Below are 141425 nucleotides of genomic sequence, written 5' to 3'. Positions count from 1 at the left end.
GCTCAGAAGGAGCTCCAGGCAGCAGATGCTGAAAAATCCCTTAATCACACACGTACATTCTCACACACGGTGGTGACAAAGTGCTTTGTTTGCTCTAGAAAGCGACAAAACTTTGATGCTCTAAGCGCTCCAAATTTCCCCGATTTGGCAAACACATCTGCAGCATCATCTGACTCACCATGTTTTTCATCGCTTGCAGCAACATCTCAAGTACATTTAAAAAAAAAACAAAACAAAAAAAAAAACACTGTAGTTTTTACTAAAAGCTCATTCATGTGACATATGTTGAGTTAATTCAATGTGAAGGAGGTGGGCAAGACTTAAGCCTGACAAAATAAGGCTGTCCCATAACGTGACATGCAATTGCACATTCAGCCCAATAGAGGGTACTTAAAATCAACTCAGAGGGAATGGCATGGTATGTATTGATTTCTAGAAATGTATCTCCATAAAGGAGGATATCATTGAAAAGCTAGTTTATTTCAGTAATTCTATGCAAGTTACACTTGTGCATTATAGAGCCAACATAGATTAGACACAGAGAGATGTATTTAGTTTTTATTATTTTAGATGAGTTTGGATCAGTAACATACTATCAAATTCGATGACTATTTGATAATATGTCAGAGTGAAATGTGTGGAATACACATCACATTTTTAATCACTTTATTGTGTTTTTTTCCCAAAATATATTAATGTTTTTTGTTTGGAATGTGAGAAAATTTGATAAACTACACAGAGCATGAATAGTTTTTTTTTGTTGTTTTTTTTTAATAACTGCATTTTCTTGAAAAATAGACATAAGGGAACTAAGAAAAAAAAGAAAAAAAAGAGTGATTTTGTCAAGAGGAAGGTGGTTTATTAGGTTACTTTCAAGTCCGCCAAACAATGCAAGACGGTGGCCTCGGCATGTTAACGGCTGCAGCTCGACCTCACCGCGCCATTTGATTCATTTCAGCCGTCTTTCAGTCCCTCCTCCCTGCTTTTCAACTGTCCATCTTTCTGCAGAGCTGCTGCCTCTGAGGTCTCTCACAGCAGAGAGTCATCAATCACCGGGCTGTCTTCCAGATACATGGGCGTGCATATGTGTGAGACATGAAAACGAGTTGAAGTGGGTGGAAGGTGGAAAAAGTGCTCATGTGCACAGAGGCCCACTTCTCATGGACTTCCTCTCTTCTGTACTCCATTTACTTTTTGCAAGCAGTGAGCAGAATGGTCCTGAGACTCAATCATCTCATCCCATCAGCGTTCAACAATTCGCACTTCAAGTAAATCTAGTCAAAGTGTGAAAGAAGAAGAACAGCCGAAGCCTATGGTGCAGCCACACACGTTTCGAAGGGTATTCGAAGTTGCACGCTAAATCCAAACACAAAGGTCATACACATGAATCCTAATATTTAAGAGGCATTAGGAGTCAGATGATCGATAAAGCTCTCGGCCCGCGTGGCCCCCGGTTCCCTGAAAGAGAAACGTTTGTCCACAGGATGGCAAGACACTAAATGTGAAAATCCATATTTGTTATGATTGAGTCTGTGGAGCATAATCATGCTTCGCAGTGAAGCCATTCACGGTAGACAAACTCTTCCCAATATCGGCAAATGCACAGAGGCTGCTGGTGAGAGTGTTAGAGGTGCTGAACGCAGCCCGACAGAGAAAACAGAACCATCAGAATTTCGCAATGCAAAGAAATGGGACCGACATTAATCATTTAGCATCTTATTCCACCGTTTATGTCATCAGATAAAATCTCCTGTATTCTCCAGAGTCGAAAGAAGCGTTTACTTTCAAGCCAAACATCTAGTCTTCTTCCGTGAGTTCTAACTCATGGTGTATCGCTAAGTGGAACCGAGGCATTAGATACTTAAACTCCTCTGCTTAAAGCAGACAGAGACCCTGAATCTGAAGACAGTTTGTCCCAGAGAATGGGCCAAAATCACAACTGAGCATCACACGCAACAGGTTTAGTCATATAGGACGCATAATGAACCTATACACAAATGCTATATGCAAGTTTTAGAAACAGCTTTTTCCCTATCAGTTTTAGTCACCTGACCAAATCACATCTATGGTTTTATTTCCTTGCATTTTGGGGCTAAATTGGGTTGTGACAGACATTAGGGGAGAATTTCAGGTTAATTGAAACTGAAAGCAAAAAACCAAAAGCATTCCTAAACTACCAAGATAGGCTCACACCTCAAAAGACTTGACCTTGCTAATTTAGAAAAAATAATAATTTTGAATTTAAGTAATCCTGGATACCATTTTCTTGTAACGCAATTAAATTTAATGAGACTATTGCTGTAGCAATCCATCATCCTGATAAATTTATCAACAAATAATTTACTTTGTGGGAAATGAAATTAAAAAAAAAAGGTTTTGTGCAAAGAAAAACACAAGAAAAAATAAAGGTTTTCTCTGTACAGCAGGGAATTTTTCCTAATCCACCCCATTATCAGACAGAACGGGAATGTTTTGCATCAAGCAGGCTTCCGTAGTTATCGTGTGGTTCGGTCCATGTCGATCTAGATTAAGATCAGAACGGCGGAAATATCCTCTTTTGTTTCAAAAACAGAGATGTGTTGGTGATAAAAGCCAAAGTGGATGCTGTGGACAGGTTTGGGAGGCTGAATAATTAAAAAGGTCATGCTACCTGCCTGCTGCGTGTCGTTTCACACATGCAGACGAACCCCCCCACACACACACAGTTGCTCTAAGAGAGGAGCAATGCTCACTGGGGCAAGGACTGAGAAGAGACATCATCTTGGAGAGTAATCATTTTCCCCTCAAACACACAGTGTAGTTTGTGAACTAATTGGGTGAATCCATAATTAATTTGCTGACATTAAGCCTTGGGGTTTGCTCCGGTAAGACTTGGCTTTCCAAGGACGCGGAGAACAACCAGTGAAGCCCTGAAGCTCAGAGCTGAAAGGGAATCTCTTGTTCTGAGGCTTCACAGAGAATACGTTTGACATTTCTACATGTAACAGCTACACATTTCCACACTTGTCAGTTATTCCCCCCCCCGATACAGTAGGGAATCCTTTATTGGAGATTTTCACAAGGAAACATTTGAGTGACGGATAAATCCAGAAAATCAATGTGTTTCCAATACGTATCAAAACATGACAAGCGATACTTCTCGCCGGGACTTTTCTCCTATTCTCAGGGGAGAGAAGTATCACATCCAGAAAGACATTGAAAACAAAGCTTTACTGCACTGATAAGACTTTTTAGACATAAACCTAAAATATGAGAAGCCCTAGCATCCGACCCACCAGAAAAGCCACAGGGGACAGTCGTTTTCAAATTTTCAGAAAATTAGAACATTTACAGATTCCAGCCATGTTCACGTCAATATTTATTTAGTGGTCGGAACGGAAAGCTTTTAACAACTGCTGCGGTTTCTTTCAATACAACATCATAAGCTGAATCACTGTGTAAATCTTTAAAGATTAAAATGATGAAAAACCTACTTCGGTATGGCTGCTCTTCATTTTATTCTGCTGCATCAAATCATCTTTTACATGCAATCGACTCTCGAGGGACAAACAAAAGAACGCCAAAACCACAGGGAAACCCTAGAGATTTTAGTTCAATCTTAAAAAAAAAATAAAGAAATAAAAAAATAAAAACTATAAGATTGACTGAATGTGAACAAATCTTTTGAGATTAACATTTTGTAGATAAATTACATTGATGGGAGGTTTTAGAGTACATACAACAGAGCCTCAATGCCTCACATTTGGTATTTTATGTGGCGTGGAAGAAAAACAATATATATGACAGCAAACACATCATGAGAAGAGGTTGAGAGGATAACATAGCTCAGTGCTGCAGAAGAAAAATTTCTCTTCACTAAGTTGAAATAATTTCTCATAAGAAAAAATGGCTTGAACTTAATGGAATGCTTAGTTTGAGATTATCATACGATTTTTTTTTTGTCTTTAAAACATCTTCTAGGTTTTCTTTTATTTCTCTTGAGATTTTTACGTTTCAGCACGTAAAAGCATTTTAAGCACTACTTCAGTAATTCTGCTTCAAATACAGAACTTTACTTTTACTAGATTGCTAATAAATCATTTACAAGTCAATATTACACTAATTGGAGTTTTTTTTTAAAAGTGAACTGTAAAACTGCGATGTTAATGCAGTGTGCTCAAAAATTTGGGTGCATCTAACTTTTAAAGCTGGTGTGCCTTACTTTTTTTCTTCGGCACATGCAGAGGGAAAAGTTAGTCTAAAGCCCAGCGGACAGTGAGTTTAGGTGGACAGCGCATGTCTTGGTACATTTGAATTTCAGCTTTTTTGAATGAAAAGTTTAACTGGGGTGAATACTTTAAAAGCCATGTACAGTGACTGGTTCTCATTTTACTGGCTAAACTAAAATAATGTAACTCCGTTAAAAAAAACAAAAAACAACAACAACCTTTGATTACATCTTTTTATAGCGTTCTGAATACAACTTAATTCCTCTCCCAGCCTGTGCTACAGCCTCTCCGAGTTTAGATAACATATCTGCATGCGAGTTCTTTGCAGATTCCTGCCAAAACTTGCTCACAAATCGAGCTGGATCACTTTCTGCAGTTATTTCTCCTGACTTAATTTCCCACTGGAGCTTGACAAGAAAATTGTGAGAAGAGGCAACTGTTAACGTTATCTGACAGTGTGAAGCAGGGATACGCTGAGCAATCTCCAGCCCTCTTACCGCTGATTCCAATCAAACGCCGGTGCTCAGCGAGCCTCTTTAGGGATTCAGACATGAGAACCTCCTCAAAGAGAAAGCTGAACTTTTCACTGGGACTCAACACTTTCACCCTCGGGGGGTCGGGGTGAGGGGGGACTCTTCACTGAGAGGAGAAAACACCTCGATTCCCTCAATTTCCTACAGAAATAACAAACATGTCGATGACAACACTGTTTACAGGACTCGCGTTGAAAACCATGATTACTCCCTTGTTATTTTCTTCAGAACAGTGTCTGTTTTCTTTCCACTAGAGACCAATTTGAACAATAGAGCCTATTTTTCTGTTTTAGATGCAGGAGTTCCTCCAGTGGTAAATCTGTCAGTGCTCGGCCAAAACAAAGACAGAGAAAACAGGAAAGTGCGGACACCCTGTAGCAACAAACGGACTCTACTATTAATATCGGCTTTCGTGCCTCGATCCTCAGCACCTCGGGCACAGAAGAGAGTGATTTCCCTGAACTGAACGCGGCACGTGACAGCGTAGGCAGTTCGACACGATTATATTTAGCCCCGGCAACTGCACAACTGTGGCACTAGGGGTGTCAGTGATGAAGATTTTGTGTAAAGTAGCCCAGATTGTGCCGCAGTGACTCACAGAGCTCATAGAGAGAGCACTGTTCAATCCGGCATCTAATAATTGGAAAGACTAATTGGAAAGACCGTGACGAAGCAACAAACCCAGACATGACCGCACACCTAAACTGAGAAGACGGATATTTATCAAAGATGCAACCAAGAGGACCGTGTTGACTCTGGAGGAGCTGCAGCGTCCCGCAGCTCAGATGTGAGACTTTGTAAACAAATACACGATAGTCCGGTAGGCTCAGTTTGATTAGGGACCAAAATTGCAACATCTGTTACATTTTCAGATGGTGCAGTTTGCTTTCATACTGCACAGTGTCGAACGAATCAAACTCTTTGAAAACTGTTCACTCTCTGGCCTGTGGTGGCGCTGCATCAAGAACTGCTGCAGGAAACTACATGAAAGTCTCTGAAGAAGACATGAGCACAACTTCCTTCTTCATGACACAAAAACGAGTGGCATCAGATTTTAGAGGTTGTACAATTTCTCTTGTGTCTGCAAAATCAAAAACAAACAAAAAAACAACAAAAAACTAATGATGCACATTTATTTCTAAAAAAAACCCATATAGGACATGGATGAGTCATTTCTTCCACTAGCAATAGACTTGGTTGTTTGTTTTGGTTGTATTTACCCAGAATGCCCTGTACTTTAGTTTGCTTCCTGCCTTTGGAGTGGTCGCTGGTCTAGCAGAGACTGGGAAGCTGCGAGAAGACATGTGGCAGACTTGATTGGAAAATGGACAAAGTTAAAGACAATGAATGAAGAAAATCTGTTAGATCCACCTCCTACATGAAGGTCAAGGTTCACCAAAAACACACATCTTTTGCTTCATCATACTTTTATTAGATTTTTATTTGTAGGAAAATGTAAGGACCGTGTTTCTTCTTTCCACTTCACATTTTCCAAAATATTGTGTTGGTCTATCACATAAAATCTAAATTAAACCCACTAAAGTTTAAGACTGTAGCATGTAAAATTGTAAAACAAATTTAAAAGGGGTGTAAACAGATTCACAAAGCACTGAATCTATCAAAACCTTGCTTCTTAAAGTTCAGCAGGGTGAGGTTATCTGTTTCTTCCCCAGGCTGAAACTGGAAACACTTCCCAGTTACAGGAAAGCACCTGCAGCGTGCCAACCTGGTGAGCAGAGGGAAGGCGGGTGAAATAAGAACTGCTCTCATCACCAGCTTGGTGTCAGCGAGAGGCCAGGCTCCGGCTAAGACGGCCTGCTCGAGTCCAGCCGGCTCTGCCCGGTTCCCTCTGGGTCTCTTCCAGGAAAAGCCGGCATGATTCAGAGCTTCCCGGTCCAAGGAGAGAGAGGTGGCTTCGACAATCCCCTCTACCCTCCGAATGCTCCCACCAAACACATGCAGACTACAGACGCGCACATCACTCAGCTTTCTCCCAGCGGACAGTGAGACGGCCAACTCCGTGCTGTACTCGAGCTTTCTTTGGGAGGAGGCCAAGCCAAATGACGTGTTGATAAAGTCCAGAACAGGGTGGTGTAGAGAGAGAACACGAAGACGGGGCACGAGCATCGTGCCGTAACACCCCACACAAGACAGGAATTCACAGAGCCAGGAGGATCACTGATGGATCATTTCACTTCAACTTTTTCTTTTTTTTTTTTGCAAATTCTGGCAAACGGATCTAGAAGGAATGATAGCTGAAAGTTAGTCGTTGGCATAAGAGGAAATTACATCATCATAAAATAAGGACAAGGAGAGGAACAAATGCGTAGTAGAACTACAGACAGGTTTTTAAACAAATGTATATCTTGGAGGTAAAATAATGATCACTAGTCCTGTCAACAGTGGACAAGTGGACGGGAATATCACAACATTCCAGTGGAATCTTCATGGCCAAATGAACTTCCTTTCAGGACCCAAATCGTCTAGGTTGTCAGTTAATTTCTGATCAGCGTTTGAAGTTTATGTACGAATATTGAATACTGTGAACCCCAGGGGACATCGGCCTCCTGCGAATAGCTAGAGACCTTTATCACTTTATACCTTAAAACACATTAAAACACACAAGCTAAAATCCAAAGTTTTCCTTGCCTCTGCTCTTTGGTGTACAGCCAATATCTTATCAAGTAGCATTTCATCAAGTTATTTCAGCTTCCTACGTCGCATTTTCTGTCAAATATTTTTGATTTGCTCTACGGAAAAAAAAATAAAAATCTGCAACCGGGCAGGTTTTCCACAATTAATCAGGAGTCACGTCAAACATCAAAATCTGCAGATAGGTGGGGGCCCACTGTACTGATATAATAAAAATTTTGATATGAAGGGTTATGCCTTACATTCAGATGGATGGATGGATAAGCAGAAAGGAAGGAGCCCTGATAATCTCTACTAAGCCACCTGCTGCTCTGAAACTTCGATTTAAGCTGATGCTCACAAAGCAGAAAAGAGTTAAGGAGTTGGATGATTCTTCCGTTCTTATCCATACCTGGAAAATTCAATTAAACTCCATAAGTTTCTAAACTTTTCCTATAGGCAGCAAAAAAAACTAACTTTCTTTGTGTCCGTCATCGTGAGTGTCACGATACCTCATTTCACTTGCATTTCTGTCCTCCTTTATGTCATGTTATCCTGTCTGTTACAGTAAAGATGTGCCCCCCCCCCCACCCACTATACAAGAGTTTTCCTTTAAAAGCAGCATTGGTTGTGTGGCATTTCAGCTCCCAGCGCAGTTTTACTGGATGCATTTGTTAAGCCTTTTCATCTGAGCCCCTTCTGATGGGATTGCAACATCAGCTTGGCCTCTCTTCCTCTCTTTACATCATCCTATCATCTCACTGATGTGCACAGCTCCAAGAGACAAGGACTGAAACATGCACACACACACACACACACACACACATATATGCATATGCAAACACACATACACAGTCAATTAGTACTGGCCCAACCTCGCAGCAGAGAGATAAATGGTGCGGGGGTCTCAGCAGGCTTCCGCGCGAAGCTGTACTCCTTGTCCGCCGTATGTAGAACAGCTCTCTGGAGGGCAGCTAGCCCCAACAGCGAGAAGACATGTGGCAAGTATGAGGCTGAGGGGGGCCTCGAAGTGCTCTGGCTTGTGTTAAAATATGACCACAAGGATCCCCTAACTCCCTAATTGGAGCTGGCCTGACAAGCAGGAGGAGGTGGGGAGTTCATGGTTAGCAAAGCTGTGCAGCATTTCATGTCATCCCACTAAGAGTCCATTAACCATCTGCTTCACCTGTCTTCTACACAACACAAGACGCAGGACGAGGAACACGTGTTTTCAGTAAGAAACAAACGTGAGAGCAGTCGACAGTGTGACTGTATCGACCACAACTTGTTGGGCTGGAATTCACGAAACGTTTCTGTCCTACCATCACAAACATTTGCAGCTTGCTGCAAACTTGCAAGACTCGTTAAGACGGACCTGTTCCTCAACAAACTTCTCCAGCTGAATAAAGAATAATTTAGCGGGAAAGCCATGGAGGGTCTGAGATGCTGTGGGCCCGATTCTCTACCAAAGACACTGGGAATGTTGGTAGATTCCGAACTGCTTCAATTTTAGGAAATTATCCCAGACCTAAAACTTGCAGAAAACCAGTGAGGTGAGTTGACGTTTAGCAGAAGTTTCCAGAGCAACAATACATCACCTTGTTAAAGCGAGTAGAAGTGCTATCATGTATGCAAAAACTGGCTGTACAAAGTATTAACCGCTGAGGTGAATGCGGCACACACAGCATAGTGTAAAAACAACAGTAAAATTTTCAGTGTGAATTTATGCAACTACCATAAAAGACGCTTTTTACTCCTCTTTACCATGGATGCAAATAATTGTGGACCATGTCACAGCTGGAACATGGCGTCAGCAGGAGGCAGAGCAAGCAGAGCCCCTCAGCCCCTCTGGTGTAGTAAATCAAGAGGCTAAGCTGCATTGTCTGCAACAACATGACAATCCTTTTAACACTTGACACACAACGGTAACAAGGCTTTCCCCTCACCAGCGCCTGCTGACATGTTATATATGGCTCCCACTCCTCACTAACTTTTCACAACATGTCAATTCTTTCAATCCACACTCGCACACACACGCACTCTAAATCAGGCTCCAATGCCGGCAGGAAGGTACAGATAGCAGGAGCCCAACAATCGGCTGCAAGATGTGCAAACACACACACACACACACACGCAATCTCACACTGCAAGGTGAAAAATTGCAGCAGAGGAGGCACGCATGGCCTGGTGGATTAACTGCGGAATAAAAGTGCTGATAGGCAACAAAAGAGTAAAAACAGCTATTCATCACTCTGGCGCAGGATCAAACTCACACACCTCTCAGATGCCCGCATTGAGTTATTGTGCGCTGCAGCTCTGGTGGCACAACCCCCAGATAATGCTGCCCTAACTGAATTGATTAGAGAGCGAAGCGTCCCATCTTTCCAAAGACGGAGCATGGCTCTTTGGGAGAAATCTGGTGTTTAGCATCTAGGCTGAGACTTACTTCTCAGCAAGGTTTTTTTTGGTGGATAACTGAGTATGCAGCTGTAGTGTGACAATTTTTTTTTTTTTTTGAAACGAATCTCACTGGGTTGTCGCCGAGTTTCTGCTGGTCCGGCAGTTCTCCGAAGCAGAGTTGAAAAAGAAAAGAAAAAAAATCAGAGCACCTGTCTTGGACCTAAATAATTTTTTTTTTTTCTTATTTATAGATTATTAGTATTTTTGCTAACAGAAATAATACTTGGGCACACATTGCATAGTAAAAGTATTCGAATGCCTTACAGCCCGCTACAAATACATTTTATGCAATGAACCAATACAAAATGGAGCGAAGTTCCGAAGTGGAAAATATCTCGCCATGTGCATTCATGTCTACTTTGATATGATAAAATAAAATTGAACGCAGCTAAATTGTGACCTAATTTGTAAAGATGATAGATACATGCCATCTTTGCACATGTCACAAATTTTACATTTTATTGGTTAAAAAAAAGTATCCCTTTGCTTCCAATTCACAATTAACCACTACCTTCTGTTGGTCTAGTGAAACCCTCCCACCACAAAAAAAAAAAAAAAAAAGAAATACAAAAATCACATAGGCTGTGATTTATGATAAATTATGAAATAGCTTAGAAGGTGTGACTTTTGTAAGGCAATGTACAAGTCCCACTATTAAATGCTGAATTCTAGAAATCCACACTCGCGTACCACTGCTAAGCAAATTAAAGCAGCAAAAGCCCTCATTTGTGCCACCGAAAAGTGGAGATAAGTGGCACAAACGGAATGATAAATAGCTATTTTTTTTAACAACTCAAACAGTCGTTTAGACTCTAACATGGATAACATTGAAGCGGTCTCTCTGCTGCACGCTGCCATCTGTTCCTGTTTCATGTCTTTTCTCCAAGAGCAATCAGCGCTTCATTTTTATCAAGAATCAAAACATCAAAGGAGCGCAAGAATCCATTATTATCAGCACAATGTTAAAAGCTTTATCTAAAAAAACTGCAGTGAATGCTGTGCAATATCAGGAGGTCCACTAGATAGGCAATTTAAGCCCATCAAGTCAGTGATAACATGCGAATAGGCTGTAAGGACCTGTGTGCGCCAAACTGCAGAGAGCTCAATGAGATCTCGTCTCTGGCGCTGGCGGTACATCGTCCCACACAACAGGGGAGGAAGTGCCATGAAAAAGGATGAATCATGGGATTGTACTCACATTAAAGACCCACTGACCGCCTCAGGCTTTAGGTCAGCTGAGGGGCAGAAACTTGCCACACACAAATTTGTAGATTTTCCAAAATTGTACAAACCATTTCTCTTCTTTGTTCGTTTTTTTTTTTTTTTTTTTTTTTAAACAACATGACTGTTTCTGTCTGGGATTTTTATCGCCTCCAACTCAATTAGGAACGAGAATTTTAATGGTGGCCTCCGTTTCAACTCTCCGGGTCACGGGGGTCGTCACGCCTTTTTAGGAAGAGAAAAGCCCCTGTCACAGCGCTAAGGTTTCTCCCCGTCTCCTGACACAAAAGCCCTCACGCTCCTGCAGCACCGCCAACAAAATGTGACCTCCTTTCTCTTTTCGTTTTTTTTTTTCTCTCTCCCTTCTTTCCCTCCCACTGCTGAAACAAAAAAAAAGAAAAAAAAAAAAAGAAAACTGAACTCACCTCTTCGCTGCCAACTGAAATAAAATAAATGAAAACAATGTGCTGTGCAGTTCTGCCAGACCACGTAGAGAAGGTTCTTTTTTGTTCTCCGTTAACTCCTGCTTGAGAGAGTTTCCATGTTAAGAGTGGAGGTGACGGCTTCAACTTTATACGGAGTTGCATTTGGGGCCTGGGGGAAAATGCTTCTCACTGTTTATCTTTGGCTGTGCTGGTCTGAGCCAAGGCTTGTGAAACAGTGCACAAGACTAATGTTGGCACTGTTAAAACCTGCAGGAATTTACGAAAGCGTTTCCAAAGTGTTAACCATGTCTTTAAATTGTAAGCTAAAATGTGGAAAAGAGATGTTTTTATTTTTTTTGTAACGGATTGAGGTTAATTGGAGCTTTCTGCTTACCATCACTGACATCATGCCGTTTGTTACTACAGTTTGGTTTGTTTCATGGTTTTATTTGTGCTAGAAATATAAATGCGTTGGTCATTTTGTAAACTGTCGATGTCGTATGAAGCTAGCATGATAAACGTTTTCAGCTTATAAAGGTGGCTCCTCGCATAAATTTCACACTTTTGCACAGTGTAATTTTGAGAAATCTTATACCAACTTTTGAGGTGTTTTCTTGTTAATATAAGCAGAAAAGTTCAGAGTGCATAGGACAGTGTTTTGCACAGATACAACTATTTGAACTTAAAGATAAAACCAGAAATTAGATGCACGGACGGACGGAAAGACGAATGGATGCATAGATTTAGAAGATGAAGACAAATACAACTTTTTTTTTCTTTTTTAATTATCCAGATCGGCAACACCATAATTTTCTGGACTGCGTGGGTGGACGTCTCATTGAGTGCTGACTCTGGAGCAGGGCACAATCCCTACTTCAAATAAGAGAAAAATAAACGGCAAATCTATCAATAAAGCAAATATGGATTAATTAACGCCCAACAATTCAGTTCAATCTGAACGAATCGTTTTCCTCTGAGGTCCAGGCGTGCTCCTATCCATCTGCCCTCATAACAAGTGACAAAATGAAAACACACACACACTGACTCACAAACCCCACACACACAGGGGTCTCTTCGGATTAAGCCTGGAGATCAGGGTCCCCGTCACCCTGCAGAAACCACTTCACCGCTTGATTCCTATCCAGGATTTATTCCCTAATTATAAAAGCAGGAACAGAAGAGGGATGGGGGTGCGGGGAGCGAAAGTCCCATGTGGGAATGACCTTTGTGAACTTGGAGATGGTGGGGTGAGATCAGGACGTGACCGCGGGCCGAGGGTCAGGAGATGAGGGTCCGGCTCGATGATAAGGGGAAATAATGGGTTTAGATTTGGCTCAAGTCTGAGAGGACGGCATAATGGAGCAGGGAGGAGACAAGAGGGTGGGGATCAGTGTGTAGATTAGGTGACAGAGGTGTGTGTTGAAGAGGAGAGGGGGCCGAGGGTGCAATCTCAGCAGCGCAAATTAACAATTCTACCCCGTGCTGTGTCTGCAAGACTCTGAATGCATGAATTATTGCCCAGGACGGACTGAATTAACTCTATATATCAAGCTTTGCTACACAGTTCAGGGGTGAGGGGCTAAGCTGATGAGAGGGAAGAGGAGCGAGGGAGGAAGGGGGGCCAGGGGGGTGTTTGTTGCAGCGAGGAAGAGGGGGGAAAAATAAAGTAACCCAACATTTCTATCTCCACCCATTAAAGTCGACCACTTCTCTCTCCACAGCACCATAAAGCTGTCAGCCAGACCTCTGATTTATTCTGCCCTTGCCCAGGCTCCTGTCCTAACTATCACATGCTTCCAATTAATTTTTTTTTTCTCGGGTTTTTGTTGCACTTCATCCCTTCCCTGTAAATGTAATGAGACTGCAGCTCCGAAAGCTGCTGACGCCCGTTAATGCACGGCTTGCTTAATAGCACCCAACGCAGGAGTTGGAAAAACTGATAATCACGTTTTAAAGGTGCAGTTTTGTCAGGGAATTAATTAGCATTATTAAGCCCATTTCTCAAACATTTGCAGACAGACAAGTTTGAACCTGGCGCGAGCGGAGGCAAAATTTAATGCATAAAAAGACGCTTTGCAGAACTTAGAAAGCATCGGCGCTGCATCCATTTGTCCTCCTACTCCTCGCCCACTCAGCTGTTCCTTTTAACAGACACTCAGAGACCGTTTGGATGAAGATGTGCGTTACAATCAGGAGAAGAAAAATTACACAGCATTAAGATGATGGATGGATGGATGGATGGATGGATGGATGGATGGATGGATGGATGGATGGACAAATAAATAAATGGATGGATGGATGGATGGATGGATGGATGGATGGATGGATGGATGGATGGATGGATAAACTGACGGACGGACGAACAGACAGATAGATGGATAATTGATGGACGGAGGATGGATGGATGGACGGATTAATGCATGAATGACTGAATAAAATAATGAACGGACAGACAGATGGACGGATGGATTAAATCAAAGACAGGTGGACAGATGGACAGACTGACCGACGAATGGATGGAAACTGTTGAGCAAAGGAAAGGAGGAGGTGGGATAACAGATTATGATCCTAACTGACTTCAGATACAGCGCCCTAACCTGCCGACAAGGTCAGCCATGCATGCCGAATTGAGTCGAGATTTTAATTACCTCGATCATAACATTCAGCAGCCTCCAGTCGACCAACAAAGACGCTGTTTATTGGAAAAGCTGATTGGTGCGATAGAGCTCTGATAGAAATGTTACGGGTGGGCTGCAGGTGCACAGCAGGATGCACTAAATAGACCGGTTTTGGTCAAAGCTAAGCACAGCTGGCAGGTGTTGGCGTGGAGGGAGTTTATTACCCTATAAACTATCCGAGACAATTTGCTCACGCTGTCTTCTGCGAGCAGCAAAAGCCCCGATTCAATTACTGCCGAAACCTGAGCGAGGAGAGCCCTCGGAGACTGGCGGGGCCCCGACTCATTGTTCCTCGTGTCACCTTCCTGAGCGGGGAAGTGCAGCGGGGAATGTTTGAGCTCTTCTCTGCCACAAAATGAAAGAGGACTTGTAAACACAACTCGATGCATCGGGCGTAACGCAGCAGTCTTAAGACAAATTTGCTCTCGTGGGTGACTATTAACTATAGTCTGCATGAAAAGTGAGACGCAGTGATTGATTGACATCTTTAGGACAATTACAAGCTCAAGTGAAGTGAGTGCTTCCTGCCTGCTTTGTTTGTCCTTTTGTTTGTGTACATTGAGAAGATTCATTAGGCTCAGCGTGGAGGATTTGAGGCCTGCGGAGAGTGAGGGACCCAGCCCAATTGAAGCATGTCAAATTAGTGGGAGAAAAAAAAAAAAAAAACACTGCTACTGGGACTCATTACAACCTCAACAAACAGTATTTTGTTGTGCATTTGTGTCTGTATGCATGCAGTAATAAAATAAGAGGAGCAGCATTGGGCTGTGTGGTTTTTTTTTGTTTTTTTTTTCATTTTGTTATTTTCATCATGGCTGTTTGTTTTATGAGGCACCGAAGCCGAGAGACTCACCAAGCAACTTTTTAATGAAAGCGGGGATCTCATGGGAACAGAGGTGCCGAAGAACAGACTCAGAGATAAAAGCTTGTCAGGCTGCAAAATTAAAAGTATCGGGTGACTTTGGTGAAATAACCAAGTCTCCTGGCTAATGACAACAACAAGGACAGACGGTGTCACTGATGCAAGGCGAGGGGGGTTTGCAGAAAAAAATATATATATATATGCTGGTTGAATACTAAATATCTCTGGATGATGTAATAAAAGTCAATCCTTGTTCAAAACCAGTTTTTAACGTATTGCAATGTCGATCAAGATGAATGGCTATAATTAGCCATGGGGCAGTATGAGATTCATGGAGCATCATGTGGCACTGTTAACCCGATGGTGGCGACGTTGGTAAGAGTTTGTCCCACAATAGTCGAGTTACTGGTTTGATTATCGCCTCTGTCGTCGTGTCCTTGGGCAAGACACTTCACCCACCTTGCCTGGTGGTGGGTGACAGGAAATATTTCTAAACAGCAGGACTTCAACTTCAGTATTTTTCAGACTAATAATCTGAGAGACATCCTGCCGAACATAAACATTATAGTTTTACAAAGAAAAAAAATTGGTAAAAGTCTAAACCTGCCTGTATAGCATTAAATCCCAAATACCATGGGAGCTGTTATGACAGCAGACATGCAATCATGTTCCCAAACTGTGTTGAGAGAAGTCCATCAACAGGAGATGATGCAAGGTGAGTTCAATTACTACATTAGATCAAAATAACTCCAAAATAAAACGTTTGAATTCAACCGCCGTAACGAAGCTTTTTTTTTTGCTGAAAACTACTAAAAAAAAAAATAAATAAATAAAAACTTCTCACATTCATTGAGTAATGAATGGGCTTTGTAGAAACACTTTGTAGAGATCACTTAAGAGGTTGCAAGGATTGAAGATGACAAAAATCAGAAAGATATCATACATGTTAAGGAATGTAAGCAAAAGTAAATTATGGGTCAATAAACAAGACAATTTGTTTCCTTATATGGAAAGAAATCGTTTCCATATTATACATATATGTATATATGTCACATATATATATATATATATATTCATATGTGTGACACATATGTCACTTTGGGACTTTGTAGAAACACTTCAGATTTGAAGTGCCACCCACTGACACTTCAGATCTGTGCCAGTGGGTGGCGCCATTTAAAAAACACCTTTAGATATCTGTTACATATGATCCATTTGATCATATGAGATACAATTCCAATAATGTTTCTGAAAGTAGTACTGGGTCTGGGTTCTTACGGGTTAAGTGACACAAAGACAACCGACTGGCTAAGAAAAGATGAAACACTGGAACTGTGCACACCAGAAAGCCAGAACATATCGTCTCACCTCAGCTGGCATCACAGTGCTTACAGGGGCTTCCAAGTATACAAGAGCCAGTAAGATGTGGGATTTTCACCCGGCAATATTCCGCTCAACTACAATGAGAAAAGGGATACACGGTTTACTTTTAAGTGGTTTGAGACATATGCTTTCCGCTGACCTCGGGGGGAAACAGGGAAACGAATCTATCCCCAGGCATATCTACAGTAAGACCATCAACCAGCTCACTTTACATATACACATTTTGAATCCAAAAGCTTTGCTCTAGCAATCCACACAGATTTTCAAACTGCTTCCAGTCTTTTGGAAGCAGTAACCTAGGATGCTTCTCTTTGCAGGCAGAGCGACAACGCATTTCCCATTCTCTTCCGATTCCTCGGATCCTTTCAAAGAGCCCCTGAGATCAAAGTCGGTCCGTCTTTAAAACCGGACAGGAGTGAGGGACGTATTTAGTTAATCATTTATTTAAAAAGAGAAAGGGGAAAGAAAAGCCCACCTCTGATCTCCCCTCCAGTCTTTGTCTCCCCACTCATCATTTTTTTCCCTGTACATCCTCTGGGGACCTAGCCTGCCACCTCTCCAGGCAATTTTTAATATGCAGAGAAAATAAGCTGGCCGTCCTCTTCAGGCGATGGATGAGCGGTAAAGGCCTTGGGAATACAGTTCGGCTACACACGAGCACCCGTTTCTGATGGATTAATTCCTCCCGCGCTGAGATATGAAAATCATCGAGCTAAGACTGTGAGTCGATCTCAAAATGACAGACACAAATCTCATTAAACGTGATTTACGTTGTTTGTCGAGCTATACCTACAAAGTATTGCTCCGTTTGCTTTGCAGTGAGGCAAACATTGAATTGATCCCTCTGATCTGTACGCCATATAAAAGACACGACAACATGGAGTGGATTATCCTATCACGAATCCTGACAAGTGTCAAATCCATCACTCCTGCTGTCTGTCAGTTTGTTTTTCTTGACACACAGGCTACCGACATCTTGGCTGAGTGGCCTTCTGCAGGCCGGGTGACCCCGTGAAGGGGCTCTGTCACAGTCTCTGCCCAGTCAATGAGCCGCGGCCTGGGGCAGATAAAGGCATAATGAGCCAACCGCAGCCCGGAGCGACGGGTTTTGACCACAGGAGGAGTGGGGAAAGACGGAAGCGGTGCGTGCACGCACACTCACCCATGAGGGATGGTGATAGATCCATCTCTGACATTTTTGATACCACTGTTGTGTGAGAAGCCTGTTGACCCTACATGCAGTAGCTTTGACTCTAATGATGTACTTTTACGGGGTGTAAGCATGTTAAATGCACATATACATCCAACCTGCTTACTCTGTGCAGGGTCACGGGGAGTCTAGTACCCCCATCTCCAGCTTTAAGAGCCACACTGATCAGTATTTCAAACTATTTCATCCGATTTCTCTTTGTGAACTATAATAATAAAATAAAAGGTCTTCTAACTTTCTGCTCTAAGCGCTCGTTTTTTATTAATGTTAGGAGCAAAAGTGGAGATTAGCGATTACAGCCGTTAGCATTACTAAAACAGTAGTCTCCGTGTGAAGGGAATACAGTTCATACACCTTAAATGAGTTTTATGAGCATCCAAGCTCTAGTTATGATTATTTTATATCAGCTTCCTCTGTGTGACTGTGGGAAGTTTCATCAGTGCACACACCTCTCCATTTCAAAGATGTCAGAAAAGTGTTTTCACTAAGAAGCTATTGTTCTGTTCTCTTTTTGTGACATAATGTTTGAGGCAATGCCACGCAAGCTCATTTTAAAGAAATACAATCTACAGAGATGCGAGAGGTAGATATGTGGATGCACAAAAATCCACACTTCTCTTAGAGCATCCACTCTTCCTCCAAGTCAGCAACAATGGTCGCATGTGACATCAGCACCGCGTTATTTGTCACAGACAGCCACACACGGGACCGTGAACACATCCAAACATAAATAACAGGTTTTTATCAAATCTTCACTTTGATTGTAATTCTCATAAAAAAAATGTTTTTAGTGATGTAAAACTGAACTTTAGTGTGAATAAAAGTTTCACATATCCAGGCACATATGGACCACGCCTTACCCTTATTTCCTTAAAGCTGCAGACATTTCTAAGTCCGACGTAACAGACAGGAGTTGGAAGTTCAGAGCCACATGGAAGTAATTTAGTTCAGTCCATTCTTCTAGGCAAAAGCCTTCAGTTCCTGTCCATTTTTGCATTCTCTGTAAGAAAAACAAGTTTAAGATCTCTCCGTAGCAGCTCCATACTTGAGAGGTCAACTTTCCCTGGAGTTTTGGGTCATTGTCATGTTGGGATGTCTTCTTGTTGGATATTTTCTAAGTTCTCTGTGCCTTTCCCCAAAACATCAGCAATCCACCTCTGTGTTTCAAAGTGGAAATGGATTTGCGATGCTGAGATTGGATGTTGCTAACTTTTTATAAACAACATGCTAAATACAAGCAAACAAAACACAAGAGGGGAATGGTTCATTTTTCCTTTCCCTACTTCAAAAAAGGTAAAACATGAATCAAAGAGTTTCCTTTTTCATTCGTTTTAAAGGTAAACTTGGCCTAAACTGAATCCGTTGGATTTACCTGGATATTCACTTGTTGCAATGTTCTTACTAACAACGAGGTACAGAGATAGACAAAGGTGGACAATCTGACAACCTCTTTGCTTTTATTGCATCATCTGCAAGAATATTTTAACTGCGGACAAGTTGGGGAAACCATACTGCATGTGACAAGCCTCAGAGACCCGTCAGTCTATGAAAGCAGAGCTGCTGTAATGTGGAGTAAAGACCCCTCTTCCCCTCTGTGACCTAGATGTGAACGGGTGCATGCGCTGGGGTAAGAACTGTGTGTGGGAATCCGTGCTGGGTGGTCTCGTCTGATTTACCAAAGGTGCTGTCTGTAACCCTCTTTCTATTTCACCTGGGACGTTCTGCTTCTTTGTACATCCGAGTTATTCCCTTCTCTCTATCACAAAGACACATGAACACCGGGCCCCCAGACAGGGAAGAGGAGTTGGATGGAGCAAATTAAGCAAAACAGACAAGAGGGAATGGCCCAGATGAGCCGCCGAGTGTAGTCGGTCAGGCAGAAGTGGGCCAAGATGGTGTTGCGCTCAGGAGATGACACACAACTGAGCCGCAGAAATGCATCGCAGTCTCTTGTTTTTCCTCACGTTGGGCGCATTTACAATCTCACACCTCCTGAGTCCTGTTTTCATCAGAGATGCGTGCTGATATTGTGAAGAAATGAGCTCAAACACCGAGCTGACTCGACAAGAAAAAAAAAAAAAAAAAGAATTTAATTCTAGCGAGATGAACACCGTTCGTACCATGTTAAGTGAAAAGGTGGTAAATAAACAATCAGCCAAACCGATGATTAAAACTCGTCAACATCAAAGCGAAGCACTCAAGCGCCCCTATTATGCTCCCGAAGGTGCTTTTTATAATATTTCGCACATCTTTTTAGAATACACTGAACTGCTTGATTTTACTGTAGCATCTTTCTCTGCTCTCTTTGTAGCTCTTGCTTTTAGATGTCAGCTGCGTGTTTGTGGTAAACCAAACTTGCCAGTGGTAAGAAATTATGCAAATATACATGTAGATGAGATGAAACCTTACACTGCAAACATGGCGTTTCAGGCAGCTTAAAACAATGCTTAGGTGGCAAAGAAAAATAAAAAAATTGGTTTTAAGATTTGTATGCACAGAAAAACACTTTTGAGAGTGGATTTCAAACACACGCTTAAAAGTTTCTCATTAAAAAACTCGCTCAATACGCATTGTGGTTTTCAGATTGGAAGCTCAACAAAAACTGAAGCGAAAGCTGCATCACTTTTTTTTTCTCTCAAAATCTTATCTTGATGAATATCTAAGCAGCTTCAAGCCCAGTAAATGGCGATGAAATGCTTCCTATTATCTTTAAGATAGATATAAATTGTTACTAGATCACTAATGTTTGTGCATTTTTAAAGTGTGAAAAATGCTAATTGTTAATCGATTGGCGTGCCCCAAGGCACAACGCTCCGATCATCAAAGTGTGTAGCTTTGCTATCAGAGCAACATACAATAAATTCAATAAATTAGAATATTATTTAAAAGTTAATTCATTCCAGTAACTCAGCTCACTAAATAATAATAATAAAAAAAAAACATTATACAAATTAACTCCCCACAGAGTGATGTTTCCAAGCCGCTGTATCTGTGAAGATCATTTTCCGCTTACGGTTCATGAAAAAAATATACATTTAAGAGTGGAATATTACATCAGACCAATGGAAACGTGGGCTAAATGAAAAGTATGATTAATACTTACTATTTTGTAATTTATTGAACATGCCTACAGATGATAGTCATCAAACATATACGTCATTCTTGCCATACTATCCCACAGTCTCAAAAGAAAATCTAGCCTTATTTCACTTACATGGCTCAGATAAACAAAATGTAATGATGTATCCTTGGCAATTGTTCAGTCAAACTAAGGATTAACAAATTGTCTCTGCACATTTTTCCAACAAAGGTTACACAAATCCTGATTGTGATGTTCTTTGTACAGGATGTTTTTGAAAATGTTAAAATGTTACTATTAGCGCACAGAAGATGTAAGGGAGGGGGAGGGCTGCAAAAGTGAGTAACACAAATATAACAGAGAGCATAGCAAGGATAGTATTGCGTATTTCGAGTCAGAAAACTTTTCAGTATGCAACATCTTAACGCGCTCGAGAGAAAATCCATGGAGAAAAACTGTCAGCTCTTTAATAATGAGGTCAGGAAATCCGATTGGAAGCTACTTGAAATGTAATGCTAAAGACGAGAGACATTTATCTCTAATAAAAATTAAATGCTTGATATAGATCAAGCCAGATTCATAAGACAGCAAATCTGATGAAACGTCTTGCAGCGTGTGTAGTAATCTCCCGAAGATTACTCGAAAATCATTTTGTCTGAACTCGACTTAACCTGCTCCTATGCATGACGCAGTTTCATACTGTTGCTAATCTTAAATGTTTTTACTAGTTTGTAATTCACTCGGAATAAAATGGTCTGACAAACGGCAAAAACGAAGATGTAGAAGAAAAAAAAAAAAAAAAGACCCAGCACATAATGTCAACAAAGGACTCTAATTTACATTAATGCATAATTCATTATCCTCTTGCCGTTACTGAAAAACATTTCTCCAAAGACATAATACAGGCAGGTAATAGTTATTATAGCTGAATGAGAAATATGTGAGCTCTTTGGTGTTTTAGTGCAGCTAATGTGACCCTGAGTACAATGGACCAAACTAATGCACAGGTTAATTAAGGCTTTTAGGGGTCGCCGGTTTGGGCCCTTCACAGGTTAATTACTCAGCAATAAAAGGACAATGACTTTTGCTATTTTTTACATGCTCCCAATTCTAATATAATCAAAGCATATCTATATTTTTTTTTATCAGCTGATCTATATACAAGAGCACAGTAACTACAAATCAACAGCTTAAACTCATTTAAAACCATGGCATCACAGAGAAATTCACAAAATACGCATGAAATTTGAAAAAAAAAATCTGTTTCATGAAATTAAATATTTTCCCTACTTAGTAGTTTCAAAATTCAATACAGAACCAAATCTTAAAAAGTAACCCGTTGTTCTCAGGGAGCCCAAATTGCCTTCTTTCTCTACAGGAATCAGAGGAATGTTTTCTGAATGATTACAGAAAAATTCAGAACTTAAATTAAATTTCTGAAGCGAGAAGAGATAGAGCATTCTATAGTTTAAAGATTGAACTTTATCCACATTTCCTTTGTCAGAACTCAGGATTTTTGCTAATAATTTGGAGTTCAAATAAATATTTGCAAAAGTGTGAGGCAGAAGTCTTACTTTAAATGATCAACATTCAAAAACCACAAAAATGAATTCATTCACTTAAAGTGTATGTAGTATTTCCAGTCTAAAATGACACCTAAATAGACACAGTAGTTTTGAATTAGACCAGCAATAAAGTTGTATTCAGATATTGTTTAAATAACTCAATTTCCCTTGATTACAAGAATGTCAAATCATTTTTTGGCATTTTTGATGCAAACAAAAAGCTGCAACTCAATCAACACTTTAAAGAAGCCGTTCGCCATCCTGAACACGTAACCTTGGATTTGAGATGCTTCAAAAAAAACCTTCAGGCACTTTGCTTTGAAAGCAAACAAATTGTAGTTGAGTAGTATTTGTAAATTCTGCTACGTATAGTCGTGCTGACTCAGAGCATTAAATAATTGCTTGAATTTTCTAAATCCCAACCTGGTTAAAATATTTGTGCACACCGCAGAGACAGAAGGTCAGAACATTGAAAGATTAGATTATGAAACAAAAATTTAATTTGATGCAAACGTCTAAATTAATCTACAGAAAACATGTGCCATGGGCTTCTTATACTGTCCAAATAAATCTTGAAAACATGTAAGGGCATCAAAAGAAATAATTATACACAAAGTGTGAAAACATATTTACATTTGGTGAAAGGACTTAGGAGTGAAACTGTTCCTCAAAATCTGCGATGGATGAAACATCTGAGAGCAGAAATTTGGAAGCCTTGTCAAGCACTTTGGTTGGGTTTTGTTTAACAAAAAGAGCAAATAAATAGACAAGCCTCGTGCTTTTAGTGTAATATTAGTTTAAAAAATAGCGCACTAGAGCTTTACCCATTCTACATCTGTGTTAAATAAACTAGATTTCTCTTTTCTCTAAAATAAACAGAAGCTCGACCATTTTATCCGCTCTAAAGTACGTATAACATTAGGTGAATTTTAAGCACAAGAAAAGACACAATACGAGATGTCAAACCAGACAAGCTGCCGGTGTCAAATAATAAATTCACCCATAAAATCTGAAACAGCAACCATACTGGTTCAGTAAGAAATTTAAAAAAAAACATAAACCGTCACCCTTTATATTGTTTTTCACCTTGCTGAATTGGATAATGAATGTTGCCACCAGGAATTACATAAATTGCTCATTTAAATTTGCATTGAATTAGGTCAATCATAGCAGGAGGCTCTTAAATCTGCGACATCGTGTCTTATCGGGAAACAGTGGGAGGCTTCCTTGTTACAGCACGAAGCAATGACCCGCGATGATGGAGCTGCTACTCGCGGCAGGAAGTCGCACACAATCGCTCCTCCTTAGCCCTACCTCCCAATGATTAAAAAAACATCTGCAAACACAGGCAGTCCTCTCCACTTCCTTTTTTTTTTTTTTATATATATATATTTTACACAAGCAAACTCCAGGAATCATTACCCCAGCGTTGGCTCATCATTAGCACATTCATAATTCAGGGTAATGGATTATTTAATTGCTCCATTAATCAAGAGAGCAACCCTAGCAGTCTTTCCTGTGTGTTGGTTTAATTATGGGCAATGCCTCTGTTAAAACAGATGCTCTGTTTGCATTAGTGCAATGTAAAACTCTCAATTCTGCGCCGTAAGAGCTCCGAGCAGGTTTAGAAGCAGATCAGTTTTTGAGGTGTGCACCAGTGACGTATTTCAAGACAGAAGGCCATTGCAGATAATTTTCTGATGGAGAACTGTTTTTGGTGTATAAAGTTATACAAATAAACCGGAGTGGCAGAACATTGAAATATGATGTAAGACTTCAGGAATTTGACAGTGACCTTTTTTAGACTGTTTTTATCAACTCTTATCGAGAAGTTATCAGAGTTAGCATAACATATAATCTGTTTATGACTACTTTACATTTGAAGACTTATCACTGTTTTCTCTTGTGTGTGTTACGCACTAATTCACAAGCCTGGTGTTCTGTAGCTTTGTGTTCGTGGCTATGTTGTGTTCACAGTTCTTCATTCACACCTTTTTTTGTTTTTCCCCTTTACGTATTTGTTGATTTCAGACATGGAAATTAATAAACAGTACTTCTGGAAAGTAAGTATTCCAAAATGTATCAAATCAACATATTTCTTTAAAACCTCTACACACAATTACCTCTTTATGACAATGTGGGAAAAAAGTTTTTTTTTTTTTTTTGCGATTTTGTTAAAACTAGAAAATCAAGTAATGAATCCCTAGGCGTAAATTCAACCTCTAAGACTCTTCTGGCATCACTTATCACCACGCCTTCACCCTAGCCAACCAGGACGCACCACCGTTCCACCTCGATCCAATCACCTGGAAAGAGCTCCTTCAACAGGCAAAGCAACCTAAGATCCACCCGCTTCAGTTGTGCTTCAACCCACCTCCTCCCCATTTCCACCACCAGCCTCCCAGACGCCTCCAGGTCCCCTCAAGACTCCTCTCTCCAAGCTCCGCTCCACCACCAGTGACTGGGCCCGGGGTAAGACCTACCTGAGCTTCGTTTGAGCCAATCATTCAAGCTCGCTGCGATTCTCAACCTGCACGTCTTCCGCCGGTGTCCGAGCGCCAAATTCTCGGTCCAATAAAATGATCTAACTGCTGTTTCTCTCTCTGTGTGAGTCTCGACAGATTGAAATCTCATTTGGGTTCCACTACAAGGCACAAAGTTGAACACGAAACTCCAAAATAAAGTGCTCAACAAAAGTTACAATACATTCCCTTTAAGTAACTTCATTTGTTGAAATTTGCATCCGGGGCGTCTGTGATAAATATTCTAGCGATGATGCTGGAAGGCTCAGAAATGGATTAAGAGACGGTAGACATCGAGGTACTTGTCATCTGATTCCAGCAGCTGGCATGATCTGTGAGTTCTAAATCCAACACTGTCATCAGTTATTTGTCAAGCAAAAAAAAGGAGACGGAGGGCTCTGGAATCCATCCTCTTTACCGATGCTGAAAGCTCAGTGCAAGAGTCTGAACATGGTACTTTAGTCTGAGTGACATTTGACTGTTATCGCTGCGAAGAACATCATGTATTTTGGTTATTTTGGTCATGACAGGCAGAGACCCCTACGCAATCATAGCTACACTGAGTGTTAGAAAGAAATAACAGCCTTTGTTTGTTACATAAGGTAAATCTCTTTGCATGTCCAGAAAATATTAGTTATTTTTCTCATCTGCATCCTCTGCCAGCTTGCACTTAAAATAATTTATGCTCTTTTGTCTTGTTCTTGCTGTCACAAGAGAGTGGGAGAGGCAGGGAATTAATATGTATTTTATACTCCTCCATATATACAGTAGTCAAGAATAAGCCTCAAATCCAAATAGGACCCGAGTTAATGGACCTTCAGTCAATACCAACACAGAACAAACAACTAAATGATTTGTGGTTACTGTCAAGATGTTGGCAAAGCTACACAGAGCTTAAAGCCTTCTGCCAATATCACAGCCTGAGCCAAACAGAGAGAAAAGGGGGGGGAGAAACTATGGCAGGCAATGTTTTTTCCATTGTCAGACAAGCCAATGTAGTGCTTGTTTGGGGAATATAAAAAAGAGCTTACATATTCACCTCAATGGAGTGACATTTAAATAAGCAGGAGCCATTTTCTCCCTCAATCCCTGAGTCCTCCCCTCCCTCCTTCTCCCCGTCCCTCCTTGGCACAGTAATTTGAAGCTGTCACAAACAAAATCCTCTTCGTAGACCTCTTCCAAATGTCAGGTTTCATCAAACTGCATGACGGCACACACCCCACAACAACAAAAAAAAAAAAGGTACTCGAAAACTTTTGTCAGAAGTTCAAGCGTACATGCATATTTATGGCCACTCACAAACTCACTCCTCGCGCAGTAGCTGGAGCAAGTAAAGCACTGACTGAGCCGCTGATCTGACAGTTACTTGACTCCACTTTTAACAAGTGCTGCCCAGCATGCACACATGTTTATTTTCCTGTCAAACTGCTGTGTCGCTTAGGAACATTTTTTGTATCTGTTTATTTATTTAATAATCAGTCCTCAGCCGCATGGCGTCAACTCTTATCTCCTTAGCCAGATGCTAACAAACTATGCTGTGGGCTAAACCGAAGACGATCCGCAGTCAGAGCTACATTTATCGCCAACATCTGGGACTGTTCCGTGGAAATTAGAGATGCGCCGACTGGACATTTTCCTTGTCGATACAGATCGTTTCATTGATTGAGACTTTTGTAGAGGTTGAAGTTTTGCCTCTAAACAACAATGAACTGAATTAAAAGAATACCTGTCATATATTCATCAATGCACCCGTTCCTAACTTGTTCAGATTTTTATTCAACTCAAACAATGTACATCAGTGTTGGTTGATGCATTTATAATTTGAAAATCATGAGATTTCTTAGTTCTGATTTAACCAACATAGACAACAAATATTGTGAAAACATATTATGGTTATTACATACTATATTTAAGCATTAGACAAATAAATCACAAATCAGAGTTGATCAAGGAAAAATTGGTGAATTCTGACATTACATGATGCAAACTTTTGAAAGTCTGAACTTGCTGAGAAACATTTTGTAAGGTAGCCGGTTTGGTGGTGAACGTGGTCAATATAATCATTTTTTTTAACAGTTCTAAAAGTCTCTCTCTCTCCAAACCAGTGGGGCAAACAGTGTCGTAGTACTACTATCATTTTATCCATTTCCCATTTTGAACTTTCATAGTTTAATCATTTTTTTAAAGTAATTCTGGGTACAAAAAGGTGTTGCTTCATATCAACCAATGCATTAATTTGTACCTACTTTCAGCAACTGATGACTTAATGTAATTTCGTGTAATTGCCTCAAAATGACAAAAGATGTGTTCAAGTGACTCGTAAAAACTTATGCTATATTTTAACTTCTCATACCAGTTGACCAAATATGAATGAGAATCGATGTCGTATAAAGTATTCCAAAATTAGTTTACAGATGAGATTTGTGCATGTTTTTGACTATTTGTTACCATATTAATATTTAGCTGAGAAGAAAAATAAACTGAAATGCAATGGATGATTACATGGACATGAACTGTTTTGTTCACAGGTATAAAATGGAAGGAAGATGGGACAAAATGGTACTAAGTGGGCTACAAACTAAGAGGAGCCAACAAACCCCTGCTGGCAGTGACTGGATTAATTTTGGCAAGACAGATTTTCTCCAGACAAAAAAACACCTTACTTCAATATCCTGAGACTTTTTACACCCCCATTTTGTCAACATATTCTGTGATTTATACCAATCAATTGGAAAGCAGAATATTTGTTTGCTTATGTGAAATAAATCTTTGCAACACATCTACTTAGAGATTTAAAGTCCACTTATGCCAAATCAAAAAGAAAGATTGGATGAATATTTCCACAAAAATCCAAAATAGGCTGCTGCTGACAATGGCAAATCACAGATATTTTGTAATCACAGAGAAGTGTAATAGAAAACTCAATAGTTTCACTGCTGAGCACTGATTAAAGCAACAGTTCTCGGTTGAAAATGCAGAAAGCGAAGGAGGACGTAATCCACGTTTCTTCCCTATGTAACAAGCAAAGGTTGCAAAGACACCCCGCTAGAGGTCAGATTCGATTCTACAGGCAAACATTCAGGCTCTGGATCATTTTAATGACCTCTGGTATGTATAAACTTAACAAGAAAAAGTTAACAATGTGCACAATCTTGCGAATCATTTTCTTTCCCCCCAGTGCGAGAGGATGAGACGAGGGGAAAGCAAGAGGAGCTAATCAACTTGTACTCTTCAGCAGCATTTTATGAACTGTCTGCCACTGGTTCAGAATGCACAAAGGGCACGTAGCATCGATAAGTCAACATGCTGCTACAGCCAGAGTGGATCCAGACTCCTCAGCCATGAAAGAGAGAGACACATCTAATTGCAAGTGGGAAACTAAATTAATTCTGCCGCAGAACCGCTTGAGGGATTGAGTTAACATGGTGACCGTGAAGAACATTTGAATATATAAAGACAAAAAAAAAAAAAAAAGTCCTTTGACAACACCGTGTAGGGAGAGAAGCTGAGCAAGTGGAGGCAATAGAGGGAGGTTAGGAAGAGATGAAAAGAAGAGGAAACTAAGAGATGCACTAAGAAATTAGCTGTTGACTGAAATCAGCTTGATTAGCTAAGTCAAATGATCTAAATGCTTTCATTTTAAACAAATAAGCAAAAAGTATTGCTAAAAGAAATAAGCCAACTTAAGATTGTTTCAGGATGATAATGTTATCTACAAAATGCTCACGCGTTGTGCACGGATCAATCTGCACTTTTTCCCTTAATTTTGGGTGATCAGAAATCAGTCGATACTTACATGGAAAGCCAATCTTATCCAGGTTAGTTTAAGATGTGAATTCTGTAATGACTTATGTTTTAAAAATAATAAATAAAAATAGATTTCTTGGTTTCGGCTCCAAACATAAACAATGAATGAAATTGTTTATAAGCCTTCAGAATATAAGCCTTATATTCGGAAGGCTTATATTTTCTTTTACCATGGCTCCAACAGACAAATCAACAACATCAGCTAAAATTTCTATTAACCAAGGCTTGCGTTCGCACTCTGCAAAAAGAAAAATACAGAAACTGGCCGCGAAGTTTGGATCAGTGCATCTCTACAAATAAGCAACATTCCCAATTTAGTTGACCATTTCCAAATGTGTGTCATCATGGCTACATTCCCTGCTGAAAGGCCAGACTGGTTCAGAGTATATCTTTTCCCTTTTCGATGCCTTCCATCAGACGCAAGATCTAAAGCTTTAATATGGCTGCCAGGGAGGCAACAGCCATTTAATAACAATGCAATAGTTCCTCACAGTAGAGGCCCAGTGTCGCTTATACTCCCCGCTGTGTGCAGATGGTACGTTGTCTGTGATTTACCAAAACACTTTCCTTTCCTGAGATGCTCTCCCCGCTCCTACCCCACACAGACACACACACACACGCGTGCGCGCACACACACCGAGGCCCTTTTTTGTCAGGACTATTTAACTCTCATCTTGACAAAAACGGCACAGTTTTTCTCCACAGCCCATGCAGCCTTATTTCATAACAGGTCAGCTGAGGTGGCTGCCCCCAGAGGTGATGTTTGTGTGTGTGTACATGCATGTGTGTGTGTGTGTGTGTGTTTTGTTAGCAGTAAGCTCCTCGCATGTGCCTCTCAGCCTCCCGCAGCGGGGGACATCTGGAGGAGGCGTTACCATGTACACAGAGAAAAGAAAAGGAGAGTAGAGGCCAGAAATATAATCCTCCAAGGACAAACCCGGATTTCATTAACGTGCAAAGGGGAAAATAATGGTCATGATTTATTCGTATCAACACAGTTAATGTTGCCATAAGATAGTCACCTTGCCAAATCAGCCAAAAAACTCATTCTCCTCATCGGCAGATCAGTGCCGCCCCCTCCGCCGCCTTCCCTCAACTCGATTCTGAGCGCAATTAGGGCACATTTTGATGAAAATGACCCGTAATTCAGCGCAAGGGAGAAAAAGGTTGAACTCGAACTGTTACACAAGGTAGATGTTCATTATGAGCCAGCAGGGAAGAGGCTCCTCTTAATAGAGTGCGAGCCATAAACATAGCTCTTCATCAGCAAGCCTGCCATTTGATCTCACCTCTGGGTGCTCGGCGCTGGGCATCTTCATTCGTTTTTTCTGTGTTTACTCAGTAATGGACTCTGCCCAGAGAGTTGTTAAAGGGGGACAGAGTGAGAGAGTTCCGACACGTCTGCTGGGCCGGTGATTAACGAGCAAATTAGAAAACAACTCCGGGTCACCTTCTTTAACGTCGTGATGAATGACCTGACGAAAGAATCATGATGGCCTTTTGTTGCTGTTTGGAGTTTTGGGAACTTTTCCGTGAAACGGCGAACTGTCATGCCTCGCACCCCTCGAATTTGATGCCATTTTCCCCACGTTTTTAATATGCCAGATCGACAGAAAGTGGTGCGCAACTCTGACGTGAAAGGAAAACAATTGATGATCTAATGATTCTTCTATAAATAAAACATCATCCACAGTAAAGCATCTGCAGAAATGCACCACTCCTGATCAGAAACAACCAATCACAGCTGGGAGGAGGCGGGTCTTAGCACTGTCAATCATGACTGTGTACATGACTCAAACATGGAACAAGAGCCATCATCCCTAAAGGATGCTTTACTTCAAATTTTAACATTTTTACTCATGAAAGAAGTATTGAAAATCAAATAATATTCATTAGATGACTCAATTATGAAAAACTTTGTGTTGTTCCATTAGACAGAATTCTTAGAAAACTGATTAAATTTTGTCGTAGTAATGTGAGCATAGATGCTTTTTCCAATGACAAACATAATCAGCAGTTAAAAAGCTAAAAACAATCAGAATAAATCATTCTCATATAAAGGTTTCTGTCTGATGAGGGTACATGTGACTGTGTCCACCACTGTCTGTCAAGCCTTAGTTAAAGCGCTCTGGTTCAGCTGTGTACATGCCATCTCCTGTCACAGGCAGTTTACAAGACTGGGAACGAGGACAGCCATCTGTCCCGTCTCGATGGGGTGCACAGAGGGACGTTTTGCACGGCTCTGACATGCATGACTTCTCCTAATGCTCCACAAATGTTTAGACATGTTACATAAGCGATCCGCCTGTTACACTCAATGTGGAGGAGGGATGCAGAAGACTACCTGTCGAAGGAAAAAAGATTTTTTTAAAAAGTGCAAGGTAAAAGGAGAGTTAAAAAAAGGGTTTTAGAAAGCAGCAGAGGCTTTTCAGGCAGACAACTGCACCACAGGGCTGCGTTGGTGTTGCTATAGGGTACTTGTGGAGAAAAGAAGTCCAGTTCGAAGGAAATTCAAATGCCAAGACTCCGCATGGGGTTGTTTTCACACTGTTGAAGGAGAAGTGTTGCAACCTACAAAGTTTCCACAGCTGAAGCGAATTTATCTGACATATAAAGGTAACGGCTGGAAAGAGCTTAGGCCAACACAGCACAGAGCATAAGGTTGAAAGTGAGCTTTTTATGGTGGTATTTTGCAGGATGTTTTGTTGTTCTGCAGCTAGAGAGAGAGAGAGAGAGAGGGACAATCTTAAAGCTCCTCCAAGATGTCAAGTGCATGAATAACCCTCCTGCAAACAACTGCATGTGGTCAAAGTGCGCGCATGTTTAAGACCGATTCAGATCTAACTTTATCTGACTGCAGCTAAGCAGCACACTGGGAGAGGGATTGTGATAGAATAATGTCAGATTGATTCTATTTAACTTTTAAATAGTTTTTTTAAATCGCTTTTACATCGACTTACATCGCTTTTGATGTAAAAAAAAAATGGTCAAGTCAACTGAAAGCTTGACTCAAAAGTAGTTCACTTTGAAGATTCTTCAGTCAATAAGAGCATCCATCCCGAAGAGTGTTGTTTTCAGTGAGACTTGCTAGTGCGAAAGTACGGTGCATTTACTGCTGAACCTGATATCCAGCTTTATCCGGACAACAGCTGTATTTGTGGTGCATCACAAACAACAAATAAGCGTAATATAAAACTTTATTATACCAATAACTGCTGTAACTGCTGCTTTTTTTAAAATAAAAGCAAATGGATCCATCCATCTATTTTGCATGCCTTCTTATTTTTGCAGGTTCATTGATTTCTACAGCCCAGGAAATTGATCATGTTATACATATTCCATCTCTGTTTCGATATGATAATCTCAACGAAAAGCACCTGTGCATTTTTAAAGTAATAATCCATGAATGAAAACTTTGCTTCCATGCATATGTTTCCTTAAATTTTTATTCTTACGTGCAGTGAAAAACAGCCGGTAGCAGGCAACTCTGGCACATTTTTAAGGCAAACTGCCATCCTTCCAAAGCCTGTTGCCTTTTTAAACAACCATTTAAATAAAAAATGCATTTTTGGGGGGGGGGCTCTGCTAAAAAAAGCTGACAGCGTGACAACAACGTCGCCTCTATAACAGTACCTGGTGACTGCTCCGGGAGATTTTCTCCACTTAGTGTTCCACTTATACAGCATTTAGGTTTTCTCCCTGGGTTAGTTTCTGACTATACAGAAAGCAGCGTGTTAGGTATTAAGCCAAACTGATATGCGGTCCTTCAAAAACAAATCAAACAGTAGGCAGGTATTAGAAATTACGCAGCGCTCGGTGCATATGCTGATTAATTGGAGGTAGGGAAAAAAAAATACAAAATAAAATAAGAAAGAATCGTGAAAGCAGAATTAAGCACTTGAAGCACAATACTGACTATGACACTGCCTTCAATGCTTCCAGACAGCCGAGCTATGCCGCTGTGAGAGAGCAGCCACAGCACCAACTCAAAAAGAAGAACCCTCGTTCTCAGACCTATAACCATAGCGAGAGGTTAGTTAAAATGTGTGAACATGAAGCCGTCTACAGCGTCAACGCAGAGCAGCTGCAGAACAATACAGGAACACTTAATGGCATTTCAAAAGAAAAAAAAGAAACTGCCATCCACCACAACACTACCCTTCACTTTTATCAGCTGGTAATCTCTTCAACAAGCAGTTGCTAGTTTTATCTTCTCTTATTGTTGCTTCTGGGTTCACAGTCAAGTCAGGGTAAATTTTTATCCTTTAAAAGTCGTCTCTATTTAAAGGTCATTTATAAATGTGCTAAGGTCACAGCAGTCTGCCAAAATTAGTTTAAGACATATGCCGGGCTCGCAAGCAGATACAGAGTTTTAATAGCTACATTTTTTACCTACGGGCCTCCTTTCCGTAGCTACACTGTTGCGGTTCACTTTATATTTTACAAAACTGTAGAGAAAGAAACCGAAAGAGTCAAAGATAATACACAGACTATCTGTAAATATTGTAAATGTGCCGCAGTCCATGACTTTTCCAACCATTAGCAGAAAACATAGCAAAAGTAAGCCAGGGCTATTGACTGGAGGTAGCAAAGTTCACCTATTTTGTTGCTACTACAATTTTGTCTTTGTCCATTCAAACTTGCATTTCACTTCTTTAGCTACACCCAAATATTAGTTGAGACCAAAGTTGGACGATGGCTTTAACTACATTTCAAACCAGTATTTATGCAGCAGCTAATCTAAGGAAGACTAATAGAATTTCAACCCAATGCATAGTTTTAAATTTTAACCAGCTTAAAAGATAAGCTGATTATTTTCCCTGCACATGTTCATTCATACATTTGTGACTAAGACGCAAGTAATGACTGAATGTGCGAGAAATTCTCTTTTGGTTAAATTTTAAAGAAATATTTTTTGGGTGTGTGTGTGTGTGTGTAGAGTCACCAATTGAAACGACCCAAAATTTTTATGACTTTCCCTCAACCATTTAACCACTAAAACTAACCAGGGCGCCAAGAGCCATAAAAAGGTCTACATCCCGCCCACTCACTACTTGCAGTGACTTTAATAGCTGATTTCATCACTTCCTCATACTGTATACATATCACCGGGCTGAACAAATGTATCTACACTCCTGCCATATGAACTACATGCATATCTATGAGGACATCTGTATTGCAAAGAATTTGCCAGCGAGATGAGGCAACCGCTTTCATTGGCTGGGCCGACATACACAGATACACAATGAAAGGCTGCCGACGCAGAGCGATAGAAGTGTTGGTTAGGCTTCTTTAAGCCAACAGAGCAACAAGGCATCTGTTAGCGCGACGGTCCATCTCCCATCCTTAGAGCCTGCCCTGTAATTAATGATGCACTGTGATTTTTCCTGCAACAACCTCCCATCCCCGCACATGTTGACTTATACGTTTGTGACTACGATGCAATTGATAATCGAATGCATGAGAAATCCGCTTTTGGTTCAACGTTAAGTTGTGAAGTTTTGCGTCTAGTAATAAGATGAAAGATGGTAAAGAAATAATTACAGAAACAGGCAAAGACCAGAAAAAAAAGATCTTATTAGTGCGACAACTGTTGCCAAAAAGTATCACATTTTGAGGATACTGCAAATATAAAAGTAATAATTAAAGAAATGATCTAACAGCTTTTATTTAAAACTGAAAAGCAACAGTTATTTCTAGAGCTCCTATAATAACATGACATGTAGATTATTAGTGTTCAGCTAATATTAGTTGCTACTTAACAGACATGTTGCTCAGTATGAGTGGTGATGTGTCATCCCTACAGCATGCTGCTGCCACCGCCACACTTTGCATACCTGATGCTGGTAACCCTCCAATGTTCAGATGGCTTCCTGGAGTTCAAGCTTACGGTGTTTTGAAAATGAATATTTTGTATTTTGTGTGTGTTCAAGTTAGAACAGTAACAAAATATGTTTCAAGAATAATATTATAGTATTTTTTGACGTAATAGGTGATATTTTTAGTCACATTAGTAAATAAATTTTCACTTCTACATCAGAGTAATGAAAATCATTTGGTACCTATTTCAGATTGTATTTTTAACTAAGATATCTAATAATATTGTTCAAAGTCAAGAGACAGAACCTCATGCTTTTTGCCTAGAAAACATGTAGAATTACATGAATTACACGCACGCTCACACACACGCGCGCACACACACACACACACACACACATCCAACCTTGCTTTCTGCTTTGATCAGGTTTGTTCATCTTCCCCCCTCCCCCCCAAAAAAAAACAAGGGCAGTGGAGGAGGAAATCTTACAAATCATATTATGGGACATGAAATTAATCCACCCTCCCCAAACATTTGGCCTTCACACAGTTTAACCTTGAAACCGGCTTTTTACTCCCTCGCATGAGGACTTCATGAAAGACCCTCTGTCATATCCAAAAGAGCAAGTCTGACATTACAACAATGGCTCTGCAGAGGCAATTACTCAATAGGATCCTTCACCGTGCTGATGATACGTTGTAATTTCATTTCACTTATGTCTGTCTCATAATGTAACACACAATTGAGCGGGGGCCCCCTTTACATCCCAAAAGACCACTTCCTCCTTAAGATAATAAAAGCCTTTTGTGCTTGCCTTTGAGAAATCCTTGGTGGATTATGCGAATGTGAATTCAGAAGCCCATCAATTAATATGCATTAAATTAAAGTGTATTAAGTTGTTGGAAAAAAAAAAAATTAATAACTCTAATAGCGGCACCACTGCTTCACCCGACAACATCTTACCCGGACGCTAACAAGGCTGTCTCAGACACGGTCAAAGGGGGCTAACGCTGCAATACTTACTTGACCTTTTGCAAATAATGCAGCTGCCGTTCAACCACCTCAGTGTCCCCTGACACTAATGAAGAGTGGTGAGTGTTACATCCAGTCCAATAACGGCAAGAAAATCTTAGCGGCTTGCCAGACTGCCATGAGGTTCGGCTATAGAGGATTTAAACAATGTTTGGATCTATTTATGGTTATAGTACATATTTAAAACACCTAATCATTTGGCTCATACTGTTGCTGCCTTTTAAACGTATTTTAAGTTGCCAGAGAAACTGCGGGTGGGGGGTTGTTTCCTGGTCAAATGGAGCATAAGTAGCTGTCTGTCTTTCCTGCCTGTGCAGCAAGGTTTCCATCAGCTGTGTGTATGCCAAAGGAGGGGGAATCATCTAAACAATCCTCCGTCTATAAAAATCAACTCAGCTGTCTACAAATTTTCAAGCAAAAACAAAAAATTAAATACTTCCAACTAGAGAAGCACTTCTCCCCACTTCTTAAAATGTAACACTGTAAATAAGATATTTCTCCTTCTTTGTAGTCGGGTTTTATTTGTACGATAACACAAAACTTGTTGGATTTTATTTATTTATTTTCTTAAACCAAATTTTTATTCATTTTTAAAATAGAATATTATTACTTACTCTTAAAAAAAAAAACCAAAACAAATCAAAATCAGCAACAATGTATGTTGGCAATTTACTGATTTATTTACTTTTTTTAAATGAACTGGAAATTGTCGACAAAACCGTCTGTCCTTATTAATCCTCATCACATGAGTATTCCCACCTTCATTTACAAAATATCTACAGCTGACACTGAAAACATTAAAATAAAGACATTAATTAGCCGAAGAAAATTTTAAAGAGAGCGCCGACAGTCAACACACCAATCTTCTCTCATTGCACTTGTTCTGTGCATCAAAATTGAAATATATAAAATGAAAATAACTACGCTCAAGGTTCTTGAACTGTTTCAATCTCACACCCTCCTCAGACATGAAAAAAAATAAATAAAAATACAACAAAAAACCTTCATACACATAATGTCATAATATCATAGAGTACAGTACAGGGAATTGTTCATGGGGATTCATGAAAAAGACATGTATGGTGCTAATTAGTCTTTACCCGCATGTAGCTCCAGATACAATTGCTGCTACTGTCACTGAATTGATAGCAACAGGAAAGGCAGCAATGACAGCAGAACAGTCTGAAAATCCCCATAACGTCTCTGAAAAATGAAGACACACAGAGCCTCTAGAGAAGAGAGAAAAAAGGGAACAATATGTCAGGTGTTTCTTTGCAATACTTTTCCAATACATCACTGCTAAAGGTTAAAGGAGTTTGAAAACCATGAGAACAGTAGAGTGACTACAGCTTCAGTTGCAAAAAAACATATTAGTTTCCCGCTGCTATAAACCGTCGCGATCAATTTTCAGTTTTACCTTCACGTTTTTGCCCCCTTTTTAAAAGACAGAAAATTACCCCCGCTTCCAGCTAAACCAATCTCGCCTTAAGTTGGAGATAATGAGCATGTTCGGCAGACTTCAAAATGAACACCGCCGCTCCTGGGCACCTCGGCTCAACACAGGCACATCACACAGACAGTTTTTAGAAGAAAGAAGGCACAAGAGGGAGAGGGAGAAGAAGTCTTAGCCTTTTGAGACCAATTAGAATCACATATTAAAACTGACCTAAAAGAACCGTACAGGTTACGCTGCTTACCCCTTCCCCATAGCTGCTGTTTCCAGTCCAAACAAAGCAACCTCCACACAAAATAAAGATGAAAAATCTGCCTCCTTGGAAGGATTGAAAAGAATGTCGAGGGGTGGTGAACACACATAAGGGGCATGAGGGAAGCATTTTTACAGGCTCAGTAGTCTTCCAGGCATAAATTTCATGATCCTCTTTAAACACCCAAGTCACTCTTAGATCACAACCATCACTGACATAAGAAAGACTTGATAGGAAGGGGAGGGGGGATTCACAGAGACATAGGATGTCATTCACAGCACTGCAAAGGTGTTGCTCAAACTATATGAATGTTAAAAAAAAATTAACAGAAGGCCAGAAAATGCTAATACCTTACCACAAAGACCAGAAAGTCAACTACATATAGAAATCCACCTTGATGAATTAGAATATGATAGAAAAACTCAGTGGACCAACACTAACAGATGATATAGGCTTCATTTCACAATTATTTCAAGGCTATGATTTGAACACACTTCTTCCTTCCAATAAACTTTCCATTAATATTCACTCTGAACAGTCAGCTTCAATAACAATACGTTTTTTTTGGGTTACTCTTCTTGTGTCAGTGACTGCAATCTTGACAACTGTCAAGTCAGCAGTCTTTCCCATTATTGCAATATTTTTTAAGGGACTAAATTTGGGGGTTTTATTATCTGCAAGTTCAGAATCATCAAAATTAAATGGAATAAACACTTAATATATATCACTGTCTTATAATCCGAGTTTCACTTTACAGACTGAACTGAAACGAATTAGGATTTACCGAGATGCACCTGTAACAAATCACCCACAGCTAAACAGAAGTCCAGGCAAGCTTTACACAAGCGGTGCATCCACGGCATATTTCGCATCACAGCAGTTGTGAGACATGCTCCGTCTTGCTTCCACGGCACCTCCAGAGGCGGACGCCGCTCTCATAAATCCCCTCTGATGGTCGTCAGCGAGGGAAGTTTTAACACAAGAACTTAGCGGCCACTGTTACTCACCCGCGCAGAGCGAGGGTCTGGGGGATGATGGATGGTAATAAATATTGCAGGGGGCTAACAGAGGTCCCTTCGGAGACGTTCGATTGCCTCTGGCAATGGGGTGCTGCTCGGCAACGCGGGAGACGGTGGTAGGGAGAGGGGGAGGAAGGCTCTTTGCCGGCGTTGAGACTGATGGAGTCTGCTCGATTTCCAGAGAAAAGGATAAAAAAATAAAAATAAAAAAATGCCTCCAACTCACCATATGTATAGCGACTCTGCTGGTCACAGATGGAGACAAAACAATCTACTGCTGAGCAATGATTATTGTGAATGTACCTGTTATGACCTCATCCCTGCTGCTCTTGTGACAGGAGCTTTTCTGACAGGGATCCCTGTTGAACTAATCTGCCCCACCATCTTAACTGCTTCCTTGACAATATAGCTTCACAGCAGAGCAGATGTCCAGGCTGCACACATCTGTAGTGGCCTTCCAGTCCTTCAGGCACACAGGCACCACCCCCATTCCTGACGCTAATGCATGCACACGGACACACTCATGAGAGAGAGAGACAGAGCTAGCCCGCCAAGGTCATCTTTATTTTGTGAGATGTTTACAAAACTCAAACCAGTTTGCAGCAAAGTGTGTCTATTTCATACTGTAAAAGGTATAAGATCTAACCTGCCAATCGCCAATCAGAGCCAAATGAGAGGGTTGTGGGTTTGTAGGGTTTCTGGGGCTTATTTCAATCTCAAGTGCATCTCTACAAGAAGAACCTGCCTGCATTGTTAATAGCACACTGGTAGATACTCTTACAAATAACCAGGTTGATGAAAACGGCCCTTTTTCTGAAATTATGCAACACAACAAGTGTTAAATGCTAATCAGATGCTGTTCGCTAGTAGAGATACACCAACTCCTCAGTCAGAGAATGGAATCAGTTTCCATTTATCAGCTTTGATGTGTAATCAATAGGTCGGTTATATTTTTCAAATCTACTTTTTTTGAGTCTTTACATGTATCAAAACTACAGTTAATGTAAGGATAAATAAGAGAAAAATGAACAGAAGAGAGAGGCCAGGGTTTCACAAAAGCAGGAAGTAGGCATTAGTCGTCACAGTTTTCCTTAATAACACAAAAGTCCTGTGTAATTTTAAGCTTGGCGAGATGGAGTTTTTTTTTTTTTTTTCAAAATACTTTAACATATAAAGGAGAAAAACTGTGCCGCAGGTTCTTTGTAAGAGGCGGGGTAATTCAACAGAAAATGTACTTAGTAAAGACAAAATATATATTTATGGTTAATGATTTTAACACACATCATTAACCATTATCTGAACTCAAGAAAGCTGCATCAAAATATTATTTGGTGCATACATAGACTGACATACTGAGAGTTATTAGTTTGGGTGCTTTCAATAAATTGGGGAAAATAATGGATTTTCACTATTTGACTCCCTGATCAATGATCAGATCCGACTATGATCCTTCTGTGATGAAGATGCAACTCTCAATCTGGGTGACACTAGTTTCTCATTCGACTGACATCTTCTGTTAACATACTAAAAAGTTCTAATTTAATTAGTGTGTTAATATGTAGCAGTGCGTAATTAAAAAGTTAACAAAAGGCCATTAGCAGCTCATTCATAAACGGACTACACCAAACAGTGATCCATTTTGTGTGTGCGTGCGTGCGTGCGTGCGTGCGTGCATGCGTGCGTGCGTGCGCGCGTGTATGTGTGTGTGTGTTTTTAAGTTCACACTTACAGACTGTTGTGCAAGAGTTTTATTGAAAAAGTATGGCTTTTTTGATCTCACTCCATCTTCCATTTCAGAGGAAATGTTTTTGCAGTTGCTTTCAAAGCCCCCCTATGGATAAAGCCATGGTATATAGCATTAGCAAAAAAGGGATCTTTCCTTGCTTTTTTTGTTTCATCTTCTCTTTCTATACTGCAAACACAAAACCCTCCATTTCCCACTCCTTCAAGCCACAAAGTAAGAGATGGAGCAATGAAGCTTTTTCTGCTTGAAACAGATTTCGAACTTCAGTGAGATCTGACTTTCTGGGATTTCTAACTGCAACATAGAAAAAGAAAACCTTTGCTGCAAATTTGATGATGAACGTAGTAGCTGCACAAATGCTTAAAAAGAGTCTTCTTTGTTTACGCTGCCGATCACAGATCAATAATTAAACAAAAATCATTCAGTTCCTTTAATTTTTAATTTCATGTATGCCAAGTTTTTTTTTCTTAGCAACCATATAAACTAATTAAAACACATGAAGGAAACAATGTTCTATGATAGATGTGCTTTTGATTCCAAATAAATATTCCAATTTCTGCATCAGAGTATTTAATTTTAACTTGTATTTTCACTTTAAAAAAACAACATCCTTACCAAACCCAAAATAAAACAGGCTGCAGCAGATGACGCGTCACGGATTAAGCAGGTTAGAAAATCTTCGTTTGAATGCATTTAATGAATAAGAAAATAAGCCTAACATTTTCTATGACCTGCCAAAAAAAAAAAAAAAGTGGACAAATTCCACTCACTGGCTGATTGATTGGTGCATCGCGATGTATGAACACAGAGGAAATCAGATAATCAAACACGTTCTGTTGACATATTTTCAGGAAATGCTGATTTAATTAGTCTGCTAATATGTAAAAGTACTTGCTCGAGTGTGTAATTAAAAGTTAACACAAAGCAATTAGCAGCTCATTCATACACTGGCTGCCCAAAACAGTGGCTGTTAAATCAAGATCCACTTTCAATTTAGTTTGATTACCATTTACTCTTTCAGCTGTTGTACAAAAGCTTCATTGAAAGACTACCGCTCAGTTACAGTCTGAGACAGACAACTTTTTTTTTTTCCCTACCGTCTATTCCTCATTCCGTGCAGCAAACTTCCAGATCACCAGTCCACAACACAATAAGCGATAACAACCTTTCAGGTGAGATTCCTCAGGCAGTAACAAGTGTTTGATCTTCAATTTTTTTTTTTTTTTTTTTTTTTTTTTAGTCATGAGATGCACAAAGTTTAGTGCGGTCTCTGATCCTCTGTGATGATGTGTGGCATCTTCTTCAAAGCTACCCCCAGGGGAGGAACGTTTGAAAAATTGGTTATGTGTGAAAGGTCAGTGAGACTCAGACTGAAGATATTGTGAATTGTTTATTTTTGGACAAGGCACACAGGACTGAAATGTTTTCCACAAAAACGAGTTGCTGGGGATCAAGTATGCAGTGCAGCATTGGTATTTTACTATCTTTGAGTCACTGCTCTGCTCTGTTTCTGGTCCAGTCGCTTCTTGTTTACCATGTGGTTTCAAGTGTCACCGTCGACAAGAAGGTAAACATACCCAGGATTCAAACGTGTTTACTTCCTGTTAGCGACATCTTTTGGTCCGAAAGCACTCACTTGACTCATCTAAAGATCAGAGTAGCTGTTTTAAAATCAACCCAACAGCCTCTTAATGTTTCCAAGCCCCTAAATATTAAAAATCTGAGTTGATGAGCACATGCTGCAAAAACCCATGTCCAAATGGAAAATAGCAGAATAAGTGGGATTTCGTGCTATGTTTTGATCCTCAACACAAATATATATATTTTTTTATCTTTACGTCAAAATGTAGCTACGAGATATTCTTTATATTTTAAGGTGAAAAATTATTTTCACCATAAAACAATAATTTATGAAGTTCTAACTACACAGACAGAACTGTGTGCTAAATAAAGAACTATTACAAGTTAAGTGATTCATATTTAGCATTGGCTGATCTCAAATTCTCTTGGTATAATAGACTTGAGTAAAAAAGTATAATGGTATTTACAAAAAAAGTTTAAAACTAATATTTATAACTATGGTTTACAGCAAGAAAGTTAATTGCTGCTAAATCAATATATGGATAATCACATCTACTACATTCATTTACAAAGCTGACATTTGTTTTGATTTTGACAGTAAAGAAATGCATAGAATATTGCCAGATGCTAAATAGTGACGTTAACTTGGCTAAATACGAGCAAGCATCTCCAGAGCATAATGCTGCCATTACTGTGTTTTTTTTTTTACTTCCCACACCAAGGCTATGTTTCTCCAAACTGGAAATATTTATAAACACCCAAATTTGTTGCACTCTGTGTAGTTCACAGAGTGCAACAAAAAGTTCTTCTTCTCCTCTTCTGAGTGTATAAACTAGCACATTTTCATCACCTCAGACCAACTTTGTTGGTCGAAGCAGCTCACACACACGGATATTGAGAAAAGTGATATGCCCTTTAACAGTGACGGGTGTTATGCCCACAGCATGATGCTGCCACTACTGTGTTTACACATAGTGAATGTTTGCAAACATTCAAAATGCGTCCTTCTTGTAAGTGGGGTAAAAATGTAGTTGCCCTCTTGCAGCCAACTGACCAGCAGTGCACAACAACAGGTGGAGGAGAGGCACCTACTTTACACCACAATATGTGTATGAAGGACAATTTTAACTTTTTTGAAAGCGTAACAGTACACCTTGGTAAAATGAATAGACAGACATCATAGACACAATATTGGTAAAAGAACTGTTACTGGTAACTTGATGGCAATTATTTTTTTTAAATGAATGTAGAAATTATGCCATCTTTATTGCTGAATGCCCTGTTTTGGGTCACAACTTTTCAAATTTTCAATGTAAATTTAGGGCAACAAATAACATCATAATAGAGGATTTTAAAATGAAGTTGCTTTCTTTTTTTTTTTTTTTAACCTACATACACGACATTAGTATCATTCGAAAGATCTTGGACTGCTTTTCACAAATAGTTCATTTGTTTTGCTGTAAAAGTCATAAACAAGCCCGCTATGACGGGGTTTGTCTCAGCATGCAACACTCTTTGGGTGACTAGAACACTTCCTATTTTCTTCTAAACGACACCACACTCCGTACTCGGTCTTACTGGAAGCAAAAACAAGCGCTAGTGTCCGCGTCCTGGCTGAAAATACAGATGAAGGTAACAAAAAAACAAAAAGGAAAAAAAGAAAATACTGTCAACAGAGAAGGTAAATTCGCGTCTACATTTTAACAGGACAAGCTTCTACTCGGTCAAAAACAGCGTCTGTGAGGGTCCAACCCACCCGTCCATTCCCCCCCATCTTCATGGCGCAGTAAGGTGGACACACATGGCCGGAGCTGAATGCGGACCTGAGCACCCTGACGGCAGCCACTCAACCACCCCCCCCCCTCCCGCCTCAACTCTCATTCAACCCACAAACTGGATTTTAAAAAGCGTGCTTCTCTCGTCTCTCAATTTCTACAGTAAAAAAAAAAATATCGCACACTTACCCGAATAAATGAATGAATCGCCAAGTTGAGGAGCCGACTTTCTCTCTTCAGGCACACGTCCTCGGCGGCGGCGGCGGCGGCATCATCATCCGGCTTCAGGATTAATGTTTCATGCGAAGATTGTTCTTAATATTATGATTTCGGAGTAATTCTGATTCCACCTTATAAATCCTCCGTGCAGCGTGTGTTTTTCTTTCCCTCCCCTCCAGCAGAGTCGAAGAAAATGTACAGATAACAGGAGTAATAGGGGGGTAAACGGGCTACAGTGTGTTATAATCTTGTTTATTATGAGCAAAAACACCGAGTAGGTGTCCAAATGTTTCACCGCTTTATTTTTTTCCTCCCCCTCTCTCTCTCTCTCTCTCTCGCTCCCTGCCTGCCTCTCTTTGGCAGGAGTCTGTCTAACTCTCTGGGTTTTTTTTTTTTTTTATCAAGGCGGGGTCTTGGGTCGTTTAAACCAATGACATAAACCAAGACGAAGACGAACCCCCCTCCCCCCCACTTCTTCCTCTTCCTTCTCCTCCTCCTTCTCCATAAAATCACTCACACACACACTCACCTTCTGCTCACATGCTTATCCTAACTGATGAGGTCAAAAGGGAAATTTTGGCTTTTTAATCAGGAGTTTTTTTTGTTTTGTCCTTTAAATGAAGGTAATCTTTATCTAGAAGGACCACTTTTCTTAGGACCTGACTGTAACGTTAGCACCCATAATTTTAAAGGTATGCATTTTTACTAACAAATGTCCACCTATTGTGAAAACACAGCTGAATAACTAATGAAATACAGATTTACTTAAAGATCTCACAAAACACAATGCTTTTTTTTTAAAAAAAAACACACACTTGAGACAAAAGGCAATGCCGCTTTGTGATTTGAGTTGATGACATCAAAAGAGGTACAATAATCATCATTTGTGAATCCCACTGCCAACAAGTGACAGATCTTAAATGTTCTGAAGCGTTCAGGTTGCATTTAGTTGAACTCTTGATTATCCAAAATCACTGATGGATACTGTCGAGGATGCCGAAGCTGAACCAAAAAGCGACAATAAAAATGTTCAGAAAGTTTATTGTCCTTTTCCATTTCACTGTTTTCCGTACACGTTGGTCACTTGTAGTAAATATCTTTCTGCTTGTGTCACTTTAAATATTAATGGATCGTGGCAACAGCAACACTGCAGGAATCATCTTTGGGGCTTTGTGTTTATTATATATCTCCCTTCATTTATGACTAAGGCTAAAAGCCGAAATCATAATCAACCACTAATTTCAAAACAAGTGCAAATTTTACAATAAGCAGAAATCCAATAATAGCTGAATAAATACATTAAAAGTGCAACTTAGTTTACACTGATACAAAGTTCAGACCAGACGTCGACAACGACGACTGCGATGGCCGCAGGAAGGATGACTGGAGAATTCTTCATAAGAATCTGAGGATGAAGCAAGCATTGATTTCCTGTGGATTTCAAGCACGCAGTGAAGAAAACTCTTAATTGGTTTCAAAGGAAGAATGTAAAAACGATAAACTAGTCAAGTCAATCAAGTGACTTGTATCCAATGGAAAATTGAAAAGAATTAAAGATCAGAGTGCATAGAAAGTGAAATGAATCCCTAATTAATCCCTGCTGCTGTTGAAATTATACAAGACGTTAATTATGAACGTTGTACAGTTTTCTGTGACATTTCTTTACTGCTAGTTTGATTTTGATGGAAGTTAGCAAAACCGTCACAAAAGTAACTGCTAAAGAGCTTAGCGCGCAGAAATTTACATATTTCTGTCGTCTTAAGACAATTTTGCCTGAAAACATTAATTATGTGGAAATTCTTTGGATTGTCCAGCATGACTGTCTGTTTTCTTCCCAACAGGATATGTTTTCAAAACCCCATTGTACGCAAGCAGAAATTTGTTTTGCTTTTTTTTCTTTTTTTTTTCAGTTGTCTTACTGTCAATGAACAGCAACATGTGGGGGAAGGGGAAACTTTATGTTGTTACACATTCCATACAGCTGGGGAAAAAAATTCAATAACCTTCTCTTGAATCTCATTAAAGAAGTTTAAAGCCTAAAAACAGGAAATGTAATAGTTCAGTCATTTATAAGCATTAACTGTTCAAAACCTTACTTTAATAACTACAGCTGGTAGGTGCCCAATAAATAACCCCTTTGTGCAAATCCAAATTCCTTGTTTTCAGGAAAAAGATAAGCCATGTCTAATGGTAAGAAAGCTGCAAACATGAACAGATGAACCAAAAGAGTGGATTATAGATTTTGCGGTTAATCCTGCCTCATGTGGAGCAGTATGGCCTGACTCAGAAGTCGAGGTAAAAGAGGTTTTCTTGAACTTTAAATAAGTTAAAGTAACACAATTAAGACTGAAAACAACTCATGCTAATTGGCCGTTTCAGTTCTACTGGTATGGCACCTGAAAGCTCTAAAATCTTCATAAAACTTGTGTGGGTGATTGTAAAAAGTCAATTATCCCACATGGAAGTACATTTTGGTCTGATTCTGATGGTTAAGTGCCACTTAAGGCTGAAAGCCGGTCGGATTATCCGTGTGTGTGTTTCAAACTCGGACCAGATTTAATATTTAGTTGGCCCTTTCCTCAAGCAGTCCAGACAACAGATAATGAAACGCTTCTTACAAGTAAAAAGCATGAAAAATAATTAACTAAAAAAAAAAAAAAATGATGTGGAAAGGTTCGGAAACAAAACGTCTAAAAATCTGAGCAAATACAGCGAAACGCCTCATGTGCTCTGTGGTGTACGTTGCAGGAGCAAAGAAACGTGCGTCTGTGATGCTTGAGTTTGAACATATTATAAATAAGTAATAGAAGTATACATAATGGACTTTGATTCACCCTGCATATAAGAAAGCTTAAATAATAGAGCATTTAGGATTAATTTATGTGCACGGAGTACTTTGTTTCCCCACAAAACACTGGATATAAGGACCTGAAACTACCTCAGATTGATAATTGTCTGCGTTCCCTTAAACTTTTACGCAGTAACCGCTCTGCAAGCAGAACTGTGAAGTCAGTATGGGAAATAAATCTAATTTAGGAAATATTGTGTGACTGTGTAAATACCAGAACCATGCACAATTGATTTGACAAATCTGCGTAGCAAGGCCGGTGACCCAAGCACTCAGTGCAGATGCACAGGGTCACGGATGATGTCACATGATGAATCTTTGCTCCCTTGTTTGGTAAATTGCTGCACAAAGGAACAACTTTAAGCCACATGAGTGTCAATTAAAGCATGCAGGGTTTTTCCTTTCAGGAAGATGTTGGTAAGGGTGACCCCGGCCACACGGTACACCAATTACACTGAATCATACGCATTCTGTGTTACGGTCACTTGTGAAGATTCCCTCTCGTTGACCTTTTTGAATTTCGTCATGTTACAACCAGAAGCTTCAAGGTAGTTAATTACAATTTTACATGACAAACAAATAAAAAAGCAATGCATAGCCGTGAAGTGAGAGAGAAATAATCCATGTTTTCATGTTAGAGAGGACATCAGTGATCGGTTTCATAAAGAGCGATAAACAATCCATACAAGTCAGAGATTAAGTTGTGGAGAAATTTAAAGCTGAGGACATTTTATCTGAGATTTTTGAGTCTATAAATGTAAGGATTCACTTGTAGATTCCTATCATATATTAGATGTGGGTTTTATATATATATATAATTTAGTTTGAGTGTGTTTATTTCTTCATCTCTATGATCTATTCATCCGGTTGGCATCTGGCAGGAGATTCTGCAGCATCCGCTGTAGAAACCGCCAGACTCAGAAATAGTTATATCAGATTGCTCAACACCAATAAACCCCCCACTTGAATGTTATGGATATATATATATATATATATATATATATATATATATACATATTTGTATATTTGACAATAAAATAAATACACTGCTGTACTCTTCCCATTATGTATTGATTTGTATTTGATGTCCTTTTTGGAATGTTATATATATATATATATATATATATTTTAAGCTTTGATACTTTGCCTTTTAGTTTTCATACTTGCTGTAATATCAGTTGCCCATTTGAGACACAAATAAATCTGAATCTAATGAGGGATGGCAACAGCACATATAAAAGGAAATTAAAAAGGAGACGAGGCAATGGCATATGAGGAAATGGAAAAGCACATAAATACATTTCTTTATAAAATCTTGTGTCAGGGACAGGAAAAATAAAATATGTGCATTTCTGCTTTCATTTTTAATTATGTCAGTTTTGGTCCTCCATGTATGGATGGACAAACAAAATAAGAAGTGCCCTAACGAGTTTTGTTTCCAGAATTGATTACAGCTTTCTGATTTACCTCTGTTGGAAAGCTTTGTACTCCTTGGCTCGTCTCATCTTCATTTTCCCCAGCTCAGAGGTGTTGGAGGCAGTGTGCAGAGACTGAGCTGGCAACTTCGGGAACAGCAGCTGGTCAAAGTGCAGGTTTGACACTGGTTTCTTAGCCTCACAAACGCACCCATTACGTGCCAGCAAGCNTTATATATATATATAATTTAGTTTGAGTGTGTTTATTTCTTCGTCTCTATGATCTATTCATCCGGTTGGCATCTGGCAGGAGATTCTGCAGCATCTGCTGTAGAACCGCCAGACTCAGAAATAGTTATCTCCAATTGGTCATCAGATTGCTCAACACCAATAAACCCCCCACTTGAATGTTATGGATATATAGTTTTATATATGTATATATATATATAGAAACATATTTGTATATTTGACAATAAAATAAATAAAAAATGTTTCTCCATGACAATATTTATCTACTTTTGTACTGATAGTTGGGTAAAAAAGGGAAAGTCAAAGGCCTAAAAGTTCTTGTGAAGCATTCTGATGAGTTTGTAACATATGGCACCATCTCATCATGGTAAATGTTTTTTTTTTCTGTACTGTGTCCTCTATTTGCTCGAAATTGCTCTGCATGTTGAAAAATACAACACACTAATGTAATCTATGTGAAGAAAAACGCAGCAACCTCTTCCTCCCCCACTCCTCATAAGCACTTTGAGAATATTCTATTTTGTTTCCTTTAGATCTCCGGTTAAATCAAAGCCAGCAAAGGAAAAAAAAAAACAAAAAAAAAACAAAAAACACTTCGCTACATTCTTTGATCTTGTTCCGTGTTTTGATTTTTTTTTTTTGTTGCATTCTTTTATCCCTTCACCTGTTTCTCAACTTGAAAAACAAGAACAAAAACATGCAAACAATATTTCTATGCTTCTGGCGTTTAACGCACTGCTGCGTGGAAGTGAATCATCTCAGAGGAAGTTAAAGAGTCTTGTCAACTGAAGGGATTCACGATGTCCCATCAGAAGAGCGACAGTGGGTTAACCACGGTATCAGTACGTCTCATGTTGAACGTTTAACCCTGATCTCAGATTCTTAGGCAGTTCTTTGTCTCTCCGAGGCGCGCTAGAACATTTCATCAGCATTTTAGTTTCTGGAGATACATGTCTGTCAAAATCCTGATCAGAATCAGGTCAGTATCAGAAATCAAATACCCCAGAGAAATATTTTTAGGTAATTCTGACTTATTTAATTAGGAAAAGTTTTCCGTAATATTATGTCAGACAATGAGGAAACAAAGGCAAAGAGTATTTTTTTTATAAGCTGAATTTAATGATCCAATTTCAACTGTAGCTGTTCACACTATTTTGTATTTGAGCACCCTAATGGAAAATACAGCTTAATACAAAAGTACGGTAGAAAAGTTGCTCAAGAAACAGGGAGAACTGCAGCCTTGACTCACTCAAGCAAAGCTCATTCACAAGTTTGGGAGAGATTAATAAGGTGGTGCCAGATTCAGTACATCAGACATGTGTTGGACAGCTGTGGTACCAGAAAAAAATGCTGAAGCATTTTACTTTGACTAAGGAGAAAAAAAAAACAAAAACAAGATTTCGCATTTTTTTTCTACATGAAAAGCAACAAACCACTATTAAAGCAATCTGGACTGTCCGTACACCTCAGAAGAGCGATATAATATACAGTGTGGAGGGATGAACAGCTCAGACTGGGTGAATTCGCAAAACAGGAATGAAACAATGTCAGAAACAGCAGACTAAAGCCCCCCAGGAACCCAGAGCGGAATCAATTTTACTAATGATGTTTGTAATTTAGAGGCCTTTAATGACATGCACTGTGAACTGGAAGATTGTGCTGGAGATGCCTCTCAGAGTCAAGTGTTAGAATAAATGCCTAAAAATCCCCTACATAGAAACAAGTTGTGTGATTTTTAATACAAAATGCCACAAATTTAGCTTATACACATATGCCACGTATACATGACACACATGACACATACTATGACCTATATAAACTTTGGACCATGTAGACCTTTTAAGGAAAATATGTCCCCAGACAGCTGTGGCCACTCAGTATAATGCTGTAAAAAGAACAAAACACACTAATGTAATCTATGCGTAATCCTACCATATATTCTACCATTCTAAGTACAATTAGTCTTTAAAAACCTCAGAGGTTTATTAGGGAACAAAAAAACAAAGATTGAAGACATAGGAGGAGGCTTACTTTTCAGACAACAACTCCAAACAAACACCCAGAGCTACAATAAAATGGTTCAGGTCACAGCATATTGCTATATTAGGATGGTCCAGTCAAAGTCCAGACATAGATCCATTTGAAAATTGGGATTGGGGTTAAAGGGACCATGAACTGAAATCCTGTTAAGCAAAAGACAAAAAAAAAAATGTGTACTGGGTGAGGAGTATAACTCATTATTTGCATTTTAGTTAATATGACTAATGTAATATTAGAACCAGAGTTTTATGAATCAGTAATTACTTCCCGTTTCTGATCTAAATTAAGCCAAACTTAAGTAATAGCCTAAGTTGTAATGGTAAATAGTAAATGGCTTGTACTTCTATACTTCAATAGAAGTATAAAAGTTCTATTGTACTTCTATTGCACCCCAAAGGGCTTCACACTACGTTCAGACATTCACACACATAGCAGCCAGCTGCCCTGGGTCAGTCTGACAAGGCTATATCAAATCTCAAGACTTAACAGTTTTAACAGTTTTAATACAAGTTAAAACGATTCTGAATAACTAAAACAACATGTGATCTGTGCTGTTGCCAAAACCATCTCAATCTATTCTTGTCTTGAAGTCACATGACAAAACCCTCAAAGTACCTCACATTATCTGATAAGCAGAAGTTCATTCTGTAACATTAAATGCTACAGACAAGATTAGACAACTAAGCTCCAAAGATTCAACTGGTGCAAAACGTAGACTTCATGTTTAAGCTGACATTAAAAAGAGATCACTGCATTGAAGGTAATTTAGCTTTTGTTTGTTTTTTGCTTTAAAGGTGACAATCATTTGGTGCTAATGGGATCTAACAGCTGGTTTCTTCCCTTTGGTTTGCCCTAAGCTGCAGCATACAGCTGTTAATGTAAGAGTCATCCTTTGGGTGTAGTGAAGCCTACATCCTGTAGAATGAGGATGTCTCTGTTTTGTTCAAGATGTTTTAGCGTCATGCTAAATGAGCGAGCACACATGAGCACACGTGTCCCTGCATGGATGGGTGTATATCTGCCTCATGCGTGTGGCAATAACACCAAACATTTATGCAAGAGCAGCCACATAGGAGGCATGGCAACAATACGCAGCTTGGTATGCGTACACAACATGTTGATATGATTACTCCACAGGCTGCTCTCTGTGTGTTTCCTTTTTTGTTTTTTTTTTCCTAGAATGGTCATTAACAACCCATTTGAAGACTTTGTCAGTCAGTGCTGAGACAACAAGACGCAACAACCCCCCCCCCCTACCCCCAACAACCACATTCACCCCCCACCCCCTTGCTCAACTCCCCCTTCATCCACTTGCCTTTCTTTTCTCTCATTAATATGGAAATGAGTCACTTATTGTAGTTAGAAAACGGGAAGAAAGCTGTCATGTCGCTGCTGACAGACTCAATGGATGTGTTTGGATTGTGGGGCTTGGTGTTTTCAGAGAGCATGTCTTATCATTGTTTAGGCAGCAAATCAAAAATGTAAACATCACTTCATTAGCATCTGTCAGGGAGCTTAACGATATGATTTTTAATACGTGGCTGAAACCCCCTGAATAGGTAAATAGGCCTTTTGTTATTCTGTCTTTTCCCTTATCAAGCTTTGTGTTGCAGTTAACTTTTCAAAGGTGGCTTCTTAATCTGCACTGGGAAGTGGAACTTATACATCTTCTGCTTTGCTTCATAACTTATTAAGGGGCTCACGTTTGATCTTTTTTCTCATCTCAAGACTTTGATTAGGACATTCTTAAACATGAGTGTCCTTTGATTTAAATCATTGCATCGTAGCTGTGTGTGTATGTTCAACATCATTGTCCTGATAGAAACTCTATCCCAGTTTGACAACACAATGGCTGTCTTTCAACAGAACCTTTCTTCTTCTCACCAAAGTTGCTTCTTGATCAAATGAAAAAGACCGCGGACAATTGCAAGCATCCTCTTCATGAGACTGTTATACAACAAAATGTCTCCAGAAAGAAACTTCTTCAGAACCAGAGTAATACAGACCGCAACGGGAGATTCATCCTGCCCTCCACCACCTTTGAAGAACTTTAGATAATATGAGTTTCAACAACATTTAACTTATCTTTGGGTAAATTGGTAACTGAAAATGAAAAAGGATAAATTGTTGCCATGTCACTTTCTCTACCGGAGTTGTGTATCCGAAGCTCCTCGAAAGGAACATAGTTTTACAAACTGACCCTGCTTTAAACCTCTACACAATTTTCTTCCTCACCTTGCTACAGTGTTGCTGTAGTAACATCTGAGGACTTCACAGATAAGTTGTATTTATGAGGCCAAGTTAAACTCAGGTGGACTTAGTTTTCTGCATAAAAGTAACATTTGAAGGCAACTGACTGCTCCAAAGATATATAAACCAATTTATTTCCATATATACTGTGCTTTTTTCTTTTTTTTTTTTTTTTTTTTTGCCTGTTTCCCCATTTTTGGATTGCTTTGACATGTCTTTGTTTCCAAAACTCTTGTTATTATAGATCTATACGAATAGAAGCAACCATCCCTTGCCACTTTTAAAACAGCGATTTTTGGGGTGTCTTTGCAGCAGTTTTCCACAACTGAAAGAAATCTATAATTCCCTGCAGGAAATAGAAACCAAAGGCTGTGCAACATATTAACAAGGAATTACCGACGAGGCCCTCGCTGATGAACGGAAGCTGCCTTAGTGTGGAAAGAATCCAGTTAGGAGGTAATTAATGTACAAGAGCACTCTCAGATGGATTCTTTCTCCCCTTCTACATCCCAACTTTTGTTACATTCCTAATGGTCTATTCAGAAGTCACTCCATTTCCTGAAGTGCCTTTATACGATGCAGAGACTGGGGAGAGATAGATGTCCGTGCGTGTTATATTTTTGCATTTGTATTCTCGTATCCATCTCCCTTTAGTCGGAACAGTTTCATTTCCATGTCGGTGATTTATCTAAGGAGATAGGCGAAAGCCCATTAATGGGATTTTTCTTCTGTTCTCCTCATAAACAGCAACATGTCAAAAATAAAGATAAAACCCCAGCACAAAATGAAACAAATTAGGTCCTGTGGTGGTAGCCTGAGAGAAGTTTTTTTTTGTTTTGTTTTTTTTTCCAGCAATATCAATCTATATTTGTAAACATGAAAACATCCTGGGTCATGATTTTAAAGTAGCGAGCTGTTTACGAAATGTAAATGTCTTTTGTTTTGCATAAGAGTACAGAGTAACACAGAATGCTATGATAGTATAAGCAGCAAGATGAAATTCTTGTTTTTCTCAGGGTAAATGCAAGGAACCAAAAAAAAAAAAAAAAAGCTGCAACATTGTTTGTGTTTTTCTAGGTGTCATCATACTTCCTTAAACATTTAGGCTTGGAGTCTCTTTGGATTGGAGTTGCCACTGATCCCAACATCTCAGAGATATCCTCAAAGTTTGGAGCATGGATGTATCATTTAATTTAATTGAAAATTTTGAAAAAAATTTGAAAACGATTTACTGTGAAAGGGAAGTCTTCTGATACAGAGGTTATTCTCAGATCGTCTGTTGTGTGCCGTTTTGCCTCGCTGTCCTGTTGATAAAACAAACAAGAAGTTGGCCAATATATTGCACACCAAACGGAAAGGTGTGTTTCTGCAGGGTGCTGAAGTCGTTTCCTTTTTGAATTAATAGAGTCTCATGTCCTCAGCATTTTCACTGTGGAGGATTTGTGCACTCTTAAAAAAAAACCTGATAAACAAGTACTGACCACTCTTGCTCCAGAAATATACACATAAACTAAAATTATCGGTGCCATTATTGCTGAGTTATAAGGATGGCGACCCTAATGGGCTCATCCTTTGCTGTAAAAGTCTTGTCCTAGGACAGTTTGCACAGTCATCAGATTTTATGGAAGTGTTTCATGGTTTTTGCAAAGAGATTTAAAGACACGCTCAAAGGTCTTGACATATTGCCAAGTCAGGAGAGATGAGAATTACTGGTTCTCTGGGAGTGTTGCACTTGGTGAGTTGTGAATGGATTGTTTCTGACTTTCAAAAGAAAATGAATGGTCTCCGTACTGTTGCTAAAGGACCTGGTACGTTTAGAATCGTTTGTCATCCACGAACGCCGGCGAAACTATTGCTGAGAAAGCAGCCAGAGGTTCGAGAGCACATTCAAGGTAAGCTGCAGGTTACCAATTTCAGGCCAGAAGGAAACAACAGGTGAGAACCTTGAAATCACTAGAAGCAGCGAGGATTACTGCAACCAAGGCAGACAATCTGGCACGGAACTAAGGGCCCCACTTGTACTGTGGCTTGATTGGCAGATGGCTTGCAGGTGGGAGGGCAGCACAGCAGGAACAGCTCTGCCCTCAAAGGAGATCAGTAGCACAGGAAGAGAGGAACAGTAATTATAGACAACCACATCATGATTTCAACAATCAACCTTCCCCAAAAGCAGCCTGTACCGGTTCTGAAACTTGAAACCTTCACCGTCAAGTAGCAAAGTAACTAGATTAGTAAAATACCGTTTGGGTTTTCCCTTCAGCTTTTACACTAGCTTCTGTAAATTTGTTAAAAATGACTTCCTTTTTAACTTTAGCCACATGTTGCAGTTGACCTGGACAAATTAGGTTTCTTTGAAAATATACACTCATCTGGCCTCTCCTACTTGGTACACTTTGCTAATACCCACTTCCTGCCCAAGGTAGCAGAAGAAGAGTACACTTAAGGGTTGAAGATGGTCAGCAACAATACATGGGTAGACTTTAATGTTTAGTCTATGCTTCCCTGGTGCTATGGGCCCCAAAAAAGGCAGAGAAAATGGCCCCAACACAATTACTCCACAAGCAGGCAGAGCTGTTTGTATGAGGTAAGATAGAAGGACACTTACCTGTTGTCTACACCAAGTTTTGACCCTGCCATCGGAATATTTGGACCAGGCAACATTTCTCCAATCTGTCCAATTTTGGTGAATTGAAAGAAGTGTCAGCTGGTGTGGTCTTCTGCTGCTCATCTGCTACAAGGTTCTACTTACGTCTCGTAAACAGCACTCTAGGTTATTTGAGCTCATTTTGCCCATGCATTATCTTGAACAGTCTGCCAATTATTCTGCAGAAATGCCACTGACTGGAAATGTTCTGTTTATCCGATCATTCTCTGTGAACCTGAAAGACGACTGCGGGTGAAAACCCCAACAGATCAGCTCACCTCACATCAGCAGCCACTTGCCGTCTAAAGCCACTTCTTCCTCAATCTGATGCTCAGTTTGAACTTCAGCAAGTTGCATTCACCACATCTAGATGCCCAAAGGTTTTTAGTAACTGCCATGTGATTGGCTGATTCGTGGGGAGGGCTTGAGATGTTTGTGGGATTCCCGAAGTGGGTCATCCACCAACCTCAGCCTCCCTTCAGTACCTTTGGTCTTGCCAATAGCGTAAAGGGAGGGATGTCCTGCTGAGACTAAGGGACCGGTCTGGGGGGAAGAGTTTTGCCTGTGGTGTGACACAAAATGTATTAGAGCCATGTTTCTACTCGCCTGCCTCACAGTGAGAGGAGAGTCTGCAGGCCCAGATAACAAGGGCACGGAACCACAAACAGAAGCAAAATGGAGAACTGCCCACGAAAGAAAAACGCTAATGTTGTCTAGCAGAGGCAATATCGCATCATCTATGTGGATTTGACTGAACGTGAGATGAGATCATTCTCATTTGGCTGCAATAATATCTGGCCAGACTGTGGAGCGGGGTAGGGGTAATGACTAGAATACTTTCTTTTATTTCCTTGGTCTCACACTTCTTATTCAGAGTCAGTTATTCTTTGGCTAAAACTTTTTCAGATGAATGTCTATATATATATTTATGTAAAATCTTACTTGAATAGAACATGGCCCACAGTTGCACTAGGATGAGATACGTAATGTGATTGCTAAAAATAAATAAATAAATAAAAAGCAACCACAGAAAACACAACCTAACAGGTTAGATCATTTTCTCATACAGCTCACGGACAGTTGACTTCAGCAACTTCATAAGTCTCCATAGCAACCAGAAAGGTGTCCATCACTTTTTAATGCCTTATGACAACACCCCTGCATGCCTAACTTTGCTTTTGGCAGTTTATATTGTAACTCTTTTACTTGTATTTGTTTTTGTTTTTTTCATACTTTGCATGTGCTGCAGCATTGGTATAAAATTTGTCAGATAATTTTAGACCTAACTCTTTAAACACTTTATCTTTAGTACTTAAAGATGTGAAAATAATAAACTCAAAATACTATAACCTTTTGTTACAATAGGATAATCTCACACTGAAATGTTTACCTCTATTAAGGGTTTCAGGGATGTTCTTTTTTTAATCTCCATTATTTCCTCAATCTGCATAGTAGGAAAATACAATTTTAAATAATTAAATATCAGTAGATATGGGCAAGCTATGAGGAGTCTCTCATAGCCATTTCCAGACATCAACCCACATGTGCCTAACTTAAAGGTGATGCTCTGTTTTAGCTTTTTGAAGAGTGCATCAGGAAAACAGGATTTTGCATCACATCAGATTTAGTCTTGACGGCTGACCAGCTCTTTAACAACAATGATGGAATATCCTGTTGCTTTTCCTTGCCATGTTTAACACTTATGCTTTGTGGCTTCACTGAGCAAGATGGCAGTATAGGCACAAGGGGAGGAGAACAGCATGTAATTCACATGGTACTAATTTGATATGCAAATATTGCATGTCATCATATGAGTTGTCATCTCTGCCTTAGCGGGATTGCATAATATGCAGCAGTATAATGGGAAAAGTGGGACATATGAAGTGAGCAAGCAACTCAAAAAGACAAAAGAACCAGTCTGAGTAAAATGAAATGCACCAGTATCATTTTTCCTAATACAGAATAATAAAGCATAATGTAATAATGAAAGCACATCAGACCCTGGAGTCTAAAAATATTATGCAAGTCAGGTGAAATAATAAGAAATATCAGGATAATTTGAACTACCATTTACTGGCAATACAATTTGAATCAGTAAAATGTTTGCGGTTTAAATCAGTCTGATCCAAATCTTACCTATCCCATGATTAATCCCACCTCTCTCCAACATCAATCAATTCAATTAGCTCTTCAAGCAACTAACTGTGTGTTTTTTATCATAGAGACATTAAAAGTGGCCCAGAGCTTTTCTGTTAGCTTTGCTAATGTCCCAGATGAAGCTACTAAAGCAGTTACTGCTGCTATTAACTATCTATTTTTTAAACGCTGTGCACTATCCTGTTGAAAGAGGCCACAACCGTTGCCCTTTCCATGAAAGCGTTTACATAGCCTGTAATATTAGAAACATTGCACATGTCAGCATAACATGAATGGCAGATAATATATTTGTCCAAGTATTACCTTTTCAAAATCCTTACATTTGCCTGTTTTTGTGTTTCTAACACACAGGCATTAAGGACAAAATGTTCTCTTGTGGTCATTACAAAGAAATAATCAGTGATTTTCACTTATGAGCTGTCATTTACTATATTTGCAAGAATAAAGATGCATAATAGTATACAGTATTCAACCTTAAAAGCACCATGAAAAGGCAGCACACACCATCATAGCGGATTCAAAGAGATAAAAGTTTCCTCTTTTATCTCCTGCCTGGTGGTGCAGCATATCCTCCTGCAGATTTTTTTTTTAATAAATACTGAAACTTCCTGTAAATTCAGTTTAAGTCAGCAAAACCACAGAGAAGCAGTGAATCAGCAGAGACTTTTTAATCAAATCCAATCCTGAATATTTCTGGATTTGATATGACTAGCCAAAGTGTGTGTGGGGGGTGGGTGGGGGGAAGAGAAGACGGAAAAAGAAATGGGTGCATAATTAGGTCAAAGCATTAAGAAACTGTTGAGTTGCATTTTGATTCATCTCGCCTCTCCCCGACTGAACGTGTCACCTGCATGCAAATGGTTCTCTTTCTTGTCTGCCCAAGAGGGGCGGAAACAAAACCAAAAAAAACCAACAAAAAAAAACACACTTGAATTGTCGCCATTGTCCGTTATGGAGTTCAGTCAGTCCAGAGTGGGTGGGTAGACATGATGAGTTGTGGAGGGTGGGTGGACGGTGAGTACGCGGAGATTAAACAGAAGCTTCGCCATGAATGTCTCAGAAAACAAAATAAATCTATTCATCCAATTAAGGTCTGTGGCATATTCTAAACACACACACACACGCACGCACGCATACACACAAGCTGGATAAGAGCTCCTGTATTAATTTACCCTCCCCTTCCATCTGAGTGCCCTAATAGACTGGACAAGATTACAGGCCACATCAAAGCCTGCAGGACTTAAAAACAAATATGCTGGAGAGACTGTGTGGCACAACAAACATACCTACAAGCTAAAAGGTTTAAATATGAAAAGGAAAATAATCAGTGGTGAATTTAAAATGAGGCTTTTAGAGGTTTAATCAGAGTTTATAAGAGAAAATAAACAAAAGTTTCTTTGCTAAACCTTATCTTGAAAGCGGCTTTTGGGACTGAATGGCTTCTCTGAGCGGCAGAATTGGCAATATGGCTCACCGCCCCAGGCGGCCAACTGCACCACAGCAAATGAAACCCCAAAGCTCAAAATTACAGTAATACACAAGATCATTAAAAATACTATTGAAAAAAAAAAGTCTTCTTATTGTCATAGGAAGGACAGCTCACTTGACATTAATCTGGCAGACAGTCACTGACACGCTACATAAGAAGGGTAAGCCACAACAGACAATTGATAAAGAAGCTAGCTCTTTGCAGAGCTTTGTATTGAAGCATGTTAATAGAAAGTTGAGTCCTTGAGAACATCGTGAGGGTACATTAACAAGGTGTGGACAGTGGCTGGGGTCACTGCTTGAAGAGCCACCACACACAAATGTATTCGGGACATACTGTAGGTTACATCTTTCATATTCCTTGTTTTGAAGCCGAAGGGGAAAATGTAATATTGTATGGGGGTTGTTGTCACCATGTTTTATCAAATCCAAACTCAGACTTCCTGCTGTGCTGACAAACACCAAAATCTGCTTTAATGCCAACACTCTGCTCGATTGGTCAGCAAGCTCAGTAGTCCTGAACCACATAAAGAACCCACTTTTTCCAGCTACGCTGTCATTCAAATAATATCCTAATTTATTGAGACGCACCAGTACAGCAGACATTTGAAGCTAGAAAAACCTTTGCTACGGACTTTTAAGCTGAACTTGTTCAAACAGGCCCTTAATCAAAGCACGGTGTCTCTTGGTAGTCTTCAAGGTGTTTTAAGTAATCATCACTACGCACTGTAAGGAAATGTGGCTTGAAATCTGATGTGAAGCGTCTGAGCTCGTTCAAGCGAGATCTACAACTGGTGCTCTGTGCTATTAGCGTAGCTGCTCAAACCTTGATCAACACCTAGCGGTCACCACCTCACTGTGAAACTTCCTCTGTTTGATAAATCTGGCCCCTGTTTGTCTTCCTGCTTTTCCTCATGTGCAATGCGTGGCAGAACTCCCACTCAAAATGTGGCTTTATTCCACACAGAGGGAACAGGAGGCAGAGCAAGCAGTGCTTTTTATCCCACCTCACAACCTTGTAAAAAAGAAAACAAAGGCGCAGGGGCTTTTTGCTGAAGCAGCGGCCGTACTGATTCGAAAATGATAAATGTGGGGAAGTACACTGCCGTACTGTGCCTTGGAGCTCCGGATAAACTTTTAACCCTGCAGGTGAATTGCATCTTGAGGTCTCCCAGACACAATGCCACATGAAATTAGTCTCTCCAACTTCAGCCTTCAGCGAGTCTTTTGATTTCATTTCGGCGACATCTGGCATATCTGCAAAGTACCTGTCTGTCAAGTCAATAATGGCTTTAGAAAAGCATTTGTTTATACAGATAACTGTTGGGATCATTAGCTAGTTTGAACTGCATACATGCACAAAGCGAAGTCATTTTTTATTTTATGCTACGTTGTGTCTACACATCACATAAAATACAAAGAAAATACATTACTGTTTAAGCCTGCTAATGGTAAAAAGTTCCACAGTTTATCCTTTTGCAAGGCGCTGTAGTGAAGCCGGTGTGCATTGCTTCTTCTGATGTCACACTGCTGGAAATTTGTTCTGAAACAAGACAGTGTAAAAATATTGCGGTGCTGTCTCTGTAGTGCCAAGACTCGTGCTGCAGGATGGATTTTGCTGACATGCCGGATCCTCCTGGAAAAGTTGCGGCTCTGCCATTTCCAACACGACTAAAAAACAGGAAGAACACGCTCGCTTTACATGCGAAATACGAGTCAAATTCTTTTTCTACTGTCAAGGCTGTGCTGCATGTCAGCTGCAGACTGAAGCTGATAACACGACGCAGTCGCAATGAGCTGTGCTGCGCATGTTTCCAGGGGGCAAACCCACCTTCTCTTCCTTGTTAAGGAAGCAAACGGAGCCTCCATCCAGAAATCAATGAAGCGCTCGTCATAAAAGGACTGTCGATTTCAAGTCTGTGCAATTTGTTTTGTGATAACGATGCAAACTTTTGCATGGAAACCGTGCGAGGAAATGACAGGAAGGTAATTCACTTTATGCTGTTGAAGGTAGAAACCTGAAGAAGAGCAAATCTGGGATTTTGTTTTGATTCAGTTTATTCAATTTTCAAGAAAACATGAAGGGAACAACACAGAGCAGTAAGTTGCTTGTTTTAACCCTACCATCGACCCATTTGGCCTGTAGCTTAACCTTTCTCAGCCAACCACCTCACTGCTTTGTAAAACACATGAATCATCATAAGGCCATACTTATGGTAATTGTGATTAAGAGCACAGGCTGCAGAGATGGCCTCTATAAATACTGCAGGAACAACAACAAGTTTGTGAGCAGCAGGTCATCGGCGAAATCTCCTGCAGAGCTTCCTCCAGTTTAAATTTAATAATGGCCTCTTTAACATTTTTCATTTTTTTATACAAAGTAGAGGAAGATAAAAGGGTCAACATTCTTCGTAGCCCCACAAATATGTTGAGATTAAAGGATAAATAGATAAAAAGGCATTACTTATGCAACAATTTTTAACCCTGTAGGTTTTTTCAAAAACCGAAAAACAAAAAAACAAAAACAAAACATGATTTAATGTTTAAGTTTCATACAAACACACCCCTTAGTCCAATTTCCTGGTTATGAAGCTTTTTACATGTTAATATAAAATGCCATCTACCCAATAGAGCATCATTTTCATCCTACCTCCATCTCAACCGTTCCATTAAAAAAAGCTGAGAAATAACAGGCAGCCTTTCGTTTCAGGAAAAGTCATTAAATAATCCGAGAAAGTGAAAAATAAATCATAATGTGCCCAGGCTTGCCACTTGTTATTGTACCATTAATAACTTTTCCTCCTGCCAATGAGACAACAGCAAGCTTGGCTGGAGTGAAGCTGACTAATGCAGTCAATAAATTAAAAACACCACCAGTTTTCGAATAGGCCGATCCATTTTGCCAGATGTAAGCCTTTTCGCCCCTTCCTTCCCCCATTTTTTTCATTTTCTTAAGTTATTCCTGTATGTTGCACTATTTGCGCTTCGATTTTAAAATAATATGCTTAAATGGGTGCTTTTAATGAAATAGTTTGAATTATAGTTTCTCACAGGACTACAAGGAAAAGTGCAACAGAAAGTCATGTTATGCCTGATCAGCGCAAGCACCGTTACATGTAAATATTTCAATAATAAAACGAAGTTTCGATCACGTAACGAGCCTGTCTGTGTACATATAAATATAGCTAAAAAAAAAGAAAAAAGAAAAGTCAAGCCAAGTGAAAACTGTTCAAGTCCTGTAATCTGTGAAATTGGATAACTTTAAGTTGCCTACCAAATGGGATTAAACTGCATTGGCTGCCGTTTACCGAGAGAAAAGGGGAATATGTAAAAGAAATGGCTATGGATGTTGTGCAGCATTAAAGAAGCTCACTTATATATTTCACCCAGAAAACACGGCGGAGAGCATCCAGTGGGAGTCAACGGGGCTCAGAGAGGCTGAAGTGCCAACTCAAGAGAGAAGGCTTAACAAAGGCTGTGTGGGAGGGCCTCCATACAGTGTGCGCTCATGAAGGGAAGCATTGTCTCAAGTTTTTTCCCTCTAACTGCCAAACCACACGTGTAGTCACAAACCTACCGCCCCAGAAGCATCTAATCACCATAAAATGGCCTGGCTCCTCTGCACGCCGGTGAACTATGTAATTTTGTGCAGCTAACAATGAGACGGTGTCAGATTGCTCCGAGAAATAGGGATCACACTAAAGCACCTAAAACACTCTTATAAGGGCAGTGTTAATGATGGTGGTTTAACATGGCAACGTAGTGGTTTCTCAGTGATGATTTGTTAAAAAAAATAAAAAAATAAAAAGAAGGGAATTTTATATATTTTATATTTAGTTACGCACTTACCGTAGCTAAAGCAGCTCTGGTAGAAAAGAAGTCAAGCATATATACTGTATATGCATTATAAACTTTCAATCAATTCCAGTCACAAGCTCTAATGTAATTTAATGCAGTTTCCTGAGATTTCATGCGATTCATTATAATCATACACAACTTTGTGCATGATTGTGAAGTGAGACAAACAATCTGCTTCCTTTAATTTTTTTATTTTTTATTTTTTTAGAAATAAAATTGAAAATGTGTTGTGTCATGTTTTGTGGAGAAATCAGACCGAAACATCGGGACGAAGAAGGCTGCATCCATCTGTTAAAAGTGATTTAATAATCAAATATGCAGACTTACAAGAAGGAGGAAGTAGAGAAGGAGGAGAAGGAGGAGGAGGAAATGATAAGGACGACACTAGGTAAGAGTCAGAGTGTTACAGATAATGACTAAGAGAGAGACCTGGAAGTCTAAATACAGGCAGGAGAGATTACTGGATGTGAACCGGGTGAGTGGTTACTGGATGTCTTGTGTCCTTTTTCATTTCATTTATTTTTTTTTTTTTAGATAATTTTGAATATGGCATATGATTTGACAGTCATCCGTGCAATGTGCCAACCTTGAGACACTGCTTCATTAACTAACTTCTGACTTGTCTGCTGAATTCCATAGTCCTCATGATACTTTTTGTTTACTGAACTTTTACAACAAACCTATGAGGCGCTCACATCTGTATTCTTTACAGAGATTGAATTACACACACCATCTCTTCTCTCTCTCTCTTTTTTTTTATCTCCAAATGCAGCAATTATAAAATGACAACATTGTGTTCTTGCAGCCCTGACCTGGGAGTTTTTGAGGAATGCTCTTGATTCATATTTTGGGCAGAACTTTTTTTTTTATTCGCGTGGTGTTGGGAAATATGAAATGGGTGTGCTGCAGTGGGAGAGGCCTATGGAGACACCCTGGGAGTTCTGCACTTTAAGTTTTGTGAAGTATGAAATTCCTTTACCAGCAAGAACTTTGATCTTGTTCTTGGAGCCCTGTCAGAGAGAACTAGTTTCTCTGTTCTTGCAGAGCTTTTACATACACTAGGGGATTAGGGCCACTGGAAAAAAAAAAAAGAAAAAAAAAAAGAATTCTTCCTTTAATCTTAGATTTTTGACTTTAATCCCAGAATTCTGACGTTAATCTCAGAAATGTGACTTTTTTTTTTTTCTCAGACTCTGACTTTAATGGAGATGGACACCTGGGAGTAGCCAGCTTCCATGACACAGTTGTGAACTTGAATTTGATTTATAGGTAGTAAGTTCTGACTGTTGCATACCAATTTTGCACCTTGGTGATAACTGTGTAGCTCAGAGCTGACACATTTACACAGTTTGAGACAGACATTATGAGACATTTATAGTTTTGTTTTAGACATTGTAACCACCAACATCATATAGTAACATGCACAACATTAGTTTGTGGTAGCTAATATTGTGTGAGACGATATTCCGTCAACAATGATCATGTGGATCAGTGGTTGTGTATGCAAATGTTTTGAGATTAAAGTGAGAATTCTAACATTTTTCGCCAGAATTTGACAAAGTCAGAATTTAAAGATTAAAAAATGAATTATTTGTCATCATGAGTGTATTGATGGTGGACCCACATGCAGCAGTAGATTTACTGAAAAACAATGAAGAACTAAAAACTTATAAAAGACACCAAGGAGAACACAGGGGGCCAAAGTGGAGCAAAAAAAAAAAACAAAACAAAAAAAAACAGGAATTTTCTTATTTTTGACATGTGGAGTCAATTTACTGGATTTAATTTGGGGGTTTTGGTTTCCAAACAACAAAATTACACACAATTAACTCACATTATTATTTTACATTATTAAATATTTTGAAACTGTTGAATAAGATTTTAGGTTATAATAAATTTTGGAAAATCTCTGGCTCTATCCTCTTCTCACGGATCCCAGGTTCTCCCGGCGGGCCAAAGTGAAACCACACAGAAAACAACAATGAGTGCAGACGTCACAGAATTTCAGAGTTTAATCCAATAGAAGACAACGTATGAAATTACCACAGAAACTGCAGAACAACAGAGACATACATTAATTTACCTGAGACAAATGAAAAAGACGAAGAAAGAAAGAAAGAAAGAAAGAAAGAAAGAAAGAAAGAAAGAAAGAAAGAAAGAAAAGCAAAGACGTGCAAAGACGTCTTTCGAGAATTGCAAGAGCAAGTCTAATTTGTTACTCCTGTGTAGAAAGTTTTATAATAAAGGCATATTCTTGTCTTTTAATTTATTCAAATAAGACATATCTTTGCTCATCCAACCAGGAGCTGTCTCTCACCCTCTCTAACGTTAGAAACTCCCTGCAATTTGTTTCCAAGATCAAAGGCCATTCTTCCCCTTTGTCTAAACAAAGTGGAAGCAGAGACTCTCCTCTACTGGCCTGGACTCCTGCTGTTTTATGGCTTTTCACAGATCAATGTGAAAACTGGAACTTCTCCTGATTGTTTCCCACACAGACAAAGGGCAGTTCAAAAAGATCTTAGCAAACAATCTGCTGTAACTACAGGTAAAATATAGGTCAATAGGGCAGAATAAGTTATTAATCTGAAAACTATAATTAGGCTATTCCAATCAAGACATGTTAAGTTTTAAAACTAGAATATTTTACATTTATTTTCTTAACAATACCCACATATCATTCCCCTGTGACTATGTTGTGTTCTTCTAGCTAATGAAATTGCCCACCTTCCCCTTCCAAAAAAAAAAAAAAAAGTTAGTGGTCAACAAGGGTGTGAATACTTTTGGGAAGCAATGCATTTTCAATAAGGTATTCTTCATTTAAGTGTACAAGCAAACTGAGGGATGTGTATTTATCAAATGTACAAAGAAGCATAAATAATGTTGCATCAGTGTTAGATCACTTGCCTCTGGATCTTAGTTGCCATCATCAGTTAGTTTGAAAAATCAATGCTGAACTAGGTTTACATCCTGAAAGAATGCAGCCTGTAATCCAAGCATCATAATTTGCACCACACCGTGCTTATTAAGTGGTATCTCTGGCATTATGGGCTGAAGTAATTAACTTGAGCCACCCAAGGGGTAAAGGTGTACATGGTACATCTGGAGGCTAAGCCAGTCAAACTGGGGCTAATAATGAAATCAGATACAGTCCCAGTGGTGGGGGCAGGGGGGGTCACATGCTGCTCAGCCTGGTCAAGGCTTGGTGTGACAATTAAAACACAGAATTGAGCAGTGAAATTTTTCACAGGTTATTACCTCCAACTCTTTAATGACACATGAAGCAGACTGGTCTAAAGATACCACTTTGTGCAGATAATGCTGGAGGCCTAAAAGTGGGAATTCATAAGGTGCATTTTGCCAACGCACTCACGAATTGATTATTCTCACAATAGGCTTCAGAGACTGAAATCTTAACAAATGGACTTTGTCTGCCACCCTCTTGTGTTTGTAATGTAGACCACTGAGCCGCTAGCCTGACTCGATAATTGAAAATAAAATAAAAAAGAAAGAGCTCAAAAGTACAAGAAAATGTGTACATGTTTGTGCTATGGTGTCTGTGTGTGTGTGTGTGTGTGTGTGTGTAAGAGTGGCCCATATTTCTTCTCTTTCTTTTTTTTTTTTTTTTGCCATTGCCTTAAGGGCTGAGCACGGTGACCCCCAGCACTGCAACCTACTTTTTCCACCGTCCTCAGGAAATAAACGGCTCAGCGTCCAAAACTCAAATCCAATCTGTTTCATGCGACACCATTGTCATTTCCACTCTGACCCAAGTCTGCAAAGCAGCTCGTTCGGTTTGTCCTCATGTTCTATTATTGACTGGGAGCACATGAATTACTGCTAAATAAACATGTGGACACACAGCCAAAAGCGGACAAACACATTGTGCCATACTGTTGATGCAAGCTTCATTAGAAAATATCATTTCATGGCTCCTTGTGTTTTCTTTAACAATACACTTGCTGCTGTGAGGGGAGCTTTGTTTTGTGTGGATGTTTTATCAGCTCGACTCACTCGAGGTGCGTATAAAAATAAAATGATTCCTCTAACCGACATCTTTTCCTCTCTCCGCTTTCTTGTCAATAAACGTATCATTCCCGCGTCTGCGCTGTAGATTAAATTATAAGAACCTCGGGATGCAAATTAAAGACCTTTAAAATGCATTTAAATCACAATAGGAAGCAGAGTACCACTCAGCAGAAATATTGAAGTTTTGCTCGATTGCTTTTATGAAGCCCTCAGAGCTGCGTTCCAACGCTTCTGTCAATATCTGATGAAATTTATAATCTCCATTACAAATGTTTTTATTTTTTTTAAATCTAAATAAATATTGACTCATCCGAAATAAATGTTTAACTCTTGAACTGCCAAACTTAGTTCTTTCTCATAAGCTCACTCTTCATGCCACTTTCTTCGAGGCATCACCATCTCTGATAGTATTCAGTTCATTATGTGCACCGACACTCTATTTGGAAGATATGTCTCAATTTTTCAAATAAGGTGCTTCTACCCTTCTCCTGTACTTGATTTGCTGTCTGTGTTTTACAAATTGTTTTCCGTATAGATGTTCAGATGAGCATCCACCAAAATGTGACAGAGACGTATAAGATTCATAAATAGTTAGTGAGACCCATGCATCCATATTAGATTTCTGATAAAAAGAGGAAATATCTGAAATGTTTGATTTATTATCTGCGTAATTGTGTGAGAGCATAACTTTAAACGCCAGTCTTGCATACGAGGACTACCAAAAATTTCAATTCGATCTTCAAGTGCTTAAGATAATAACTGCACAAATACAACCGAGTTTATTGTTAGAGCTGAGGAAATACTGTCTAAATCATGTAAGGAAGCCCCATCCGTACACTATAGTAATATTAGAAAATATTCAGAATACACATACCCTCAATAGTTTGCTGGAACTTTGGCCCACTCTTATTGGTAGAACTAGCAAAACAAGAGTTGGGTTTTAGGCAATGTCTTGAGAATTACCTTCAGTATTTCCACAAAATGTCCTCATCTCATTATGCCATATTTTTGTTATGTCCATCCTGCAGCCAAACACTCCCAGAACATGATGCTGTCATACCAGCACCTCATCGCTGACAAGTTGTTGAAACAATAACATGTCTCTGATTTTTAAGTTGCTTGCCCATAAGTACATTTCAAAACTGTAATCTGACCTTTAGTGCCGTTTATGGAGTGATAGCTGCTTGTTCTCTGAGTGGCTAATAGATTTCTCAGCCTGACCCAGTCGGGGGGATTAATTTGGATATTAACAACAAAAAAGGGTTCATATCTGGAGCTCACAATGTACAGTATGCTCACTGTACATTAACATGGTGCTTATAATTGTTTCAGCAGTTGAATGTGGAACCTTCAGGCATCTTGAAAATTGAACCTTCGGATGAACCACACTTGTGAAGCTCCACAATTTAACCTCATCAGAAGTTTATGAAGCCATGTCATCAATTAGCGATGTCATAGTATTGCTGTCGCAACATTTAAGACATTACTAATAGTTGTACGTGTCTAGCAGAAAATAAATACCCTTTGTAATTGTATCTTTTACACAGAAATACCGTCATGCCTTTGACAATAACATGTAGTGTTAACCTATTGAAAGTTCTGTACAGCAGCCTTCAGTTTCTTTCTCTGTTAATTGCACCAAAGTTGTATTGCCTCCCATGGCAATGACACAAACAATAAGAGAAATGTTTGTTTCTCTTCTTTTTCATCTTCTCATTACTCATTTTCTGAGTAATTAGAGATTGGAGAAGCTGGTACCAAGATTCATTTATAAGAATTGATGTTACTTCTGCTGCTTCTAATTAACAACATCTTTGTGTACTAAATATATTGTTTTTTTTTATATCCATAAACAAAACAAAACATTTTTTTTCGCAATCTATGGAAAGATTTTTTTTCTTTATCTCTTTGAAATCTTGGAAATAATAAAATGGGAGACTCTAAAAAACATCTGAAACACTGCTTTGTGCTTTATATATATATATTCTTTTTTGCAACAAACAAAGTGACACTGAATGACATTTCTCTAAAACAAACCATACTGAACCATAACTGCTTCATTAATACTGTATCAAAGTCTAACAAGAACAGGGTAATTCCCAGCCGGCATGTCTAGAGTTTGTAACACTATCACAATGAGGTGCCACCCTGCATGTTTTAAAATCAGCCAACAATCATACAACATAACATTTCATCAGAAACTTTGTTCTCTTCCCTTAAGAGCCGAGTGCCGCTGCTAACAGTCAAGAGAAGCAATTAAAAGCTAGCAGAGAGTTAACTAAAGCCCAGTGGAGTAAAATCGATGAGCAGCATCTTGGACAAATCTCTGAACTCGGGGTAGAAAACCAGCCAGCAGACATGAAAAGTACAAGAAGCATGACAGAGCTAATGGTTTTGAAAACACCACAGATAAATTAGGGGGAAAGGCTGAAGATGTTTCCTTAACCTCTGTTTATTTACCTTGCTCTTAGATAGCATGATGAGTTGGAATACTTAAAGTCGTGAGTCATATTTCCCTAAGGATATCCACATTGATAGATGGGCTCTAGATGGGCTCATCATTGAAAATTATATAGTCTTATGCTTTAAAATAACCCCCAGCATTAAGTCGCTTCTGTTTATGTGTCTAAATCATTTTTGATTCACAGTGATTCATAAACCCTACATACAACCACAGAATATGACTAATTGCTAGAGTAGTGGACTTCGGGTATTTATGGGGGTCAAGGGACTGGAGCTTCAGGCGAAAAGCTTGAGACTCCCACTAAAGACACTTATAACTGCTTATTTTAATAGTTCACATACAAAATACAGCATAATGTGTATTAAAATGCACAGTGGAAACTGTCTTACCACTATCACAGAAGCTAAGGTCTTGCAGTCTGTTCTTCTGGGTTCAGTCAATCAGAGCCAAGGAAAATAAATGGCACTCGTGGACTGGCTGCTTTGCATTTACCAACCGCTAGCATGTCAAGTGGCATTATGCAAAGGATCCCAAGCTGCATTTGCTATTGAATATTTTAGAAGAAAAAAAAAAAAATCTGCAAATAGGAGAATTTTCTGAACATACTTCAAAACTATGCTCCATTGAAAATTGCGCTATTAGGTGAATCTGTGAATACCGAACTAAGGATGAGAGGGCCTGAAGGTCCACTGTAGTGGCCATGTAGCCTCAGTAGGTATCAATCCCACTCACAAGCTGTCCTGAGCTTTTTTTTTTTTTTTGACTAGGAGATCATCACTGTTCCCATAATTCCCACATTTTTCTCATTCAGATTTGTGATTGTGACTGGTAAATGACAAATTACTTTATGTCATTGTTTTTCCCTCTTTTTTTTTTTTTACAACCATTTACAACACCTCAGAAACTTAATTTAGCATCAAAAAGACCTGCGTTTCCTCCCTCCAGCGGCATCGTCTGGTTCCGGCTCGGTTCTGCCAGGACGAGAAGTGAGATGACTTACTGTCGCAAACCCTGTGAGGAGAGATTCAGCTACAGCCGTGTTGTCATTTTTGTCGTCCTCTGTGACAATGTCACAGCTAATAACAATTGTGTTGTCGCTTCCAAAAATGACAAAAGAATATATATATATATTTTTTTTTTTGTGTGTGTTCCTGAGTTGTTGCTTGCCTGGAATGTGAGGAACATTTCGATGATGTTCTCTGCAAATATATACGTGTGTTTTCCAGGTAATACTCAACACCAGCAGCAGCAGCAGCAGCTGTTTCTGTGGATATTAAGCCGAACTGTCATTTAGACAAAATGGCTCAATACCATTTTCTCAAAATGTCCTCTGTCTAAATTACTGCTTAGAGCCTGTGAATCACTTTTTCCCCCCTCTCCTCACTCCACAGAGTGGCATCATTTATCACTTTTGGAGAAATGAACAAGCTAATGGAACTCTTAGCATTAACAAACACCACCACTGAAGAATGTTCTGTTCTATTTGCATCAGGCCATTGTTTGATCCATAAAAGAAAGGCGGAAAAAAGATGGAGGAGCTGTTAAAAAAAAGAAAAAAAAAAAGAAGAAGAAGAAAAAAACCCACTTTGCTTCCTATTGAAGACAGTTGTCTTGGCGAAGGAGTAAACAATGCTGCTCTGCATTTAGCTTGGAGTCTTCGTGGAGCCATCGCCATGGCAACCTCATTTTCCAGTCATATCTTTAATGAAAAGGTAATGAGAGAAACATAACGGTCCCAACTTCATTACCAGAGTAAGATTCAGTAATAAAAACTAAATCAGACTGTCTGTCATTTGAAGGAGCAGCAGTGGAAGCAGCAGAAGGGCAGCTGCACACGGCGGCTATAAAAACAGACTCTGCTCTCAGAGAATGTGGAAACATATGCCTGGTCAGCATCAGATCAGACAGCGCAAGTCTCATTACAGACTAAATCACCTCCTGTTTACTTCTCTCAAAGAAAAAGAAAATTCAACGAGCTAATTATGTGTCTGGGCATGAAACACATTTTCGGTTGTTAAGTCTGTAACCTTTACAAATAAAAGAGCCGTTTTTTTCTTTTTTCTTACCATCACTCCAATTAATAAATACTTTATCATGTCTTCACACTTCCTTAGCTTGCCACACTTCCTCAGATAACTTTTACAAGAGATGGTAGAAGAGAAACCCAAGCGCGAGTACAGAACATCATAAAGTGCAAAACAAAATTAAAACCCTGCGTCTGTGGTACAAAAGCTACAGAAAACAAAAATGAAGTGTCTGATTTATGCTTCATGTCACAGACAATCCAAATGCCAAGAACACACACAATGGGAGGAAGCAAAAACATCTAAAAAAAAAAAAAAAAACTCTTGATAAGAAACTTTTGAAATAAATCAGGAAGTACCTGAAAGAAGAACACAGGATGCAGAAAAGGGTAAATATAAAGATGTGGACAGATAAACACAAGATTGATGACAAATGCATGAGAAAACATGTGGAACGAAAAAAACTACTGACACACTCAGCCCATGGCGGGTACATTTAAACCACCTCTGCATTTGGGAATTTTACATACGCAAGATATAAACATAATCGTGTTTGTTACATGACCTCTGGAAGGAGTCGCCCTTCATAAAATGAGAAGCGGTCGTTCTCCTTCCTCTTTCCAAACCGAATTGGTAAATATGCGTCGCATTAGGATCCACAACAGCACTTTAACTTTGTCATCCTCGCCTCATTATCACGGTAACCTTGCGATCTGGCCAATTTTTCGTCCGTAATGATGCATGGCATTCGGAAAGTAATTTTTAATCACGACCAGGGAGATCCAGCTGCCAGGTATCAAAGCCCGTGGCTGCCTTCGGCTGTGAACTCATGTCACACAAAGTCTGCCGGTAGCCAGCCTCTTTCTTACCTCCTTCCCCCCACAGCCGTCAGAAATCTCCATGCATAATTAGGCAGGGTCCTTGGAGAATAGCAGAATTTTTTCTTCTTTTTTTTTTTCGTTTTAAAGATAAGAATATTAAAGAGGTGCTGTTTAATTTATTTATTTTTTGTCTTCTAAAGAGAAGAGGTCGCTCTTGGTGTTGGTCTGAAGCAGAACCTCGACTAGTGCCGTTCTGAATGTCATGCAGATTTAAGCCCAACTAAGATTTATTCATCCCCCTCCTGTCTTCCGCTGCAGTTTACTTCTAACACTCTGTCTTTTCAAACAAGCAAACAGACTCCAATGCAAACTGACTCAGTCATTACCAAAATGAAAAGAATGATAAGAATGATGCCCTGGGCTATAACTTAGATCTGAATACATTCAAGGATAATTATGCGCACTGAGTGGGCTTCAGCGTTTTCAAGCCAAAGCTGAGACAGTCCAGGTTCAGGAGGAATCAACGGAGTAGAAGAGGGATCTGAATATATTGTGAATACATTTTTTTTCTTTTGTCTTATTGTCCACTCAGACAGGAGGATCATTACTGGCTGGGTACGAGCTCTGGCAGCACCAGCCTTCATTATTATGCAGCGGTCAACACAGGTTTAACAAAGAGAAATCCGCCTTGCATTTGTTTATCTGGTTGAACAGAGGCTGGCACCATAAATGTAGACAGTGGCTCAGGTGGATAGACCTGAGAGCACACTGCTTGCACACCTTGCAGAACCCATCTTAACACTTTCTTTCTTTTTTTTCTTGCCCTCCCCGACGGTGCAGCTTTTTATTCCTTACTCATCAAAGAAACTGATGCAATTTCAAGGTGATGCGCATCTCATCTTTATTTAGATTTTGTAAAAAAAAAAAAAAAAAAGAAAAGAAAGGAAGGATGCATGATCCTTTTTTTTCCTGCCTATTTTGGAACCTCAAATAACTAGTTTTTCAGTCCAAAGCAAAATGCCAGACAAAAAGAGGTTTCAACAATACAGTGCAAAAGTTTTAAACGCCAACAAGGTTCTTTACTTTTTGCATCTGATTAACCATCCTGATGGGTAAGACCTTACGGTGCCCTAAAGGTCATTTGTAGTTTTTCTTTACACTCGGGGCCGCCTTTTCTCTGATGTGCTTTCTCCTCCATGTATCTGTCCAAAAACAACTTTGGAAACACATTCAAACAGGCCTGAAACTCTTTCAGCAAATGGACTGACTTTAGCTCTCTCCCAGTCTTACTGACACTTGGAGACTTGAGGTTAAGTGCCTTGCCCAGGGCAGAATTTACATTTGGCAAGGGAGAAAGCAGGAATGAAAACCAGGACTTTCCAACTGCCAGACATCTACTCTTCCTATTGAACCACAGCCATGCCCATGAAACTCTTGCTTACAGAGAATATAAAGCCATTGTACACACTTGCTCAAAAGGCCATGTTTTGCAACTTTTTTTTTTTTTTTTTTTTTTTTTTTTACAAATTTTAATAACCTGTAGCGTTACATGCACAGCATCAGAAACACCAATGAAGCTGACCTAAATGCAGACAAATCACTCTCTGCCCATGACTTGGGCAAATGTCCTTTATCAGGACATTACATTTAGTTGAAACAGTCTTTTTATCCTGCAGATGAGGGCCATCGAATGCAATATTTACAACTATGAAGGTGTTACAGTATACTGTTTGGTGATGCATGTCAATACATGTCAAATAATGCTATTTAAAGCAATGATCTATCCATCTATGGTAATAGATACCATAGATTATTAGTAATCAGTGATCTCTAGAGGCAACTTTCTTTCACTGTTATGAATATTTCAGTCTATTTATTGTTTGATTCAAAGTCAGATAAAAGATCCAGAAAATATATATAAGGGTGGCCAGACCAGTAGAAATTTTTGGGTGAAGCAAACAATAAACATAAAACAAACACATATATATATATTTTTTTTGTTACATTTATTGATATTTATGTCTTGACTGACTGAAAAGTATAACTCTCTCTCTTTCTGAACCAAGCATAATCCTCTGGAGAAGCTTGTGGGGATGTCAGCGTTGTTCCACAGTTGGCCATTCCAGCCCCATCAAAGTGAAGAGATATATGAAGTCAGGATGAAAGAATGATGGGCTAACAGACCAACATCCTGTATATGACAATATAATCTCACTCTACTTTGCAAATGTTCTCAATAATAATAATAATAATAATAATAATAATAATAATAATAATAATAATAATAAAATAAAGTTTATGTTAAAAATGTTTCAATTTCCATTGAAAAAGTTTTAAAAGAATTTTCCACAATCAATGGAAAGTGTTAAAAATGATCCAGCAAAAGCTAAAGGAGACTTTCAGAGCAGATTGGGCAGGACTGAGTTCTCAGTTATGAAATCTCCCCTCCTCTTTTTTCTCAAAAGCTTTGTTTCAGGAGGCGGGTGTGGTGATCTGCTTGTCCTTGACCTCTTTGTGAACCAAATGCTTCACGGGTTTCTCGCTGTGGAGATTAAAATCACCCTGCAAGAACTAAATGCTGCGGGAACAGCATTTAAAAAAAAAAAATAAAAATGCTGGGCAGTGCTCCCGTCATGCAACACTTATCTGAAGCTGCTTGACAGTTTTGCCAGCAGTCACTGCTGCTTCTATCTCGCCATGCATATAATCTCTGTTTTTCTGTTCAGTTTCATGTCCACACCCTTTTGAACCCCCCCCCTTCCTCATTGACAGATTCAAAAGATATGCATCCGTCGTATATCTTTAAGGCATAGTCGGAGGGATCTCCAGCATCTCACAGTACATGCAGGGAGTATGAGGTGTGCTGCACTCTTGCCTTAATACAGACAGCAGGTGCAGATGGTTATAGGCAGGTGCTCTGTGAAAAAAAAGAGAGAGGAGAAAAAGGGGGTGTGTGGAAAAAAAAAAAGAACAAGCACCTGGTCCCTCTGTTGTAGCAGTCTGGGGCTGCTCTCAGCGTGATTAGCTTTGTTTCTTCAGCGGAGCGCGGCGAGGAACAAGACCTACAACTTCATTAGTGTTGGCGCACAGCTCCACTTCCTGTGCTTTTGTTCTGCACTTGACTGCGGTAAGTTAGAACAGTTGGAGAGGGGTGTAAATGAAGGTATTCTCTTTTTTTTTTTTTTTTGAGAAACGCCAGAAGAAACGAGCTGTAATCTGACGCACACTTCAGAAAGCCTCCGGCTGATTTCACAAGCTCGTGTGCAGAATATGAACGAAAGAACCTACAGTGCGCAAACCTGTGGCTCGGCGGAGCTCACGTCTAATAGTTTCACTGGTTCTCCGATCCCCCACTCCTAGATTTAGCATGGAGGTGATTTTGAGTCAAAGTATGTTTGATGTTTCAGACGAGGCGAAATTGGACAAGTGTAGACATTTACGTCAGAGCATCTCCAAAGTTTCAGCTGTGGTACTTTAAAACCCCTTCATCCCTAGAGGCCTCAAATTTGGGGCCAATTGCAAAGAAACCCTCGGGAACAAAGAGAACAGCAAGCAATCATTTCCCCCCATCTTTAAATAAAAGTATTATGTGCAGCTGGTTATATAAAATTACTGCAGAATCGTATCAGTCACAAGCAGATAGAAGGCTAGTTTCAGTCCTGCAGCCATCATTTCCCCCCAAACCAATGCTGTCATATAGAGAGACAATATATTCGTAAAAATAAAAAAAGTAACATGAGTCCAGACTTTGATAGGGCCAATAGTGACGTCGCTCTGACTGTATATGTAGGGTCATTGAAATCTCAATGATATCGCAGCCTTTTTCTGGTTTCTTTGATGTACTGTCCTCACAGAATCCCCACGGCATGATGCTGCCGCCACCATACTTTCCTATAGAGACGGACGGCTCGCAGCATTCCCCCAAACATTTTTCCACGTTGATCAGAGCATTCGGTTTAGATCTTATCTGCCGCTTTGACAGTTTGCTGTACTTGTAACGTGGCAAAATGTGGAAAAAGTTTAAATCTATTAACCTCAAAAGAATAATTTGGTCTTGTTTTGATGCATGATACATATTTCATGTGGAAAACATCCCTTCAGCAACCCAAAAACTTACACAGGAACTGCTGTACACGATTGTGACTGCTGTGAGTGTATTATCTCCCGAAACTGTCACATATCTTCAAGGACTAGCAGAGAAAATGAGTAATAATTGTGTGTTTGTGTTGTCAGAGATTGTATGCTCACAATTTGCTTTATTCATGGGCTCACTTCATCTGCCAGCCAACCATTTAATAATTGAAGGAATTATCAGGCCAGTGTATCCAAAGCCCCTCAGAAATGTGTCATGCCCCTGAGCAAAGCCTGCAGAAAGGAAAAAAAAAAAAAAAAACTAGAGAGATAGAGAGAAGAGAGAAAGAGGGGCCTCCTAATTCGGTGTGTGAACATCGTCTCACACACATAAAAAGAGCTCTGTAGTGTTCCACCTACATATGAAGTTACAACACAGAGGTTGATGATGCCACAAATGGCAAGCTTTGACTGGCACAATATCAATATCTCATAACAGCGGGAGACCACGCATGTCAGATAAATTTACGATTCCCTCCAAATGCAGCTCTGCTATTTTTCCTCCTCGTCAGAATGGGTGTTTTTTTTTTTGTTTTTTTTTTTGATGTAGCTAGATTTCAGCGTGCAGTTTGGCTGCTTTCACTCCCCCCCCCCACTCCTCTCCTTACAAAGAATGTGACTGACGCAACATTAATCTCCAAACAAAGACACTGGCAACAACTACTCTGCGCAATTTCAGGGTGATGAGGTGGCAACGTCAGTCCCCATTTCTCACTGCTCCTTCACAGGCTGCTCCACTTTCTCCAAATTCTCATTTAGATCAAACAAAGCACTCCAGAAAGAGGAGGCGAAACAGTGGCGTTTAAATCCGTGGCGCACACTGGAGACTACTTCTTCTTCTCATTTTCTTAACAGAGTCACGCTGAAAAGTTTTGAAGCTGCCATAATAAGGTGTGACCTACATGGGAGGCAGCCAAAGCCCAAACTCAGGCTCCGAGCAACATTCTTGCCTATTGAGCATTCCAAAATGCACATTAAGAGCAAGAGAGCTTCTCCTCTGCAGACATAATTCTCTCCTGGTTGACACACCGCACTTCCTCGGAGCATGGCTTAGAATACATACCGCTTCCTTCAAGGCGAAAAGCATGCAATATTTATTTTACTGATGCACTGTTTGGTACTTAAAAAAAAAAATTGTTACTAAAAAAAAAAAAAAAAAAACTGCAGCCAGAGGTTGTAACATAATATAATCTTTCTGACACTGACATATGAGAAACATTCCTCAGCTGACGCTCATGAATAATGGCAGCTGTTTGGAGGGGAACTACTCTGAGGTCTATTTTCAAATAGGTTTCAGCTGCAGAACTGCAGAACAACCATCCTGCTGTTTGTGTGTTTAGCGAGAAAGTGCCTGGAAATGCATCTGTCATGAACGCGGGAGGCTTATGTTTAAGAAAGGAGCGCACGATACAGGAAGGAAGGAACGAAGGAAGATTTTAGCAAATTATTTGAAAGCACCACCTTTTTGACAAAACCGAAATGAAAACATCTTGTTGCAGTAGGATTTCATCATGCATCAAAGAATAGAAAGGAGTCAGGACATTTGTGACTTTTTTTTGTTTTGTTTTGAGACAATTACCTCTGAGTAGGATGTTTGAGGTTTAGCCTGGGACTCACTGACTGTCCTGTGTGGATATTTGAAAGGGGTTTCCTACTCTGAGTGGACATGGGCCTCATTAGGGGCCGAGTGGGCCCAGCAAGAAGGATCCCAAAGTATTTCGGTAAGACTGAGTAACGGCAGCGCACTAGTGCACACTGCAAATTTGTCATTCAAAAACCAAAGCATTGTCTTTGATGTCGCCAGTGTGATTATTTTAAAACACTACAAAAACATGGAAATGGTACCTGTTTGTTTTAAACAGGCAGCATAAATGGAGTTCAGTTTTTCTATCAGCAACTTATACCTACATAATATTTCATAATATTTCCATGTTTGAAACGTGTTTTTTGCTTTTACCTGTGCTTTTCGGAGAGAAATTCATGTCTTCAGGCCGTGACCTTTACTGTGTAGTGGAGCGGCTGGAGTCAGAGTGAAGTCCTCCAAATATCTGCCAAAAAATAAAAAATAAAAAAGGTGGATAAAATCAGACTCTACCTCAGAAGAGGAACTCCGATACCTTGCATGACAAAAGTATTCATGTCCCTTGAATTTTGTACATTTTGTGAATAATTCAATGATTTCTCAAACATGCATGAATGAGTCAACTGAAAGAGGCCACTAACTGGCATTTGCAAAGCAGCCAGTCCAGGAATTCCTTTTCCCTTTCTTTGGTAATGATTGGCCGTATCCCCAAGAGAGCAGACAAGGACGACTGTAGGTATTAGCTTCTGCACTTGTGACAAGATGGTTTCCACGGTTTCCATGGATGATCAGGGTATATTTGGTGTTAAAACTGTCCTCGGTTACAAGCACTTTTATTTGGGGTCTCAAGTATTTCAGGATTTTTAATTATTTGCAGTCTTTTGACTGCAAACTCCCCCTCAACTACAGGTGGCTATTGTATTTTCAGTTGGTCAGTCACTTTTCCCCCTTTTCCACTGACTCTAGGCTAGAGGCTCACATCGGACTTTGACTTGTACTTTTAAAATTGTGGCAACTCTGTTTTTTTTTGTTTTTTTTAGGTTTGTGCATTTAAGAGCAACACCAACATACATATTTCCATCAATGTAAGAAGCATAAAATATTGCATAGTTCTTTTAAAACAGTCCACTGAAGTTGTCGGCAGTGGCTCTTACGCTGTTGACAAAAGGACAACTTTTAAATAAGGAGATTATTGTAAATTATATTTATGTTTTATTTAGCAAAATATATAAAAAAAAATTGGGGGGGCGGGGGATCATTTCTAATGTGCATTCATGTTCTTTAGTCTCAAGAATATCAAAGATTAAAGGAGAAGATTAAATATTAGACATAAGAAAATGAAGCCACATTTGGCAAAACTGGATTCCTTCCATCTCAACCTGGGGCATCCTTCACCCCGTCAGCAAACCACCACCCCCTGGGTTTAACCCCATCTGTTCCTCTTGTCCAACAGGAGAAAGATGGAGAAAAAGGATGCAAAAAAAAAAAAAAAGAAAGACCACAGAGAGCCGTCGATGATGTTGGACAGAAACAGAAGAAGAAAGATGGGGAATGTTCTCAGCTTCCAGTAACTTCGTTTAAGATGAGATGTTTTGCTGCTGGTCAGGGCCGTGCAGAGACCACTAAAGGGCCAGGTGCTCAAAAAAAAAAAAAAAAGGGCACATCTAACCGCCTTCTAGGACAGAATATTAACAAAGCCACACAGCTTTCAGAGTTTAATAAACAATGATAAATTATAAAATTGTGAGATATACAATCAAAGCTAAGGAACATCTCTTTTTAGAGCATACAACTATGCATATGCAAGATATTTTATTAGTAATTTCTTTCTGCAAGTCTATTTTGTTATAGAAAAGTACTGCAATATTCAAACTTGCAATTTAGTAAGATATGTAAATCAGAGCTAGACCACCAGACATATTTTGTCTTTACAGAATTATACTATTAAAAATATAAACAAGGGCACAATGCAACCTTTTAGTGGACTGTAATCTACATAAAAAAGGGCTGCCTGTTTGCTACACTTGCAGTGGAGATGAAGATAGTCCATTCAGGAAAGCAGAGCTGCATCAAACTTTAATGTGGAACTGCAAAAAAAAAAAAAAAAAAAAAAGAAAAAATTGAATTTTGCATGTCACCATGAGAAAAGCCTACTGAGTTTTGCTTAAAAAGAAACTTTTTAAAAATTTAAATCACACATTTTTGTCTCATGGATTTTTTTTTTTTTTTTGCAAAACAAACTTATTTGTGCATGTCAGAAATCTTTTCTTGCTATTCTACGTTTTTGTTTGTGACTCAAAGTTTTGCTTGTGATTCTCACAGGGTCCAAAATCACAACAAAAGATTTCTGGTGTGTGCAAATAAAAGTTTATGTTTGGCAAATAACATTTTAAGTTCACAAGACAAAAATTAGTTATTTAATCTTAAAAATAGTTTTTTAAACACAACGTTTTGTTTTTAAAAAAGAAATAATTTCAATTCCAAAAGTTTTGATTACAATTTTATTTTGCTTAATTGAGGTTCGTATTTTAATTTAATTTTTTTTTTCCCCATTGAATAATTGGGAAAAAAAAAATAACTTCATACTCTGCGAACCAGACCCTAAACTTAAAGTCTGGGTTGGGTTTTTTCCCCTTCATTAATGACACACTTTTACATTATATCTATCATGGTAATTCAGGGTGAGTTATTTTTAATTCTAAATGAATATCCTTGTTGGACTTTTATTTAAGTGCTATTCTCCTTCAAGATACATTTACCTAACGCCAGAATAAATGCAATGAACATTATGCAGCACAGGAAATTAGAAGACACATGTCCATTATGGAGATGATCGGTTTTGGACGGGCGATGTGCCTCGTATTGCATAAACGATACTGAAGAATGGCTGCTATCATTAACAATACACTGAAGAAGCTTTATAGTTATCTAGCTTTGCTAGCAAAGTCGTTAGCTAGCAGCTAGCTAATAGCACAACAACAACAGCCTAATGTCTGTATGATAAAACTACCAAGTCGATAGATAGGAACAGTTTTTCCTCACCTGGCTGTCTCCTCCCGCTCAGTAGTTCTTCAGAGAAAGGCAGAGGCCTGTCAGTGTCTGTTGTATTTCATTACCTCTCTGGTTAAACCGCTACTACATGCTGAAGCAGAAACGAGACTTCAACGTTTTCCGTTATCTAACAAGTAGCAAGTCTACGCCACTTTATAAATCAAAACCGTTTTTTTTTTGTTTTTTTTTGTTTTTAATTCACCAAAAACTGTTATGTAATCTGGAACGTTCGCTACGTTGAGATCCAGAGCTCCAGCTCTGGCAACTGCGTCATGCGTCACGGGCAGAAGGTCAAAGGTAACAAGGTGACCGGAGGGCTTATTATGTTGTACAAAAACAAACAAACAAACAAAAAATAATAATAATTTTAGTTCATGTTATTATGTGTCAGAAGAGGGCTTAGAAAATAATAATACCAAAAAACAAACAAACAAAAAAAAAATTGACCAAAAGTGCACTTGGGGGCAAGGAGCAAAAGGGGCAGGTGCTCAAGCACCCCCAGACCCCCCTTTGCACGTGCCTGCTGCTGAACATCAAAAGCATGGAAGCGATTAATTAAAAAGGGGCTGCATGTTGGTTTAAACGCCTCTTCAGATTCTTGTTTACAGAGACCCCAGCCCCTTCTGGCCAAATATTAAAACATAATGTACATAGATGGATGAGTGGATGGACAATGCAACAAGGAGCAATTTCTGATAAAACTATTTTTCCAAAGTTGTCTTTTTCTATCCTTGTCCATTATTTTTCCATGATTTTCCACACAGTGTAGGAACCTAGTAGTTGTCCTACAATTTGTGCAAAAACAGTCATCTGAAGTCCTGTCCACTGACATCGTAGTAATGTTTGTTGGAAAAGGGCTGACTTCCTGAGTACTGGCAGACAAATTAAAGGAATAATTCATGCAAAAATACAAAAAACTACAAAAATATCCCTTTTATCTGGAATCAAGCTGAGCAGACAGTTCTGGCTGGATTTGATTTAGATTTCTGCTTCTGCTGCAGTTCAGTGAATTTACTTTGCCACCCAGCTGTGACATATCTTCAAAAGATCCTACAACTCTGTCTGTGCAACTAAAGTCTAGCAGTAAAATAGTCCTTCTGAAGTTGTTTTATGGGGAACTTCAAGACAGCTTATAAGCATTCGATGCTCTGATCCAATCAGTCTAAATCGCTCTACTTTTTCTTTTCTTCCTTATTTTGTTTTTGGAGAAACGTTGCCATGGCACAATCGTCTCCTGTCATTTTTCTCCCTGTGCTGGAAAACGAAGGCAGCAAGCTGGGGCAGCCTCTTCTGTGTGACCTGCAGTTGCCACTCAGACTGACGGTGTCAGAAAAGCCCTCGTTGTTTCTAAACCCCCCCCCACCCCCCAACCAGAGCTGCAGGTCGAGGTTCAGCTTGCAGCGGGTGGGAGAGATTTCTCCGTTCCGCACGGAGGCAAATTAGCTGGCTTTTACGGCGCAGACAAACATTTCCTCCTACACATCCACACTATTTGTTTATCAGATATTGTAGTCAGTAAGAGCTACATTATGCATGAGGCTACACAATGCTTAATTACACTTGCATGATTTGGATTCCTCATTCAAATTGGGTTGTTTGATATGTGGACAATTCCTAAGAGAAAACATGTAATTACTGCACTATTTCCATTTGGAATGGAAGCCCCTGCTCGCTTGTATAAGTGATGATTGGATTTAATGTCAAACAAACTCTCTCTGTCATTCATTTAGAAACCTGCTTTTTAATGCAGACTTTGGGAGTTTCTTCTTCTTCTTGGTGTAATGACGGCATTAAAGCCTGGGTTGTAAATTTCATATCCTACTTTTCTGCCACATAACACCTTCTTAACAAGGACCACTTTGTTGGAAACCATTTGATGATGCAGCTTTTGAAAGAATGATTTGAATTTGAAAGTGAGAGGCAAGTTGTGAAGCCCTTGCTAAGTGTTTTTTTTTTTCTGCGTCAATCCAAACTTTTCTATTTATGAGCACAAGGACAACCAAAATGTTTGAATGGGTGAAACAGGATGGATGGATGGATGGATGGATGGAAAAATACATGCATGAGAGGATGGATGGTAGACGTGTATCAGTTCATCACCATCAGCCCTTTAGGAATAAGGTGATAAGCTGTGTAATTTACCAAGTCAGATGTGACGAAGCTCTATTTTAGTTGTTTTGAACCACTGTAAACCAGCCAGAGTCGGGGGTGGGGGGAGGGGTAATCACACCTTTTACAGTAATCCTCAAAACAACTTTCAGCTCAAAATCGGCTTTCCAGGAAAGTTGGAATTCCACTCTTATTACCGTGTGGAATAAATGCTTATCCGCGCTCTACCTTGGGAGTTTTTGGCAGCAACCACAAAATCCTTTTCAAAGAGACTGAAACTTAAGCAAACAGCATGTGGCGATTGGGGTAAATGTATTTGAATGAGCCCACTCCACTTCTTGCTGACATTAGCTTTTCAATGCTATATCTCTGACAGATGGAGAATAAGATGCGTCCACATCTCCAGTACGTAGTGTGATGCCCTTTTTTTTTTCCTTGTCCCACTCTTCAAATAAAAAAATAAACATAAACTGAACAGCAGGAACCCTAAGTAGTAAATAAACAGTGTGTTGATGCTGCCCTCTACTGGTGTTGCTGCATCAAACGTTTGTAAATCTTTGGAAGAATTCACATACATGTAAATGTTAATGTTTTTCACACAGACTTTTGTGTCTGGACCGGCCTACAAATACCCCTTGATCTACTCCGTTCCATTCGTAGCTCCGGCTGCAGGTTTAGAGTTGGTGTAGAAGTCCAACCAGATCACCGCAGCTGGTACATTGGGCCTGTTGGCTGCTTCTTGGACGAATGCTCTCCTGTCCCAGCCTGTAATTTTAGGGGAATGAACAATGCCTCAGTAGGTTTGCAGTCATGTCATTCTCTTCCATTTTCAGATGATGGATTCGACAGTCGCAGATGTCCAAAGCTTGGGATATTGTTTTTTTTTAACCTTACCTCACCACTTTCATGATGCGTTCCTTGGTGTTTGTTCGGTATTGTTCTTTAAACCGCCCCCCCAAAAAAAACCATATTGTAAACAAACATCTACATTTATACTTAGGTGGCTGGATTCTTTCTTTGCCTGCACCGAGTTTTATCCTTGTCCTCACTTTGAGTTGATCTTGCATTAAAGGTTTCACGCTCATCTTTGTGGCCAGTGCCCTTCAACTTTTGGCTGTTTATTTTCTTAAAATAGTGAAGTAATTAGCAGGATCCTGTAGAACCTGGCTGCCTGCTGAGGAGGCAATTACATAATTTGATTCAGATGCACTTCTCCAGTTATGTTTCCAATTGTTAAAAGACATCAGGCTCTCCAGAACTGGAGTTTGAGATCCCTGGTCAAATATATAAAAATCCTAATTACAAAAAAAAAAATAAATTAAAAAAAGTTTGTGGTTTTAACATGAAAAAGGTCAAAAGGGCACGAACACTTTGCAAGACACTGCATACAGTCTTATAATTGGATAAACAATAACATCCAGATTTAGTATGTTTTCTGTGTCCATTTCAAAGTTATTTAAAAACAGGAAAAAAAAGGCACATTTTTGCCTATGCAAATATTACAATGTACTTAAACATTGTGATAACCGAACTCACAACGTCTAAGAATATGAGCAAGATGAACACTGCAATTTTAAACTAAATTAAAAAGAAAACCTTTAGCTTGGAAAGAAAAGCAGACAGTTTAACGTCCCAGTCTGAATCTGAACATTCATTTTCACGCTGCTAATGCTCCCTCTTTAAACTGTGAGGCGAAAAAAAAAATCATCTCTTGACATCTCCCTCTCCTGTAACTGCACTTACCATGACATTTTATTCCTTTAGCTTGTAATTGATTTCTCCTTCAGTTCATTAAATTGCCCGCAGAGCACCTGCAGCACAAAGCTAGTTAGCAGACGCCCAGCAGGAGCTTAATCCCTTAAAAAGAGGTGAATTAATGAGTGTTCGAGTAATGCATTGATTAAAGAATCAGTGCCTTTGTTTCTTTGCATGAATACTGTAATATTCAACAGTGTTAAGCACCAAGAAGAGCACATTTTTTCCAATATTTTTCCATCAATACAGATCTCAGTGTAATATCCTTTGGCTGATTGTGAATCCTTAATCTTCTCCGTCGAGGAGGTTATTAAAGGAAGACATCCCAGGAGTGTTACTGTCCATCATATTCAAAAAGCTTATTGCAGACTTTTCATTACATCCAGGCCATGTTCAATAGTGGCTCAAGAATAAAAAGATTTTTGAGGTAGCTTTGTTTTGATACACATGATAGAGTCAAACAGTAAAAATGTACTTTCATCATTATGAGGAAGTTTAGTTTCCATTTTGTGCAAAGTTGATGTAATAAATGCTAAAACACACAAATCTGATTATGATTATATATACACGCATACATACACTCATTAGCAGAACTGCAGAACTTGAGGTACTCGGGTGATGGAAAGCACCCTGACATATCTGCATTAATTAAATGTTGTAAGATGAGTTAAACATTTTATAGTTTAAAGTTGCATCCAATTTAATCTCCTCAGGTAAATATGGTTGCCATTTTCATTCTTCAGGTCTAAACATCACCTATTGAGTATCTATCCCATGGTGACCATCCTGGGCCGCTGTTCAGGACAAAGTCTCCTGCAAACACATCATGTTTAGGTTAGTAAAGGACCCAAGCACAGAGACTGATGATGGGGGAGGAGGGGGGAAACAGCATTCTTTTAATTATAAACAACAAACTACTCTGTAGACTTACAGTCAGATCCAAGGGACCTAGAAGGACATCATGACAGAAGGATCCAGTGATAAACAATGAACATTCAGGAGCTTAGATAGTGAGGAGTGTGAATGTTGACAAGAGGCAGGTGGCTGATTACTAACAGGGTGCAGCTGGGAGGGAAGGCAAACATGTAGACTGAGGGAAGAAGAACAATTAACACTAGAGCTGAACAAAGACTCAAGGAAACGAGCCAGAGGGCCAACACTGATCCAAGAACACAAAATCCAAATGCACAAAGAACAGAAAGCAAAAATAAACTACAGACAAAGGAATTAATTTGTATGCCGAGACCTTTTGAACGACTACGAATAAAAGGGATTGAACAGAATATGGTGGATATAAAGAAACAAAATGATCAAACTGCTAACACCCCAGGTCCATGACAGAGAGCTCACCACCTGGAAAGACGGGATTCATCCTGATTATGTCGCGTATTAACATGAATGTAACTTCACCTAACCTGATGGCTACAAAAGAAAAGGCATCCAAAGTCCCCTCAAATCTCTCCTCTTTCACACAGTCACTAAAATAAATTAAAAAACTAAAAAATAAAAAATAAAAAAAATTGCAGAAAAAAGAAAAAATGAGCCCCTAAACAAAAACTGAGACTAATTACCAAGCTGTTTACTTGCTGAAGGGGAATCACTAATTAACCAAATGTTTACTTCATGTCTTCTGTGTTCCTACTGAAAAATGCATTTTTCTTATGTAACGAAAAAAAAAGAAGAAAAGTTTGATCTTTAATTCCTTTTTGGAAAAAGGCTCATAACTGTTGACGGCAACAGACCTGACCAGCTTTGCTTCAGATCACTGAAAGTAAAACTCCAAAGAACGAGTAAATACTCTACATATTTATTCACGTCAACACTCCAAACATTTGAACTAAAAGCATCTTTTGCAAATCTACCTGCTTCTCTGATGAATGAAAGAGAAACCAGCAGCAGCTGTTCCATACATTTCACAGCACACTTCCGTGAAAAACATGCCAACAGAGTTGTTTTTGTCTTTTCGAAAAGATTACACGGCCTACATCACGCAAAAGGTAAAGCAGCAGAATACATCTGTAAACATTAGTGGTGTGTTTTATCTCTGCTGCAGCTCCCCCACCCCATCCCATCAGCGGCTTAGTTTGAGCGAGGTGGGATGAACGTCGCAGATGTCGAACCACTGCTGATCCACCTCCTTGTGTGGCATCAAGCCATTTCGCGGCAGAAAGGGCCGGCGCCAGCGTTCGCGGCTGCCCACCACTCGCCAGAAGCGCGTGCCCTTGAGCAGAAAGAGGGCATTGTGGGAGTAGGAGAAGTAGGCAGCGTCGATGCTGCCATCTGGATGGTCTCCGCTCTCCACCGGAGGGAAAACATCTCGGATGTGTTTGGGGAAGCCACTCGCCAAGCTGTTTGTTTCCACGCTGAATGCATACACCTGTTCAGACGGAGAGAGTTGGAGCATTTCGCAAAAACAGAGATCTGACTAATTACAAATAACAGAGAAAGTGTAGGACTTTTGTCTGCTTGAATACGCTCCCAAAGGACACTGAAAAAAAAACAATTACCCAGTGCTCTTTACAAGCCAACTGCCAGGTGTTGTATTGTTAAAGATTTAAATGATTGGGTGATGTCATTTAATCATCTGTTCTCCCCTTGCTTTGACTTTTACTGCAAAGGTTACATAATTAAACTGCACTTAGTTAACTGCAATATAAATCCAAGAATTTGTTTCTTACTTGAGCTCTTCTGAAGAAGTAGATGTGGGAGTCTCTCCTGTCATAAAAGGCCGAGTCAATCGGACTGGGAATCCCCGGGAAGCCCTCAGAAATCAGCCTCGGATAGCGGCGGCCCTCAGAGTCGTGCCTAAACACCCGGTCGTTCTCGCTGTCGTATCTCCAGAACTGCAGACCTTCAACAGCGACAGGCTGTCACACGGACTTCCCCTCAAATGTCCCACTTGTAGGAAAACGGTGGAAATGAAATAGTTTCTCTACCTTTAAAGAAGTAAACGGCCTCTCTTCTTCTGGACCACACGTGTACGTACGCGTCTACTCCATCGCTGGGGATCCCGTGCCAGCCGATTTGCAGCGCGACTGGGTCCCCGTAGCGCGTCCTGTTGTTTCTGTTCTCGTACAGCCAGTACCAGCCGTCTCTCATGAAGTACGTGTTGAAGCGGATCTTTACGTCCCCGTAGGGCGTCTTCTCTTTCCTGATCCAGTCAAACACGGTGCTGAACCGGCCTTTACAGCCACCTGGGGAAGGGGGGGGGGTGTGCAAACGTGAGGAGAAATAAGCAGCAATTACAAAAATAATCTCATGTAATTGTTATGTATCTTTATCCCACACTGAATCTCTTGGGATTTTTAGTTGAGTGTGTCCAAGAAGTGTTAGTATTAGAGCACCATATAGATGCTGAATAGCTTTTCTGTCCATCCAGTCCATCTCAAAGCTGGATTCATGGGGCAAATAGCTGGGCTGCATTATGGATCCAGGCCTGTAGATATGAGGCAGCCCCAAAACATGGCCGATCTCATGAACTGCCACCTAAGAGGAAGGATATGAAAGGGGGCAGTCAGTCAACATTTAGATTTTCCAGTAGTAACTGGCTATACTCAGCATACTTACTCACTTTAAGGAGGCTTATACCAGTGTGAGAACTGGGACCAGTGAAATGCTCATCATCGTCAAAATGGATATCTCCCAGGAACCACGCGTGGGCAAATTCCTGACCAGTGCCATCAAACTTTTGATTACATCCCAGATGTCTTCCTGTGAGGAAGGGACAATGTGAAGAAAAAGATAAAAGAAAAGAAAAAATGATTCCTATTTTTCATTTATATAAATTATAAAATAATCCAAAAACTAAAAAAAAAGAAAAAAAAAGATTTTCAATTAGGCATCAAAAGGCTATTTGATTAATCCTAATCACCTTTGTCAGCTTTATTTTAAAATCTACAGTAGTTAGTTTGACTGAATTATTCTACAATAAATAAAGGAATTTTTAAAACATAAATTTTAATCTGTGAAAACCACTAGCACACAAAAAAACCCCCAAAAAACCTATTTTATCACTGACGAAATCTAAGGTATATTGTGGCTATTTAAATACAGAGTATTGATTCCTCTAAGTATTTATTAATGCAAAAGTAATGCATTTATTTCCCTGAAATTCTTTTCTTTTTTCCCCATCCTCAGTTTAAAAAAATATTCATACTTGTAAATTGTGAAAACACATTCTAGACTTGACAAATACCTTTTGCTGTAAGCATATCTCCAGGTCTTTTGGTTTATATTTTCCACATCTAGAGACTGAAACACTTGCCAAACAGCTCAAGCTTAATCAGTTTGGATAAAGACCATCTGTGAGCATCAGGTTTTTTTTTTTTTTTAAATCTTTCCACTCGGATATATTTAGGTCTGGAACTTTGAATGAGTCATCCTAACACATAAATATGCTTTGGTGCACAGTATATTTTCACATCACCTTTTGCATATTGGCTAGAAACATCCATTTTGGTTTCATCTGACCAATGCTACTGTAAGTTAGTCACAATTTTGATTAAATACATTTAAATTTGTGGCTGTAAAACACTCTGGCTCAAAAGTTCACTACAGAGTGACAGACATTACTAAAACCCAGTAAATTATGTACAATGCATTATGACAAAGTGAGTATATGACATACTGACTAATGCCCACCCGTGCCAAAGCCCAGCTTGATATCAACATCCTCCAAAGGTGACCAGGTATCTTCAACAAATTCCAGCGGAGACACCTCACTCCACATTCTGAAGGCCAACCTGAAGATGTACCTCTGCTCATCAACGGTCAGCTGGCTACTGTAACCTTCTCCAATTAACCGCCACCTCAGAACGTCCTTAGAAAACGCCATGTACCCAGATTCTGTCAAATCCCGCTTTTGCCTCTTTTTTGACACGAGATCAGCAAGGTGACGCCTTCTGTTCTGCAGAGGTTGACTCTGGCTTGAGCTGCTGCTGCTGCTGCTGTTTCTGTTTCCGGTTGGATTACCCAAACTATTGTTTTTGTGTGTATCATTTGAAATAGTCAGGAGGCTTTCTGTATCGTTAAAATTTAATATGTCGTCCTCAGAAGAGTTTGATGAGCTGCCAATTATGCTGCTTTCTGTGTTGTTACCGTCGGCCTCGTCGAAAGTTTCATTCCAACTGTTTTCCAACTCCGAGCCACCGATGTGGCTCTCTGTTACAACATGTGGATTTGGGTCTGTCTCCTTGTCAGGAACCCCACACCTTGGTTTGTTCATCGCATCCTTGGTGGCATCATCAAACACTCCTGTAACAGGAAGTCCAGATACCATCTGAAACTCTTTAAGGGCTGAAACAAATGCTTGACTCTCAGATTCACTTTTGTGGACCTCGCCATGACTAGTTTTAGGTATGTCCCTTGAAAGAGGCACTGAGGTTCCCTCTTGGATTGCAGTTTGAAAGTCATCCAGGAAGTCATCACTGAAGGAAATGCCACTTTGTTTCATCTGGATCTCCTCCCTCTGGGTTGGTTTGATAAATCCATACCTAGAAAGAAATAACTGAAAGGATATCCACAAGACAATTATTGTAAAAATACTATGAACCGTATTGAGATCCTCCTGCTGAAATGTTTTCCAGTTATTTTTTGTTGTCTGCAGCCATTTAAACATCAAACCAAGGAGAGTTTTCACAATTCTATGGCTGCGACTTTTGCTACTTGCAATTTTTATATGGAATAAGCCCCTAAGTATGTTAATATTAGCACATCACCAATGTTGGCATAATACACGTACCATGAGCACATCAGCAAATTTGACTAAGGTTAGCTTACATGCTTTTTCTTTTTTCTTTTCCATTTAAGTTTCATTAAAATGTCAGTAAAACATGGAAAAAATAAAATTTGAATAATTACCTCCGCTTCATATTCGTCTGTTATGACAGGAGCTTGGTGAGATGTAGGAATCTGCATGTCGGAATGATCCCTGTTGTGGAAAAGTTTCTCAGCATGGTTTGGGTTTGTCAGAAAAACTAAAAGCATCAGCTGGATAATAGTCAGCATCGTGTTTCCAGTCGACTCGTTGACCTTTGTGGAGGAACCAAGTAGTCCAAGGACAGAGCAGCACTGCTTTATAAGCAAGTCCTGAGTTTCTACACACCCACTTTTAGCCACTTTCCTTAGTTGTGTGTGAAAAGTAAACTTCTCCTCGGTGAATACAACTGGATGTGTTATTCATGCTCCAGTTACTTAGATAAACAGTCGCTAACCTGTGGACTGGGCTACGATCTCACTTTCATGCGAACAACAAACGATGTCAACAAAACACAGCTTGCCATTTTTAATCACATTAACCAAGCTTTATTTTAAAAAACTAATCTCAACACTAACAAGTTTGAAATAAAATAAACTTCCTTGACCCTTCATGACACAAACATTTTTTCAGTGCAAATTTTAAGTCCAGCAATGGTGACATGAGCAGCAAAATATTAAACATGATTGGACATTTTTTTTTAAATATAATGTTGAACCAGACAGACAACAGATAGATTGGTCGGATTTAAAGAGTAGATGACTCAGGATGGTCACTGTAGAGCCGTGGCTATCGCTGCTGCCAAATGCTCCGCCGTTGGCTTTTCAGCTGTGCAGCTCACGCAGAGGCCTTCCGCTGCCATGGCGTCCCGTGTAGTCGGCCCGATGGCGGCAAACTACAGACAAATTGAGTCAGACACAAATATTTGTATTCAGGCATGTATTTGTATTCACAGTCCTTAATCAATACTTTGTAAAAATCACATTTTGCAAGGCGTTTGAGAAACGTCTCTACTTGTTTTGCAAATCTAGGGTTTAATTTAGAGCCACAGGATTACATTTCTTATGATAAAAGAGATATTTAAAACAAACTAAAACAGACAATACCTATGGTCATGTATATACTGGGATACATGACATTACTTTAAATTTTTGCGCTACTTTGTGTTGGCATATCGCATAAAATTCCAATAAACTACGCTGTGGCTGTAATGTGACAATGTGTGAAAAAGCTTAGAAGACGTCTGCAAGCAAGTACTTATGAATATAATAAGTAAGTATGGGTGTAGTATTTTCTGACTTGGAATTCTTTAGAAAAATAAAAGAACCAGTGAACGATTCATATCTTCTTGTGAGCAATTATAAAGAAACTATACCTTTATTTCATTGAGTTGGTCGCCCGACAGCCTTCGCACTGCTTCCAGGCAAAACTTCACCCCGGATGGACTGAAGAAAGCTATACTTGCTGGAGTTCCCTGTGAGTACATAAGTAAGTTACTATTTATAATATATTAAACAGCATTTTTTTTTATTTTATTTTTTTTACTTGAAAATACAGAAGAAGTTTGGTTTCACCTGCTCTGTGAAGTAGTTTTTCAGATTTTTCTCAAGATCTGGATGTTCAGCCGTTTGATAGACAGTCAGCGTCTCTAAGGGAACCCCTGGAAACAAAGAAATAAATCCCCCACGGTGACGAAGGTAGTGCAGTTATTATCTCATTAATTAGCTTAACCCCAGAGGGCATTTATGGACTTAAGTTTTAATTGTGAGACACAATAAAAGACAGTGCTTACCATTTTCCCTTAAAGCCGTGGGCAAGACTTCTCTTTTAATTGAGCCACAGGGGAAAAAAAGCGGTGGGATATCGGTGTCCTCTCCTAAGACAGAAAGAAGGACCACGTCACAGTGCTTAATAGAAATTTTCAATTTGCCTAATAAGCGTGAGAGAACAATACAGATCACATCATACTTTCAATAATAAGACGTGATAGGACATCAGCTGTCCCCGTGTCCTCTCCCAGGGGCTTCAGACCCAGACTTTGAACTGCACAGAGCAAAGCGCAAACAGAACAAAGATGAACACAAACCTTATGCTGATCATTCTTCACCAGATCATCTTCTTTATGTCGAGTTTTCATGTAACAATTTTTGATAATCGAGTGTGTTAAAATATCTATTTGACTGTCAATCTGTCATGTTTTGCATTGCTTGTATAATTAAATCAAACAATTCCACTAATTTGTGCACCTTAGCAATATGCTTATAGCTGTGCAAGTAGATGTTATTTTTGCCAACAATGAAATTACACAAAATCCTATTTTGACTGACGTCACAAGCAGTATTACATAATGAAAATTGGTCTCTTCCAGAGCAAACTTTCAGTCTGCAAAGACATTTAGCACTTGAGAGATCATGGGAAGAGTTTGTGAAGAAATTAGAAAGAGGTAAGGAATAAATGGAGACTTTGTGCTGATTTGAACACAATCTCTTGACAAAGTAACTAATATATATTTCATAGGGATTTCATATCACACACCAACACAAAATAGATTAAAATTGTGGAGTCAAAGTAAAATCAGGCTTAGTTTTCAAATGTATGCATCACAAAAAAATCCCAATAAAATATTCAAGCTTCATGTTGTGATGAGACACAACGTGGAAAAGTTGAACTACTACTATTGCAAGGCCTTGAATTGAGAATGTCCTGATCATCTGTAAGACAGCGCTACATCCCAATCCACATGTTTACGTAAAACACCTGCAGCTTTACACGAGCAACCGCAAATGATAGAACAGTGAAAACTTCATTTCAAGCAAACAAGGATAAAACATTCCATTTTACACACTGCTGCAAAAATAAAAACGGTGTATGTGTCAGAGAAAGTAAATTCAGCCTTTTTTCTTTTTTTTTTTAAATAGACAATGGAGAAGTTAAGCAAACATTGGGAAGTTTTCCACCTGCTTGTTGTCTGTATGTCACAGCAATCTGTCACTTGTGTCTAACAACTGGCTGACCGTACTCAAACCTCTTCACACATGTCTGCAAGCACCAGGTGCATGTCGCACTCAGATATAAATAGTTTATGAGGTGCAATATCCACTAGGAACGTTTAGGAAACGCTGATTTAAGAAAATTGTGCTCAACGGCTTACCTAATGCTGCGGTTGCCTTCCCGACCACATATATGGATTTTGAGTTCCATTTGTCTTTTATGGATTTGTTCCATTCTGGATAAAGAAGACATGTTTTGCCAATCATAATGTAAAATTTAACTTCCAGAGAAACACACTACAAATGTCTGCTAATGCTTAAAGCATGTGCTTATTTTATGGGATAAATTCACCTTCTCTCCTTCCTCCCATGTCTAAACACATCTTCACAGCCTCCACTGCTCTGGGACTGGTAAAGATCAGGCCACCATGTTTCTCCGGCTGGAAAAGCTAATAAAAGCAATACATTCTATTTTAAAAACTTGTTAAAAACCCATGTTTCTTTTATGAATTTACGATGCTTATTTCTAATACAGTACTCATATTAAAGGTTATGTTTTCAGTGTGGGGTTATGCTGATACAGCATTAACAGATTACAATTTTTGAATTGTTGAACATTTTTGTTCCAGGGGTTGCAAACATAAATGCATTTCTGTTTATGCATGATGGAGATATTTATTCCTTTATAATGAAACGTACCTTATCGGAAAAGGTGTTTAATGAGACAAACTTAAAAGACAAGACAGGGATGAGTGTTGCTTTGTGTCCATGCGATTCCAATTCCTTTAGACGCAGAAAATGACACATAAAAACCATTTCATCAATCACATTACTACGGTTTCTTCTGGATTCGGATAAGTGCGCTTCTACCTTCATGTAGGGATCAGGTGCAGATTCCTCGTCTCTCGGCTCTTTAAGTAGTAATACATGCATCCTGGCAAAGAAACGCTAGATAACTAAGAATACGGAGAAAGTAAGATTTTAGGTTCTTTTGTTGAAAGGGCAACGGAATACAGAAACCCAAAGTAGAAAAACGACCACTGACAGTGGGTGTGGAGGCTCTTATAAGTCAGTCACTCCCTAAAACTGTCACATACTGATAACGTTATTGACTCACCCTTACTGTGCTGGTGAACAACAGCAAGTACTGGCAATATTCACTAGCAGCAAACAGAAATTACAATTGTTGTCCTTTAAAGTTAAACACACAGTGATATTTTCGGAATACAACTGAGTGTTCTGCAGCCTGATTGTTATTGTTTACTATTGGTGACACATTAGCTATAGTGAAGAGAATATACCGAAAGCTACTAGTTATAAAATAGACAAAACAGAAACGGTTTGGACTTTTTGATTAAAATCAAGATGTAACGTACCTTCAGCTGTCCATACAGATGTTCTCATGTATGATCAAGAATGGGTGTCCACAGATGACGTATTGCAGTTTTTTAACGTAAATGATGTGTGCACAATCAGCTGAACAAGTGTTAATTTTAAAAGACCAAAGAAAAAAATGTTACCGTGCGTTTAATACGGTTGTGCTTTCCCCCAAATTGCTGATTTTGTTAGCGTCTAAACTGTGTTTTCCCCGGTTAGGGAGAATAGTTAATTCCATTTCCTGTTTGCAGTCAAGCCGACATTGCGGTTCCCATGTACAGCGGAGAGCGACAACCCTGTACGTTTAGAGCCAAAATGGCGGCCTCCGGGCTTTAGCTTCTGCGTAGATTCTGCTGAATAGATGTCGAAGAGCATAGAAGCTGGGTACAAGAGCTACGAGTTTGTTTCGCACGTCGACCTCTCTGCCATATTGCGAGTGCCACTTTTTAGAAAGACGCGTAAAAAAAGCTAAGAATGCGAGAGTTGACATATCCTTTCGTAGAGATCATAGCGGCGTCTGGTCTTCTATTTCTATGTCCTGAACTATGACCCTTTCCCCGCCCACCTAAAAATAAACGTGTTTCACGCTTGCAAGCATGGCTTCTTCGGCTAAGAGGAGAGCAGTTGGCGTGGGTGAAAATCCCGAAGAAAGTGAGAACAGCTCGGATGAGAACCCCGAGGATGATGATGAGTCCGTGGAGGAGGACAGCGATGAAGAAATTAATGAGGTGAAACAACAAATAACTCATTAAGTACTTAAATGGCATCCTTAGCCTGTTAGCTGGAATCTTCCGTTTATTTACGAGGTCTGCACACGAACCTTATTTGACGCTTTTCTTGTTATTGCTTTGCTGGAGTACGTGAAGCGAAATTTGCTTCACATTCTTACGTTTGTGCGTTTACTTTATTAGATTAAACACGTAAGCTTTTGGCCATTACTGTTGGTCTGTAATTTTCACCTTTTCCACTTTTTCTTTCAGGAGGTTTTGGTGGATTTTGAGGCGCACGCTATTTCATCCAATGATTTCAACGGCGTTAAGAAGCTGTTGAATCGGGTAAGAAACCGTATCTTTGTATGAAAAATCTGGTCTGCCCGAGAGAGCTGTTTATTGATGTCACTTCTGTTATGATTGGCCACAGCTCTTCCTGAAGGCTCACGTGGACGTATCGGAGATGACTGACATTATTATCCAGCAGAATCACGTCGGAAGTGTGGTCAAGGTGGGTTTATCGTTACATTACATGCTTTTTGATCTCACTTGCTTTGTCTTGCTTTCCGTTAACGCTGTCCCTTCGTTTGGCTGCAGCAAGCCGAAGTGCCAGAGGACAGCGATGATGATGATCCAGATGAAGTGTTTGGGTTCATCACTATGCTCAACCTGACAGAGAGAAAGGTAACATTGCAGCCATACGCAACCCTGAGAGGTTGTCCGGTGCTAAAAATCAATCATTCATCTGTCCAACAATCCAGTCGTGCATCCTTCATCTGTACATGCAGATGTTGTTTAGCCAATTAATTTTATTTTCCGTCAAACAATATCTGTTCACCCAAATCACCCAACAAATCAAACCAACCATTCAGTCGAATCATCCATCCGGTTCTCTGCTCTCTTTTCCTTCTCATTTCCCGCCATATTTAAAGCGTGATCTGTGTAGAAATATTGTCCATAAATTTTCATGATTAATGTCTGTATTTATGCTTTAAATGGGTTTTTAATTTGTGCCTCGGGAAAGATGCAACTTGGGAATTAAAAATGCTTTGAAATCCCTTTTAAATGTAAGGGGTGATTATTTTTATGTTTTATTTTGCAGGGTGTGCAGTGTGTGGAGGATGTCAAGGAGCTGGTAGTGGACCAGTGTGAGAAGAACGCTCCTCACAGCACAACAGAACAGCTCGAGAAGATCCTCAGCGACACGAGCAAACCTGTGGGTCTGCTGCTGAGCGAGCGCTTCATCAACGTACCTCCACAGATCGCCCTTCCTCTCCATAAACAGCTCCAGTGGGTCCTCGGTTTTACTTCTTATCGCTTCCTGGCTCAAATATTTTACATCGGCTAATCCGGGTTGCTAAAACAAAATTGATTTTTGTCTTTCAGGAAAGAAATGGCAGATGCCCAGAGGACAAACAAACCGAGCGGGAGGTGTCACTACTGCCTGATGATCAGCAAGACGTGCAAAGAGGCAACCAAGAGCATCCCAGCTAGGGGAGAAGCTCCAAAAGAGGAGTACATGTTTATCAATGCGGAGGAGGAATTCTTTCATGAGGTACAGTCATAAATCATACAAGCTGTGGAAGATTTAAACCAGATTGGATCTACAGGTCCCAGTAAATCAGAAATAATTAGTTCATTTTAGTAGTTTTATTCAAAATGTGAAAGTAGCATAGATTGCACAGTGACATGATATATTTGAGGTGTTTATTCCTGTTAGATTATGACTTACAGCTGATGAAAACCAAAAATTCAGTTTGTCATTAAATGCAAGTACAAAAAGGCGAATGTTACTGCCTACATAAGGTGCTGCATCTGAGGTTAATGTAAAGTTGAGTGGAAGGACAAAGTGTGGTGGAAGGTGCATGAGTGGGAAATCAACTGTTTTTGGTCCTCTGTGTTCATCTAGTTCAAAGTCAGCACATTAATGTAGGAGATCATACAAAATGAGACCTGACCAAGTACTGAACTATTATGCAATACAGTACACGAACATATTTCTCAGAATGTGTATTAAAATGCTTTTTATTGGGCTTACGTAAGATTTTGATTTGTGGCAAACAGATATTGGGTTTTCATGAGCTGTAAATCATAAAAGAATTAACCCCTAGCCCCCCCAAAAAATATTTTACTGAATTACCAAATCTTTAAATAAAATCCAAATTCACTGACTCTGCTTTTAGCTTATTCTTAGCTTTTGTTTTACAGCAAGCCATCATCAAGTTCCACTACTCAGTAGAAGAGGATGCAGATTCCTGTCTAAGTGGCAGGTGGTCGTCTGACGATGTTCCCATGAAGCCTTTCAGGACGGTGATGGTGATTCCTATGGACAGAATGCCTGCTGTAATGGAAAAACTAAAGGAATACCTGACTGTGTGAGCCAAGACTCAGACAATCTGGAAATTATGCAAAAAGGCTGTTTAAAACCTCAGCTACCGTTGGTGGCTTCCTGATTCTAAAAACAGCTTTTGTGGCTAAATACGTACAAGGCAACAGCAATTAAAAGACTAGCTTTTTAATTCTGTCTGAATAAATTTACTGTACAATAAGACTACACATAAGTTGTAATTAAGTCAAATGAAGTAAATGTATGCTTTTCATATTGAAATCCTGTTTTGTCCACTTCAGCAGTTTTCAAAGAAGCTTCATGATTACATCTTGCAAAAGAAAAAAAAAACTCTGAAATATTAAAAGCTCATTCTTGTTTTTCCATTTCAACTCCTTAGGCTGTTTGTTGATCTAGACAGAAATATAACAGCTTACGCATCTGAAATAACTTTTGGGATACTTGGTTGTTTTACACACAGTACTCTGGGATATATCTTGGGAAAAGTAGCGAATCTACATACTGGAACTTATTACCGATACCGTTTTCAATGTCGGCTCTTTAGTCTTCAGTGAAGTGTTTACAAAAGCTTTCAGGCTACAAACAACCCCTGTAGGTTCTGTCTGCTCCAAATAGTTTACTTGCGTAAAACCCAGATGCTTCAGCTCACTGAATCACACATTTGTCAGTTTGTGTTCCAGCTGCACAGCTTCTGTCAGTGTCACTGTTTCTGTTTGTGGTTTGTTTCTTTGTGCAACGTCTGGATTCCTCGAAGTCCAACATGACTTGCAGTATGTCTTTGCTTTCACTAGGGGGCAGATTGTAGAAGAAGTACATCGGTGCCATTTCATTGAACCTAAAACACAAAATCATATTAAAAATATACATTCCAAGAAAATGTAGTTCATATAAAAGAGCAAAAAGAAAAAAAAATCTGTAGGTATTTTAAGATAAATATTTGTTTGGTAATTCAAACAGGAGCAATTATAAGGATTCCTACACTTTCTTAAATATTTGATTTGACTATTTAAGTCATATCCAGGTATGAATAATTAAGGAAAAGTTTGTCCTACAAGTTTCTGTAGAACAAGTCCAAAAAATGTTCAATAAATGTACTGGTTTTCTTAATTAATATTTATTTCAAGTACCTTAGAAAATCATTCCTTGACTTTAACAGTTTATCCAACAGTGTTTTGATCTTGACTTTTTGAATAAATGAGCAATTACAAACAACTTCAAAACAGCTATTTTACTTCCCTTTTCAGTCTCTATATGACTTCACATTTAGAATAAATAGGAATTTCAGTTATTCAACTACCAAAAACTTATTTTTAGGATTTTTAGAGAAATAAAAAGGAATAAAATTTTGCTTCCAAAAATCTGAATTTATTCTGAGAGTGATTCAAAACCAGGCTGCAATATTTGTTCAACAGGTACTTGTTCTGATCTATGTTCTTACAACTTATTTAAAAAGCAGGTTCAAGGTGAATGTTTTGTGCTCAAATGCCCAGGTTAGAAAATGGAAAAAAAAGAAAAAAAAAGTGTCAGAACCCTTACTTATAATTCATATGCACATGTCTGCTGAACTAAACTCACATTTGAGGGGAAATCTCCGACACTGTTCTCAAACTGTTTTCAGACAGGGCGTATTCGTTGAAGACCACCCACTCTGGTAGGCCCAGTTTGTGTGGCTGAACTCCGTAGCCAGAGAATGGCTGCAACTGGGCCACGTGGTTGTTCGTCAGAATGAGATAATTCCCCGATCCGTCCACATCTCGAGCAATCTCCGCAAATGGGAAAAATAAAAAATAAAAGAGGAAAATGATAAAAATGAATGAAGCTGAAGAGTACAAAGAAATATCACTAATGTGCTTTTATTTCCTACCTGCATGAAGAATCCAGCCAGCAGGGCTCTTTTTATGTCGTTAGTGTTTGTCTTGGTTCCAAAGGCTGGCTCAGAAATGGGAAGCTCAATTCGGNTGCATTTTTCTTATGTAACGAAAAAAAAAAAGTTTGATCTTTAATTCCTTTTTGGAAAAAGGCTCATAACTGTTGACGGCAACAGACCTGACCAGCTTTGCTTCAGATCACTGAAAGTAAAACTCAAAAGAACGAGTAAATACTCTGCATTTTTATTCACGTCAACACTCCAAACATTTGAACTAAAAGCATCTTTTGCAAATCTACCTGCTTCTCTGATGAATGAAAGAGAAACCAGCAGCAGCTGTTCCATACATTTCACAGCACACTTCCGTGAAAAACATGCCAACAGAGTTGTTTTTGTCTTTTCGAAAAGATTACACGGCCTACATCACGCAAAAGGTAAAGCAGCAGAATACATCTGTAAACATTAGTGGTGTGTTTTATCTCTGCTGCAGCTCCCCCACCCCATCCCATCAGCGGCTTAGTTTGAGCGAGGTGGGATGAACGTCGCAGATGTCGAACCACTGCTGATCCACCTCCTTGTGTGGCATCAAGCCATTTCGCGGCAGAAAGGGCCGGCGCCAGCGTTCGCGGCTGCCCACCACTCGCCAGAAGCGCGTGCCCTTGAGCAGAAAGAGGGCATTGTGGGAGTAGGAGAAGTAGGCAGCGTCGATGCTGCCATCTGGATGGTCTCCGCTCTCCACCGGAGGGAAAACATCTCGGATGTGTTTGGGGAAGCCACTCGCCAAGCTGTTTGTTTCCACGCTGAATGCATACACCTGTTCAGACGGAGAGAGTTGGAGCATTTCGCAAAAACAGAGATCTGACTAATTACAAATAACAGAGAAAGTGTAGGACTTTTGTCTGCTTGAATACGCTCCCAAAGGACACTGAAAAAAAAACAATTACCCAGTGCTCTTTACAAGCCAACTGCCAGGTGTTGTATTGTTAAAGATTTAAATGATTGGGTGATGTCATTTAATCATCTGTTCTCCCCTTGCTTTGACTTTTACTGCAAAGGTTAAATAATTAAACTGCACTTAGTTAACTGCAATATAAATCCAAGAATTTGTTTCTTACTTGAGCTCTTCTGAAGAAGTAGATGTGGGAGTCTCTCCTGTCATAAAAGGCCGAGTCAATCGGACTGGGAATCCCCGGGAAGCCCTCAGAAATCAGCCTCGGATAGCGGCGGCCCTCAGAGTCGTGCCTAAACACCCGGTCGTTCTCGCTGTCGTATCTCCAGAACTGCAGACCTTCAACAGCGACAGGCTGTCACACGGACTTCCCCTCAAATGTCCCACTTGTAGGAAAACGGTGGAAATGAAATAGTTTCTCTACCTTTAAAGAAGTAAACGGCCTCTCTTCTTCTGGACCACACGTGTACGTACGCGTCTACTCCATCGCTGGGGATCCCGTGCCAGCCGATTTGCAGCGCGACTGGGTCCCCGTAGCGCGTCCTGTTGTTTCTGTTCTCGTACAGCCAGTACCAGCCGTCTCTCATGAAGTACGTGTTGAAGCGGATCTTTACGTCCCCGTAGGGCGTCTTCTCTTTCCTGATCCAGTCAAACACGGTGCTGAACCGGCCTTTACAGCCACCTGGGGAAGGGGGGGGGGTGTGCAAACGTGAGGAGAAATAAGCAGCAATTACAAAAACAATCTCATGTAATTGTTATGTATCTTTATCCCACACTGAATCTCTTGGGATTTTTAGTTGAGTGTGTCCAAGAAGTGTTAGTATTAGAGCACCATATAGATGCTGAATAGCTTTTCTGTCCATCCAGTCCATCTCAAAGCTGGATTCATGGGGCAAATAGCTGGGCTGCATTATGGATCCAGGCCTGTAGATATGAGGCAGCCCCAAAACATGGCCGATCTCATGAACTGCCACCTAAGAGGAAGGATATGAAAGGGGGCAGTCAGTCAACATTTAGATTTTCCAGTAGTAACTGGCTATACTCAGCATACTTACTCACTTTAAGGAGGCTTATACCAGTGTGAGAACTGGGACCAGTGAAATGCTCATCATCGTCAAAATGGATATCTCCCAGGAACCACGCGTGGGCAAATTCCTGACCAGTGCCATCAAACTTTTGATTACATCCCAGATGTCTTCCTGTGAGGAAGGGACAATGTGAAGAAAAAGATAAAAGAAAAGAAAAAATGATTCCTATTTTTCATTTATATAAATTATAAAATAATCCAAAAACTAAAAAAAAAGAAAAAAAAAGATTTTCAATTAGGCATCAAAAGGCTATTTGATTAATCCTAATCACCTTTGTCAGCTTTATTTTAAAATCTACAGTAGTTAGTTTGACTGAATTATTCTACAATAAATAAAGGAATTTTTAAAACATAAATTTTAATCTGTGAAAACCACTAGCACACAAAAAAACCCCCAAAAAACCTATTTTATCACTGACGAAATCTAAGGTATATTGTGGCTATTTAAATACAGAGTATTGATTCCTCTAAGTATTTATTAATGCAAAAGTAATGCATTTATTTCCCTGAAATTCTTTTCTTTTTTCCCCATCCTCAGTTTAAAAAAATATTCATACTTGTAAATTGTGAAAACACATTCTAGACTTGACAAATACCTTTTGCTGTAAGCATATCTCCAGGTCTTTTGGTTTATATTTTCCACATCTAGAGACTGAAACACTTGCCAAACAGCTCAAGCTTAATCAGTTTGGATAAAGACCATCTGTGAGCATCAGGTTTTTTTTTTTTTTTAAATCTTTCCACTCGGATATATTTAGGTCTGGAACTTTGAATGAGTCATCCTAACACATAAATATGCTTTGGTGCACAGTATATTTTCACATCACCTTTTGCATATTGGCTAGAAACATCCATTTTGGTTTCATCTGACCAATGCTACTGTAAGTTAGTCACAATTTTGATTAAATACATTTAAATTTGTGGCTGTAAAACACTCTGGCTCAAAAGTTCACTACAGAGTGACAGACATTACTAAAACCCAGTAAATTATGTACAATGCATTATGACAAAGTGAGTATATGACATACTGACTAATGCCCACCCGTGCCAAAGCCCAGCTTGATATCAACATCCTCCAAAGGTGACCAGGTATCTTCAACAAATTCCAGCGGAGACACCTCACTCCACATTCTGAAGGCCAACCTGAAGATGTACCTCTGCTCATCAACGGTCAGCTGGCTACTGTAACCTTCTCCAATTAACCGCCACCTCAGAACGTCCTTAGAAAACGCCATGTACCCAGATTCTGTCAAATCCCGCTTTTGCCTCTTTTTTGACACGAGATCAGCAAGGTGACGCCTTCTGTTCTGCAGAGGTTGACTCTGGCTTGAGCTGCTGCTGCTGCTGCTGTTTCTGTTTCCGGTTGGATTACCCAAACTATTGTTTTTGTGTGTATCATTTGAAATAGTCAGGAGGCTTTCTGTATCGTTAAAATTTAATATGTCGTCCTCAGAAGAGTTTGATGAGCTGCCAATTATGCTGCTTTCTGTGTTGTTACCGTCGGCCTCGTCGAAAGTTTCATTCCAACTGTTTTCCAACTCCGAGCCACCGATGTGGCTCTCTGTTACAACATGTGGATTTGGGTCTGTCTCCTTGTCAGGAACCCCACACCTTGGTTTGTTCATCGCATCCTTGGTGGCATCATCAAACACTCCTGTAACAGGAAGTCCAGATACCATCTGAAACTCTTTAAGGGCTGAAACAAATGCTTGACTCTCAGATTCACTTTTGTGGACCTCGCCATGACTAGTTTTAGGTATGTCCCTTGAAAGAGGCACTGAGGTTCCCTCTTGGATTGCAGTTTGAAAGTCATCCAGGAAGTCATCACTGAAGGAAATGCCACTTTGTTTCATCTGGATCTCCTCCCTCTGGGTTGGTTTGATAAATCCATACCTAGAAAGAAATAACTGAAAGGATATCCACAAGACAATTATTGTAAAAATACTATGAACCGTATTGAGATCCTCCTGCTGAAATGTTTTCCAGTTATTTTTTGTTGTCTGCAGCCATTTAAACATCAAACCAAGGAGAGTTTTCACAATTCTATGGCTGCGACTTTTGCTACTTGCAATTTTTATATGGAATAAGCCCCTAAGTATGTTAATATTAGCACATCACCAATGTTGGCATAATACACGTACCATGAGCACATCAGCAAATTTGACTAAGGTTAGCTTACATGCTTTTTCTTTTTTCTTTTCCATTTAAGTTTCATTAAAATGTCAGTAAAACATGGAAAAAATAAAATTTGAATAATTACCTCCGCTTCATATTCGTCTGTTATGACAGGAGCTTGGTGAGATGTAGGAATCTGCATGTCGGAATGATCCCTGTTGTGGAAAAGTTTCTCAGCATGGTTTGGGTTTGTCAGAAAAACTAAAAGCATCAGCTGGATAATAGTCAGCATCGTGTTTCCAGTCGACTCGTTGACCTTTGTGGAGGAACCAAGTAGTCCAAGGACAGAGCAGCACTGCTTTATAAGCAAGTCCTGAGTTTCTACACACCCACTTTTAGCCACTTTCCTTAGTTGTGTGTGAAAAGTAAACTTCTCCTCGGTGAATACAACTGGATGTGTTATTCATGCTCCAGTTACTTAGATAAACAGTCGCTAACCTGTGGACTGGGCTACGATCTCACTTTCATGCGAACAACAAACGATGTCAACAAAACACAGCTTGCCATTTTTAATCACATTAACCAAGCTTTATTTTAAAAAACTAATCTCAACACTAACAAGTTTGAAATAAAATAAACTTCCTTGACCCTTCATGACACAAACATTTTTTCAGTGCAAATTTTAAGTCCAGCAATGGTGACATGAGCAGCAAAATATTAAACATGATTGGACATTTTTTTTTAAATATAATGTTGAACCAGACAGACAACAGATAGATTGGTCGGATTTAAAGAGTAGATGACTCAGGATGGTCACTGTAGAGCCGTGGCTATCGCTGCTGCCAAATGCTCCGCCGTTGGCTTTTCAGCTGTGCAGCTCACGCAGAGGCCTTCCGCTGCCATGGCGTCCCGTGTAGTCGGCCCGATGGCGGCAAACTACAGACAAATTGAGTCAGACACAAATATTTGTATTCAGGCATGTATTTGTATTCACAGTCCTTAATCAATACTTTGTAAAAATCACATTTTGCAAGGCGTTTGAGAAACGTCTCTACTTGTTTTGCAAATCTAGGGTTTAATTTAGAGCCACAGGATTACATTTCTTATGATAAAAGAGATATTTAAAACAAACTAAAACAGACAATACCTATGGTCATGTATATACTGGGATACATGACATTACTTTAAATTTTTGCGCTACTTTGTGTTGGCATATCGCATAAAATTCCAATAAACTACGCTGTGGCTGTAATGTGACAATGTGTGAAAAAGCTTAGAAGACGTCTGCAAGCAAGTACTTATGAATATAATAAGTAAGTATGGGTGTAGTATTTTCTGACTTGGAATTCTTTAGAAAAATAAAAGAACCAGTGAACGATTCATATCTTCTTGTGAGCAATTATAAAGAAACTATACCTTTATTTCATTGAGTTGGTCGCCCGACAGCCTTCGCACTGCTTCCAGGCAAAACTTCACCCCGGATGGACTGAAGAAAGCTATACTTGCTGGAGTTCCCTGTGAGTACATAAGTAAGTTACTATTTATAATATATTAAACAGCATTTTTTTTTATTTTATTTTTTTTACTTGAAAATACAGAAGAAGTTTGGTTTCACCTGCTCTGTGAAGTAGTTTTTCAGATTTTTCTCAAGATCTGGATGTTCAGCCGTTTGATAGACAGTCAGCGTCTCTAAGGGAACCCCTGGAAACAAAGAAATAAATCCCCCACGGTGACGAAGGTAGTGCAGTTATTATCTCATTAATTAGCTTAACCCCAGAGGGCATTTATGGACTTAAGTTTTAATTGTGAGACACAATAAAAGACAGTGCTTACCATTTTCCCTTAAAGCCGTGGGCAAGACTTCTCTTTTAATTGAGCCACAGGGGAAAAAAAGCGGTGGGATATCGGTGTCCTCTCCTAAGACAGAAAGAAGGACCACGTCACAGTGCTTAATAGAAATTTTCAATTTGCCTAATAAGCGTGAGAGAACAATACAGATCACATCATACTTTCAATAATAAGACGTGATAGGACATCAGCTGTCCCCGTGTCCTCTCCCAGGGGCTTCAGACCCAGACTTTGAACTGCACAGAGCAAAGCGCAAACAGAACAAAGATGAACACAAACCTTATGCTGATCATTCTTCACCAGATCATCTTCTTTATGTCGAGTTTTCATGTAACAATTTTTGATAATCGAGTGTGTTAAAATATCTATTTGACTGTCAATCTGTCATGTTTTGCATTGCTTGTATAATTAAATCAAACAATTCCACTAATTTGTGCACCTTAGCAATATGCTTATAGCTGTGCAAGTAGATGTTATTTTTGCCAACAATGAAATTACACAAAATCCTATTTTGACTGACGTCACAAGCAGTATTACATAATGAAAATTGGTCTCTTCCAGAGCAAACTTTCAGTCTGCAAAGACATTTAGCACTTGAGAGATCATGGGAAGAGTTTGTGAAGAAATTAGAAAGAGGTAAGGAATAAATGGAGACTTTGTGCTGATTTGAACACAATCTCTTGACAAAGTAACTAATATATATTTCATAGGGATTTCATATCACACACCAACACAAAATAGATTAAAATTGTGGAGTCAAAGTAAAATCAGGCTTAGTTTTCAAATGTATGCATCACAAAAAAATCCCAATAAAATATTCAAGCTTCATGTTGTGATGAGACACAACGTGGAAAAGTTGAACTACTACTATTGCAAGGCCTTGAATTGAGAATGTCCTGATCATCTGTAAGACAGCGCTACATCCCAATCCACATGTTTACGTAAAACACCTGCAGCTTTACACGAGCAACCGCAAATGATAGAACAGTGAAAACTTCATTTCAAGCAAACAAGGATAAAACATTCCATTTTACACACTGCTGCAAAAATAAAAACGGTGTATGTGTCAGAGAAAGTAAATTCAGCCTTTTTTCTTTTTTTTAAATAGACAATGGAGAAGTTAAGCAAACATTGGGAAGTTTTCCACCTGCTTGTTGTCTGTATGTCACAGCAATCTGTCACTTGTGTCTAACAACTGGCTGACCGTACTCAAACCTCTTCACACATGTCTGCAAGCACCAGGTGCATGTCGCACTCAGATATAAATAGTTTATGAGGTGCAATATCCACTAGGAACGTTTAGGAAACGCTGATTTAAGAAAATTGTGCTCAACGGCTTACCTAATGCTGCGGTTGCCTTCCCGACCACATATATGGATTTTGAGTTCCATTTGTCTTTTATGGATTTGTTCCATTCTGGATAAAGAAGACATGTTTTGCCAATCATAATGTAAAATTTAACTTCCAGAGAAACACACTACAAATGTCTGCTAATGCTTAAAGCATGTGCTTATTTTATGGGATAAATTCACCTTCTCTCCTTCCTCCCATGTCTAAACACATCTTCACAGCCTCCACTGCTCTGGGACTGGTAAAGATCAGGCCACCATGTTTCTCCGGCTGGAAAAGCTAATAAAAGCAATACATTCTATTTTAAAAACTTGTTAAAAACCCATGTTTCTTTTATGAATTTACGATGCTTATTTCTAATACAGTACTCATATTAAAGGTTATGTTTTCAGTGTGGGGTTATGCTGATACAGCATTAACAGATTACAATTTTTGAATTGTTGAACATTTTTGTTCCAGGGGTTGCAAACATAAATGCATTTCTGTTTATGCATGATGGAGATATTTATTCCTTTATAATGAAACGTACCTTATCGGAAAAGGTGTTTAATGAGACAAACTTAAAAGACAAGACAGGGATGAGTGTTGCTTTGTGTCCATGCGATTCCAATTCCTTTAGACGCAGAAAATGACACATAAAAACCATTTCATCAATCACATTACTACGGTTTCTTCTGGATTCGGATAAGTGCGCTTCTACCTTCATGTAGGGATCAGGTGCAGATTCCTCGTCTCTCGGCTCTTTAAGTAGTAATACATGCATCCTGGCAAAGAAACGCTAGATAACTAAGAATACGGAGAAAGTAAGATTTTAGGTTCTTTTGTTGAAAGGGCAACGGAATACAGAAACCCAAAGTAGAAAAACGACCACTGACAGTGGGTGTGGAGGCTCTTATAAGTCAGTCACTCCCTAAAACTGTCACATACTGATAACGTTATTGACTCACCCTTACTGTGCTGGTGAACAACAGCAAGTACTGGCAATATTCACTAGCAGCAAACAGAAATTACAATTGTTGTCCTTTAAAGTTAAACACACAGTGATATTTTCGGAATACAACTGAGTGTTCTGCAGCCTGATTGTTATTGTTTACTATTGGTGACACATTAGCTATAGTGAAGAGAATATACCGAAAGCTACTAGTTATAAAATAGACAAAACAGAAACGGTTTGGACTTTTTGATTAAAATCAAGATGTAACGTACCTTCAGCTGTCCATACAGATGTTCTCATGTATGATCAAGAATGGGTGTCCACAGATGACGTATTGCAGTTTTTTAACGTAAATGATGTGTGCACAATCAGCTGAACAAGTGTTAATTTTAAAAGACCAAAGAAAAAAATGTTACCGTGCGTTTAATACGGTTGTGCTTTCCCCCAAATTGCTGATTTTGTTAGCGTCTAAACTGTGTTTTCCCCGGTTAGGGAGAATAGTTAATTCCATTTCCTGTTTGCAGTCAAGCCGACATTGCGGTTCCCATGTACAGCGGAGAGCGACAACCCTGTACGTTTAGAGCCAAAATGGCGGCCTCCGGGCTTTAGCTTCTGCGTAGATTCTGCTGAATAGATGTCGAAGAGCATAGAAGCTGGGTACAAGAGCTACGAGTTTGTTTCGCACGTCGACCTCTCTGCCATATTGCGAGTGCCACTTTTTAGAAAGACGCGTAAAAAAAGCTAAGAATGCGAGAGTTGACATATCCTTTCGTAGAGATCATAGCGGCGTCTGGTCTTCTATTTCTATGTCCTGAACTATGACCCTTTCCCCGCCCACCTAAAAATAAACGTGTTTCACGCTTGCAAGCATGGCTTCTTCGGCTAAGAGGAGAGCAGTTGGCGTGGGTGAAAATCCCGAAGAAAGTGAGAACAGCTCGGATGAGAACCCCGAGGATGATGATGAGTCCGTGGAGGAGGACAGCGATGAAGAAATTAATGAGGTGAAACAACAAATAACTCATTAAGTACTTAAATGGCATCCTTAGCCTGTTAGCTGGAATCTTCCGTTTATTTACGAGGTCTGCACACGAACCTTATTTGACGCTTTTCTTGTTATTGCTTTGCTGGAGTACGTGAAGCGAAATTTGCTTCACATTCTTACGTTTGTGCGTTTACTTTATTAGATTAAACACGTAAGCTTTTGGCCATTACTGTTGGTCTGTAATTTTCACCTTTTCCACTTTTTCTTTCAGGAGGTTTTGGTGGATTTTGAGGCGCACGCTATTTCATCCAATGATTTCAACGGCGTTAAGAAGCTGTTGAATCGGGTAAGAAACCGTATCTTTGTATGAAAAATCTGGTCTGCCCGAGAGAGCTGTTTATTGATGTCACTTCTGTTATGATTGGCCACAGCTCTTCCTGAAGGCTCACGTGGACGTATCGGAGATGACTGACATTATTATCCAGCAGAATCACGTCGGAAGTGTGGTCAAGGTGGGTTTATCGTTACATTACATGCTTTTTGATCTCACTTGCTTTGTCTTGCTTTCCGTTAACGCTGTCCCTTCGTTTGGCTGCAGCAAGCCGAAGTGCCAGAGGACAGCGATGATGATGATCCAGATGAAGTGTTTGGGTTCATCACTATGCTCAACCTGACAGAGAGAAAGGTAACATTGCAGCCATACGCAACCCTGAGAGGTTGTCCGGTGCTAAAAATCAATCATTCATCTGTCCAACAATCCAGTCGTGCATCCTTCATCTGTACATGCAGATGTTGTTTAGCCAATTAATTTTATTTTCCGTCAAACAATATCTGTTCACCCAAATCACCCAACAAATCAAACCAACCATTCAGTCGAATCATCCATCCGGTTCTCTGCTCTCTTTTCCTTCTCATTTCCCGCCATATTTAAAGCGTGATCTGTGTAGAAATATTGTCCATAAATTTTCATGATTAATGTCTGTATTTATGCTTTAAATGGGTTTTTAATTTGTGCCTCGGGAAAGATGCAACTTGGGAATTAAAAATGCTTTGAAATCCCTTTTAAATGTAAGGGGTGATTATTTTTATGTTTTATTTTGCAGGGTGTGCAGTGTGTGGAGGATGTCAAGGAGCTGGTAGTGGACCAGTGTGAGAAGAACGCTCCTCACAGCACAACAGAACAGCTCGAGAAGATCCTCAGCGACACGAGCAAACCTGTGGGTCTGCTGCTGAGCGAGCGCTTCATCAACGTACCTCCACAGATCGCCCTTCCTCTCCATAAACAGCTCCAGTGGGTCCTCGGTTTTACTTCTTATCGCTTCCTGGCTCAAATATTTTACATCGGCTAATCCGGGTTGCTAAAACAAAATTGATTTTTGTCTTTCAGGAAAGAAATGGCAGATGCCCAGAGGACAAACAAACCGAGCGGGAGGTGTCACTACTGCCTGATGATCAGCAAGACGTGCAAAGAGGCAACCAAGAGCATCCCAGCTAGGGGAGAAGCTCCAAAAGAGGAGTACATGTTTATCAATGCGGAGGAGGAATTCTTTCATGAGGTACAGTCATAAATCATACAAGCTGTGGAAGATTTAAACCAGATTGGATCTACAGGTCCCAGTAAATCAGAAATAATTAGTTCATTTTAGTAGTTTTATTCAAAATGTGAAAGTAGCATAGATTGCACAGTGACATGATATATTTGAGGTGTTTATTCCTGTTAGATTATGACTTACAGCTGATGAAAACCAAAAATTCAGTTTGTCATTAAATGCAAGTACAAAAAGGCGAATGTTACTGCCTACATAAGGTGCTGCATCTGAGGTTAATGTAAAGTTGAGTGGAAGGACAAAGTGTGGTGGAAGGTGCATGAGTGGGAAATCAACTGTTTTTGGTCCTCTGTGTTCATCTAGTTCAAAGTCAGCACATTAATGTAGGAGATCATACAAAATGAGACCTGACCAAGTACTGAACTATTATGCAATACAGTACACGAACATATTTCTCAGAATGTGTATTAAAATGCTTTTTATTGGGCTTACGTAAGATTTTGATTTGTGGCAAACAGATATTGGGTTTTCATGAGCTGTAAATCATAAAAGAATTAACCCCTAGCCCCCCCAAAAAATATTTTACTGAATTACCAAATCTTTAAATAAAATCCAAATTCACTGACTCTGCTTTTAGCTTATTCTTAGCTTTTGTTTTACAGCAAGCCATCATCAAGTTCCACTACTCAGTAGAAGAGGATGCAGATTCCTGTCTAAGTGGCAGGTGGTCGTCTGACGATGTTCCCATGAAGCCTTTCAGGACGGTGATGGTGATTCCTATGGACAGAATGCCTGCTGTAATGGAAAAACTAAAGGAATACCTGACTGTGTGAGCCAAGACTCAGACAATCTGGAAATTATGCAAAAAGGCTGTTTAAAACCTCAGCTACCGTTGGTGGCTTCCTGATTCTAAAAACAGCTTTTGTGGCTAAATACGTACAAGGCAACAGCAATTAAAAGACTAGCTTTTTAATTCTGTCTGAATAAATTTACTGTACAATAAGACTACACATAAGTTGTAATTAAGTCAAATGAAGTAAATGTATGCTTTTCATATTGAAATCCTGTTTTGTCCACTTCAGCAGTTTTCAAAGAAGCTTCATGATTACATCTTGCAAAAGAAAAAAAAAACTCTGAAATATTAAAAGCTCATTCTTGTTTTTCCATTTCAACTCCTTAGGCTGTTTGTTGATCTAGAGAGAAATATAACAGCTTACGCATCTGAAATAACTTTTGGGATACTTGGTTGTTTTACACACAGTACTCTGGGATATATCTTGGGAAAAGTAGCGAATCTACATACTGGAACTTATTACTGATACCGTTTTCAGTGTCGGCTCTTTAGTCTTCAGTGAAGTGTTTACAAAAGCTTTCAGGCTACAAACAACCCCTGTAGGTTCTGTCTGCTCCAAATAGTTTACTTGCGTAAAACCCAGATGCTTCAGCTCACTGAATCACACATTTGTCAGTTTGTGTTCCAGCTGCACAGCTTCTGTCAGTGTCACTGTTTCTGTTTGTGGTTTGTTTCTTTGTGCAACGTCTGGATTCCTCGAAGTCCAACATGACTTGCAGTATGTCTTTGCTTTCACTAGGGGGCAGATTGTAGAAGAAGTACATCGGTGCCATTTCATTGAACCTAAAACACAAAATCATATTAAAAATATACATTCCAAGAAATGTAGTTCATATAAAAGAGCAAAAAGAAAAAAAAATCTGTAGGTATTTTAAGATAAATATTTGTTTGGTAATTCAAACAGGAGCAATTATAAGGATTCCTACACTTTCTTAAATATTTGATTTGACTATTGTAAGTCATATCCAGGTATAAATAATTAAGGAAAAGTTTGTCCTACAAGTTTCTGTAGAACAAGTCCAAAAAATGTTCAATAAATGTACTGGTTTTCTTAATTAATATTTATTTCAAGTACCTTAGAAAATCATTCCTTGACTTTAACAGTTTATCCAACAGTGTTTTGATCTTGACTTTTTGAATAAATGAGCAATTACAAACAACTTCAAAACAGCTATTTTACTTCCCTTTTCAGTCTCTATATGACTTCACATTTAGAATAAATAGGAATTTCAGTTATTCAACTACCAAAAACTTATTTTTAGGATTTTTAGAGAAATAAAAAGGAATAAAATTTTGCTTCCAAAAATCTGAATTTATTCTGAGAGTGATTCAAAACTGGGCTGCAATATTTGTTCAACAGGTACTTGTTCTGATCTATGTTCTTACAACTTATTTAAAAAGCAGGTTCAAGGTGAATGTTTTGTGCTCAAATGCCCAGGTTAGAAAATGGAAAAAAAAGAAAAAAAAAGTGTCAGAACCCTTACTTATAATTCATATGCACATGTCTGCTGAACTAAACTCACATTTGAGGGGAAATCTCCGACACTGTTCTCAAACTGTTTTCAGACAGGGCGTATTCGTTGAAGACCACCCACTCTGGTAGGCCCAGTTTGTGTGGCTGAACTCCGTAGCCAGAGAATGGCTGCAACTGGGCCACGTGGTTGTTCGTCAGAATGAGATAATTCCCCGATCCGTCCACATCTCGAGCAATCTCCGCAAATGGGAAAAATAAAAAATAAAAGAGGAAAATGATAAAAATGAATGAAGCTGAAGAGTACAAAGAAATATCACTAATGTGCTTTTATTTCCTACCTGCATGAAGAATCCAGCCAGCAGGGCTCTTTTTATGTCGTTAGTGTTTGTCTTGGTTCCAAAGGCTGGCTCAGAAATGGGAAGCTCAATTCGGCTCAGCGTGCTAGTCAGCTCTGATCTAATAGCGTCAGCGATGCTCAGAGCCGAATGATCCAGAAAATAATCTTGGCACCAAGTTTTCACATCCAAGTCTAAAACGATTTCAAAAAGTCTTTAATACACAGCATTTAGATGCTTGATCTCTAGTTTTCCCAGTTTGCTTAGAAAAAACAAAAACAAAAAAACTTGGGATTTTCATTAGCTATAATTATTTCACACATCCCTCTCTAATGGTACTATATAATAACCTTCAGTTGTTTTTTTCCCCCCAAGTTGAATTCATAATTTCAGTCAAATTCAAGAGGTGCCAAGAGGCGGTTGTTTTAAAATTTACAGCATAAAATTTAGAAATGGAACTCTATACTGAGAGCAGTGCAACTTACTTTGATCCTTTTGTTTTTGTTTGAAGGAATTGTAGATATTTATGAGAGTGAAGTGATCGCCGTCAGGATGTTGGAACTTTCTCTGACACCTGAACGCCTCTTGGGTCGTGCTGCCAGCTGGCCGCAGGAAGCAGCTTGGTGCTGAAACACAAAGACAGACAGAAGCTCCTTAAAATGAATCGAACATTTTTCAAGCTGCACATGCGGACTGCGCATACCCGACAGCATGGCTGCGATTGTCAGCACCTCACTAACGCAGTCAAACTCGCAGGACGCTAAGAGAGCTTTAGCCATCTGAGGATCCAGAGGGATTTCAGACATGATGATGCCAATTTCAGACAAGTTCCCATCATCGTCTAAAGCTGCGAGGTAGTCCAGCTCCTCCAAGGCCTGCATGAGACCTTCTGGATCTGTCACAAATGAAACAAATGTAAAAATATATATTTTATCTATTATTTCCTCCATTTCACTTTTATTTCGGTGCAGCACTAAACTAGATATATCCCATAGCCATTGATGTATTGGTCTCATTGTATCTGTTCTGTTCACACTGGGAGTTGGGGCAAAACTCAGACAATAGTTGGTTGCTGAGCTCTCGACTCAGCTAAACCATAGGTGGGATGAACCCAAACAGATGCCCAGAACAAATTCTGCTGTGATCTTTTAGGAAAATAGGAAAAGGCTATTTGTGAGAATCGGTTACTTAGAGATATAAATATTACACAGAATTCATTCGGGTTGGCAGGATGCCTTACCTGGTCTTTCGATAAAGTGACACTGCCCAAGACCCGCTATCTCCATTCTCTTTAGGTAAAGGACAGTTGGTGTAATGTTACAGTCCAAGATCTGTGGGTAGGTTTCGGCCATGGGTAGACTCGCTTCAGGATACAGTCGGAAACATTTACCTAACAAAAGCAAAGCACATTTTGATAAAAATGTGAATTCGTACAACAGGAGTCCTTAGTTTGACTGGAATTTAAGCTGGAAGATCCACCTGCTGGTGAACACAGGTGTTTGCGCACATCTGCTTGACACTGACTGATGGGTTGAAGCACCTCAGAGAAAGCTCTTGCTCTTGGATTGTAAATCTTCATAAAAAGATTGGCAAATACAAAGTGTACTATCAGCACTGTAATACTTTCATTATTGAAATCTCTTGAAGTAGTAATGCTTTTACCATTTTTTTCTGGACGCCTGTGTCAATGACAAAGTTGACTGATTGCCCAGCCCACCACACGTCCTCCTGTTTATGGGTCAAAAGAAAAACCCTCTTGGAGTTTGTGGCGCCTGCTTGTTCGATCAGTAAAGGTGAGAACCCTTCCTGGCTTGGGCACAAAACGATTGGTGTGATTTGGTCCAGTCCCTCGTCCAGTCTGGGACTCTCACTCTGAATGATGCTCCAAGCTCTGCAGACATCCTTTTAGAAACATTATATTCAACCCTTGTTAAAACAGATTTTAAGCACCAACTTTTGGCTGAACAAATAGCTGTTGGATTAACATAAAAATAAAAACCTATCTTACCTCCTCTGACGCCAAAAACACAATGACATTTCCAATCTCTTTGGTAAGGTGGATCTCCTGAAGCAGGGCGAGTGCAAGGTAAAAATAGTCTTTGTTGTTCATGTCGGTATACACCACCTCAGGAGAACCAGAGATCTCCAAGTTGATGAGTGGGACACTTCCGTAGTGGCCCAGGAGCCTGTCCACCACAGCGGACATGGTGAGGATCACCACCTTGAGCTCAGGCCTCTGCAAGAGGACGTTCTTGAGGAGACCCAGCAGGATGTCTGTGCCAACTGTCCTCTCGTGGGCCTGGTCTATAATAATGACTCCGTATTGTTCCAGAAAAGGGTCCGACATCATTTCTCTCAGCAACATGTCATCAGTGCAATATCTGAAAGATTAAAAATTGACAGTTTTTGTTTTTCTTTCCTTTCCATTGCTGTTTATACACTGGTCATGACTTCGTATGTTAAAACTTGGATGAATGGGGTCTCAAAATACAAATGTTGACACACCTGGCTGGCGAATTAAATTTAAATAACTACATTAAATGCGAAGAAGTGGATACTTTGACAATGGCATTGCAAAATATCGCACCAAGTTGTTGCGCTACTGCTGATTGTTGGGAACTAAACAACATATCAACAAACCTTAGGACAGTGTCAGAGGAGCAACAGGTCTCCAGAGGGATGGTGTAGCCCACCTCATGACCGATGTTCACGTCCATTTCATCGGCCACGTGGAGAGCAAGATCCACAGCTTGCCTTTTGCTAGCCTGTGTGCACACAACCAGGCCATGCTGAAACTGGGCGGGCAGGCAGAACTCTGCACACCACTGAGGAATCTGAAAGGAGATGTTCAACAAAAATAAGTTCACACCATAAACACTGCAGTGTTTCCAATCGTATCACTTCGTTTTTTTTGAAGTATAGAGCATGCTTTGAGGATTATATTAAGAACTCTTGCGCGAGCTAAACAAATAGTGGCAGAAGATCCGATAGCATTATTGTTCATGATGCAAAATTGCTTCGGCAGCATGTGGCGGCTCTAGCGGATTGGGGCTTAGCAGCAGGAGGTCCCCCAACAAGGCAGCTGAAATTCTTTGTACAGAGTGACAAGCCAGCAGGCAGGCTGCAGATTGGGCAGCCTCTCTGTGACAACAACATCTGCTGAGCTGGGCAGATTTTGCTCACACAAACAAGGGAAGTTGAAGCTTTATGATGGTATCAAATCACGGGGAAAAGAAATACTTTCTCTTTTCTAACCAATTTGGATTGAGCATCTGGCAACCATGTGAAGGTGCACACAGAATTATGCTGGGGGGAAAAATTATGGATGTTCTCCTGGACAACATTATGAAGAATATCCATTAACTTAGCCTTCGTAAACCTACTTAGATTTTCAGCAGCTTAAGATGTAAAATCTATGGAAACGTACCTGGAAAATACATATTTCATTCTAACTAACAAAATCATCTTAGAATACCAACATTTGTATCCAATGTTCCAGTTGGAAGCTGTTATTGCCCCAGTAGGAAAATATGCCTTGCAGCCAAATGAAAACCTTTTGTCTATTTGTAATTATTCCCTTTGTTAAACTGAATGAACTGAATGAGCCAGATTACTGCCAGATAATGTCCATCAGTTCACTACTGCCAGACCAGTAGAATAGGAAAATCGCTTAACCAGAACCCATCTACACCATGAAGCAGGCTAAGATGGCCTTTAAAATAAAGGGGCCATCTTAGCCCCTCTAAAACAATAGAAACCCAATCTAAAGAGATTCAAGAAAATATGAGGAAAAAGTCACTGACATCTATCAGTAACTGTGAGTGTATATTCCTTACCTGCGTACTGCTGCCAGTTTGTGCTACTCCAGACACAATAACCAGCTGGTTGTTTTCTAGAGCATCTTCAAACTGTCTCCTGACCTTCCACACTGGAAGAGCCCTTCTCTTTTCCAGCAACTCGTAGTACCGAGAGGAAAAGGGCAGCCCATCGAACGGGTTCAATTCCAGATCATCTCCAAAGCCAAATGACGAACTTTCTTCCCCGCTCTCCGAGAAAATATCTGCTTCTATGGAGTTACTTTCAATCGACATGACACATAGAAATAGTTCTCCGCACCATAAACAAGTTTTATGACGACGGGGGTTCAATAACGGTTCCAGTTGTGCTGAAATCGTGCTTGCGAAGTTGCTCGCAGGGCAACCTGCTGACGGCCTGTCCGCACCGGTGAGCAATTTGGTCCCAACGTGACATCACACGTGGGCTTCATGCTGACCACTGACAGTTATCCCGGCTTGGGTCCGTGTCATAATCTCTCCCACGTCACTCAAACACTCACGTGGAAGGTAGAGTCATTGGATGTTTCCACCATTGACCGTCTGGGTTTCCACACCTGTTGAGCTCCAAACGCACTTGTGTAAATTTTGCAGATTTGCCACATGGGGGAGCTGTTCAGTCAATATTTTTTTCTCTACAGGCAAATCACAATCAATCAATCAATCAATCAATCAATCAATCAATCAATCAATCAATCAATCAATCAAACATACATTTATTTTAATTCACCCATAACGAACAGGAAAAACTCTGCTTTTTCTTCTTCCAAATGACAAAATTATTTTGAATATAGAAACATGCTATGCAATGGCGAGCAAGAATGCTGACTTGAAAGCCATCCTGTTGCTTACTTTTTTTTTTAACCAGAAAAGTAAGCAGCAGGATATAGCAAAAAAAAAATAAAATTATTAAGTCCTGAATAATTTAGGGATTGTATATATCACAAGGTGTGGCAATTGTCACAATCCTTGTGTTAAGCCACTCCTAAACCAGAGGCATCGTAAGAAATAAAATAAAATAAAATGATCTTGATGATTATAAGGGGTTCGAGATATGAAGAAAGTAAATTTTGGATTTAATACTTGCACTTCAGCCGATGATCGGGGCATTGATGCTCTGAACGAGTACATGGTACATATATATCAAAGACTACATGGACATGCTTTCAGCAGACTGTTGTTTCGGTAATTTGTTTTAATTGGTTTTATTTAACATTGAAATTTTCTAATAAACTGGATTTAAGGCTTAATGTATGATCTTGCATAATTCTATGGATTTCCAGACACAATTTTCCAGACTTCTCAGTCCTTTATACCTTCCTTTGTTTAAATATGAAAAAGTTATGAAATTATGGCAGTTAGCACGGCTGGTTTTAAATATAGAACCTGGAAAAAAGAGATAGGGAGAAAGGACAGACAGAAAGAAGGAAAGATGAAGAAAATTCATAAGAAATAAATTAGGAAAGAAAAAAATAAGGATGAGGAAGAAGAAAATTAAGAACCACAAGGATGAGAGGAAGGATGGGAGTAAAGCCAACTATGAGACTATGGAATAGGCAATAAAGTTGGATTTTACCACACTTATTCTGACCAGGAATAAACTGAAATCAAATTCCAGACTTTTCAGACTGTATATGAACCCTGCTTTATGCTCTTAACATTCTTATGACTCCAGTCATAATGTGACTTAATGTGAACACACACACAGGAAAACCCAGAAACTGTCCTCTTTATTAAAAACAGCTTTACTAATGCTGCCTGTGTTTTTGAACTTGGTGAACGACACTTCAGGGTTTCTTTACATGTAAAGTATGAAACAGTCATGAGTTAAAAAAACATGTGAAAATGTGTTCACCTGTAATACAACAAACAAACACACATACATACGTAACGTACGTTGTACATGAGCACAGAGAAAAGGCAAGTGAATGCAGAGTTAAAAAAACAAAAAACTGAAACTAAAAATAATATGCATGCAAAGTATTTTCAGTGTGCATGTAGACACATACTGAACTGCAGTCAAGTAAACAATTTCTTCATCAAGGATGATAAAACAACATGTAAATTGATTTTCTATATAAAGCCAAAGTAAAAAAGCAAAACATAAAAAAAACCAAAACTGTCCATTAACCGTCAAAGTAAAAAGTATTTTCGAGAAAGCTGCAGCTGAACAGCTGTTGTTTACACGTGAGCAAAGTATTTAATGATTCCATGGCTAAATCAGAGTCTTTTGTTCAGAAAGGCATAGAGTCAAACTCTTACAAAAAAACCACACACACACACGCACACACGCACACGCACACACACACACACACACACGCAAACACACGCTCGCGCATGCACGCAGACACCATGTTTCACAGGTTCTTGATTTCAACTCGTTTTAGACCAGAGTTCGGTTCTCTGGCTTCACTTAACTTTTTGTGATGCAGATGAAGAAAAGGGAGTCCAACACAATACCCTCTGATTGTAGAGTGTGCTGCAGAGCTGAGGTTGTAAAATCACTGTCGGTGTTTCTGTGGTTGTTTCAAGGCTTTCCAGATTGGCTCAAGGTGCTACACAGAGCATTCCTCTTCAAGAAACCTTACAGGCATCATCAGTCATTGCGAAATACTCATTTTTAAGCTCCACATGTAGTTTAGAGAACAAAACCATAATGTCAAGAGTTCCCTTTTTTAAACTTTTTCCAGATAGACATCCACAGTGCCTTGTAAATAAAAAAAAAATAAAACAAATCATAATCCTTTAGGTTTTTCACATTTTGTCACAGTATCCATCCAAAGTCTTTCACTTATCTATGACCATATATTTTTTATAAATTTAATTGGTATTCTTTTTAATAATAGTTGAACACAAAGCAGTGCATAAATGTGAAGTGGTAGAAAAGTAAAGCATGTTTTTCAAAATATCTGACAAGAAAAAGCTGAATTCACTCGCTTCCACCCCCCCGAGTCATTTACTGTGTAGAATCTTCATTTGCTCCATTTACACCTACATGTCTTTTGAGTCGCTGCTCCACCAGGTTTGCACATCTCGAGACTTTCTGCCAATTTTTGCTACGCAAATCAACTTAAGCTCAGGCAGACTGGATGGAAATAGATTCTCAGTTGGATTCAGGGCTTTACTTTGACTGGGACATTCTAATTTTCTCCACAGATCTTGTACGAAGGCCCACGAGTTCAATTTCTTCATCATCTGACCTTCTTCCACACGTTCGCTGGGTCCCCCCCTTCATGGCTTGTGGTAAACTAAAACGCACGATTTTACTTCTTCTTCACAATGGTAGAGTACTCTGGTTTGGCCATTGACATAACATACCATGAAACTGAACTTTCAGTGACAAAACAGGAAAAACCTGAAAGGTTATGAAAACTTTTAAAAGCCACTGCACATCTAAATGATTCACAGAAATGTTTTTCATACTCTTTTTTTTTTTCCTTCTTCAAAATACATCAGTGTAAATATAAAAAAAAGTGAGATAAAAAAGAGCCGAAGTTGTTACTGTGTAGTAAAAGTGTCTGGCACAGTGCACTGGGTGGCAATAAATACGCAATTATAAATACTTTACATCGACCTGAGCGCAGACTTGTAGCACCATTCAGAGGCGGAGCACTAAAAGGGACACAGCAAATCTCATGGTTCACAATTCAAAGGTGCCTCTGTCATTTTTTTTTTTTCATGTGGGGTTCTCAAGAGTTTTCATAGTGCAGTTTTGTTTTTTAAATTTGTTTCTGTTAAAAAAAGAAAAAAAAAAGAGAAAGAAACTGTCCCCTGTGGCCAAAGTCTCAGCTGCTGTATCTGACGTTGGCGATGATGCAAGGCTTTGGTAGCGTCGGAGGATGCTTGGGACTTGGCCTACGGGTGGAAAAAAAAGAAAAAGAAAAGGAGATATGCGAGATTTATCAACAAAAGATGTGCTTTCGCATATGTACATGTATAATCCAACCCTGGAAAAAAGAACGGTTAAAAAGTATTATGAAAAGCTCTATAGTATTACAAAATTCACATCCGTAATGAGTTGAGGTGTGGATGGTGAAAGAAAGCTGCTCACTTGTTGGGGTGTGGTACGGGGCGTGCAGGTCTGGAGGCACCGGGTGTCGCTGCAGGGCCGCGCACTGCAGAGGACCCTCGGACTAAAGTGCTGCTCTGGACACCAGATGGACTCCGCGCCAGCCGGGAGGTCCTCGGGTCGGCGGGCAGAGGTTTCTGAGGGGGGCTAGGCTTCTCGAGCTCCTGCTCGAGGAAAACAGAAAACAACAGCTGAGGACTGCCACCAGAGGGCACTCATAAACAGATAATTACGGCATGTGTGATTTTTTTTATTCTTATTTCTTTCTCCTCCTCTCCTTTTCAGACACCTTGGCACACTTATCAGGCAACATATGATGAGAGGAGGCATCGTGTGGTTTAAATCTTTTTTGGAAAAACTGAGGTCAGGATCTTAGCAGACTTCCATGCGTCTTCTCCTTGGCTTCGCCAACGACAACGATAGCTCAACGCTCCACACAGACAGCAAATCCTCCAAACACAGTAAACAGGGCCAGCTTCGCTTGAGCTCCGTCCAAAAATATTTTTCAACTGCCAACAACCAAATGAATTGCTGTTAAGTGAAATGAGCGACTCTGATAAAGTGATTAGGTGCCTGCAAATTCTTCTGCAGCCTCAGCAAAACGCAGCTGACCCCAAACTGCAGAAATCATGTGTGGAAGCAGAGCCTTGGTGCCCCCCAGCAGAGAGCTTTCACTAGTGTTTTATGTCTTCTGTCAACATGCTGGAGCTGCCGAACAGCTGCCAAAGATACTGTCAGGGAAAGTCTTCTGCCAAAAGGAATTGCTTTCACGTTTTGACATCAACGAGGAGCAGCTGAGGGGGTTCTACTTCCGAAATGCAAAATCCTGCCAAAGAGCTGCTGCACGGCACCTGCTGAACAGGTGTGAGGAAATCGAGAAGCTGTGCAAAAACTAAACGCCGACGTTGTAAAACGGACACAGAAATGAAAGCGGCGCCATATAATGACAACACCGATCTGCAAAAGAAATGTGTAAAAAAAAAAGAGAAAAAGCCTTAATTTAAATTTGCCTTTCAATAAGCGCTAAAGAAAATGCAGTTACCACTCTCAACAGCGGTGACAAAGAATGTTTGGCGTCATTGAGTCAGTGGTGAGACTTATTTATGTTATTCAGGTTTTTAATTTCTTTAAGGAAGACAGGAAATGATTAGAAGAAAATGAAGTCGTGGGTATCAGTTGACATACGCTGACAGAATTGCAGATCTTTGTCAATTTTTTTTTTAGAGAATATGAATGACGAAACGAAAAAACGTTTCTGTCACTCGGTTGTTGGCAAGTAACTTTTCAAAGCGTACCATTAAGAGAAGATACCAGAATCACCCTGGTCAAAAGCTTACGTGAGCTCTTAATGTGTATCGTTCCCCCTTTGTTGTCAAGAACAGCAAACATTGTTTTGTGGCAGTGTTGGACGAGACACTGTTTTCTCAGACGGTGCAGTGCTTTATTCTTCTTGCCATCAAGCCAGATGTTCCTGTAAATTCTCAGTCTATCTTTCATGAACTGCAAATGTGAGATGGACAACTGACAAATTAATGCTGTCATCGGGATACTGACAACGACACTTCCGTTCCTGCCGGGTTTTTTTTTTCTTTTTCTTTTTTCAGCTGTGACCAACAACAGGTCAACTTTTCCTTGTGTTTTGGATAACTCTCCAGTTGGAATATCATTGCGTCTGCAGAATTATATGTCAACGGAATTTATGTATACATTGTTTCACCCTTTTCTATTTTTTCCCTTTTTTTTTTTTTTGACTCTGAACAATTTTCCTGGCACTTACGACTGTGAAATGTAATGTTTGGTCTACCTGACTGTGGCTTAGTTTCAATAAAGTCTCTCATTTTCCACTTCTTAGTTGCAGTTTGAATAAATAAACAAAATGGTGGACAACTCAAGTTTGTCTTGGAGGAAACTAAGAAAGCAAGTGATCTTTGGGTGAACAAGTCCATAGCATCCATTAGAGACAATCTTTAGTTTCTGAGGCAAAAATGAGACATATGCGTTAGAACATCATTATCCCCATTGTTAAATATTGTGCAGGATCTGTGATGCTATGATCTGGGTCTATGATCTCAATATTACATTCATTAATGGAAGATTTTCATCTTACATCAAATGCTTGTTTTCATCTGCAAGGACCAGGACTTTGATTAAAGAAAGACAGCTGAAAAAGCATTTTGAAGCTAGTATGTGACAATTCCATGTGTAAATGTAGTTTTGAGCAATAAGGTGAAACTTATTTGGCACAAAACAAATTCACAAAAAAAAAAAAAAAGCCCGTCGATTTTCCTGCTTTCCTCCCGAGACCTGAAAATTTCTTATTTTGTGAGCAAATTAGCAGGAGAAAAAAAAAAAAATTATGACACTTTTTCATCTCAGCTGAACTGAACTCCTGGGAACTGAGCCTTGGCTGGTGAATGGAAATCATCAAAAAATACATTTCTATGCAATTTTAGGAAGTGAAAAGCTAATTATCCTCGACAGCTTGACAAAAAAAAAATTCTTACATGTGGACAGAAAAACAATTTTCTAGAGCTCAAACACCAATTACTGCAGCTTAAATTACTTAAATAAAGAGTTATTATTCACTGTCCCTAATAGACAAATTTTCAACAAGGTACAAAAAGGTAAGAAAAAATAAAACAGATCCAGTTAAAATGTAGTAGAAAAGTTAGGAATGTTCAGGGCCTTTCAAAAGCACTTATGCTCATCATCATTTTCAGATCTTGTCACAAAATTAAATGCGTTTCACTGGGATTTTGTGATATAGACTGAGACAATGTAGTGCATTACTGAGAACTCTGCCCATTTTGCCCTGATACCCCAAAATAAAATAGTGTAAAAGTAATATTAAGCCAACATGTGGAAGAGGGTCCTTTGGTCTAATGCAAGGGTTCTCAGAATCTGCACACCATCCCGTATTGTTTTTGTTTTTTTTATTCCTCTTTCCAGTTACGCTCCAATGTGTTGGTTTATCACAATAACATACATTAAAGTTTGTGACTGTGCCATGAAAAATGTGGAAGTTCAAGTGGCACGAGCGCCTTTGCAAAGCGTCGTAAACTAGGTAGTTGGAGAAGAAGAATTTTTTTCGTTGAGACTGAACTCCAGGAATCAACAACTTTCTCTTCCAGCCTGAGAGGCAAAACACTAAACTCCCTAGAATGGCTGCAGCAGCAGGTTTACAACCCTCTGATATTTTTGTCAGATTTGCTCCCTCCTTCGCAGCATGTCTGGCTCCATTTCTTATAATTTACGTGGCGGTTTTCGTGGAGCAGGATCGACGTTCTTTTATTTTTCTTAGATTGCTCGTAGCCGTTAACAAGCCGCTGCTATTGTAGGACACAAAAGCGCCGTGAAAACAACCGGCGTCGAAACGCCATCGTTTCCCCTGGGCAGGTGTTACCGGGGTACGAGCACTCCAGATGCAGCAGGGAAGCTACGGCAACATTATGGCACCAAATGTTTCCGACTGAGCAAGCAGGAAATTCACTCACCATGACCATCCTGCAGGAGTTGTGGTGTGACACGCTGCGAAACGACGTCGCCCTCGGTGCCACGTGGGTGTGAGGCAGAGGGGCCCGGTGGGGCGGAGGCGCCGGGGGCCTCGGCTGTCTGGGCCCAGGGGTGAGGGACAACGTGAGAGACAGAGGGACCGGGTGGCTGAGGTGAACTGGAGGGCACTGGGGGAGTCTGTGCAGACTGTGGGACGGGTAGGGAGCCAACTGGGGCGCTGCATCCGACGCCCGCTGAGGAGACTGCAGAAAAGATGAGTGTGGAAAAGTTAAACCATCTGATCCCCTTCAGAATCAATCATGTTCTCCTCCTCCTTCTCCTCCTCTTCCTCTCCTTCCGGACGCTGTCAAGGACATACGAATCAATCATGTAAATCCTTCACCGGTAACTAGTTTAACTTTCCCAGAAGCCCGCAGGTTTGGGCTAATTCCTGAACGCACGCAGCGAAACAGACCACACCAAGAGAGATTGGAGATCAGGTATGGCCATGATATAAGTCTGCTTCATATTTAGACCCAGCCAGATGTGAGCAGCTAAAACACACCAAGGCACTCCTTCCTTTCACAAGTGGAAAATGACCTCACCTGCACTGTGCCGACTTCAAACAGCCTTACATCTTTTCTCCCCTCGCCAAATAAAAAACAGATGCTGCCAACTGCCCTGCTAGAGTATGAGCACCCCTGGAACCTGTTCACTTCTTCTCAACATAGCAACCACAAGCTTTAATGCATTTTTGGGGGGTGGGTGGGGGGGCGTAGGAAGAGCGCAGATTTTATTTGATACGCCAACAAAAAGTATTGAACGACTGTGGAAGCTAAAGAAAACGAGACATGGCTCCCCGAATAAGAAACGAAAAAGAGGGCGACTGAATACAAATGCCTGCCGCACTTTTTAGGATTGTTAAGGTTAAAATGATTTATAAACCGATGTGTTGGTATTTCAGATAAAAATCAAGCGAAACATTAACATTTTTGATAATACAGGGACAAACTAAAATCGAAAGAAAACTTTGCATCGGACACATATTACAACACAAGTGTCTGCTCTAACCTAACATCTTAGGCTTTGCTCTTGAGCAACCTCCACATCCATCAGATCACTTCCTGTTAGCGCTGGGGCGATAATGGAGCGGTCAAAGCACGCAGCGAAGCAGCCACAAGAGTCATTACAGCAGAGAACGTGGCCTCTGTCTCACAATTATTAGCAACAAAATTACTTTAAGGTGTCAAACTGAGCAACTCGACATTCTTCACACGCAGATAAATCAATTTCTCTCTGAGCAGGCAGCTGCTAATGACAAGAAATGCATTTGCGTGTCCTAAGCCCCCCTCCCCCCCAAACCCCCGCCGTTCGCTCACCACCGCACTCCATTATCACTGCCTCCTCCGTACATCCACGTTCAGTGGGATGACTTAATTGGATTTGAACGAGCTGCCGTTTGTGTGAAAACAACACATCAATTCAGCGGAGGATGATTTGTGGGAGCCGCTGCAACATCGGCAGAAAACTGACGCGCTAATCCTCCGCTTTGTTCAGACGGATACAGTAGGGATGCCGTTTGCAATTTGTTTAGGGGGTTTGGTAGATGAAGATGTCACCTTGAAGATGGTGGCACTGTGGGGCAGAGGTGGGGCCGGTCGGGTCGGAGAAGACGGGTGATGCTTTGGAGCCGACGGTCCGTTGACTGGAGCGCTTTCTGATCTGCCGCACGAACAGGAAAATAAAGAGCCTGTTTTATCAATCCGACTTCACTTTACAGAATACAGTGGAAGCAAATATTCTCTTCAGGGTTTCTATATACATTTTGGAGGGAAGGATTGAAGGAAGAAAGGAAGGAAAGAAGCAATGAAAGAAGTAAAAAAGAGAGAAAGATAGGACAGAAAGAAGGAAAGGAAAGAGAAAGAAAGAAAGAAAGAAAGTGGAGGAAAGAAGCAATGGGGCAAATTATATAGGATAACAAAAAGGAAGCTAGAAAAAAGAAGGAAGGTAAGATCAAAAGAAAGAAGGAAAAAGGAGAATGAAAGACAAAAGGAATGAAGAAACAAAGGAAGGAAGTAAGGATGGATGGATGTTTAGACAGTAGCAAAGGAAAACATTTTTCTGAAACTTATCCAGACCTGGGAAAATACTTAAACCATATTCCATACTTTTCCAGACTGCCCTGGAAGCCTGGATATCAGTTTGGAAAACATTCCAACTCTTACTTTTAAACATTTTAGACAACGCGTCGATAAATGACTGAATTATAACCTGAGCTTCTCCATTTGATCCTTCTTGCTGGCGAACAGGAGGCCAATCAGGGTTTTCCGCTTGACGCAGACGATCAGAGCTGCCACCAGCACGGTGAGGAGAGCCACCAGGATACCCACAGCCAGATTCCTGCTGTCTGCTCATAAAAACAAACATATGGAAGTAACAGGAACTTAAACAAGTCAAGCTGATATTTCAGCAGCTTCGACTGTCGGTGTTTTTTGCTGTGGGCGTATTTTCTGCAGACAATGTAGGATCTGGGATGTTTTAAAACTTTTTTTTAACTGTTTTTTTTACCATTGTTCCTTTTTTGTTTTTTTTTTTTTCCATTTTCAAGCACATAGTAACAAAAAGGTGCCACGATCTCATTAAAAAAAAAAAAAAAGCAACCAATGTCCAAAGCAAAACTTTCAAGATTTCTGAAGCCTGAAGAACTGTTGCTCAAGACCAATTTAAAAGCTACAAGAACGTCTAGCTGCCTGGAAGCAAAATGTAAAGAAGTACGAGATGCACTGAGAAACAGACAGGTGAGAGGCCAGTCAGCATCTCCAAAAAAAAAAATCTGATCTTCTTCCATAACCTCTAGCACGTAGTAAAGACAACATTCTTCTGAAGGTGCAGGAGGCGTCCTCCGGTTGAAAGTGAATGCTTCCCTTCACCTACAAATGAGTATAAACTGGAGCAGTTTTACTGTTGCAGATGGTTCAGTGTTTATTCCTGAGATCGTGCCTAACCAGTCTGTTCCAAACAGATACAGTCCAGGACTTTATAAGAACACAAGACGTAGATTTTACCCGTCAGCCTGATGGGGCCGCTGTCCACACTTCCTCCAAAACCTGCCTTGTCACAGAAGGGAGGAGACCAGTGAGCCTCACAGTGACAGTTTTTGTTGCTATTGCACACCTGCAGAGCATGAAAAACACATTTGGAGATTAGGTTTTAAAGGTGGGGTTTTGACAATATGACATTAGCTACAAAGCTACGTCTTATAAACGACGAAAGAGAAGAAATCCGCTGATCAGGGTTTGGCTGGTAAAAACGATTTTCTGGTTTTCTTTGATGTCTGACTTGACTGTTCTTTTTTCTTTTTATTGTTTTAAAGGACACCAGCACAAAAAAAAGAGAAAAATAAATACATATGTGCTGATACTGTTATAAAGGTAGTAGTTTTAAATCCTTCAGAACACAAAAGATTAACAGAATTATTACCATTATTCTTAAAGTGCATCTTGGTTGATATTTGTTATACTTAAATTTTGTTGTATAAGAAAGAAAACATAATTTTTCAGCATTCAAAGCGCTGATCAGAGCTGATCGAAGGGATACTGACTAATTCCAATCTCTGGGGGACTTATTTGTGCAATTCTACCAACCTATGAAATTTATAAAATTGGCTGCAAACGTCACTTAGATCTTTCGGAGCGCTGCTGATTTTGACTCACGAAGGCTGCTACCTAATTTAAATGATAAATACGAAATAAATTCCGGCCAAATAAAAATCTGTTTTACATCTGAAACGAGGTCACCTGGCTAGAAATGTCACATCGGTCGAATTTATGCTTAAAACCCTTCAGAAACTTTGTTTACAAAAGCTGAATTCAAGAAAACAAAACAAAAAAAACAAAAAACAACAAAAAAAAAAAAAAGTATTTTCTAGTTGTTCCCACTCAGGTGCACTTTGTGGTGCCTTGAGCAAATCAAATCAAGGCGAGTTGGTACGAGAAACAAAGCGCAGCATTTCTCTGACACCACATTTGTACAGTCTCACCCTCTTATCTTCCCCCGTCCTGCTCAGTGCAGGAGGGAGAAACTCCAGAAGGATTCCCTGCCTGGGTAATCTGAAACAGGTGAGGTATTCTCTTTCCAGCAACATCTTGATCTAATCTCTGCATGCAGGGGTGCCCTCTCTCCTAGAGAAACCCACATCCTTTTGTTTCAGTATGTCAAACATTCCTTGAGGTTTTATGTGTCTTTACTGGAACTGCACAAACAAGTACGACCCCTGTAATAACTGGCGATGTTTCGTTTTAAGAGGCAATCAAAACCATTTGTCCTGGAGATGTAATGAAGAGAATGAGCGCCGCAGTCACGGCCGAAGCCTCTGGGAGCTGTTGAGAGACTTTATCTTGTAGTACCTACTTTTTGAATCTCGCCACCTAATCTATCAGCCATCAGAGACTTTTCAGCGTTGGGCCAAAGAAAAAAAAAAAGTTCCCACAAGGGAAAAGACGAGGAACACAAACACATCAAGCAGCTCCTCAAACTGGTGGATACATTAACTGGACTTATGTTAGTTCATTCACGATTTTAAGAAAGCATTCAAACTCAGTCCACTGAAGGAGATTAGAAGAAAAGATGACAAGCGACATCCCATATGCTGAAGGGTTGTCCAAGAAACAAAGACGGGGTATTTCAGGTACATTTCAAGCCCCACAATTAACAGAAGTTCAGTATTCATTGGAATATGAGTATGTTATTTCTTTAATTGGAGAAACAAAAACGTTGCTCCACAAAAAAAGTATGGGCCAATCCAACAGATACGTTTGAGGACAGCAAAGAGGACATTTTGGACAGGGAGGATAAATAGTTTGAGGGAAGAGTGGAAGAAGCCATTTACGTTAAATTTGAAAATCCAACACTGAGGAAGTGGCTTCAGATTCCACGTGTCGTTAATGGCTCTATTAAGAGAGACTGCTCCAACTAAAACGTAGAACGTTATTACTTCCAACCATGCTGAGAACTGAAGCCTTTTTTTTGGATAAAAAGGTGAAACGTTTTCTCGAAACAATTAGGAATCCAATTGGCTTCGACTTAAGCAGGTAGGAATGAACACTGCGAATGTGCACAACCTGCTCGCTTTGCGTTTGCTTACCACAAAAAAAATAAAAAATACCTTGAAATGTGAAAAAGCTCAAGAGGTATGAAACGAGTACGTTGCAAGAATGTCAAATTTGAGATCCAAAAAACCTGTGGCAAACCTGGCTTAAAGTTAAACTCGTGGAATTGTGCTCCAAATAAAAAAATCTGAAATGATTCAAAACGCAGTTTAGGACGAGAGTGACAGCCTGGGCGTATGATGAATGGCGCATAGAGCTGAACATAAACGAGATCATTACGCCTAACTGATTGAACCTTTCAGCATTTTAAGTGATTTACTGCCAAGCGTTGTGTTTGTTCCCTAATAAATACACAATGGGCTGCATTTTGAACACACCGCAGCTTAAGCTTCTTTGAGGAATAAATGGGGTATTAAACGGGTTTAGATCTGTTCGAAACGGCTTTTTGCAGCCGAACGAGGATGAGGAAGGTGCTGCACTTACCCCTCGGCCGCTGCACTTGGCTGCACACTCGTGCACACTAAAAACGCTGACGTTCTGGCACCGACGATTCAGACACATCTGAAGCAGACAAAGACATTAAATATTGACAGCGTGGGCTCAAACGGCAGAGCAGTTAAAAAAAAAAAAAGAATCTAAATCTTTTAATCTCTTAAAGGGAAGAGGCACATCCAGCTCACCATTTCTTTTCATTTCCCCCTCCACAGCTCTAAATCAGAACAGCATTAAATATAATTATGCTACCAGTGGAAATACATCATAGTTGATTGTCAAAGGCACCGCGCCCAAAGTTAACCGTCTAAAATGTGAGGATGAGCAGCAGCTGGCACTGAGAGAAATGGCAGAAGAAGGCCGAGGCCCTTTTAAAAAAAATAAAATAAAATAACAAATGGGTAGAGGTTTACAGTGAAGTAAATTAGACTAAATGGAGCAACTGAATCAGTGAAGTGACCACTGGCTGAATTGATGACCACTGGGAGAAGCCAAATCGAGTGAATAATGGGTCATCAATTAAGTGTGTGAGCTTAAGCAAGTCCAACATGACAATAAAGCACACCCTGAAAAATGTCTAATACATTAAGTCATGGCCTTTGGCTCATCATTCATTATTCCACTGCTATTCCCAGCATGTAGCATTGTTTGTGTAAAAACAATTATGTTTTGTTTTTACACAAATAATTTTGAGTTACAGATACAATGTGAAGAAATAATCTTTATTTAAGAGTCTTGGATAATAAAAAATATATATATATACATTTGTTCATTAATCTTTGGAAACTTAACATCTTCAGAAAGACACATCAGCACTTATCCTAAAGCTTGTACATGTTAGTAGAAAAATTAACATCGTCATTGAAATGTCCTCATATTGCTTACTTCAGCTTAGTTTAGTTCAAAGAAATCTCTGGACAATGACAATCTAACCCAATGTGACTCCAAGGAGAGTATAGAAAACCTCAGGGGAGGCACCAACCTTGAACAGAAGCTGCCTATATGTTTTGTAAATGTGCGAAAAAATAAAATGAAACAAAAATCAGAGAGAAATTTAAATTGCAGAAAACTCAGGCACTGATTTTCAACATACTTTGGGGAAGAAATACATTTAATTTGACCAACATTTACACCAAAAGTGAATGGAAGAAAGCAGTATTGTTATACTTCTCCCTCAGCTTTGATAAAACTGAGCCAGGAATGGGAGGAATCTTTTTTTTTTTTTCTGTAATACATTTTGTCTGACACATTAGACTTTCCAATTTATTTATTTTTATCCTTTCAGTTAAATTGCATCCACTCGCTTCTTATTACCAATTGGGTCAGAAGTTTTTGTTCTCAAAATGACTGGATGAACTGCCTTAAATTCCACCATCATGTACTTCAGAGTGGCATGTGTATCTTAGCAGACTGCTGGATGTGATGTGATACGAACTCACCATTCCGTCTCCGCACTTGGTCCCCGTCAGGACCAGGCCTGGATCAGGCATGTCATCACCCAAGTAGACGTGCGTGCCTCGGCACAATATCCTTCCACCTTCCTGCAGGGGTATATTCGTTTCGATGGAAACGGCGTTGGTGCCGATAACCGGGCGGTTTGCTCCACCTTGACACTGGATTTTTCCACATTTTGCATCTCTGCATGCACGGCAATCAAAACACAGAAAAAAAAAAAATAGTCAAGAAACGGAAACAAATGTCTTTGTCTATCCCAGTTTAAATTCATGAGAGTTTTTTGTTCTCTTTCTGCTATGGCTAGTCAAGTAAAAACTTTGTTGTTGTTTTTTTTGCATTTTCTTCAAATGGGATGTATTTTATCATGAATTTATGTGACACATCAGAGCAAAGCAGTGCATAAACCTGAAGTAGAAGGAACATTTCAAATGACTTTCTAAATCTTTTACAAACAAAAATCTAAAAAGCATGACGTGCATTTGGATTAATCCGCCTGAGTCAATGACCTGCAGTAGTGTCACATGCATATTTTCTTGCTCTAAACTATTTGAATGTTTTTATTTTTTAAAATAAAACTAGAAAGCATTTAGATATGTTCCTTTTAACGTTGTTAATGAGTCTCTGCACAGTTTAGTCAATTACCACTCATAAGAGCCTGATTACATAGTTTTAATTTGACTATAATTTTTATTTGAATAAAAGTAAATATTACAAATTTTGTTTTGCTATAATTTTTTGAATGATATAAATATAATATAAAATGTATTAGAATATTTGAAAGTATAAAAAGCTTGGGGCATAACACAGAGCCTTGCAGTCCAGAGCCTGTTATTCCAATCCCGCCCAAAATTTAATAAATCCAATAACATGCCTCCATTACCATATCCACCAAATGGTTTCATCAGCAATCCGTGCTCAGTAGTGTCAAATGGTTGCAAAAAAACAAAAACAAAACAACAACAGTTCCACTGCAAAGGCGCGATTACCGATTGCCTTTAGGATATTTTTAACATGTTACTGCCATTGAGGTGGAGCTGGTAGTGTTAAATTCACACCATCAGTCAAAAAAAACCAAAAAAACAAACAAGCTGATTTTTTGTTTTCTAAAATCACCAATGTTTCACTAGAAGAGCCTTTCTAAGAAGTTGGAAAACTGAGAAATAAAGATATTGAGATGTTTGTGTTTAGCGAACGTTTGATTCGATTCTAAACTGCGATATTCAAGAAAATCCGTTTCCCCCGTGTGTAGAGCAAATTATTTGGTGCAGTGTTAGATCATTCTGAATATCAAAACTAAAGGTCTGCTTTGATTTCTACAGGAACATCATCTCTCACCGTGCTTCACATTTTGCAAAGGAGCCCTTTGAATCCTTGCCACAGTTGCCATAAGGGTCCCCTGCTGAGTTGACCCTTTCAAAGCAGATCCCTGGAGCTGGCTTGGCTCCTGACAGACACAATAAAAAAAATTAAAAAAAACCCTTTGAGAGCTCGTATCAATTTTTGAGCTTTTAAGAGTCAAACCGGGCCAGTAAGGAGGCCTTCCAGCGTCCTACGCACACATACCTTGGCCCCACAGCGTGATACACTGCTGCTCGTGGGTCTGGCAAATGCCGTTGTAACAGTAGCCGTCAACGTTGAGGCAGGAGTGGCCGTCGTGCAGGTAGACGTTGGCAGGGCAGTGGGGACTGCCGCCTGTGCAGAACTCGGGCAGATCGCAGGAGTTACTGGGTTCACGGCACGGCGTTCCTGCCGGCTTCAGCTGCACTCGGAGGTAGAAAACAAGCGAGACAAAGACGCACAGCTCAAACAAAGCAACGAGCGTCTGAGTATGAGCAACTACATTTCATTAAATATATTCGGTTTTATGTCGTTTTACAGAATGCCGTTTGTCAGAAACACAAATTACCTGACAGTCCTGGCAACAGTGCCCATGTGCGCAGACAGCATCGCCTTTCAGAGTGCAGGTAGTAGCGTTGCAGCAGGGATTCATGCATTCCTTTAAACCAAATGAAACATGATGAAAAATTAGGGAAACGCAGGTAAGTATTGATGCGGCAATAAAAATGAAACGGGCGGAGAACAGGAAACAGCAATATCTGGTTTAATACCTCAGTCTTTACCTCCTACTACTTTTAATGTCTTTTACAAGAGGGAAAAGAAAAAATCAAAATCAACCGTAGAAAGTCCATCAAAACATAAAAGAATGATATATCATTCACTAGAGCAACACTGATGTTAAATAAATGATTAATGACGAGATTCAAGAACATTTCTTTACAATTCATCCTCTATGCAGGTGGTGCAACAGTCGCGCTCGAGACGTGAAGGAGTTCTTCAAGCTGCAGCATATTTTCCACAGATAGCATTTTTTTTTTTAAATGCCCTGCTTGCACGTGAAACACGCAGCAGTTCATTTATTTTTGACAGAAGATATAATTGGTAAAGATAACACATGAACACATTCCTTTCTGCGGTGCAAAGAGAGATGGAGCATATCTGTATCGTACCCCCTGTCATGTAACATCTTCCAATGTTCTGAGGAGGAACATCTGTTCCAAGATGGATGATGTTGTGACCCGTACGCCGGAGCAATCAGCAACTCGCCGTCTCCCAATGCCTTAATTACTGCAAAACTACTCCTTAAACTTTTTTTTTTTTTTTTGCATTTTGTCTCATTTAAACCTCAAACTTGTGTGTTAATTAATAGGAGTTTATGTGGCAGATAAAGGAGCTGAAGTGGAGGAAAAATTGGGCATGGTTTTAGATTTTTTTTTTTTTTTTAACCAAATAAAAATCTGAAAATTGTGGCGTACATATTTGTATTAAACACTCTTACAATAAAAAATACTCCTACCTGGATTTTAATGACTAAACAAGTGGCCTTCTTACAAACTTGAATGTACAAATTTATGGATTGGGTTGAACCATGTAAAATTTATAATGAGCCTGAGTAGGAATAATTTTGAGCGCAATTGCATGATCTCACACAGAAGCATGTTGACTAGACCCCCGAGGACCAGCTCCTTCCCTTTTTTGCCATCATAGCGTCAGTGGTGTAAGAGTCAGAAGGAACTAGATGGATGGAGCTGGCAGGGGACACAATGCTGACATGATGGTCCTTCCAGAACTCCTTTCAGGCTGAACAAACCATAAAAAGGGGGCGGGGGGCCGTTCCCAGGGCCCCAGAGGCCAGAAGAGGCAGAGGAGTCTGGCAGAAAAGAAGTAGTTTGTGATTGAGAGGAAAAGAACCAAGGACTTGTAATGAGGCTTTTTATTTGTGAGGAGAGGTGCTGTCTGAGTCATCGGATCTGGCCTGGTTTTGGCGCAACGCTGCTCGGCTCCACAGAGGGTTTGATTATCGCTGCTGGCTCAGGACGGCTGTGTTTTGGTCGTTCTTTGTTTTGAAGGACAAGGACACGTTCAGCTCAAGCCTGGCTGAAGCATGAACAGCCCAGAAAAACAAAGTTAAAAACGGACCTCAAACAACAACGAGGTTGTCCCTCATCAGGCTGTTGCATAACTCAAATCATCCTTTCAAATTTTGAATAAATGTTTTCTTTATGTGCCCGTCTGCGCTAATTGCATTACCTCTGTTCGCTTCCTGCAACTGCAAGCAATATTCGCAACCGTTACTACATGTATGCCAAACTAGGTCCACTTAAACAATGAATAACTTTCCGTTCATATCTTTAACCCAGTCCTCTAAAGAATGTGTTTGCAATTTTGAAAAAATAGTACTTGCCTCCTTATTTATTTCATTTTTTTGTTACTTGTTCATGTCTATATTTCACAGACCACTGAAGAGACTTCAGTATAAGGCAAAGAGAACTTGAACAAATACAAAAAAAATTTTGATTAATTGTTCTATGACAGGGAAAAAAAGATCAAAATAAACATGTGAAAACGAGCCCTTTATACCTGATAACTGCTCGTGTCACTCTGACTAGTTGTGATAGATGAATGTTACTCTTTTACATTCCTGTAGAGAACTAAAGGTTTGCTTTTGTTACGACACAAAAAGATCAACCGAATTTAATCCCAAACTTTGACAAGGTCTCTCTAAAACCTTTATTTTGCTTCCTTTTTATTTTGCTTCGATTTTTTTTTTTTTTTAGCCACTTAGAGGTGGACGTTCAGGTGTGTTTTACATCACTGCTCTGCTCCAACAACCCAAAATCTCTCATCAACAAGAGACCTGACATTTCCCTCCACGATTTTCCCGGTAGCGAGTAGAATTCATGTTCCATCAACGACATCCAGGTCAACTTGACCTGGATGACCTAATCAGAAAAGCAGCTCCTGAAGCGTTGAGTTAGTTTTACACCAGATGCAGTAAGAAAGGTTTGTCATCAGCCCACATAATATTTTTCCAAAAGTGAAGAGAAACATACAGATGATGCTTGTCAGAATTGAGAGGTGGACCTTGGAGTTCCCTTTTGGTCATGCAACTTTAGCCCAGTGTCGTTCTTCCCGCTGCTCCATGTTTTCTCTATGTGTGGATAATGAATGTCACTGTGGTTCATTAACGTCCTGAAGCCTAGAAAGGACTTAGTAAGCTTTTCCAAACAGATGGCAATGTGGTTGTTTCTGATCTGTTCGTGATGTGCTGCTTTTTTTTTTTTTTTTTTAAGATTTTATAGTCCAGAGGTCCCAAATCACAGGCTGCAGATCATGTGTAAAGGTACACAGTCGAGAGAGCAGGAAGACAAGTGAGCTAACAGGAAGAAGGGAGTGTTTGGCCCGACACAGAGGTTAGTTATTGCCTCAGCTGTCCAAACAAGTGGAAAAGTACTTCTTGATTAAGTTCAGGGGCATCCAGGTTGATTTGAATAGAAGCCCTTTGTACATTCATGTGTCTAATAACTGGAAACATTTAACTGTGACAAAAGCAAAAAAAAACAAAAAAAACATAAGAAACTGTGGTGGGCAAATACGTTTTCACAACACGGTATTTATTTTAAAATAGCTTCGATTTCTCACATGGCAAGATGCATTTCTGAATAGGCGGAAGTGCAACTTTCAAACTAAGGGACATTTTACGAGCTGAAAAGCATAGAAGTGTCAGCATCATGCTACGGGCCAGAGGAGGAATTGGTGCTCTGTGAAAAGCGAATGAATGGTTGAAGAGGGAGGCTTAACCTCAGGGTAACAATCGCTTTCAATTGTATGAGCTTTTATTTTGTTTAACATTCAGCAACAATTATCACCATGTGGATGCCGACGTAGATCCACTTCAGTAATTCATTAGTTTACAGGGTGAAGCTGTTGGCTGTAGTTTCCCTCAGTCGTCGTCGTTGCACAGACTGTATAAATTCCTACTCATAGTTTTAGCCTCATCTTCCAGAGAATGTGTTTGCATTGCTAAAAGAGATTTGGCTTTCGCCGCCTTCCGTCACGGTTTTAACCGCCCCCTGATGCTTCTTTTTGAAAGCGTGCTAAGCAATTAAAAGCGATTCACGAGAGAAACGGTGGAGATGCAAACTCCCGTTTATTGACCCTCACCTCCACCTCCCCGCAGTCGCACTCCTCTCCCTCCTCCACGTAGCCGTTGCCGCATTTCTGCCCGCCGTAGAGCACTTTGAGCTCCGGCATGTTGAACAGGCACATCCCCACTCCCTTCTCAAAACTTGCCATCAGGTCCTTCTTGCTGCAGCTGCTGAACACGGTTGGGAAGGGATACCTGCGAGTGAGAGAAATGCTACGTGAAAGACGCACAGCTTGAAGAAGAAGATGACTCAAGTCCCCCCCCGCCCGCCCTTCCCATCGCCCCCTGCTCCCCCCTCCTTAAGGGGCCTCTTCAGTCTGATGTAATCAGCGACAATTACCGCTAATCACAAAATCAATTAACCACCAAGGCTCAGAAACCTCTCTGAAGCTCCATCAGCATGCAAGTGGCACAGGACTGCTCTCCCCACGGAGAGACGGAGATATGATTATACAAATTTTACGAGACAGCGAATCATAAAAACTCAACCTTCTTTCTGCTGGGCTCTCGGCGCACGGAAATATGAGAGAACTGGGATGGTGGTTGTGTTTAATGTTGCTTTTTGGAGCAGGCAGAGAGGGTGAGGAAAGAACACAACCCAAGGCTCTTGTCAGTCAAAATCTCGGCTAAAGACTGCTTGAAGCTTTATTGAGTTTTTGTCTGATCGCATAGTGCCTTTGCAGAAAGTCTATGTTTAAAACATGCAAAAGAAAAAGCATGCGTGGCGTATCATTTTTCGGCGTGGCAGTGGATGAGATTTTCAACTGCTCCAACGACGCTAAAAAAGCCCCCTCAGAAATAGGCTGAATATTATAGGGGAATCTGCAGGTAATCTTCCCATTGACAGCTGTGCACACAGATAAGTGACAGCAAGTGGGTAATTCAGGTCAACTCTTTCATCGAGTTATATAAAGAGCCCTTGAATTTTTGAAAGGTACATTGTGAAGTATCCTATCAATCATACCTCTGCACTGCTTCTACATCTGCCAACCTCTTAAGTATTTGGGCTTGAAAGCTCAAATGGTAGAACTTTTTTTAATGCTTTTTGTAGAGGCTATTAGTAAGTTCCGCAGAACCACGGTAGACCATTTTTTAATCCTCCATACGGTTCAATTCAAAAATACTTTATTGATCCCAAAGGGGAAATTCAATGTTGTAACTCATTTAATTAAGGAGTTATTGTGGATTAATATGAATTCAGTTGTTTTTATTCAACCAAAAGTTTGCTTCTAATTCAAAAGGTTGTTTTATCTACATTTTACATTTTACATGTGTTTAAAATTATTTATGGCTTCCTTAATAATCATAGGAATAGCTTTTATTTTCATTAAAACGATCAAAGACTTCATTTTAGCCGAAAAGCGTTCGTTTCCATTTTCCCAATGGTATTTTTTGCAAAAACGGTTTACAGCTCGTCAACATGTTAACAGATTCTCCCACCTGAGCTGTGGCTCTCAGCTCCTCCAGAGTTACCACTGGTCTCTTGATAGCTCCTTGGATTAAGGCAATCCTTAGCCAGGTTTTCGGTTTATGTAGATGGATGATCAGCGTAAAAATCCCAACGAGATGCATGGTCTAAGGTTGTGATCTGACAAAATGTGGAAACGTCTCAGGTGGACCTTCAGATCTTTGCAAGGCAACGTGTATTCACAACCTAACAGGTAGTAAATACGCAAAGCAAGACCATTTTAATGCATTTAGCTCTGTGACATGTCGAGTTAGTGATCTATTAAGTAAAATTTAAATCAGTCTGTTGAGTTGGCGACGAGCCTACACCCAGATGCGCTGTGTGCGCAGGTACACGAGTTGTTAAAACCTCCATTTTGAGTCTTTTTGGATGTACAAGAAGGAGGAGACATCTATGTGCTGCTCAATTATAGCAACCCTTTCAAACTTTGTTTTTCTCTGTTGAGTTTTTCACATCAAGTATCGTTTTAAATATGTCATGACTACACCGTGAATGTTCCGACACAACCTCACTCCTGACATGGCTTTGATGTGCCAAGTCGGCTCACATCAACCGCTGACCATCACAGCACCTCCCCCAACCCACGTCTCCCTTCCAGCCCACCCCTCGCTGACTGAAGCCAGCGCTGGGGTGAATGTCAGCTACCCTCAAAGCGCATCTTCAAAAGTTCTGGATTAAAGCGAAAGATCACAGGAGGATTTGTAATTACAAATTGGACGGCAATGAGCACATTGCTAACAACAACAATAATGTGTGTTCTCGTTTCCTCTCATCTCCTCTCAGGAAGAACAGCCGTCACAAGGCAAGGCCGCTTCCCTCAGAAACCGCCGTTTGTGATTTCCTCTTTGCCCTGAAAACCAAAGGCAAAACCTGCTAGGTTAGGCTGCAACCCACCCCTGGATTTTTGCTGTAATCATTCAATTTCCATGAACTCACCCCCTCCTCACCTCTCAAAGCTTCAATTACAAGCAATGTCACTAACATCGTTGCTTTCCCTTCCACCCCCTGTTTTTAGTAGCTCTGAAGTGCTCAAGAAGTTAGCGAACCAGCTGCTGTTTATGAGCAGAAAAAGTAAGGCTGGTGTTTGGAAAGTAGATGACTAACGGCTGAGAAACGGCAAAGGCAGAGGCGAATGACACTGGATGGCATTTAGCAGCTGTAGACCTAAGGGGCACCAGCACACACTCAGTGCCAGCTAAGATTGGCACATCTGGAGCTCTACGGTCGCCGACGACACTCTGGACTACCACCACGATGAGGAATGATGAAGAATGATGAAGAATGATGTCAGCATTTTTGTTTTATTTTTATTTATTTCTTTTTTACAACGTTGTTCTCAATTATAGATGAGCAGTCGTCACCTTTGCCCGGAGTCTTAAGTGTCTTCTTTGCTCTGTCTGACAGTCTTGCGTTATTTTCCACTTCATCCTGCTCCATCTTTATAGAGGGCTAAGATTCTCCTCTAGTCGTCTGCAGTCGTTTTTCAACCTTTAACCTAGAGCTTGTGTTTGACAGTTGGCCTTTAAGCTTCAGAGGAGCAACAGCACAAAGAAATCTCTGTGGATAAGCAGCAACAGAGAGCCAAGGCTTCAATAGATCTGTGCGAGGTCTATGATAAGGAATCATTTCCAGTTAATATTACCTGCGTTTGATCTGTCCCACGCTGCGTTAATGCAGGAGACCTAAAGGCTTTCAGAGATCTTGCGGCCCACAGCTAATTTCTAAAGACCTGAACGATATTTTAGATGGAACCTCTGACAAGCCATTTTCTAAAGCTATAAGGGGAAAATACTAGCTATCCTTTTTATTCTCATAAAGGTCATAGTTAATTTAAATATACATTTCAGGTTACAAGTCTACATATTAGCATTTAGCTTTTATTCATGCATTTAAACTCTTCCATGGTGAATGATTAAACATAAGACTGCTTCGGTGATTTTTGAAAACAACCATTGACTGTTTTTCATGTGTCTATTAAATCTGTATGCATGTCAACACCTCCCAATCAGTTAGAATGTCATAAAAAAGGGATGGATAGTTACGGGCAATGTGGCTTTTTACAATTATGGGAAGACTGTTTACTGTTTTCCAGCAGACAATCACTTACTCCCTTCATAAGGAGGCATCTCTAAAGAATCTGGATCCTCATGCCTTTAAAGAAAAGGCTGAGTGAAAAAAATACAAATGAACTGGAGAAGAAAAGGTGCTTCAGACTAGTATTATGAGTGTATACTATTCAGTAAATGGACAAACAGTGGTTGGTGAGATTTAAAAATTGAGATAATTATAAAAAAAAAAAATCTTTCCTATTTTTGACATGCCATATGGTCTGTACAATTAGGGGGGAAATGTATAAAAAGCAAAACACAAATTTGCATACAGTTATTTACAAACTGTGCAAATTTAAAATTAAAGTTTTTTATTTTATTTTTTTAATATAAACTAAGAAGTTTGTTTCTGATTGTAAGTGAGGGAGGACAGTTACTTCCAAGACTAGTGTTGCCAAATATCTGGCCAGAATTATACAGTCCTGTTAATGTGCTAAGTGTGTGTGTGGTTTCTCTCCAAACTTCCTAAAAGACCTTTATCCAAACTTTTGTGAACACGCTTAGGCCTGGATGTGCAATTTGGACCTCTGTAAACTTTACAATGGAACTGTATACTCAAAATGTTATTATTAATGGGTTATCAGTTACTCTTTATTATTGTTCATTTCTGCCTAGTTTGTGCAGATATTAATGTGTTTAAAGTCGAAATAATACTAATAATTAAAGCTGAAATGTCATCACATGTTAAACATAAAAATATTTTCTTCTTTCTGTCGATGGCGACACTAACAGCACATTTTGTCAGACGTTAAACTGCCCCTGAAGCCAAGTATAACTGCGACAAACACAAGTTTATCAGACAGGACTGTCTGTTTGGATCCAGTAGGTCATTATAAGTAAGAATAAAAACAGTGAAAAACTTAATATGACCTTATTTTTCTGTACTATGCTTTTGACATAAAAAAAAAAAAAACACAGCTTGGGTTAATGGAAAATAATACTAAATATTAATATGACTGTGATAAAAAATAAAAATAAAAAGATAAATATTTCATACCTTGCAAC

General features: G+C 39.7%; 10 protein-coding genes across 18 annotated transcripts in view; 2 read left to right on the top strand and 8 right to left on the bottom strand.

The window, feature by feature from the left end:
- Nucleotides 1-43832, bottom strand: part of LOC103150461 (C-terminal-binding protein 2) — a 115802-nt gene extending 71970 nt beyond the window's left edge. The window contains exon 1 of the mRNA XM_007570106.2: nucleotides 43449-43832. The gene's annotated coding sequence lies outside the window, so the exon portion shown is untranslated. The remainder of the gene's footprint in view (nucleotides 1-43448) is intronic.
- A 39100-nt stretch (nucleotides 43833-82932) lies between these two features.
- LOC103150420 (matrix metalloproteinase-21-like) lies at nucleotides 82933-90072 on the bottom strand. Of its 2 annotated transcripts, XR_001664491.1 has the most exons (9): nucleotides 88586-89025; nucleotides 87962-88101; nucleotides 87735-87876; nucleotides 87327-87584; nucleotides 87069-87241; nucleotides 85322-86767; nucleotides 85147-85203; nucleotides 84970-85029; nucleotides 82933-83400 (listed from the first exon to the last, which is right to left on the bottom strand). XR_001664491.1 is itself a non-coding variant. In XM_007570038.2 (6 exons), the coding sequence occupies exons 1-6, from the start codon at nucleotides 90005-90007 to the stop codon at nucleotides 86462-86464; spliced, it is 1995 nt and encodes a 664-aa protein (XP_007570100.2). In that variant the 5' UTR covers nucleotides 90008-90072; the 3' UTR covers nucleotides 85258-86461. The 2 variants fall into 2 exon arrangements, 1 of the variants encoding a protein (XP_007570100.2); XM_007570038.2 differs by lacking the exons at nucleotides 82933-83400; nucleotides 84970-85029; nucleotides 85147-85203; nucleotides 88586-89025 and adding an exon at nucleotides 89032-90072 and having other exon boundaries at nucleotides 85258-86767.
- A 777-nt stretch (nucleotides 90073-90849) lies between these two features.
- On the bottom strand, nucleotides 90850-94740 carry LOC103150430 (uroporphyrinogen-III synthase-like). Of its 4 annotated transcripts, none has more exons than XM_007570065.2 (10): nucleotides 94512-94740; nucleotides 94006-94069; nucleotides 93835-93918; nucleotides 93488-93584; nucleotides 93297-93371; nucleotides 92114-92188; nucleotides 91938-92021; nucleotides 91720-91805; nucleotides 91521-91619; nucleotides 90850-91040 (listed from the first exon to the last, which is right to left on the bottom strand). In XM_007570065.2, exons 2-10 carry the CDS (start codon nucleotides 94066-94068, stop codon nucleotides 90918-90920), a joined length of 786 nt encoding a protein of 261 aa, XP_007570127.1. In that variant the 5' UTR covers nucleotide 94069; nucleotides 94512-94740; the 3' UTR covers nucleotides 90850-90917. The 4 variants fall into 4 exon arrangements, with proteins under 4 accessions (XP_007570127.1, XP_007570111.1, XP_016536196.1 ...); XM_007570049.2 differs by having other exon boundaries at nucleotides 94006-94091; nucleotides 94512-94739; XM_016680710.1 differs by lacking the exon at nucleotides 94512-94740 and adding an exon at nucleotides 94437-94461 and having other exon boundaries at nucleotides 94006-94091.
- A 275-nt stretch (nucleotides 94741-95015) lies between these two features.
- LOC103150452 (protein BCCIP homolog) lies at nucleotides 95016-97824 on the top strand. The gene is made up of 7 exons (XM_007570077.2): nucleotides 95016-95240; nucleotides 95493-95567; nucleotides 95653-95733; nucleotides 95820-95906; nucleotides 96325-96512; nucleotides 96609-96777; nucleotides 97431-97824. Exons 1-7 carry the CDS (start codon nucleotides 95109-95111, stop codon nucleotides 97599-97601), a joined length of 903 nt encoding a protein of 300 aa, XP_007570139.1. The 5' UTR covers nucleotides 95016-95108; the 3' UTR covers nucleotides 97602-97824.
- LOC107838434 (putative pre-mRNA-splicing factor ATP-dependent RNA helicase DHX32) lies at nucleotides 97806-99521 on the bottom strand. Its single transcript, XM_016680722.1, has 3 exons — nucleotides 99434-99521; nucleotides 99145-99332; nucleotides 97806-98404 (listed from the first exon to the last, which is right to left on the bottom strand). Exons 1-3 carry the CDS (start codon nucleotides 99437-99439, stop codon nucleotides 98215-98217), a joined length of 384 nt encoding a protein of 127 aa, XP_016536208.1. The 5' UTR covers nucleotides 99440-99521; the 3' UTR covers nucleotides 97806-98214.
- A 140-nt stretch (nucleotides 99522-99661) lies between these two features.
- On the bottom strand, nucleotides 99662-104233 carry LOC103153020 (matrix metalloproteinase-21-like). The gene is made up of 7 exons (XM_007573772.2): nucleotides 103760-104233; nucleotides 102515-103379; nucleotides 101445-101584; nucleotides 101218-101359; nucleotides 100810-101067; nucleotides 100552-100724; nucleotides 99662-100250 (listed from the first exon to the last, which is right to left on the bottom strand). Exons 1-7 carry the CDS (start codon nucleotides 103877-103879, stop codon nucleotides 99945-99947), a joined length of 2004 nt encoding a protein of 667 aa, XP_007573834.2. The 5' UTR covers nucleotides 103880-104233; the 3' UTR covers nucleotides 99662-99944.
- Nucleotides 104234-104332: 99 nt separating this feature from the next.
- LOC103150380 (uroporphyrinogen-III synthase) lies at nucleotides 104333-108221 on the bottom strand. 4 transcript variants are annotated; one of them, XM_007569992.2, is made up of 10 exons: nucleotides 107992-108221; nucleotides 107486-107549; nucleotides 107315-107398; nucleotides 106968-107064; nucleotides 106777-106851; nucleotides 105597-105671; nucleotides 105421-105504; nucleotides 105203-105288; nucleotides 105004-105102; nucleotides 104333-104523 (listed from the first exon to the last, which is right to left on the bottom strand). In XM_007569992.2, the coding sequence occupies exons 2-10, from the start codon at nucleotides 107546-107548 to the stop codon at nucleotides 104401-104403; spliced, it is 786 nt and encodes a 261-aa protein (XP_007570054.1). In that variant the 5' UTR covers nucleotide 107549; nucleotides 107992-108221; the 3' UTR covers nucleotides 104333-104400. The 4 variants fall into 4 exon arrangements, with proteins under 4 accessions (XP_007570054.1, XP_007570037.1, XP_016536179.1 ...); XM_007569975.2 differs by having other exon boundaries at nucleotides 107486-107571; nucleotides 107992-108220; XM_016680693.1 differs by lacking the exon at nucleotides 107992-108221 and adding an exon at nucleotides 107917-107941 and having other exon boundaries at nucleotides 107486-107571.
- Nucleotides 108222-108351: 130 nt separating this feature from the next.
- Nucleotides 108352-111304, top strand: LOC103150399 (protein BCCIP homolog). Of its 2 annotated transcripts, none has more exons than XM_016680682.1 (7): nucleotides 108352-108720; nucleotides 108973-109047; nucleotides 109133-109213; nucleotides 109300-109386; nucleotides 109805-109992; nucleotides 110074-110257; nucleotides 110911-111304. In XM_016680682.1, exons 1-7 carry the CDS (start codon nucleotides 108589-108591, stop codon nucleotides 111079-111081), a joined length of 918 nt encoding a protein of 305 aa, XP_016536168.1. In that variant the 5' UTR covers nucleotides 108352-108588; the 3' UTR covers nucleotides 111082-111304. The 2 variants fall into 2 exon arrangements, with proteins under 2 accessions (XP_016536168.1, XP_007570066.1); XM_007570004.2 differs by having other exon boundaries at nucleotides 108486-108720; nucleotides 110089-110257.
- LOC103150408 (putative pre-mRNA-splicing factor ATP-dependent RNA helicase DHX32) lies at nucleotides 111226-117337 on the bottom strand. The gene is made up of 11 exons (XM_007570017.2): nucleotides 116747-117337; nucleotides 115551-115744; nucleotides 114919-115291; nucleotides 114573-114812; nucleotides 114390-114483; nucleotides 114151-114300; nucleotides 113614-113805; nucleotides 113396-113536; nucleotides 112914-113104; nucleotides 112625-112812; nucleotides 111226-111884 (listed from the first exon to the last, which is right to left on the bottom strand). The coding sequence occupies exons 1-11, from the start codon at nucleotides 116999-117001 to the stop codon at nucleotides 111695-111697; spliced, it is 2208 nt and encodes a 735-aa protein (XP_007570079.1). The 5' UTR covers nucleotides 117002-117337; the 3' UTR covers nucleotides 111226-111694.
- Nucleotides 117338-118456: 1119 nt separating this feature from the next.
- LOC103153033 (disintegrin and metalloproteinase domain-containing protein 12-like) lies at nucleotides 118457-139749 on the bottom strand. The gene is made up of 13 exons (XM_016661538.1): nucleotides 139674-139749; nucleotides 136862-137142; nucleotides 133266-133355; nucleotides 132923-133118; nucleotides 132695-132803; nucleotides 131344-131542; nucleotides 129896-129973; nucleotides 127370-127478; nucleotides 126576-126711; nucleotides 125924-126026; nucleotides 124307-124567; nucleotides 120795-120976; nucleotides 118457-120598 (listed from the first exon to the last, which is right to left on the bottom strand). Exons 1-13 carry the CDS (start codon nucleotides 139747-139749, stop codon nucleotides 120529-120531), a joined length of 1890 nt encoding a protein of 629 aa, XP_016517024.1. The 3' UTR covers nucleotides 118457-120528.
- Nucleotides 139750-141425: the final 1676 nt, after the last annotated feature.

The sequence above is a fragment of the Poecilia formosa genome, unplaced genomic scaffold (genome assembly GCF_000485575.1).
Source record: "Poecilia formosa unplaced genomic scaffold, Poecilia_formosa-5.1.2 Scaffold7, whole genome shotgun sequence".
NCBI classification, from domain to species: Eukaryota; Metazoa; Chordata; class Actinopteri; order Cyprinodontiformes; family Poeciliidae; genus Poecilia; species Poecilia formosa.
The sequence above is the reverse complement of the archived record's forward strand: the minus strand, read 5'-3'. Positions and strand labels throughout refer to the sequence as shown.

What these genes read in the sequence shown, in the direction of transcription:
- LOC103150420 (XM_007570038.2), bottom strand. Translation starts at nt 90,007, where the DNA reads ATGTTTAAATGGCTGCAGACAACAAAAAATAACTGGAAAACATTTCAG. An exon ending in CTGGTATAAGCCTCCTTAAA is followed by an intron (nt 87,877 to 87,961) that starts GTGAGTAAGTAT and finishes CCTTCCTCTTAG; the next exon opens with GTGGCAGTTCATGAGATCGG. An exon ending in ACTTCTTCAGAAGAGCTCAA is followed by an intron (nt 86,768 to 87,068) that starts GTAAGAAACAAA and finishes CCGTCTGAACAG; the next exon opens with GTGTATGCATTCAGCGTGGA.
- LOC103150452 (XM_007570077.2), top strand. Translation starts at nt 95,109, where the DNA reads ATGGCTTCTTCGGCTAAGAGGAGAGCAGTTGGCGTGGGTGAAAATCCC. An exon ending in ACGTCGGAAGTGTGGTCAAG is followed by an intron (nt 95,734 to 95,819) that starts GTGGGTTTATCG and finishes GTTTGGCTGCAG; the next exon opens with CAAGCCGAAGTGCCAGAGGA. An exon ending in TCAACCTGACAGAGAGAAAG is followed by an intron (nt 95,907 to 96,324) that starts GTAACATTGCAG and finishes TTTATTTTGCAG; the next exon opens with GGTGTGCAGTGTGTGGAGGA.
- LOC103150408 (XM_007570017.2), bottom strand. Translation starts at nt 117,001, where the DNA reads ATGTCGATTGAAAGTAACTCCATAGAAGCAGATATTTTCTCGGAGAGC. An exon ending in TCCTCTGACACTGTCCTAAG is followed by an intron (nt 115,292 to 115,550) that starts GTTTGTTGATAT and finishes TTAATCTTTCAG; the next exon opens with ATATTGCACTGATGACATGT. An exon ending in TGGCTGGATTCTTCATGCAG is followed by an intron (nt 112,813 to 112,913) that starts GTAGGAAATAAA and finishes CCATTTGCGGAG; the next exon opens with ATTGCTCGAGATGTGGACGG.
- LOC103150380 (XM_007569992.2), bottom strand. Translation starts at nt 107,548, where the DNA reads ATGCATGTATTACTACTTAAAGAGCCGAGAGACGAGGAATCTGCACCT. An exon ending in GAAGGCAACCGCAGCATTAG is followed by an intron (nt 105,672 to 106,776) that starts GTAAGCCGTTGA and finishes TGCTCTGTGCAG; the next exon opens with TTCAAAGTCTGGGTCTGAAG. An exon ending in ATCACGTCTTATTATTGAAA is followed by an intron (nt 105,505 to 105,596) that starts GTATGATGTGAT and finishes TTTCTGTCTTAG; the next exon opens with GAGAGGACACCGATATCCCA.
- LOC107838434 (XM_016680722.1), bottom strand. An exon ending in TCGGAGATTTCCCCTCAAAT is followed by an intron (nt 98,405 to 99,144) that starts GTGAGTTTAGTT and finishes TTTGTGTTTTAG; the next exon opens with GTTCAATGAAATGGCACCGA.
- LOC103153020 (XM_007573772.2), bottom strand. Translation starts at nt 103,879, where the DNA reads ATGCTGACTATTATCCAGCTGATGCTTTTAGTTTTTCTGACAAACCCA. An exon ending in CTGGTATAAGCCTCCTTAAA is followed by an intron (nt 101,360 to 101,444) that starts GTGAGTAAGTAT and finishes CCTTCCTCTTAG; the next exon opens with GTGGCAGTTCATGAGATCGG. An exon ending in ACTTCTTCAGAAGAGCTCAA is followed by an intron (nt 100,251 to 100,551) that starts GTAAGAAACAAA and finishes CCGTCTGAACAG; the next exon opens with GTGTATGCATTCAGCGTGGA.
- LOC103150430 (XM_007570065.2), bottom strand. Translation starts at nt 94,068, where the DNA reads ATGCATGTATTACTACTTAAAGAGCCGAGAGACGAGGAATCTGCACCT. An exon ending in CATGGGAGGAAGGAGAGAAG is followed by an intron (nt 93,372 to 93,487) that starts GTGAATTTATCC and finishes TTCTTTATCCAG; the next exon opens with AATGGAACAAATCCATAAAA. An exon ending in CACGGCTTTAAGGGAAAATG is followed by an intron (nt 91,806 to 91,937) that starts GTAAGCACTGTC and finishes CTTTGTTTCCAG; the next exon opens with GGGTTCCCTTAGAGACGCTG.
- LOC103150399 (XM_016680682.1), top strand. Translation starts at nt 108,589, where the DNA reads ATGGCTTCTTCGGCTAAGAGGAGAGCAGTTGGCGTGGGTGAAAATCCC. An exon ending in TTAAGAAGCTGTTGAATCGG is followed by an intron (nt 109,048 to 109,132) that starts GTAAGAAACCGT and finishes GATTGGCCACAG; the next exon opens with CTCTTCCTGAAGGCTCACGT. An exon ending in ACGTCGGAAGTGTGGTCAAG is followed by an intron (nt 109,214 to 109,299) that starts GTGGGTTTATCG and finishes GTTTGGCTGCAG; the next exon opens with CAAGCCGAAGTGCCAGAGGA.
- LOC103153033 (XM_016661538.1), bottom strand. Translation starts at nt 139,749, where the DNA reads ATGGAGCAGGATGAAGTGGAAAATAACGCAAGACTGTCAGACAGAGCA. An exon ending in CCAAGTGCAGCGGCCGAGGG is followed by an intron (nt 127,479 to 129,895) that starts GTAAGTGCAGCA and finishes CATGCTCTGCAG; the next exon opens with GTGTGCAATAGCAACAAAAA. An exon ending in GATCAAATGGAGAAGCTCAG is followed by an intron (nt 126,027 to 126,575) that starts GTTATAATTCAG and finishes TTCGTGCGGCAG; the next exon opens with ATCAGAAAGCGCTCCAGTCA.